Genomic DNA, 144179 nt, shown 5'->3' on the forward strand with positions numbered 1-144179 from the left:
CAAATCAGAAAGGTCACCAAGCAAGCCCTCGGCATTCCAACTAGCACCAGCAACGAGAAGCTGGGGCACCTGGGCATGCACAACACCCTGGAAGAAATTGCCGAAGCCCAGCAGCGCGCCCAGCTTGCTAGGCTTTCGACGACGCCTCCGGGGCGCACGATCCTAGAGAAGCTAGGCTTTGCTCAAGGAGACATAGAAAAAGACTTTGCGGACCTCCCCCGGGACATCCGTGCCAAGATCACGGTCCGCCCTATGCCCAGAAACGTACACCCCGAAAACAACAGGGGCAGACGACACGCGAGAGGACAATTCCTTCTTAACCAAGCCTTGGCGAACCGTGAACGCTCAGCTTTTGTGGACGCGGCGGCATACACGGGAAACAAAGCTTTCGCAGTGGCGGTTGTGGACGGCCGCGGATCCACAAGATATGCAGCCACGGCAATTGCAAGAAAGCCTGAACAGGCCGAACAGGTTGCGATCGCTGTTGCGCTCACTGACGACAATCTTTCCCATATCTACAGCGACTCCATAGCAGCTATCAGAGCTTTCCAAAAGGGCACGGTCTGCGCACAGGCTCTCAGAATTGTTCCAAAGAAAGAGATTAAGAACCACTTCATATACTGGTTCCCGGCACACTTAGGACCAAAGATCGGCGACGTCCCCAACCTTAACGAGGCGGCACACGAGGCTGCGCGCGCGCTTACAGACCGCGCGGCTTCACCCAAACACTCGGAGAATAAGGACGCGCCCACTACATACAATGAAATCACTAAACACTACTACCTACAACGCAGACAGTATAGCACGCCACACCGCACGCTCACTCGAGCTCAAGCGGTTACACTCAGAATGCTACAAACAGACACATACCCCACGCAAAACAGATTACACCATTACATGCCTGAGCTCTACGACAAGTCTTATTGCACCAATTGCAATACATCCCTTAACGTATATCATTTACTCTGGCCGTGCTCGCAAGCTCACATAAACTCCGAACCGGACAAGCGCAAGTTTGAAAAAGCAATCCGGAGCGAAGAACTCGCTCCCCAACTCTGGGCTGTCCAGCAGGTCCACGACGCCGCCAGGAAACTCAACCTCCCGGTTCCGTCGTGGGAGACGCCCGCTCCATGAGAGCCCAAATCTGTCGTGGCCTGCAGGACCTGAATAAAGTTGATTTCCTTCCTTCCTTCCGGTCGGCGCCGACGCATGTCGCCGTTTGAGAGCGTAGCACGCTGTTCTGTTCTGGTTTCACAGCTGAGTTTTAAGCATTATGGAACGTTCTCGCTGTCTCGGAAAGCTTGTATTTTCGCCGTACATGTTCGAACCGACAGCCGATACGGAAAACGATGGCGGCAATGGCGGTAACGGCGGCAACGACGATGTCGAGTGTGCCAACAGCGAGAGCTATTTGTGAACCTTCTCGCGCGTTGGAAATCTTAGTTGGTACGTATGTTTTTTTCATGTAGCTGTACGTACGTTCCAATGACGGGAGAAAAAATGCGCTAGAGTGTCACTGGGAACTTGCTGCTGGAAGAATGCCGAAGCACTACTCATTAGATTGTAAACACGGGTGCAATTCCGCGATGTCAAGCACCTTGCCGCTGCTTGTCTAAAGTCCCGTGGTTTTTTGAGTGTTGATACACGATCGCGAACATAAGTGCCGCGTTTCAAACCGCGCACATGCAGTGCTGCGAGGTATAGTCACGGAAGTTGCTTATCATACACATCCAGAGATGGCCAGAGGTATTATATGTGCAATATTCATACTATGGTTCGACGACTTTGCGATTGTGGCTCGATCAAGAATCGGTATGCGTGCTCCATGCTAGTGTTGACATAAAGATATTAGGCTGTTTTAGCACCGCCGCGTGGTAAACACGATAACTGCAACCGTACGTCGAATGTCACTAGGCAAGCCTATACTCCATTTCATACCTCAGGTGCAACGCTGTGGAAGCTACGCACGAAGTCCGGTAACCAAAATTTATTACTGCGCGCGTTTCCGTCTACGCTTCGCAGCGTGCCAGCGGCGTTTGCTCGCGCGAGCATGCACGTGAACCTGCCGCGACGGGCAGCTTCACGAAAGAACATTTTACGAAAATCGCAAAAGAAACCAAACGTGAGCGGCGGCAGATCTCGTAGCGTCGTTCAGTAAAGCGCAGGACGGAAAGAGGCATGCCAGTACACGCCAGTACGCCGGCCCGGCAGCTCGGTCGCCGCGAATGACGTCACTCTCGCCGGTTCTCTCCTCTGGCAACCACCTCACCCGGCGCTCCGGGAAGCGATGGGCGTGTCCGCGGGGGTGATTTAGAAAGCGATTTCCGCCCCTTATATTAAGAAAACGAAGAAAAAAGAATTCGGAACCGTAAATTATTAGGTCTGTTCTTCCAAATCCCTGCAATTCATGGAAATTGAAAACCGTTTCAGCTTCCCTTTAACCTAGGCCATGCTCAGCTCTCAGTTGAAAGGAACAGGTAAACAGGAGGACTTGCCACATAAGCAGGAGGCAGCACTCCACACAGACTTAAGCTTAATATACTGCGTGCTTCCATAGCCCTAGGGGGCTAGTCTGCAAGTGTTGACTAAGTGGACTGTCCATTCCAGTACGCGCTGAATAAATAGAGCATGAGAGCCCACGGTGACGATTGCCGCTTGCTCTACCAGCTTAGAGCTCTACCTAATCAGTGTGTGCTGAAATAGACAGTCCTCTTAGTGGACCCTTACAGAATCCTTTCCTTGAGCGATCTTTGTGTTGGTAGGTTGCAAGAATTGCACTTTCCTTTCATGTGGGCAGTTCCCACACATGGATGTCATTTAACAAATTGTATCCATATTGCATTTGGTCTATAAATTTCCAATTCATGCTTATAACCAGGCCTACCAGCTCTTGTCCTGCATATTTATATAGCGTTCTCATTTCTGCATCAACACTGCACATATTCATAGCAAATTGGAGTCATTCTCCATTATACCCTCAAGCAATTGAAGTAGACACTGCAATAAGCCCAAGGGAGGGGGGGGGACAGTAACGCGAAAACCTTATTGGACTTGCAGTGCTGCTGAAGGATGCACACATACCATTTATGCTAAAATTCTCAGCAGACATTACAAAGTTCGTACGAGTTCAACTTTAGCTGGCTAAACTTAATGATGCATTTTGAAGGCAATTCTTGCAACACTTGGTCAAACTGAATGAAACTGGACAGCACAATTAGTTGCATTCATCTACCATTTATACGAGTGCTGCCCTGAGCATTGTGCCTGTTATTTTGCCTTTCGTTTCTGTACTATCAAGTTCAAATACACACATACTTTACCACTGCACAAGTAGAAAGGCTTCAAGGCTTTTCCTGGGCATTCAACAGTCACTATTTATTCCTATATACCTTCCTGCATGTGAAGGCAAAAGAAACAGTAATTCATGCTGGAAGTATAAAAAGACAGTTATTTGGACAGAAAATGTTTATTTTGAGCACCGATGTTCTTGTTGACGTAGATATGGTGCTGGCTCCCTCCCTCCTTGCCCGAAGCCTGTGCTTGCTGTACACAGCACCAGATGATGGCTTCTAGGTCAAAAGATCAAATTGAAATAAGGTGCATTTTGCTTTAGCTCTGGAAAGAGAAAGCAGGATTGAGACATTAATATGTAAAAAAATACTTGCCTAAAGAAAAATTAATACACAAGCAAATTCACTAAAGAGGTTCGCTTTCAAGAGCAAAAGTATGGTTACGATGAAAATTACAAGGAAGCTTCACTGCTCATTGAGGTTTTGGTTCAGTAGTTGTTGAGCCACGAGGGTTAGCATGCTACATCTTGCATATTATGTTTTGTAGAACAATACTGCACTTTGAACAATGTAGTGCCTATTGAAATGAACTGACAAGGAACGCTGAAGCTCCAGGCTAGTTTGGTCTGCGTAAGATCTGATACAGACACTGTACTGCATTCATTTAGTGTTCTTGTAACTGATCTCATGCACAAAGGTAATTCAATCCTATCTTACATGAAACGCAGTTACTTCTTTGAAGCTTCATCTAGTCCTTGAATTTGCTGTATGCTTATGTCTAAGGGAGTTTGTTTGGTTCCTGTTAATGTGGTACATCTAAGCAACTGCTATCAAATGCCTATAGTGTTCCCTTACATGTACAAAACATCCTTGGCCCTTTCAATGTACAATACTCATTACATTTGACCACATGACCACATGCGAGACCACATGCGTTGCCAGTAGTCTCGCAATCTCTTTTGCAAGAAAGGTCTCAGATTTGTGACAGGCACCGCAGCGGTAGGGTTAACAGCTTGCGATGCGATTGACGTGGCCATCTCGTCCGCCAGAATGTTACCCTCGATGCTCCTATGGCCTGGCACCCAGCATATAATGATATGCTGGTTAGATCTGTGCGCTTTACACAAGATGGAATATAGTTCATTAAGTACTGGATTTTTGTGTGTATAGAGTGACATCAGGGCCTTCACGACACTTAGGGAGTCTGTATATATGGCTGACTTTTGAAGTTTTGATTTTCTTATATGCTTCATAGCAGACAGTAATGCGTAGGTCTCGGCCGTAAATATACTTGTTTCCGGATGTAGTACATCGGATTCTGAGAAGGATGGGCCGACGGCAGCATACGACACCCCGGCATTAGACTTCGAAGCGTCTGTGCAGAACTCTGCGCAGGAGTGCTTGTGCTGGAGTTCTAGGAAATGAGTTCGTATTTCGATCTTTGGTGCGCGTTTTGTTACTTCCAAAAAGGATATGTCACATTCTATGACCTGCCACTCCCAAGGCGGTAACAACTTGGTTGGATGCGTTAGGCGAAGCTCGAGGAGTGGGACATGTATCTCATCACTAAACTCCCTCACTCGAAGCGAGAAAGGCTTTCTTACAGAGGGACGATTATGGAAAAGTGTAGTGCAGGTCATATCGATAACAGTGTTAAAACATGGATGTTGATGACTGGAGTGTATCTTTAGCAAATATGTAAGGCTGATGCAAGTTCTCTGTAGATGGAGGGACCATTCATTTCATTCCGCGTATAAGCTTTCAATCGGGCTTGTTCTGAAAGCGCCAGTGGCTAAACGGATACCTAGATGGCACACAGGATCTAGGATCTTTAGTGCGCTCGGAGCGGCAGAGTTATATACGACCGCACCATAGTCCAATCTTGATCGAATTAGGCTCTTATAAACATTCATCAGAAACTTTCTGTCGCTACCCCGTGTTGAGTGGGGTAGAATTTTCAGCAAGTTCATTGTCCTTAGACATTTTTCTTTAAGATATTTAATGTGCTGTATAAGAGTAAGCTTGGAGTCCAGTATAATACCTAAAAATTTGCGTTCTTTGTCGATAGGCATTTGATGTCCACACAGTTGAACACAAGGATCTGGAACCAGGCCTCTCTTTCTTGTAAAAAGAACACAAGAACTTTTGTGGGGGTTAATTTTAAACCCGTTTTCGTCTGCTCACTTAGATATCTTGTTCAATCCCTGCTGTATTGTCTTTCGCACACTGCAAGGTTACAGGATTTAAAACCTATTTGTATGTCATCTACGTAGACGGAATAAAAAATAGCTGGTGGTAATCAAGCGCGCAGTGTGTTCATCTTAACTATACAGAGGGTGCAGCTGAGCACACCTCCTTGGGGTACACCAGTTTCCTGTATAAATGGACGCGAAAGTACACTCCCGACTTTCACGCGGAATGTATGGTTGGACAAATAGCTTTCTATTAGGGCGAGCATATTGCCATGGATGCCCATTCCAGACAGGTCTCTCAAGATTCTGTAGCGCCACGTGTCATACGCCTTCTCCATATCGAGGAATACTGATAGGAAATATTGTTTATCTAGAAAGGCGTCGCGAATGTTTCCCTCAATGCGCACAAGGTGATCGATTGTGGACCGCCCTTCTCTGAAGCCACACTGAAAGGGATCAAGCATTTGGTTTAATTCCAGGAAATGTATGAGTCGCTGATTAATCATTTTCTCAAACAGCTTACAAATGCAACTTGTGAGGGCTGTTGGGCGGTAACTTGACGCCAACGAAGGATCTTTACTTTGCTTCAGAATGGGAATCACAATCGCTTCTCTCCATGCAAGTGGAAGATATCCAGCAGCCCAAATAGTGTTGAAAAGTGCAAGTCAGTTGTGTATCAGTGTGTACGTTCTTAATTATGTCGTACATAATTTTATCAGGTCCTGGTGCAGAGCTCTTGCATGTGATCAAGCCAGCTCTCAGCTCGGCAATACTAAAGGGACGGTTGTAAGGCTCATTCTCTCGACTTTTTCTTGTTAATGGCTTACGTTATTCTATTTTTTTGTATTTCAGAAAGGATTGTGAATAATTTGTTGGACTTGACACGCTCTCAAAATACTCCCCCAGTGAGTCTGCCTGGTCTAGCAGTGTATCGCCCTGTGTGTTTACCAGAGGGAGTGAATATGTTTGCCGCCCTCTTATCCTATTAACCCTGTTCCAGGCTTTGGCCTCATCTCTAAACGAGTTAATGCTCGATAAAAACTTGTGCCAACTTTCTTTTCTGGCCTGTCGGCAGGTTCGCCTGCCTTGGGACTTTATTTTTTTTAAATTGACAAGACTCTCCGCAGTAAGAGAAGCGTGTAGCAACCCCCACGCCCTGTTCTGTTTTTTACGAGTGATCCTACAATCGTCGTTCCACCACGGGACACGCCGTTTGCACGCCAAGCCATTTACTTCTGATATGCATTTAGATGCGACATCTATTATGAAGGCTGTAAAGAACTTCACTGCAGCATCAATTCCTAACGAAGACATGTCAGCCCATGAGATACTAGTAAGAGATCAAAATTTCTCCCAATCAGCTCTCTCAATCTTCCACCTAGGAGCGTTTGGTGGATATTCGTTTTCTTTAGGTGATCTTAGCAGTATAGGGAAGTGGTCATTGCCGTAAGGGTTGTCGGTAACTTCCCATTCAAGTTCAGGCAGTACAGACGGGGAGACTATGCTAAGATCTATTGAAGAGTAGGTTCTGTTTGCAAGAGAGTAATATGTGTGTTCCTTCTTATTCAACAGGCAAGCACCAGAGGAAAAAAGGAACTGTTCAAGACGTCCTCGCGCATCTATACGAGGGTCGCCCCACAGGTAGTTATGTGCATTGCAATCGCCAAGAACAACATAGGGTTCTGGCAATTCATCTATAAAGGACTGCAATTCATGTTTGCTTAGTTTGTAATGTTGGGGTAAATAAAGCGAGCAAATAGTGATAAGTTTGTTTAGCAGAACAACTCGAACCGCCACTGCCTCAAGGGCCGTTCGTAGCTGTAAACGTTGACAGGCTATGCTTTTTTGAATTACAATTGCAACACCGCCTGATGATGCGACAGCATCATCGCGATCTTTGCGAAAAATAACATACTGTCAAAGAAAGCTTGTGTATTTTGATTTTAAGTGTGTTTCCTGTAAACACCGCACTTTTGGATTGTGTTTATGGGTGAGTTCTTGCACATCATCAAGATTCCTAAGAAGACCTCTGACATTCCATTGAATGATTTGTGTATCCGTATTTAAAGAAAATTGGTGCTGTGTTTACAGAAACGGAAGGGATGCCTTAGATTACAGAGCCCTTTCGAGGCCCTGTAATAGGGTCTTTGCCCTTTCTGAAGCGTTCGAGCGAATATCGGGGCTCCTTAGGCGTTTGGTGCGCCTTGAGGACAGGTGCAGTGTCCATTGCCTCCTGTGAGACGCCAGACAAGCGCTCTTGCGAGCGAGAGGTTTTCCGAGAGAGTCCCGCCCCGGAAGGCAAGAACCCTGCGCCCACCAGCCCGGAGGTCGATGGGGCTCCCTGAGAGATTTAGCTGCGCTGGCCGTTGCCAGCGCTGGAAGGGGCCTCGGTGGTTGGGGCAGCCTCGGCTGCGCCCACGTTCGGGGTTGATGGCCCCGTCTGCTGGGTTGGCGGAGCAGCGCTAGCTGCAACCGCCGCGGGGGCAGATGGCGTAGCAGCCGACTCACTGCTTGTGGGTCGGACAGCCACCGGAGGCCGTTCTGACGCTGCCCCCTGATGCCCCACATCGGCAAAGGTTTTCTTGGGCAGGTACGATACCCGCCTGCGTGCCTCCTTGAAACTTATATTTTCCTTTACTTTAACTGTTACAATTTCCTTTTCTTTTTTCCAGGATGGGCACGACCGCGAGTACGCGGCGTGCTCCCCATCACATTTTACACAGTGGAGAGAATTCTCACAAGCTTCTAAAGTGTGTTCATCCACGCTGCATTTCGCACAAGTTTGGTGGCCTCGGCAGCTCTGGGAACTGTGGCCAAAACGCTGACGCTTAAAACATCGGAGGGGATTTGGCACGTACGGCCTAACACGGAGCTTGATGTACCCGGCCTCAATTGACTCGGGCAGGACACTCGAACCGAAGGTGATTATCAAGTGTTTTATTTGGATTTCTTTTCCATCTCGCCTCATCCTAATTCTTTTGACATTTATAACATTCTGTTCACTGAAGCCCTCCAAGAGCTCAGCTTCAGTGAGCTCCAGCAAATCATCGTCCGAGACAACGCCGCGGGAGGTATTCATCGTGCGGTGCGGGGTTACTACTACTTGGGTCTCCCCAAATGATACTAGCTGAGGCAGTTTCTCAAATTGCTTCTGATCGCGGAGGTCACCGCTAGCCATCCTCGACACCTTATATCCTGGACCCAAAACTTCGGTAAGAGACTTCGATACAATGAACGGTGAGATGTTCGCACTTGTTTAGCTGGTTTTTCTGCTAGATCACGTGAGAACGAGGAAAATTGTGTACTTGGCGTCCGAAAAACTGAAAGACCTCTTCGGTGCGCCCTCGTTTCTGAGAGCGATCAGGGAGTTTAGGAAAAGCGTTTTCCATAAGTACAGTTTGGTCTTCGGCCGCGATGCCGACCACCCACCGTGGAGCCCAACAGGGGAATGTGACAGAAATTCCTGCTAGAGAAACCCTGCCAATGCCAGCCGTACATCGCTGCTATAACCAAGGCTGGCTAGCTACACAAGGTTAACCCTTGCCACCGGGAAACTAGGAAGTGAGAAGTGATGAGAAGACAGGAAAGATGAAAAAGGCGAGAGAGAAAGACGAAGATTGGAGAGGAGGGCAGGAAAAGGCGACTGCCGATTTCCTCCGGGTGGGTCAGTCCGGGGGTGCCGTCTACGTGAAGCAGAGGCCAAAGAGGAGTGTTGCCTCCGCCAGGGGGCCTTAAAGGTCTGAACACCTGGCATCGGCTCAACCCCCAGGATCCCCCTTTCCCCGGACACGGCTAAGCCGCGCACGGCTACACGCGGGAGGGTCCAACCCTCGTGTGCTTGGGTACGTGGTGTCGCAACACACCAAACGCCTGCTGACGCAGACGCCCCTGCGGGACACAGCGAGAGAGAATTACTGTGGGCGCAACACATGCCTGACTTTCAACTTCATCATTTGCACATCTTTTCCATCTGCATATATCATCACCAGCAGCACAGTTTAATCCTCGAGGTAGTAGCCCGAGCTTGGCTGGAACAAAGCGGTTCCTTACGATATATATATATATATATATATTTCTTGCACTTCAAGAAACTTCACGTGACCTTGAAGACTTGAGCACTGAAGCGACGGTGCTAAGTATATAGTACAAGACCTCATAGTAGGAGACAGTCAAATTTCACAGCCTGAGTCCCCTTGGTGGTGTAATCTTCCTTCGTGTAATTGTCGCATACTTGGCTATCACTAATACTGCTTCGCCTTTCTGCAAAACTGCAGCCTCTTTCTTTTTTTCTGCTAGTCCGAGCATATGCGCTACCACACGACTGCTGTTGATTCTGATTTCGAGTGAATCCGGCTTGGCCTCATTTCGGTTACTGAGTGAATTATACAGAGAGAGAGAGGAAAGGCAGAGAGGTTGCCCAGACGCATGTCCGATTTGCTACCCTGCACTGGGGAAAGGGGTATGGAGATGAAGAGAGAGAGTGTTCCACAGCTCTCATGCACTAAGATTTAAAGAAAGAACAGTTTCGTTAATCGAAGAAAACCTAGTGCATATTGTTCCCAGTAAAGTGGAGTTGCCGCCAGAAATTCTTTCGTTACTGAGATTTAATTTGGTAACTGCGATTATCTAACTCAAGAAGTACTGTCCTAATTTTCAAAATGTCAATGATGCATTTGTTGGCATCCCAAAATGACATCTAACTGCAGTGTTTTCAGCGACATACTAATTGCGTACAATTTTTTTTGCTGGCAAAAAAACCTCACGAACTATGAAAAATACCATGTGAGTGAACTCTCACCCGCATCATAAAGCAGTGCCCTCAAATAAGCTGATTGAAAGCAACTGCATTGCCTATCGCAAACCCGAAGAGACAGCACACCACCTTGATAATGGTACGAAAGGAGCCCCAACAGCAGGTTTCGCTGCTTTGCAGCTACTCCTTTCTCTCTACGTCACCCTTATTATTCCTCTCTCAAGGCCGACTGATCAATGATAACAAAAGTCCCTTGATAACGCAGCCAATGTGCAGCTCCGACCACACACGAAAAGTGAAGAGAAATGTAATAGGCACAGAATGTTTCAAAATTCAGCCTTTGTTCGCACAGCAGCGAAAGAGTGCGGGCGAAGTTATATTTCTCAACAGAAACTTGCTTTGGACCAAAGCCATTATAAAGTGAGCGTTTTATTTTTCATGAAAGTGTATATGTGCTGCAAAAACAGGTTTGTGTCAACAAATAAAAGCGAAATAAACACACTGGAAAGCGACCAACTTGTACAGAAAAGACAAAACGAAAGCGTTCATGAAATTAAATATACCACTTCTATGAGCCGAACTGGCAATCAGTATGTCGGCACACACACAGACAAAAAAAAACTGTGTGCTCTTATTATTTATGAATTCGTAAGCTCCGTTGAACATCAGCCTAAAGGACGTGTTCAAATAGGTCTCCTTTTGCAGCTAGGCAGTACTGTCTATTTTATCACACCTTTAGTGGCTTTCTTGATGACCGATGCCGGAATTCTACGGCAGACATCCGTTATCCTTACCTTGAACCAATCTGATGTCCGTCTCGATCATGTAAGCACAATCTTTCACATAACCCCAAAGAAAGAATTTGAACAGAGAGAGGTCAGGTGACCTAGCCGGCCAATTTACAGGCTCGTGCCTTCCAATCTATTGCGCGTGAAAAGTAGCACCCAACCAGTTTCGTGCTCGGCTGCTGCTGCATGCAGGTGGCCCGTCTTGCTGATAACGCAGAAGTGGAAGACGTGACAGCGGAACTTTGCTGAGAAACTCATCCACCACTCCTTCAAGGATTTCGTTCATGTAACGCTGTCCAGTCAGTGCGTGATCAAAGAAAATGGTACTGATTATTGCACTGGTGTAAATTCCAAACCACACATTGAGCGACCACTGGTACTGGCGCTGATTGCGCTTTACTTAATGTAGATTGGAGTCCCTCCAATAGTGTGCATTATCCAAATTTACCTAGGTGCTTCTGTGAAAACTGGCTTCATCTGTGCACATGATCTTGCTCCAAAAGTCCGGAGACTCATAGGCTTTTGTGAGGACCCAATTCGAGAAATCTAGACGATTCTACAGGTCCCTATCTTCTAAGCATTGGTGCTGGTTCAGGTGGTACGGGCGAAAGGCCGTCATTTACAATCTTCCAAACTGATGACTTGGAAATTGGTACCTCGGTGGGCGTCTTGCACGCTAGCACGAGGGTTTGAGGCCATAAATGCTAGAACACCCGTGCGTAGGTTAGGACTCAAAGATGGAGTCCTCCGCTGCTGTTTCTTGAAGCTGCCAGTTTGGCTCAGGTATTCATAATTTCTGATGATAATCGATGCATTTGGTCTACCACCACCCTTCCATGACTGATATATATATTTGCGGCCTTCCTCTTTTTGTCACTTGCAGATCTTAAGGCAAGAATCATGTTTACTTTCTGCTCAATAGAGAAAGGCATGGAAACAAAACACACAGTTAAACCTTTGGACCGACGTTGCCAATTCATTTTTGTAGGAAAATAAAAACGAAAAATGAGACACCCGTGCACTTTATTGATGCCAAGACAACAGCTATCACAACTGTTTTCCAACTAACATCAAACACGACGTGTTACTTCAGCCGGGACATGGCAGATAAGAAACTTGCTCGATCACAATGTTTTTCTTTATTTCGTTCTGGCTAACTCGGAAGGAGCCTGTCCGAGGGCACTGCTTTATGATCTGGGTGGGAGCGCAGTTACTTGGTATTCTCCATATCTTGCGGGGTTTATTTATCAGTCAGGAAAAAATTAGTATGCAATTAGTTTGTTGCTGAAAATACCGTAGTTAGATGCCCCTTGGCTGTGCCTTCAAATGCCTCACTGACACTTTGATAATTAGGATAGTATGTCTCAAGTTAGATAATTATTTAGAATTAAAAACAAAAAAATTACTGGCAGCTACTCCACTGTACTGTAAACACTAGGTTTCTTTTAGTAACGCATTGCCCTTTTTTAAAATATTGGTGCATGATAGTTAATAGGGACACCGTGCATATATTTATGACGTCTGCGTGCAACTGATGATGTTTCCTTCCCTAATATATGTTGTAAATTATTAGAAATGTTTTTTTCATGAGTCGTTAGCATTGCTTAGTGGAAAGAGAAGGAATACTGAGACACACAACATTCACGTGCATTTCACACGCCACTGATTAAAGACTCTGCTGAAGGGGTCATTGAAGTCTATAGGTTACTTCATGGTCAAAAAAGCATGCAAAGCAATTTGAAGCGTGGTGAACATACAGCAACATATTGCCGCCAGGTGTCACGAGCCAGCGCTAAAAAAAAAAGAAGTTGGGACTGGAACACGCGCTCAGCAAGAGACGGGCGCTGAAGTAGAAGAGGTAGAAGCTGAGGTCGCCGGCTTAAATTATTGCACGCCATCTTGTTCAACCGCCTCCCTCGCCGACGCCGGGTACATCGTCTATTGTCTTTTCGTGACAAAACTGGTGGAGGTGCTGGGTACGGTTTATCCGATGCCACAAACCCCTCCTGGTAGCAGGAGTACCAGCCCTATCCTAGTGGACACCCCTGTTCACCGGGCAAGCAGGAGAATCCGAGGATTGCCTCCGGAGCTGGATCATCTCTCCGCAGCAACATCGACGCCACCACACACCGGTATGGAAGGAACGTCGACGTCCCTACCGACCATTAGGCAAGGTACGGCCACAACGGCAACGCAGTATCTGCTGCAGAATCTTCGAGTGCCGAATGTGTTCCACGGAGATATCTTCGAGGATGTAGAAGAATGGTTGGTCCAGTTTGAGCGCGTTGCCGAGATAAATGAATGGAGCGACGTGGCGAAGTTAAGGAACGTCTACTTCAGCTTGGAGGACGGTGCCCGCACTTGGTACGAGAACCGAGAAGGGCTCATCAAATCGTGGCTTGATTTCCGTCGTGCCTTGCTGGATACCTACACCAATGCTGATCGCCGCGAACGAGCCGAACGGGCGCTCCAATCCCGCATTCATCTGCCGAACGAGAGCGTGACGTCGTACGTCGAGGATATGACGCGCCTCTTCCGTCGGGTGGACCCAACAATGTCCGAGGAAAAGAAGCTGCGCCATCTAATGCGGGGAGTTAAGGAACCGCTATTTGCTGGCCTTGTTCGAAGCCCGCCAAAGACCGTGGCTGAATTCTTAACTGAAGCCACCACGATGGAAAAGATGTTACACCAGCGCTCAACTTTCTATGACAGGCAATTGAACCCAACTTCACCTTCGGACCAGCGCTCAGCTCCGTATGACAGGCACGCGAACGCTGCTTCACTGACGGACGCGATTGCCTTTGGAAACGTGGACGTTCTCCGAGATCTTATCCGCTCTGTGGTGCATGATGAGCTTCAACGGCTCACCTGCCCGCCTCAGCCCACGCTAGGTTCCATTGCTGCCCTTGTGAGGAACGAAGTGCAGCAAGCGATCCAGTGTCCCGTTCCTAACAACAATGCGCCGCCTGTGACAGCACAGTTGCAGCGGCCGTCGTATGCGGAAGTTTTGAGGCGAGTCCCTGTCCAAGCTCCGACCCATTTCGACCCCTCCTCGTCTTACGCCGCGTCATACGTCCCGCCGCTCCCATCTGTGCAACCAATCCAACGTATGGAGGATCGTCGCCCACCCGAAAGGAAATCTGACGTCTGGCGTACCCCGGACAGAAGGCCTCTGTGCTATCATTGTGGAGAAGCCGGTCACATATACCGCGAGTGCCCATACCGCCGTCTCGGACTGCAAGGTTTTGCCGCGGATTCACCAAGGCCCAGATATGGTGAAAGGCCTAGGGCGATTGAAGAATACTTGACCCAGCAGAGTATGCCACTGTTCCCGCGGCGGCAGTCGCGCTCGCCGTCCCCCAGGCGTTCTTCCCCCGCTCCTAGAAGCCCTCCAATGGCAGCGCAGGGACGATCGCCAAGCCCTCGCCGGGGAAACTAAGAACAGCGACCTTCGGGGGCGAGGCCGCTGATAATCGCCCTTCCGAAGACCTCCCATCGACGCCAGCACGGTCTATTCAGCACGATTCAACGACGACAGCAGCCGAACTCAGCGACAGACTCTCGCTCGACATACCTGTTGTGCTCGACGGCCGCCACGTTAGTGCGTTATTGGACACGGGGGCTGACTACTCAATCTTGTGCGGAAAACTAGCGACGGAACTTAGAAAAGTTATCACGCCTTGGTCTGGAGCGCAAATTCGTACTGCTGGCGGGCATGTCGTCACACCGTTGGGCATGTGCACGGTCAGAGTTCAAATTCGTGGGTCCACGTTTCCTGCCAGCTGCCTGATACTCCGCGATTGTTCTCGGGACCTTATCTTGGGCGTCGACTTTCTGCGAGAGTATGGTGCCATTATAGACCTCCGGGAGCGCACAGTGACTTTTTCGACAGAAAGAGCAGCGAACAACCGCGATAATTGCCGACGTAACGCGCTTCGAGTTTACGCCGACAGTGTAACTGTACCACCACGCGCAAGTGTCATGGTAATGGTCGTATGCGACGATCTGCGTGACGGCGAAGCTGTTGCAGAGGGCAATTCCTCCCTTATGCTGACACACGGTGTATGTGCAGCCCGCAGTCTGATTATGCTTCGAGGTGGACTTTCGGCGCTCCTCGTGACGAATTTCAGCCAGGAACATCGGCACCTATTTCGTCGTACTACTATTGCTTTCGCTGAGCCCATAGCAGACGTTGCTGAATGCTGTGCGTCTGTGACGAAGGAGAACCCAGCTCAGACACTCAGCAATATCGACATCAATTCAGACCTTTCGGAGGAAAAGCAGAAAGCGCTGCGTGAGTTGCTCCTTCGGTTCAAGGAGTGCTTCGCATCTTCTTTTAAGGTACGCCAGACGTCCATCACGAGACACCGAATAATCACGTATGACGATGCTCGTCCCATACGACAACTGCCTTATCGCGTATCGGCGAAAGAGCGCAACGTGATTAATGCACAAGTGAAAGAAATGCTTGACGATGACGTCATACAACCATCCCAAAGCCCTTGGTCATCGCCGGTGGTCCTCGTCAAAAAGAAAGACGGAACGCTTAGGTTCTGCGTTGACTATAGAAAGTTGAACGTCACAAAAAAAGACGTTTATCCGCTTCCGCGGATCGACGATTCGTTAGATCGACTCCGGCGAACCAGGTATTTTTCATCCATAGATCTGAAGAGCGGATATTGGCAAATCGAAGTTGACGAACGAGATCGCGAAAAAACTGCCTTTGTTACCCCAGATGGACTGTACGAATTTAAAGTACTTCCATTTGGCCTGTGTTCTGCACCGGCCACATTCCAGCGAATGATGGACACTGTTCTGACGGGTCTGAAGTGGCACTGATGTTTAGTATACTTAGATGACGTCGTCGTGTTTGCGGCGACCTTCGAAGAACATCTGAAGCGTTTAGAGGCGGTACTTGAGGCGCTCCGCTCCGCTAATCTCACACTAAAGCCAAAAAAGTGTCACTTCGGTTACGAAGAGCTGAAGTTCCTCGGGCATGTCGTGAACGCCGACGGCGTCCAGCCTGACCCAGACAAAACATCTGCTGTTGCTGCTTTTCCGACTCCTCGTGACAAGAAAGCAGTACGCCGCTTTCTCGGTCTGTGTGCGTACTATCGTCGCTTCATCGCCAATTTCTCGCGCATCGCTGAACCACTCATACGCCTAACGCGAGAAGACACACCCTTTGTTTGGGCGGATGAGCAGGACGCAGCTTTCACCGAGTTACGGCAACGCCTGCAGGAATCACCTGTCCTCGCTCACTTTGACGAGGACGCTGACGCCGAGGTGCATACCGATGCCAGCAACATCGGTCTAGGCGCTGTACTCGTTCAACACCAGGAAGGCGTCGAGCGAGTCATCGCTTACGCCAGTCGCACGCTTTCACGCGCCGAGACCAACTACTCCACCTCCGAGAAAGAGTGTCTAGCGGTTGTGTGGGCCATCTGCAGGAGTTCGACGTTACCATCGTCTACAAATCGGGCCGAAAACACGAAGATGCCGACACGTTGTCGCGCGCTCCCGTCAAAACTTGCGATAAGGACATGGACGAAGACGGCGCATTCCTTGGGGCCCTCACCGCATCAGACTTGATCATACGGCAGCGCGAGGACGCCGAAATACGCCCTCTCATCGATCACCTAGAAGGCAAGAATGCTACAATCCCACGACATATTTCTCGCAGTCTCTCGACCTTCTGCCTCCGACAGGGCGTCCTCTACAAGAAAAACTCGAGTGCCACTGACAAAGAGTATCTATTGGTAATACCTGCCGCCCTTCGTGATGACATTCTCCTAGCCTGCCATGATGAGCCCACGTCTGGACACTTGGGATTTTCACGCACTCTTGCACGAGTACGCCAGACGTACTACTGGCCCAGGCTTTCTACCACGGTGAAGCGTTACGTGCAAAGCTGCCGGGAGTGTCAACGCAGGAAGTCGCCGTCTTTGAAGCCCGGGGGGTTACTCCAACCCATCGCACCACCTCGCGCGCCGTTTGATCAAATCGGCATGGATCTTCTGGGACCCTTTCCCTTGTCAGCCAGCGGAAACAAGTGGATTATAGTCGCCACGGACTATCTAACACGCTACGCCGAGACGAAAGCTGTACAACGTGCCACGGCCTACGAAGTTGCCCAGTTCTTTATCGAGCACATAGTCCTCAGACATGGTGCCCCCTCACATGTCATCACCGACAGAGGCACTGCCTTTACAGCCCAACTTATAGAGGACATATTCGAGCTGAGCTGCACGCAGCATCGCAAGGCGACTGCCTATCATCCGCAGACCAACGGACTGACGGAACGGCTAAACAAAACCATAGCTGACATGCTGTCTATGTATGTGGACGTCCAGCATAAAACATGGGATCAAGTCCTGCCGTACGTTACATTCGCGTACAACACCGCCATTCAGGAAACCACACGCTTCACACCGTTCCGACTTGTCTACGGGCGCGAGGTCCAGACCACGCTAGACGCTATGCTCCCGCACGACACCGACGCATCCCTTACTGCCGACGCCGAGCAACTTACTCAACACGCAGAGGAAGCTCGCCAACTCGCGCGCATACACATCGCGAAGCAACAGAGTACAGACGCACGACGCTACAACCTTCGACATCGGCACGTCGAGTACCAGCCAGGTGACCAAGTCTGGGTGTGGACTCCAGTCCGTCGCCAGGGGTTGTCTGAGAAGCTCCTTAGTAGATACTTTGGGCCCTACAAAGTGATACGCCGCGTTAGTGAAGTGAACTATGAAGTCATTCCCGACGGTGCCGCGTCGCCTCGGCGTCGACAGCACCGCTCAGAGATAGTGCATGTTCTTCGCCTCAAGCCGTATTTCGCGCGTTAAGGCGACGCTAATCCGATATCATACGAATTCCACACTTCCTCCTTCTAGTTAAGTAAGCATCGGGTCGATGCCTTTCATTTGGCGGGGGAGTAATGCCGCCAGGTGTCACGAGCCAGCGCTAAAAAAAAAAGAAGTTGGGACTGGAACACGCGCTCAGCAAGAGACGGGCGCTGAAGTAGAAGAGGTAGAAGCTGAGGACGCCGGCTTAAATTATTGCACGCCATCTTGTTCAACCGCCTCCCTCGCCGACGCCGGGTACATCGTCTATTGTCTTTTCGTGACAATATTCATTCTCTAGGCATAGGCTATCTATACCGTTAAAAGTAATGTTTAATTGGCTACCTCCTTTTCTTTTAAAAATATAATAAACACTGTCCTGTGTGTATATTTAAATATATGGTGTATATGCATGGTGTTTAACGTGGAAATTTAAAACAAGGTTGAAGTGAGAAAATATGTATGAGGCAGCCGCCGCTAGTGCTTCTAATATGCGTGTCCTCCTATTGTCAGGACTTGCAGAAATAAAGCGAAAGTATGAATTAAAAGCCGTGCATGTCCACACAACAATGATGCAGTAAGCTCTATAAAATTTCAAGTGAAAAGGTCGAGGAAAGTCAAAAGAAACCTCAAACGATGCGGGTTACAAAGCTCTGGTAATGGCACTTTAGGGGTGTGTGTGTGTGTGTTTGGGGTGGTATTTGGCATCACCCGGGGCTGAGCACCCCCCGAAAACTCCGGAAGGAGCTCGGGCCCCAGAGCTTCCCCGTAATCGGCACCTATGCCTGCTCGTTTTGAAACGAATGATGGGGTTGCTGCACCACTAAAATTAATGGAAGAGTGAAGCACCTCATAAACTGTTTCAGATGGTGCAGGTGAGACAAACCTTTAGCTCGAGTTCGTCTGCATAAGCTTAAGAGGCAGAGTACAGTGCAATGACTGGTCCTGAACTCCAGATACAAGCCAATGTCTTGAGCTTATTGGTCATAAAAATAGCGGAAAGCAATGTACCATTTGTACTGGAAGCAAAAAATAATGTAGAGAAATGAGTAAATGTTTGGAACGGTACGGTTAGTTCTGCCGATGAGGGAAGTAGTTTAAATGCATCCTATATGTTAATAAATATCAATTTTTTTTCGCTACAGATGATCAGACAGCATTTTCTAAAAGCAAAGTGCACCGTGGAAGTGAACGTCAGTATCTTGGAATGAACTGGTCATGCCTTTGTTAACAAGGATGCAGACAATTGTTTTTCTGTATTAAATTTTACAAGGCAATAAGAGCACAAGAAAACTACCAATGCAGATGTATTGACAGAGGCATATTTAATCTGAAGTAGCATTGAGTTGATCAATACAGACAGTTGATTCGCAGCCTAACGGCAAATACAGAACATGCGAGTGTACATGCATGCAAAGCGTGTACACTAGCATGCTGTAGATGCAGAAGATGTAAGTGGGGTTTCGATGGTGTCTTGTCTGCTGCATCGCTGATTAGCACCTGTACTTCTGTGCCAAGGTAGCAATGCATGGAGCATGCTGCACCGAGGGATGGTGCTGAAAAATTGTTAACCTACCAAGCCCCTTTTGAAATGAATAGCAAGGGTTAGAAGGCACTATCAATGAGGCACTGAAATGAATGGTAGGGTTCAGCACCATGTGAACTGTTTGAAATGGTGCTGGTGAATCAAACAGCCATAAAATGACACACACACAAAAACAGACAGGGCAAATATGGTCAATGAAGAACAACCAAACTCCAAGTGGAATAGTGTTTCGAATCACTTTTGACAACATAGAAAGATTCAACAAAGCACTCTTAGAAACAATGGCACCCTGTGCTGATGCTGAGGGGTGATTGAGAAAGCTGTCAATGCAGACATCGCTATTGATGCAACAGATACTCATGTGGTACACAGAACAGGTGCTTAAAAGGGGCAGCGGTGCCAGTGCAGCAGATAAACAGTGCCATGGGTGCTGATGCAGCACACTACTCACACTTTTCTATCAAGCGATGAGGTGTAGGCCGTGTTATTTGCTTGATTGGATCACTTCATGGTCTCGTGCTTATGGCTGCTTTTTTGAATCAGTGCGAGCTTTTTATGCTTCCACAAAGTTGTGCCATAAACAACATTGCCTGCTCGTCCTGGAGCATAGTCAAGCAAATCTGCCAGGAGCTTTAAAAATAAATAAATAATAATAATAGATACTACCATTGTACAATAAAACCTTGTTATAGAATTGATATAGACCATCGGGGGTGACGAATGCGGTCTTCACTTGGTCCTTTTCATCCACAGATATTTGCCAATAACCAAGACCGAAGGTCTATTGATGAAAAGTATTTGGCACCGTGGAGACAATTGAGGGCATCATCAATGCGAGGCAAGGGGTAGACATCTTTCTTGGTAATGCGGTTTAGACGACGATAATCTACGCAGAAACACCATGTTCCATCTTTCCTTTTAACAAGTACCATGGGCAACGCCCAAAGGCTCGACAAAGGTTCAACAATACCTTTTGCAAGCATCTTGTTCACTTCATCTTGAATAATCTTATGCTCTAAAGCAGAAACTCGATATGGTCGGCGAAGAATAGGACTGGCATCACCAGTATTTATGTGATGCTTAACAATTGAAGTCGGGCCCAATTGGAGGTTGTTGAGGTCGCAGATGTCGTGGTAGGAAACCAAAAGGCGACACAGACTTGCTGCTTGTTCAGGCAATAGGTCCGCAGCAATCATGGGACAAAATGTTGCATCAGGGCAAATAGCATCCTGCAGACATGGTGAAGAATCTGAGCAGACGTCTACTGAAAACGTTGTGACATGGTCATCTCCTATAGCATGCAGTGTTGCAGCCGATATGCCTTGGGGTAGAACTTGCTTTGTCAGGCCAAAATTGACAACGGGGAGGCATGTCCGGTTATCGGCGAGGGTTATGACGGAGTGGGGCACAGCGATATTGCGCATCAAAAGGACATCAGGAGCAGGTGTAGCGACATAATAACCATCTGGCACAGGAAAAGATGATAGCAAATCGACAAAAGTCAAGGCTTTAGGCGACAGGCGGACAAAGGTGGTTGTACTAAAATTGTTCGGCAGTTTGACACGAATATGCACGAGTAGAGGAAGTTCGAGGCATAGGGTACCGGCAGAACAGTCGATCAAAGCTGAATGCGCCGTAAGAAAGTCGAGTCCAAGGATTAGGTCATGAGGACAATTGATCTGCACTGTAAAAAGAACAGGAACGTGGTGGTCGGCGATACTGATAGGGGCAGTACACATTCCTGCAACGTCAACAGTGCTACCATCGGCCACGCGTACGGCTTGAGTAGTAGGAGGCATGAGAACCTTCCTCAGTCAACTATGGAGCTTAAACTCATTTGGACACCTGGGCGCCAGTATTTATTAATGCCGTCAAAGGGACACACGTGAACATCAAGTAAGTTCTGGTTCGCTGGGAGCGTCAATGGAGGATTTTGACACAACGAAGATAATGCAGCACTACCCCCAGGAGCTGCATGGTCTAGTTTTCTGTCCGGAAATGGGTCCATAATTGGTTGGCAATGAATAGCAGTGTGGCTGGTTCGACGGGGACCGACGGCGCCGAGGTGATGCCTGAGGTAATAATATTTGGGGTTTTACGTGCCAAAACCACTTTCTGATTATGAGGCACGCCGTAATGGAGGACTCCGGAAATTTCGACCACCTGGGGTTCTTTAACGTGCACCTAAATCTAAGCACACGGGTGTTTTCGCATTTCGCCCCCATCGAAATGCGGCCGCCGTGGCCGGGATTCGATCCCGCGACCTCGTGCTCAGCAGCCCAACACCATAGCCACTGAGCAACCACGGCGGGTTGCCTGAGGTAGGAGGCATACGGTGAGGCGAGTAACGGCATGGGTCGGCATATGGGCAAGGAGACCGGGAAAAGGAGCTCGAATATGGCGACGTCCAGGAGGTGCAGTAGTGGAAGCGACGTGGTCAATGCGGAGGCAATGGAAGCGAAAGGGCTTGTCTGGAGTTCTCCACCGGGTAGGGTTGCGGTACCTGGGAGGGGAATACAGATAGCTGTGACGCATAGCTGTCGGCACCAGTCGGGCGTCAGGTTAGGAGACGATGCAGGCAGCAGGAAAACTGAGGTTGGCAAATTCGTGCCGCACAACTGCCTTAATGAGAGATCGCTAGGGCTGGTTGGTCAATGGTGGGGTCAAGTGGGTGCGGATGGAATGGCACAGGACTTGTAGCCTCGATTTCACGGCGAACAATAGTGTGACGTGCTCACTTAAGGGTGGTGAAGTGGTAAGGTCGATGCAAGACGACGTCGCAGCCGTGTTAGGGAGCTGGGAGAACTGTGGAAAGACGCGGCGGCATACCTTGACAATGACGTCGATGGTGGACACATTGTTGAAGACCAACAAGCTGAACGCATCATCCGCGATCCCTTTGAGTATGTGGCCTACTTTCTCAACCTGAAACATTTTGCCATTGACTTTCCGGCAAAGAGCGAGCACTTCTTGTATGTATGAGACATACGATTCAGTAGAAGACTGAACTCGGGTAGCAAGCTCATTTCTAGCAGCCAGCTGCCGAACGGTGGGATTTGCAAAGAGGTCGCTGAGCTTCTCCTTGAAGCATCCCAGCTAGAGATCTTGCCCTCGTGTGTCTGGAACCAGACACGAGGAGTTCCACCCAAGTAGAATAGGACATTTGCTAGCATAATGGAAGGGTCCCAGCGGTTGTTTTGGCTAACACACTCATACAGGTTGAGCCAGACCTCAATGTCGACATTATCTTGGCCAGAGAATATGCCAGGATGGCAGGGTTTAGTAACCGTAATGCAAGTTTTAGGCGGGGTCGCAGCAGAAGAAGCAGATGAGGTGTCGTCACCGGGAGCCATGGCGGAAAGCAGGATGGTGTGGCCGCTGTGGAGCTCCGTGGCGAGGACGGGGAACGGCACCCTCCACCAAAATATTGCGCAAACGAAGGATTAAGAATTGGAGATTATTTACAAAGGATAATGCGGTGCTGGCTAGTTCAGCCGACAGCTCGAGAGCGTTCGTCGTCTTCGTCGGGGCGCCTGCGTGCATCGTCTACAAGAAACACGCAATATGCATGTACCTACTTAATAAACAATTCCAATTTAAATGTAGCCATAATTTCCTGCCCCTGTCGCCACCCAACCTGATGCATTGGCTGAGCACTTAGCCATAGTTGCTTAATGCATGCCAAACGGTTAATGTGTAGTATTTACTTCATTTTTCAGAGGGTACAAACATGACTGACGAATGACTGCTTAAACCAAATTAAAGTGGATGAAAAAACAACTTGACGCAGGTGGGAACCGAACCCACAACAAGGTTGTGGGTTCGGTTCCCACCTGCGGCAAGTTGTTTCATCCACTTTAATTTCCATTAATTTACCGTTTCTTCATTCTATTTATTAAGCACAACTAATTTCCCTTATGTTGTCCTTGGTGTCAGTGTTTGTTGGCTTCTCATGATGTGACTAATAAAAATCGGGCCCCTCGATTAACCCCCTTTTTTCTCGTTACTTAAACCATAGTCATTTGATGCATGCCAAGTGGTTAATGCGTAGCATTTACTTCATTATTCGGCGTGTACAAGTGTGACATTGGCAAAATGTTGTGCTTGCAGATCATAGATAGCAAAATTGTGGGACACGGACCTTTCCCGTACTGCATTGGCACCAATAGTGAAGTCAAAACACGGTAGCCATGACGTGTTTCCTGCTCCTATATCTTCTTGCACTTCCACGTCATCGTCACAGATGACGACATGGATGATGGCACTTCCGTATCTGACATGGCTAGTGTGTTGACTATCATCAGGGCATTTGCAGAGAAGTGGGGACTGATGGAGAAACTGGCTGGTGGACTTGCCGTGTTTTAGGATGCCGTCACCACTGCAAGGTCGCTACGGCAGCAAGTGAAAGTAAAACGTTTTTTGCTGCCTGCCCGCAAATAAAGCTTGTCTGCGTGTGTTTGAGTGAGAATTAACGTTTTTTTTTAGTCGGTAAGTCTATAGCCGCTCATCTGTGATTGTCGGCTAATTAGTACATCGATTAGTGCATACTTGATCCACGTTACCCGCCAACTACATATTAACGAGGTTTTAAAGTAACAGTGCCCCCAACAAATATCAATGTGCTGGACACTTTTCTGGCTGCATGTTGAAACTTTGTCAAACAAGTTACGGAGTGTATGCACACCCACTGGGTCTGCAAACATCACCCCTGTGAGCATCGTTTGCGTGGTGCTGCGAACCTCAGCAGCACCAGCTAACGAGCAGGTGCAGTGGTTCCCTGCAACGCAGTGGCACATTGCCTACACCATGCCACAAATGAGAACTGTTGTGCAGCGGCATGCTTTTGCACCAAAGAATTGAGGGCTACGGGACAGCACACCATGACTGGTGCACATGGTGCAGTAAACTGTGCATAAATCAGACACACCTTATTTAGAACATCTACAACTATGTCTGCAGCATGCCAAAGTGCCACAGTCATTTTAGCCAAAGCTGTGCGCATCACTGAGTGACACTCCACGATAAGGCTATCAAAGCAGTCTGCGCAGTGGGCTTCAGGGAAGATTCTTCAGCAGATATTGAGTGTGCATCCAATGGCAAACAAGCCAAATTAAAGTTTGTTCTTGTCCAGGAACCTTGACCCCTGTTTCTCACTGATGGTAGCACAAAGGCATATGTACTACAATGTTTAGACATCAATTACCATAGACGTTTAACGTTTTGACGAGATGGAAAAGATCCAACAGTGATGTTCAGGACTCAAAACACAAGGCAAGGACAATGAACGTATATATGATGGCATGTGCACTAGTTCTTTTGGGTAAACTCATCATGCCACAGGTTCTTAGTGTCAAGATGTAAAACTTACCAGATCAAGCTTCTCTTGTCAGTCAACAACATACACCATAGAATTAATGTCTAAAGTTATCACTAAAATGAGTGCTAAAACCCCTTAATGCTTACATTAGGACCAGAATTCACAAGTGGCTGTAATATCAACGTGTAAGCGCTCAGAGGGTTTTGCACATGAACATAACTTCCAGCCGGCATAATACACGTGCGATGGGAGACAATGCTGCACTCTTAAAGTCGCTCGTTACAAAGCAATACACAACACCCTTTCTCACAAAACCTTACAACACTAGCAAAATTGGTTGGCCAAGTTTCGATTTATCCTACTCTGAAGCAAGCACATAAAGAGAACATCCCAGTCTTTCATCCATGATTAAACCACCAGTATTAAATGCACCCACCTTAAGGCTTATTTGGAAACAGCATGTGTATGTCCATGCTTGTATCGTTTATTGATTGTCCCGCTTTAGTAGAACGGACGACCACGCAGCCTGATTATGCACTTTGTAATTAAGTTTCTTTCTAGAAAATCACAAATACCGACCGCACACACAACCTCCGTCACATCTGCACAGAGCACTCGAGCGTTACGCTGCGGAGAAAGGTTACCAGAGAATGGCTGTTGACAGCGCAGCGATATTACTATGGCTATAAAACGAACGCTGTTTCTCGCGCGTGCAATGACGCTGCAAAGCACTCATTTAGCGACTTCATTCACTACCGCTCTTAGTCGGCGGACGGCAGACCTGAACCATGCGTCAGGAATGTTCGTTTACAATGCGAAATAAATTATGAATACTGATGATAATGATGAATACTGATGATAATTTTCTCTAAACAAGTCCGCGCACATGCCGCGCTTGGGTCATCTGCCATTTACACATTCTGCCGTGTAGCAGCACCGTAACCAGGTAATGCTTCAGAAGAACTTCACTTTGGCCTAGTTGGTATTTACTGCATATCATATTGACCGCAAATAAGACGGGGACAGAGGGAGAGAACACATAAACCGCCCGTGCTGTTTATGTGTTCTCTCCCTCTATCCCCGTCTTATTTTATATGATATGCAATAACCAGGTAATGTTACATTTAGGTGATTGTGAAAAAGGCTCTTACGAAGTCTGAAGGTATCTAAGATAAACAGTGTCGTCTAATATGCATTCTCGGCGCTAGTACACTGTAGCACTCGCTGATCGGCGCGGCGGTCCGTGGGATGCGTCACAAGGAAAATAAGCTGGTAAGGAACCTGGAAATGAAGTATCAGGCAGCCGAAAGCGCAGGTTTGCATAGTAGATGCACATCGAATGGCAAAGTTAAGTACTTACGATAGCTTACGCTAGCACAAGCCCCCAAAAAATAAACGATCCACATCTTTGCGCAGTTGTTGGAGCGAAGCTCCTCTTTGAGCTTGCCATTCTGCCAATTCTGCCGCCAAAACCAAAGGCGGATGTGACATCACGGACGCGAAAAACAGAGTTTCTCACTATAACACCTAGAGGGTAATCTGGCGCCACCGTCTATGGGAGTTTCTTAAGGGGGCACCGTGCCGTCATGGGAATGACGGTATATGTGTCTGCGAGGCTCGTGTTGGCTGGTGTTGTAAGAGGCTTCGTCTAAAACGTGGATATGGCTACGCAAATAACGCGTTCTCAAAGTAAAATCTTCATAAAATGTTTCCATTCACGCATAGTACATCTTTACTCACCCACGATGCATGACCGAGCGAAGAAAAGCAAGTACAGACGACCAACTGTTTCAAAGCGAGCGCGAACCTTGTCGTCTGTCCTCCAACTTTAGCGGCCCGCTGATACTTTTTACGTAACATGTAGTCGTACACACAATAACAAGTTCTCATAGTTAAACAAAACATGTTTTCGCGTAATAATAAAGCTAAAACAGCTTTTCACGTGCTGTTCTAGTAGAAAACGAATCATTGTGACAGACGGAACGGTATTTGCCAAGCGCGTCTTCAAGGTGTCCTGTCTCTACGAGAACGATGCCAATCCGAATCCACAATATACCGGCATTCCCATGCATACCACAGCGCAGCAGCGCCAGATTTCCCTCTAGGTAATGTAGTGAGAAACTCTAAGGCGAAAAAGAACGAATGTCACACATCCCGGACGTGACGTTTGGGTGAACCTAACGCCTGCGTTCCGTCGACCGGGTGAACGCAGACACTTTCCTTCAAGGTGTCCTGTCTCTACGAGAACGACGCCAATCCGAAGACACAACATACCGGCATTCCCATGCATACCACAGCGCAGCAGCGCCAGATTTTCCTCTAGGTAATGTAGTGAGAAACTCTATGGTTTATTGCAGAGTTTTCTTCAAAAATTATGATTCATTGATGATTTATTGCGTGCGGTGCGCCAATGTTACCTACCGAGCATGGCAGGCCGCCAAGTCTGGCGTGCCAACGATTTACGCCTAAGGGGGCGTCACATGCTTGTTACAATTTGTACTAGTAAAAATACTCCCACCCCCCTCCTCATCTGCATAGAAAAGTAAACATAAGTTGCCCCTCCCACCCCCCCCCCCAAAAAAAAAATGTCTGGGTACGTGCTTGTCGCCCGCATTCTCTTTAACGCTGCGAGACCGGTTCTTCCAATCACGAACGGTATGCGCGTTATCAGCATGAAAGATCATTCTCGACAGCATAGAGTTTTTCACTACATTACCTAGAGAGAAATCTGGCGCTGCTGTGCTGTGGTATGTAGAATTACTGTATATGCTACCGTAGGTAGCAGAGTTGCGCGTAGGTCCGCCATCTTGCCTGAGAAGCAACCAAGTCTATGCGGCGAAGCCGCACTCCGTTTTTGCAGGCGACATGCCTCGCGTATCGTGGATCGACCGTGGGCGCTTTTGCATCGCTTGTGCACCGCTTTTCGCCTAATCGCAAACAAAGCGCATCGGAACAGCTGACTGGATTAGATTGTGAAGAAACAAGCGCTGCCCTTTTTTAGCGCGCGGCGTAAGATGCAGCGCGTACATTAGTTTTTTTTTTTTGGACTTGCATTCATCTGTGCACTTTTTCCGCCCTAATAACGTTGGGCACTCGCGTATCTAGGATTGATTGTGTATTCTATATACGCCGATCAGATGCAGCATTCGTGAAACGCGACGGTAACGATTAGATCGCACCGAATAAACTTAGGGAATATGGTGATGTTATAGATTACCAGAAACTCAAGTTAAAGTGGTAGAGCAATGTTCTAGAACGTCTAAGGCGTCAATATAATTGCGAACAGAGCTTTAGTAACCGAGAAATTGAGGTAAATGCATGACACGATTTGAGACCCCCCAGCGACATTCCAGTACTAGCCCGATGACGAAAGGACTCCTCATAATTTGTGTTACTAATACTCAACTACTCGTATTAAAAATATCATTTCATTCGATTATAAGACGGAAAAAAATGCTACTTGTCTACGTCTATTCGATTCTAAGAAAAAATAACATTTTGACGTTACCCTTCAGTAATATGGGTGTTCGAAAGGTTTCGTTTTCGCTCGACTCTGCGCGCTCGACTCTACGCCGCGCACGCTTTGGAGTTTCAGTAGTTTCGTTATCGCGTCGTGCTGTGCGGGTTCTGCTGGCTCGCGAAACTTTCATTTGGAACAAGCAATGAGAATGCCACGTCCATGTGATGTCGTGGGAAGCCCTCGTTGCTTTCCCGCTCCGGAGAGCCGGTGTCGAGGCCGCCGTCGTAGTACGCAACGACGCCGGCAGTGCGAGCCCTCAGCAGCAGGTCGCGCTCGTCGGTGCTCAAATCGCTGAAGTTGAGCCCACCATCGCGAGCCAATCTGTCGGTGTCAGGGTCCATTGCGACGAGCGTCGAAGTTAGCGTCATAGAATGAAGTACCAGCTTATGGGCGTCTTGCGCTGGAGTTTGAGGTATAGTAGCGGCGCCTGGTGGCGGTGCGGGAAACGACATCTGGGTCGTGCCAGCTTGGGTCGTATAGACCTCAGACTCTGCCCAGGCGGCGCTGCGGAAAAACCCGTCACCAGCGCCCCCATCGGAGCCTTGGCGCGAACTGAGTAGTGCAAGGAGAGCTGTCCGCAAGCGAAGGTGCATAGGCCCCAATGGATCCTTCTCTTTAGTTTGTGTTGAGGCACGGTTTCCTAAAAATCAAGGACGTGGAAAGCTTCTTCCGCCCATCCACGCTTCGGAAAGGAAGCTTAGCAGGGCGAAGTACGTGTACAATATAAAATAAAGTCTCAAGTGTTATTTCGGCGTGCTGCAACTCGCAAGTACAGAGAGCATCAGGTTTGTCTATAGGCATATCAGCATAAAAATCTAAGCATTTCAAGTTGTTTCATATTGAATATGTCCTGAACACAAGACTTATTAAGTATCTCCTATGTTTTCATGTATTTTATCGTAATGTTTTGTCCCGTAATTATTTACAGAGAGTAAATTCTTTCATAGCCTTTTCCAAGGCAGCAAACAGAAAACGTTTTCCAAGGCAGCAAATAGCGTGCGATTATAACGAAAGTAAGCTTCCTACAGTGCCTACGCGCTGCATCTTTCTTTCTCGCAGGAGCTACAGCATCGCTAAGTACCTTAATTTGAACTTTTTGCAGCCGCTTCGAGCAACAAGCGCGCACAAATAAATGTAAATAAATGCGACATTTTTTTCTTTACACATGTGCGTTATTTCGCAATTACTCATCCAGTGCTCCCACAGCAACATTATTGCTCACATTTGAAAAACGCAGTAGAGCAGGCTCAGCACATTGCGAAGCGTGCTTGTTGTATCGGCGCAGGACATACAAAATACCGAAAGTAGAAATGAGCTCGCGATGCAACGATGCTCTACAACAGGATTTTGAATTCATAAACGAACCAAAATGTTTGGTAAAGCTGACCTGCCAGATCTCTCTGTTCCACTTGTTGAGTCAGGCGGAGACGGATGTCTGTTAAAAGGCGGAGATATCGATGGCACATAAGCAGGGTGGTTCGCAAGGTTGTTTTTTCTGTTACCAACGAAGTGGCGGCTGCAGATTCTTGAGTTTTCGCTTAGTTACCACGGTCCTCCGTCAGGGCTACGCAACACAATTACAGAAGAACAAAATTGTCGCACTTTCTCATGCGAGCCGCTGTGTTGTGGGGAATACAAGCAATCCGATTATCCAACAGGTTGAACGGCGCGTATCCAGCGCTCTCACCTTTCCCCTTCATACGATCGCGATGGAAATCGGTAAAACTGAACGTTGTTATTCCGTCCTTCACGTTCATGGCAATTTACAACACAACAGTAGCGTGGACTGCGGTGTTTCTTTGTAGCGAGCGGAGCTATCGCGGTTGCCCTTGTTTCCGCCATCAGTCTGACGAATTAGCCAGCAAGCGCTTTATGGCAGCTCGGAGGCGTGTCCGACTAGCGTAGAAATTCATAGGTTTCTGTCTGGGTGTTAAATGCGCAAAACGCTCGCCATATGGACCAAAATCTAGTTAAATCGTTGTTTCGCAGTCGCTAGCTGCATAGGCAACTTAGCAAGGGAGTCGGACTTCGCACTACTCAATTACTGCCTCTTCGCACCGGCAGGTGGCGCTACGCGTCTTGCAAAACTCCAGAGTCTGATGTCCATTGAGCCCTGGCTTTGGCGAAGCACGTTTCTAGGCCGAGTTTTGCGTCGATTCGCACATTTTTATGCCCTGTTGCGAGTGCGAAAAGGCTCGTCGCTTCTCATAGACCACGCCGACCACGCTGCGAGCTCGCCGCAGCCTATAGTTTAACGAAAACGGACTCTCCGTGTGCCGTGGGACGTAATGTGGGACGTAATTCGTTTCTCCTTCCGCTAGCCACCATACTCCCGCTTTCGCTCTGCTATCGGCTCTGTCTTGGCTCTGTTTCTGGCCGCGCGTTCGCGTTTTGCGCAGAAAAGCCGTAGCGCCGTCTGCGGACGCCGTTCTACTCACCGATGGCGCAACGTCACTATGAGACCATGATGTCAGTACTCCTCGATCGGAGGGCGGGCGATTTGAACTGCACTAGAGGTACGCGGACGCTTCAGAACGCATTTTCTCTTAAAATATGTCTCTCCTTGGCACGAAACAAGCGTTTCGAGGTTTCTGTGATGGTATTTCAACAGTCCACGTTGACTTAATAGTAACCTTTAGTGTCCCTTTCACAAGGTAGTATAAGGTTCGAAAATAACATAGCGTATTAAAAACTGGACAAACTTTAGTAATTGAGGTAAACAATCAGATACTTTAATAACTTTCCTTCGCTTGAATACTGCTTGGCACTCAGGTTTTGTTTCAACAGAGATAAATACGCTACTAATAGCAGTGCAGTGCTCTTTTAGCATGTAAACAGTAACAAAAAGCACCGAGCCGCAACTACCTCTTTTTTGGCAATAAAATCACAATGCGAATTTCAGAGAAAAAAACAAAAACACTAGGGTATGCGCGTGCAAATATTTTGATATAGTGAGCTTTATCAAGTGGTGCTCTTTTAAAAAGGGAACTGTACTAAATATAATGAGGCCCATATATGTATACTTGCTTATGTGCCATAGCTCTCATCATGTAGCCAGTCTAAAATATTACTGGTGAATCAATGACCAACCATTGATATTTCGACTCTGGTACCCCATTAGATCTTGTGTAGGAACATATCAATCTACCAGCAAGCAATGGATATCAGCTACACCTGCAAGTGTGATTTCATTATGTGCCTTTTCACTGCAGGGATTCCAAAAGTAGCCTTCTGTGGGAGTCTAGCGAAAGTTTTTCTCACAGGATTGACATAGCTACATTATAGGGAATAATTCAAAACACAGTTAGGCCCTTACCGTATGCTAAATGACGACATTCATTCCTCTTGCATCCTGCTTCACATAAGCTGTAGTAGATTAAATATCTTTACTAAGTAGTAACCTCTTTCATATTCAGAAACAACCCAAGCAGTGCATAATCATGAAAATGTGAGCTGGCTTTTTTACGACACTTCTGTGAAAGCAGTGTGGTGCATCACATGCAGAAAACTGGTAATTCCAGCTGAATCTTCTGTATAATTCTACGTGCTTCCATTATTAAAAAAAATCCAGACTTGCAGTAGCTTTTAATATTCCAGCTGCGAATATTCCAGCTGCACAGCCCAAAGAGCACGTAGCTGTTAGTCAAGCAATTCCATCTCATACACACTTGACGCAATAGGCAGTTGACTGAAAATTTGTTTGTTCAGGTATCTTTACCTGAACATCCTTCACTAGTTTTACAAAGGAAGAAAAACAATTACTGCAGTAAGGTGTCACGAGGCAGGCCGACGGAAACAAACGTGAGATGCGCTGCGCACGTTGCGTTGTTGCTACGCAGCTAGCACGCACGTGGACAGCGAACGTCAAGATCGGCCGGATTGGATTTGAATTTGACTGGCGATAACTTGTGTCAATCCAGTTCGCTGCAGCGGCGGCGTCGGGAAATACAAAAATTGGCCCGAACATCTGCTTCTCCGCAATGCACGGTTGCTTGGCTACAACGTGATGACGTTCTGCCAATAGAGGTGCTAGCGGCGTGATAAAACAGACGCGCAACTCTGCTACCTGCGGTAGCACATCATAGAGTTTCCTACAAGTAATTTTGTAGGAAACTCTATGTAGCACATACAGTAACTCTAGTGGTATGCATGGGAATGCCCATTTTGTAGGAAACTCTATGGGAATGCCGGTATGTTGTGTCTTCGGATTGGCATCGTTCTCGGATAGACAGGACACCTTGAAGACGCGCTTGGCAAGTACCGTTCCGTCTGTTACAATGATTCATTTTCTACTAAAACAGCACGTGAAAAGCTGTTTTAGCTTTATTATTACGCGAAAACATGTTTTGTTTAACTATGAGAACTTGTTATTGCGTGTACGCTTGTATGTTACGTAAGAAGTATCAGCGGGCCGCTAAAGTTGGAGGACAGACGACAAGGTTCCCGATCGCTTTGAAACAGTTTGTCGTCTGTTCTTGCTTTTCTTCGCTTGGTCATGCATTGTGGGTGAGTAAGGATGTAATATGCGTGAATGGAAACATTTTATGAAGATTTTACTTTGAGAACGCGTTATTTGCACAGCCATATCCACGTTTTAGACGAAGCCTCTTACAACACCAGCCAACACGAGCCTCGCAGACACGTATACCGTCATTCCCATGGCGGCACGGTGCCCCCTTAAGAAACTCCCATAGACGGTGGCGCCAGATTACCCTCTTGGTGTTATAGTGAGAAACTCTATGCTCGACAGGAAAGTAACGAGCGCAGCATTTGAGGAAAGGAAACTGAGGCAAAACAGATGAGGATTATCGGTACGGGGCAGATATACACCCCAAAGGGTGCAGCCGTTTTTAGCATTTTGTTGGAAACTCTATGGTTTTTAGAGTGTGGATGAGCATTCCGGCTCCTCTTCCCTTTTTTTTTTCCGACTGTTAGTTCTGTTGCACCTATCTGGGGAGGGGGGAGGGCCTGTCTACCTAAAATGCAGGTCTTTAAGGCTATTTTTGTGCTGTTTGAAAATGCCGGATGCCATTGCGGAAGCGAGAAGCACGTCAGTTGGTTCGTTGTTCGCTCATTCCAATCCAATCCAATCGCTTCAAAGATGGCGGCATGGTTTCCGTTGTTACGGGGCTTGCGTGCTTCTTGCAGGCTCGACTCCCGCACCGCAGCCCTTTACAGCAGGAGTGTACCTGGCGAACCGCTCAGTGAGAATGACGTAGTGTCAAGCAGCTTTGTGAACCGCAACCCACGCAACCTGGAGCAGATGTTGCTGGCACACAAACACGGTGGCTTCGAGCTCGACAAACCCAGTTGCAGCTACTGGCACAAGTGCGTTGATCAGTGCACTGCTATATTCACTGTTGTAATAACCATACGTTGGGAAGGATGTGCTTGTTGGTAGACTATAGGTACAGCGTGAGGAAGACAAGGTGGGAAGGAGTGGACAGCAGTGTGGGCTCCTGTCCGTCTTGTCTGCTTCACATTGTGCCTATCGCACACCAACAAGCGCAACTTTCGTCCGCATCTGCCAGCTTCTTTCTGCTGAGTGCAGCATTCATTCTGCCGGGACCTCTCTGAAGTATGGCAGCGAAATTCGCTTGAAAACCAAAGTGTTTGCCCCTTGTGTTTTTGCTCAAATTGATGCTAGTCTTGTCTGGTGCGGAATTCTGTGGAAAGTTCGTTGCGTTTTGGTCCGAGCACAAAGTTTTTGCAAATTTGCATGTTTTCCCGCGCATTAGAGAGAGGCTTACCCTCCCCGGGAGACCTGTGCAGCAGTTCTTTCTCAAGATGAGATCAGGAGAGTTAATTTTTTGGGTATAATCACTTTCATGTGTATCGATGAAACTGCCACGAAATAGCAAAACACGGGATTTTAAACTACTATTACCGACGGCGCATTCTAGTATTCTGCTGTATACATCGCACACCGTGTAGGCAGTGCCATCACGAACGACGTTCAGCGATTTAAACTCGGAGCGCGTAGCTGCCGGCGCCGCCGCCCGGAGCCAATGCGTTGTGGCACGCGATGAAAGCGAAAGGTCGTTTGACGCATTGGGACGGAATTGTGACCTCTTGCAATCGTCGGTGCCGCAAAGAGAGAGCCGGCCGCCATGCAAGCCCGTTGTCACGTTTGAATCGCTCTACAACGGCGTTGGAGATACGAACTGAAGTCCTCGAATGTGAAATGCTGGTTTGCTTGAGCATGAATTCATTGTAGGCCATCCAGCTGCGCCAGTTACCATGTTGAAGTGTGTAATCAGAACACATTATACACAAGGCAGTTCAATGGGAAGTAGCTTAGCACCTAGATTCTTAGCATGTATGTTATGGAGCCTTAGTCAAGTCACAGTTACGAACACAAGGAAACACCATAATGTGTGCTACTTGCTTTTTCAACTTTTAACATTTGAAGTTTGTTCGTAGTATAGTTACCTGTATTATTGTTCTAACAACTTCATAAGATTCCGGGCTGAAAGCAACAAGTTTGAATGTTCAGTCTGCATCATTTGATCGAGCACTTGGCATTTTTGCTTTTCCTGCCTCATTGTCTGTGACATTCTACTGCTAAATGTGAGGTCAAGGACTTCATTCCTTGCCAAGTTCTAATGGATTTGGTGCAAAAACGCTTTTGTGTCGACCTCCATGTGCGCACTTTATGTGCAGTTCTTTCATGTGCAACCCCTGCTACAGCATCTGTCATGGCACCTGATTTCTTTTTCCTTTTTTTCTTTTCTTTTTGGCACAAGACACCGATGAGGAATATTGAGCCTGCACAGTTTTACCATGAGTGGCCAGGAAATGTGGCTGCCTGTTTCTCTCTAATCACCATGCCCAAACTGTATTACTCTCAAGGTGTGCATACAATGTTACTGAAATTTTTTCCGAGACAAACAGTGCAAGTTCGAGAGCCAGATGTTTTACTGAGCAGGGCAGGCCCAAAAAATGTATTCATACTGCTAAATTATACTCTAAAACCTGTAGAAAGCACAAAAACATATCTTGGATTAGGAATGCGCATCATTGTAGCACTAAATGATTAAGGAAAAGTGAGACATCCGCCCAATCGTAGCAGTTGCTACAAAGGAAGCCCATACGGGTTCTTCGAAAGAAAAGCGTCGCAGTTGAAAAAAAATTCGTCCTGGTGCGGGACTCGAACCCGGGAGCACCGCCTTTCCGGGGCAGCCGCTCTACCATCTGAGCTAATTAGGCGGCTAGCAGATGGCAGGGCGAAGTCGAATTTGGGAACAACTCGAAGCAAAGGCAAGAGTTTGACGTTGAAAGGTGGTGGTCCTGGGTTCGAGTCCCGGACTAGGACGAATTTTTCTTCAACAGCGAGGCTTTTCTTTTGAGGGAGCCGTATGGGTTTCCTTTGTAGCAATTGCTACGATTGGGTGGATGTCTCATTTTCCCTTAATTCTTTCCACCTAGCAGGTTTCCACAGAACTATTTCGCCAGCACTAAATGATGTTGCCATCTGTGTTCTCATAGTCTGTACTGAGTGCTGCCTAAGTAAGAGTGCATGATTTTCCCCACTTGAGCCACTGGCTTGTCTGAACTGAAATTTCGCAAGGATGTTTCATATTGTGGTGGGATTTCATAGTGCATTCAGTTTAATACCACTTCTGCGAGCAATGATTACCTGTTTCACCTACAATAAATCCGAAATATGCAGTCTCTGCAGCAATACTATTCAAAACATGTTTCATATTGCTGCAACAAAATGGCGACACAATCTGTTGCTGCTAGTAAAAGGGGCCTATGGCAATGATGGAAGCCACCACTGCAGTTTTCGTTGCAGCAAAACATGCTTTCAGAGTGGCATTGCTGCAGACAATGAACACTTCGGTTTATTGTGGATGAAACACACTAGTAATGCACACAAATTGATATTAAACTGAATGCACCATGAAATGCCACCTCTGCAAAATTTTAATGCAAATGAGCCCCTAATAGCTGTGGGCTCATTCTTTAAGTTTCCCCATGTGGTACTGGTAAATCACTCCAAAGGTGGGCATACAATGCAATATCATGGCGTGAAGGGAAAGACCCACCCTAGGTTTGAGTACCGAGTGAAAAGGGCAGGCCTGCTGTTGCCACACATATGGAGCTCCTCCAGAGGGAAAGCGAGACATCTCGGACAGTAAATGCATCGTTGAGCAGAACGCTATGCATGAAAATACACTTCTGCACTTGAACGAAGATTGGGCACTCAGCATCCCCTGCACCTGATGAAAGGCAGCCGGCACACCTTGTCAAACAATGGTTCATTGCGTGGGCTGAGAAGCTTTCAAGAACCCTAGCCATAGCACTTCCCACCATTGACTCTGGTCAGCAATGATTCAGATACAAGGAAAGTGACGCGCACGCGAACGCTGTAGGTGCATCACCCAGGCTGGATTCCCAGGTCAGACTGATGGCAAGGTGCATGAGTTTACAGGCGCAGCCACTGCTAGCGGCAACGTGGGGGTCCGTGGCAGCACTCTGCGGAGCGTCACTGCCTTGTGAAATCTTGCAGCCCAGGCGCAAGCAAAGAGATAGGCGGAGCACCCGGCACGTCTGCTACGGTTCCTCCCCTTCGCTACCTCCGCCACGCACACGTTGGTATCATAGGTCGTGTGCACCAGCGGCTCTGAGTATTCATGCAAGTGCTGCGAAAGCCAAATGTGTGCAGGCTGATTTATCATGCAGGCGCACAGAATTTGGAATGTGAATAATACTTCCACAGAGTTTTTGTTTGCTAAGGATCATTTTTAACTTTATTGCTTTGTAAAAAGTAATGCTGATTTCGAACGTCCGTGTTTCGAATTTATTAGAAAATAAATGGGAATTATTAATTTCTGGGGATCATGGATGGCACCATGATAAATCCACTAGGGCCACAATCGGAGGAGCCATCCGGCTATGCGGGCAACTGGGGGGGTGACAGCTGGGTCGGTATTCTTGTGTGGTCACCTTCATGGATATTTTCACTTTAGCACAATTTTGCGTGACTCGGCACCAGACGCGTTCGCGTTTAGGCCGACATTGTTTCAGGCACTGTGCCAAGTTCGCTATCTTCACACAAGTGCGCTGTCAGCCGTATGTACTTCGAGTCCAGTGCCGAGTCTCAAGGAACTTCCAACGTTCCAGAGAGTGAACACTGAAGAATACCGCGTCTGTAGTACGGCGCATCCTGCTTATGTCGTTCGAGCCCACGTTGAGATTAGCGCTGGTTTGTGTTGCTGTCGACGACAATCGTGCCATAATCCAGCGTATTAAGGAACAGTGAGCCATTGCAGAAGCGACAAACAAGGCTTGTGTGTGCCAGGTGAATGACAGCAACTAGTGTCTAATACTTGGTAATGCTTGTTCGCATCATTATCGGGAACAGTCACCCAGCATTCATCCTCTGACACTCTAGCCATTGCAGAGTGGCTTGCTACAATGAAATGAAATGGCATAAAAACGCGCCAGTGTTTCATACAAGGTCACAGAAAATAAGGTCATATGAAAACTTGGGATCATTATAATTGCGCCAGCATGTCTTTCAGTATTTGCCACAAACCCACTGATGTTGAGAATTGCTGGTGTGCTTTAGCTGTTCTTTATTCTCAGCAATACAGATGTATGTAGCTGCTTGTTTCATTGCCTTTGCATCAAGAAGAATGCAGCCATATACATGACCTAGCTTTTAGGCTTGAGAGACATGACGGGGTGGAGTGCCGATTTAGTCTGAGGATGACTGTGAAGCAGTTGCGCTGCAACTGACACCAGTAGCATCTTGTATCTGGTGTTTTTGAGTGTAGCGTGATTCGGTGGGGCTAAGCTACGTCATGCTCATCTGTTGGCTGTATGGGCAATGCGTCCTGTCGTGTGAAACCCGCTTCAGTCGCAAAACTGCACTGCTGTTCACAACATGGCAGTGCAAACATCGAAGCAGTGTGAGCGGCGGAGGGATGAACTGTAGCAGGCGACATGCCAGGCCTATCTCTTTGACTGCGCAGCAACACTACACGAGGCGTCAGTGGTGGCGCTCTGTAGGGCACTGCCACGGGCTCCCTCTAGCTGTGGCCGTGCCTGTACCTTGCCATTTCTCCATCCCTGGCTCTCATCCTTGCAGCCACTCAATGCCCTCTGTACACCACGACCATGCTTCTTCCCTATGTGACGACCAGACCGGAGGGCTGCGTTACCTTATGCCTCAGGATGTGGCCTTAATGCTCTAAGAAGCAGCGTTTGGCCAAGGGACAGGTCGTTCAGGAGTTGCTTTGAGCTGCAAAAGTTATTTCTGTTGCTCCTATTTAGGTAGCAACACTCTGTACTGGTGCTCGCATGCACAGCTCTTACCACGGTCACGGCTGCATTTTGATTGACTGGTCAGACATGATGATGGCATCTCTTTTGCTTTTCTGAAATGTCTGCTCCCATTTATCATGATTTTGCAACATACCAACTCTCATCTCCTAAGCCACTGCAGGAAAATTGAAGGATGTATGACCAGAATGTATCATCACAATCTGCCATTTGGAAAGCAAAACTTGACACACAAGAAACTCGTGCAACATGCACCTGTCCAGGTGCCAAAATTGTGAAGTTCACCTTGGCAACGCTGTTTTTCTATTAGAAGCATAGGGAACTGAGCTTGTTGGTACGCAGTAATTATGTCTGTGCTTTTGAATTGGATAAAAAAGTACTATTGCACAACATGACATGTTGTTTTACAAGCTGCCTCAAGCAAAAAGATGCACTTTCCAATGTCAAAACACATGCTGTGAGAGACGATAACAGTTTGATATAAGTGATTCAGAGTGATACCAGTTTCTCTCTCTCTATATATATATATATATATATATATATATATTCATATGTGGCCTATTCTTGAAACTAACTCTTCATTGGGCTAACCTGTGCATGGTAAACAGATTACACTCAGAGTGCAACAATAGTGCCGAGCACAGTTGGTGATCATTGAAAATCTGATCAATGGGTCAAGGGCGTCAACTTTTATACATGATTCGTCGAAGTTCCAGCATAATTGTTGGTGCCCGCAGGTCTTCCAGAAAGTAGTAGACAATTTGTGCCACACATACGATCACATTACACAAGGTTCTGTGACGACAGACCATAGATAGAACCATCGATAACATTCGACAAACTTCTGGAATGTACATGCACGCGCTGCACTGAGCAATAATGTTTAACATTTGTTAGCTGGTGAAAAGCAGTCACCTGAGAAAGATAAACAAGTATGCGAGTCAATATTTTTGTAAATCTAAAAAGATAATAAATGTCACTATGTGCTAGCAAGTAATATATTTCTTAAACGTATGCAAACAAGTGTAAATTAATGTTTCTTCGGATGAAAAATCAGGTGTTCAAGCAGTTGAAGCAGTGTTCATAGCCCACTTAAAGCTGCAATCAGGATTTATGTTAGGCACCACAGTGGGGTGGCACACAAGTAAACACATAGGATAACTAGTGCTTGCTGAAGAAAAGGCCAGAACACAGGGGAAATAAGCTTAGATTGCGGCACAAGCTGTAGTGACCGGACTCGCAGCCATAGCGCACAGCAATGAAGACACAGTAGCCGCTGTGAGGGCCGTAGGCACACTGACCTCACAGGTCATGCGTTCTGCTTTTTATTGTACATTGTGCGCCCCCTGGTGGTGTCAGTTACCACACTTCCTCCCCCCTTAACACAACAGATTAACAGCATATAAGCAGTTACAGTTCAAGTAGAAAACTGAAGCACCGGACGGCGTTCCCTAGTGCTCTGACGAAGCTGAAATGTGGAAGGAGGTGGGGAGTAATCGGTGCATGTTGGTGTTATGGTGTTGCTGGTCTCCACTTGATGGAGCTCGCCGGATAGTAGTAGTTGATCCTCCAAGCTTGTCACCATCAGTTGTACCTCCGGTCCCTGAGGATAAACGTGGTTCCGAGCGTGCAGTAGAAGGGCTGGAGCACCGACTGTTGTGCTGGTCGGGCATCGACGGTGGCCTTGCATGGTCGAGATGCTGGGTCCATTGCCGCCCATCATCCAATTGTAGCTCCACCTGTGAATTGTATTGCCTGGTGACTACAGCGGGAATCCAGCTCGGTCCTGGCCGAAAATTCCTGGTGAATACTCTGTCTCCTCTGGCAAACTCAGTTTCATTCTTTGGTCGCACTCCATCTTCTGAGCAAGTTGTTTCTGGAGGACTGTTTTCCTTGGGTCTGGCCACAGCGGATCCAATGCAGTCCTGAGCCTCCGTCCCATCAACAGCTCGGATGGGCAACACCCGATGACCTGGTGGGGTGTCGACCTATATGATAACAGTAACGCAATTTGTGCACGTAGGTCCCCTGGGCTAACTTTCTGTAATTTTACTTTCATAGTTTGATCGGCTCTCTCCGCCACACCATTAGAAGCAGAGTGATAGGACGGCACTAGCATCCTCTTCCCGCCGTTTTTCTTCAAGAATATCTCGTACGCTTCACTCGCGAACGCGGGTTCATTGTCCGATACCACTATGTCTGGGAGGCCCTGATTCGCAAACATGACTTGCATGCGTGCAATGTACATTCCGCTGAGGGTGATGAAACGGGAAAAACTTGAATCCATTTGGAGAATGCATCAATTGCAATAAAGAAATTAGAATTCCGGTAAGGTCCCGCACAGTCCATGTGGATCCTTGACCAGGCCCTGTCTGGGAACGGCCACGGCATCATAGGCACAGGTCTAAATGATCTCTGTTGTTGTTGGCAGGCAAAGCACTCTTGAACCATGGTTACAATGTCACTGTCTAACGACGGCCACCACACAGGACTTCGGGTGATGGCTTCATTTTAGTGACCCCAGGATGGCTCTCATGTAGTAACTTCAGGACTTCCCCTTGGAGGCTGGAGGGTACCACAACACGGTTCCCCCAGAACACACAGTTCTGATGCACACTCAACTCATTGAACCGGGACATGTATGGCCCCCCTCTGATGTCAATTCTTGAACATGACCAGACCATAAATTCTGTAGCACTCTTGACAACACGGGATCTCTTGCTGTGGCTTCGGCAACCACCTTTGATGAAAGGACGCTGGGATAGACACATTCAAGCATGAATACCTCTGCAGGCGTCCCTGGAGAGCAATCAGTTGTTGGCAAGGGGAGTCTACTCAACCCATCTGCATGGGCTTTCAGGCCTCCAGGCCTATAGCTTAAACTGTAGCTGTACCCTGCCAGCAGCAATGCCCAGCGAAAAAGCCTCAGCGAGCATGTTTCCGGGATAAGCCTTCCAGCACCTAATAGGCCCAACAAGGGTTTGTGGTCGGTAGCTGCTTCAAATTTCTGCCCCGAGAGATACTGTCTGAACTTTGTGACACCAAACATGAGACCAAGTGCCTTTTTATCCAGTTGACTGTAATTCTTCTCAGCGGCCGGGAGGCTTCTTGATGCAAAGGATATCGGTTGCTCTTCTCCAGTAGGCTCTCTCTGTGCCAGGACTGCCCCCAGGCTGAGGGGAAGCATCAGTGATCAACACATGGGTTTGGAGGGGTCATAATGGGCCAAGACATGGGTGGATGCGACCAGCTCCTTGCTTTTGATGAATGCACATTGCTCAACTGCCGTGCAGCCCATTTTGTTCCAGTGGTAAGCAAGCCGTTCAATGGCTGCAGTACATGTGACAGGTTGGGGAGAAACTTTCTATAGAAGTTCACCAAACCCAAATATGTTTGCAACTCTCACATCTCGAGGTTTGGGAGCATTCCCTACTGCTTTAGTCTTGGCGGGATCGGGATGTTGCCCGGCAGCACTTATTATGTGGCCCAAGTACTGGACCTCAGGTAATAAAAACTTGCGTTTTGCAAGTTTCAACTTCAAGCTTACCTCTTGCAAGGGCTCTAATACCTTGCAGACGTTTGCCCAATGTTTGTCGTCATTAGTGCCAGGTACCAAGATGTCATCGAAGTAAACTGCGACATCATCAAGACCTCACTGGAGGTTTTCCATTTCCCATTGAAATATGGCTGGGGCGGGTGCAACCCCGAGTGACCTCATGTATTGAAACGAGCCCTTTGAGTTATTGACAGTGACGAACTCCTGTGACTGTTCTTCCAGCTCGATCTGCTGGTAGGCGTCCTTTAAGTCTAGCTTTGTGAACCATACTCCTCCCTGGAGCTTTGTTAACATTTCCTCTATGCGTAGCAAGGAATACGTTTCCACAAGTGCTATGGGATTAAGTCAGCTTGAAATCGCCGCATATGCGCAACTGCCCATCTTGTTTTAGCACTGGAACGATAGGTGCTGCCCATCTGGCCGTCTTCACTGGTTGGACCATGCCTTGGTGGAGCAGTCTCTGCAATGATTCCTTAAACTTGTCTTTCAAAGCAAAAGGCATCTGCCGGGGCTTAAAGAACCTGGGTTTGACGTCTGGCAGCACCAAGATGCGAGCCTGAACCCCACGGAACGTGTCTAAAGCATCTGAAAACACCTCTTGAAAACGTCCACAGCTTCTTCTGCAGACGACACAGACAAAATAAATTCTGGCTTGCTGATTCCCAACTGGAATTCCTTAATCCAGCTTCTACCAAACGATGCTGGGCACTGCCGCTTTACCACAAACAGAGGTAGCCGTCTCTCCTCCTCCCGAAGCTTTACAGCGGCCGCAAACTTCCTGGCGACTGGTCATGTGTCTCCGCAAGAACTCCTCAGATGTACGTCGGATCGTTCCAAGGCAGCCGACGGACCAATTGCGTGAACTTTGTTTCACTTATGGTTGAGACACTGGCGCCCGTATAAAGTTCCATCTCTAGTGGAACGCCGTTAATGATAACTGCAATGCGCATAGGCGCCGGCCCAGCCGTCTGAAGTGCCCAAAGGTCGTACGCTCCCAGTGTTTCACCCGCTCCAGGTGCCCCAAGCACTTCATCCACGGCATAGAGTTTCTAAATAAATACTCTAGAGGGAAATGTGGCGCTAGTGTCTACGGGAGTTCTCATGAGCGTTGCCTCAACCTACATGGGAATGATGGGAAGTACAGGCTTCGGATTGACTTCGGTCTTTAAACTAGTGGCGTTTGCTTGTGGCGCAGTAAACAAAGCTATACTCAAATATTATCGCGTAAAATCTAATTCTATTTCTGCAGTATGGTATATAATGTACAACACGCTACATAAACTTTGTATGACTTTGAGATGGAAGCATGGTTTACTATGGTTTGTCACCAGGACACACCAGGGTATGCATGCTTGTGCGATTCTGTTGTCGATTTAACGCCAAATAATAATTATTTATTCATTTTTGCAACAGCAAAACAACCGTGCACGTACGTATATAAAAATTCTCATCAAGTATTTCTGGAAATAAAAATGTATTGTGACAAAGCGTTGCGCCCTTGAGCGGAATGCTACAAGTGTCGTCTGCTACGACGCCTGCTCACTGCAAACGCGAGACTTTTCTCGCAGACGACAGGCACTTGCGAACTCTCTCGCTCTTTCGAAAAGCTGCGTCGGCTGTCACGATTGCTGAACGTCTTCAAGTACTTTTAAGCACATCTGATGCAGTGCTAGCTAGGACGCTAGTGGCCTCCTACGAGTATTTCGTCATCATATTTTGCGTGCGTCCATCAAGCTTTTTCTTGGCGACCTCAGAGCGGACGTTGGGAGCGCCAGAAATCTGCCGAAGCTGGTGTTTGAATGCCGCCCAGTCAGGCAAGATGCTCTCGTGGTTGAGAAACCAAGTCCTGGCAACGCCAGTGAGGTAGAATGCGATTTTGCGAAGCTTGTGCATGTCATCCCACTGGTTAGACTCACTCACGCGGTCATAATTGTCCAGCCAGTCATCAACGTCGTCACTATGAAGGCCAGCGAACATGGTGGGATCGCGCTGCCGCGTGCTGACGGTCCATGAAGGAACGGCCGGTGGGGCAGAGACGGTGACGCCGGAGGCTCCTGGAGCAAGTGGCGGCCTGAACGAAGCTCCAGGGAAACTCGAAGGCGTAGAGGACCAAGGAATCGAAAGCAGCCTCCACCACTTGCGAGACAGCTGTTAAGCCTCAACGGTTTATTGCGCAGGTCACGCGCTGAAGACGATGACGCTGGCCATGATGATGAATATATACAGATAAAGAAGATGAAGGGGTAATATAATGCTCACAATATTGACGTACCGCTTCCGAAGCGTTATGGCGTGGCTTTGCACTTACCCATTTGGCGACACTAGACTACAGCCAGGAAGCAGCAACCTTTCCTACCACAAATTTGTGTTCTAAAAGTCCTAAAACATGCATTTCAATGAGCATATAAACAAGCAGTGCATAATGAAGCTCTCAATAAAATTTGATTGTCAAGCCACTAGAAGCTTGTATATGTCTTGTATCAGTAGTGCCTTCTTTGTCCTATTCTGAGGTTCCATAAAGCACATAACGCTACGTGCCAACCTAACACACTTAACAAACCAAGGTCCGAACGCCCAAAACATGTTCTTTCAACGTTTACGATGCCGCCGCTTTCTCGTCAGGGCTTACAAGCATCGTCCCATCGTCACTCCGAGCAACATAACAAAGGCAGAGAGCTTTGCGTTGCACTCTCCCACTGCAGGTTATAGCAATTACGCTTGGAGCGAAACCAAAACTGCCAAAAAAATACTTGTAGACTAGTTCGCCAGTCAATAGAATGCCAATCCGAAACCTGTACTTCCCATCATTCCCATGATGGTTGAATGATCGCAGCGTCAGATTTGCCTCTAGGTATACTAATATGAAACTCTATGATCCACGGTGTTCACATGCTTTGAATCTGCGTCCCGCGCCTGTCTGTTTACTAACTCGCTATCACTTTTGCACACTCTTGCCAGATGCCCTTGTCGCCCGCATTTGTAGCAAACTGAGCTGACGTGTTGGCACTGGTGCGCTGATGGGTACCACTGCAGCGGAAACACCCGCATTCACGACGCCCAGGTTGCACTACGTTTGTTGCCACCATGGCAGTTTCGACTGTCAATTTGAGTGACTCCGACTGTGGCGTGGGGTGAGCGCTTAGCGTACGGGAATCCTTGTGAGCAGCCTCGATGGCCCATACCGTACTCATTGTGGCTTCCAGGTGTAAATTGGCTGTTTCCAGTAACCGCGTTTGCATTGGCATCTTGTCAATGCAACTGACGATTTGTTCTCGTAGCATGCGGTCTCGGAATAACCCAAGTTTGCAGTCGTTGACCAGTCGACCAGACCTGAAGTACTTGCTCGCTGCCTCTCCATCCTGCTTGTGTCGTCAGAAGAACTTGAACCTTGTTACCACTTCCGACATCTTTGGTGCGTAGTGGTTGTTGCCCACGTAGGTTCGAATCTCATCCTCGTCGCCAGTTGTAGTGACTGGACCCGCAGCCATAGCGCACGGCAATGAAGACACAGTAGCCACTGTGAGGGGCATAGGCACACTGGCCGCACAGGTCATGTGCTCTGCTTTTTATTGTACATCGCGCGTGCCCTGGTGGTGTCAGTTACCACACAAGCTTATCACTACTCATCTGGCTTGAGGTTAGGGAAGACGTGATCGTAATGCATTTTAAAATTTTTTTTATTTTACACCAATCTGCCTAGTTCCGGCTTAAAATGACTGAGAACTTATTAAACAAGGAGGAGAGAAACATGTTCTTGCTGTTTATGTCCTTGTCTCACTCTGAGCAGTTGATTGCTTTATTTGGGTGGTCAGGCATGAGCATGTGAAAGGAGCTTTGCTTGTCTCGAGTAAGTGTTAGCATCATTTCTCCTCTTCTGTAGTATCTTACGTTACTGGTTGACATGCATCTTAACCTTTATTGATTGCCTGCCTTTTGTGCCTTAAAGGATGTATTGACACACATATGTTTAAAGCTGTAGAAATTCTTCCACACTCATCTTGCACGTAAAAGCCGTAGCAAGTAGGAACGAGTGTGGAGAATTGGGGGATCCGAGAAGATTGATTTATTGTTAGTCACAACCACCCAAAGCCAACAGATAATGAAGCCAGAAGGGGGAAATTAACTGATTTGATTAAGTGAAATGGTGGAAGGTTAGGAAAATATTACGAAGTATTTTAATTTTATGCTAAAGGTTGTCTTGAAGTGCTGCCCTGGTGTCATCCATATTATCGTGACGTCAAGACACCGAGCCAAATTTCCTGATCTCGTGTAGCAACATGGCTAGGCATGGTGACATTAGCCGTTGGCAGGAATGCATGCATGTCGTCTAGCTGCGCTTGTGTGCATACTCCACACTGATTGCAGGGTATCAGGATTTTATGGAAATGATTGTAAAGTCTTCTTGAGGGCACTTACCAGTATCCTTTTTAGGATTTAGAGGGCCTTCAGTGAGGAAGTCTAGCAAACAAAGGAAGACCTGCTGCAGAAAACAAAGCTGTATTTTGTTTCACTTCTCTGTAAGCCTCAAATTTCATAATGGCATTTTCAAAGGCATTGAAAGCACCTGAATTCTACAAAGGGTAAGTGTATAAAATCTTTTATTTAACATCTGCAAGTTGAGCAAATTTACTCAGCTGCTCGTTAATGCTAGTTGGGGACTGTCAAGATGATTATTCGTAGTGGTCCACTCATCAGATCCTTTTCATGTAGCCTCTCTCTGTGTAAAACAACTGCAGATCCAATGCAGTGTTGGAATTAATATAGTTCCCATTTATAAAGACACTTTTCACATACTGTTCGTGTGCCTTTCCTTGACGACCTCTGGACTGTCTTTACAAGTGCTGTCTGAAAAACCTTTTACACACGTTGCACTCATTTTTTGCTCACATTATAAACACATGCTTGCGTATCGTTTCAATGCCATTGCAATGTTTTCCCAAGGTCACACTTGTTTTTCAATGTCAAAGTGTCTACGAAGTTGAAACTCGCACACTTTAAACATCCAAACATAAGTTTATTTGCACATCTTATGTATGTATACTTACCAACTACTATACTCCTCTGCTTCACGGCTTGAGATCACTGCTGCTTTGCTTCTCCTTGTGCCACTTCTGCAATGCTCGGCCTTTCTTTTCTTGCCTGAATCACCTTTCTGGAGTAATGCCTCAGTTTCAACTGGTGCAGCCCCTCTCACAGGGGGGCATGCTCTGATGCTTGGAAGTGGGTGCATGCCAATCTAGCAAACCACTAGCCACTTACCTTGACGCACTGTGTTTCTCCTTCTCCTCCCACTTGTGCCTCTTCTCTTGCCCATGCTCTACAAGTGTGACCACCACACCGCACCACTTAGGCAAGAAACCAAACAGCCAGCAAAGCTAGTCAAGGAAAGCTTTGCTTTAAAAAATACTGCTCTTTGATAACTACTGTGTTTTGTCTTTAACCTTTCAGATAGAATGTTGCTGTTGTCCTTGAAAATGTTTTGCCAAAGCCTTGAAAGTTAACAGCCCTTGAAATTTTTTCTATAGAACTGCTACAAACCCTGGCAACACAGTGGAGGGTCCGAGCGACTTCTTGAATAATCTGAAGCTTGTGAAGGAGGGAACTGCTATACATTGATATTGTGGCTTGGTCGTGGCAGGCAGATGGGTCAGGAAGTGATCTGTAAGCATTGGGTTTTTATATTTGACACTACGCACCCAAACACTGCGGCAATGTTCTCCACCAGTTTTCATGGCCTCAAAGATTGCACCGTTCTGCTATTGAAACAATGCCATGCTTGGGTTTTATTCATTTCTGTAATAGTTTGAGCCAAAGGCATTATGGAGGGAAGCAGCTACATTTGATTTAATATTTTAGTGTGCAATATTAGCTAGCACAATACTGTAGCATTGCTATATATAAAATATCATTCCCTTAGTCTACAATGTTAGCTAAAGCAGAATGAAATGAACTGCGACACAGGGAAGATTGTTCCAGTTGAAGAATTTTCTAGGGATTCACTGCATGATTCTTTGTTGATATTTCGCAATGTTTTCTGTATGACTAATGGTTGTCTTGACCATCAAAAGGTGGCTGGCATAGAGAGAAGGAATGTGGTAAGGAATTTTGTAGAAATATCTTTAATGTGGAGCAAGAGATGGAAGCTGCAGCAAGGTTTTCATGGTGGTTGTACTTGTGTGACAGCCTGGAATCTTGAAAGTTCTTGAAGGTCTGGCTTTTGGTGTCCTGCAATGCTTCCTTGGACAAGTTTAATGCTGCAGTTGAGCCTGTATGCACTAGAAAAGGACTGAACAACTGAATTTAGATTGCCAAGGTGTGCATAATTACTTCAAGGCATCTGTTAAAGTTACTTTGTGAGGACATTACTTGGGACCCTTCTGTTCACTTGCTGCAGGCTGGTGTTTGAGAGCAGTGGGCAGAGTTTGAGCGGCTCTGTGGTGCACATTGACGGCCGTGTGGTGCTGCGGGTGTCAAGCTCCGAGTGGGGCATTCGGCGGCAACTAGTCAGTGCTACGGATCGCAGTGCAGCTGCAGCCGTGGCATGTGTGCTGGCCAGGCGCTGCCTCGAGGCTGGCCTCCTCTGCGTGCAAGTGCCCTCTGCTGACGAGCAAGGTTCCTCTTCCCTGCGGGTGAGTGCTCTCTACCACATTGAACTTTATACTTCTCGTAAACCCTCATTTTTGTTCACTTTGAGGTACAGTAAAAGCTTGTTCATTCGAATTCTGCAGAGCTGCTACAAAAATTTGAATTATAAAAAATTCGAACTAATGCAAGTCACAGAAAAAAATAGCTTGGTTAACGGACTTATATAGTCCGACGTGGCGTGAGCATGTGTGCACACACGTTACATCACGTTAGCGTGTACAACCGCGTCTATCCTTCGAATCATTGGTGCAGCGAACGTTACCGGACGTGACCAACGCAGTCCAACGTGCCCGACGTCGAGATGGCCCTTGCTCCACCTGTGCGTTCGTGGTGCCGACTGGCGTGGAGAAAAAAAGAAAGTCGCGGTTTCGCCCAAAAAGCAAAAATTCAATTGTGATAGCAAATTAGTAGGTAGCTATACGAAGTAAGGATAGTAACTTTATCGGCTGTATAAACTTGTAAACATTCACTTACTAAATAAATTAACAAGTATGGTGTCACGTGCACACAGGTAAACATGAACACATCTCGCTCGATCACCGCATAAACTCGCAGGAAAATGCTTGAGTGAGGAATCGCGGCAGCAGCAGCAAGCCAACTGACCTTCGTACAGCTTTCGCTTCAACGCGAATGAAACGTAGAAAGCGCATTGCATACGAAGCTACCGGCACTACGCGCACTCTGCAGACATAGCAGATCACTTTGAAGATGAGGCCCACGCGGGCGCGCACTTTGGCCACGTCGCCGATCCCTTTCAAGATACGGTGCCCGCATGGCCACGCCGTAAGCAGCAGCCACCTGGAACGTCCCCTTCTCCCTCTCTCCCTCCGCCTCAACCCCGTGCCTCTCGCGCAACAGGAGAGGGCGCGCATCTGCCCCGCCTTCCTTGCTCGCACACATGAGATTGAGCCATGTGCACTGGCTCAGCCTCGCACGCTTTCGCTCCCATGTACAGCATACGGCACACGGCGACGGCACCCTTGAGCTTTGTATGGAACCTCACGGGAGAGAAGCAACCTGCAACAGAGGCGTTGGCCATGCCTGGCCAGGCACAAACGCGTGCCTCTGCAGTCAGGCCTGAACAAAGGGCCACAGATGGAAAAAGCAAAGCCGCACAGTCCGCATGGCGACGCCAGCATGCTCCCGCACAAAGCACTCTCCCCATCCATGATGGCGCCGAGTTCGAATTATTGGTGGCAGTACAGATTTCAGTGGGAATTAGCGGGATGTGTTACATATTGCTTTCAATACATTGCTGAATGGACCGCGGAGGCTACTTCGATTTATCCGAAATTTCGTATTAACAAGTTGTGATTTAACGAGATTTTACTGTGCGAGGTTGAAAGCGAGATTAAGACCGAACCTTCATGCTTTTTTTTTATTGTTCTTGTATTGCACTGGGCTCAAGCATATGCCACTAAAATCCTTGACGTCATGGCTAAATGACGTGGGCGAAGTGAAGTGGCCTTGCCACCCTTCTTTTGCGTCTTTCCTGGCTTTACTTTGAGGTAAGGCTACTTTCTTGGTATTGTAGAAGTTTATTGATACAGCTCAACATATTTCTTGTTTTAGGGTCCCTTTGTGTTGCTGCATGCATCTTAATCTGCATTTTCAGCGGGAAGCGACTGCAGTAGTGCAGCTTAAAGGATTTCAAAGCACAGTCGTTGAAGCAGGAAACACTGAGAAGCAACAAGGGGCAGCACTTCAATCACAAATAAAGCACCACAGCCTCAGTTATGTATAGGAACAAGTGCAAATTAGCTGAAGGCCCCAAATAATCGTCAGCACGTACTCGAGCACACGGGGGTTGGATCCTCCCGTGTGTAGCTGTGCGCGGCTTAGCCGTGTCTGGGGAAAGGGGGATCCTGGGGTTTGAGACGATGCTGGGTGTTTGGACCATTAAAGGCCCCCCGGCGGAGGCAACACACCTCTTCAGCCTTGGCTTCACATAGACGGCACCTCCAGACTGACCCACCTGGAGGAAATCGGCAGTCGCCTTTTCCTGTCCTCCTCTCCAATCTGCGTCTTTCTCCCACTTTTCCATCTTTTCTGTCTCCTTTTCACTTCTTCATAATTTTGAATTTCCTGGCTGCAAGGGTTAACCGTGTGTAATGTATCCAGCCTTGGGTATATTCATTAGGTTATAGTGGTGGTGTAAAGCTGGCGCCTGCAGATTTTTCGGAACCTGCAGCGTCCCCTTGTTGGGCTCGGTGGTGGGTGGCTACCACCGCCGCCGAAATTTGAAACCATGTTATGGCAGAACCTTTCCCCCGCCTTCCATATCGGCCTTCGAAACGAGGTCGCACCGAAGTACCTTTCGATTTCACATTCAAAGTAAATCCATACACATTTCTGCGTTATCATGTCATGCACAGCGAAGGAACCACCCCAATGCGACAACTCTCCCCTTTCTTAGTGGCAAAATGCCTCAAAGAAAAAATTGGAGAAGACTACAAAGCCTCTAAAATGACAAGTGAAAACGTTCTCCTTGAACTTAAAAAGAAAAAACAATTGGAAAAGATGTCCGATCTCACCAGCATTGGTGACATCAAAGTAACGATCTCGCCACATCGATCACTAAATACATGCAGGGCGTGATCTCTGAAGAAGATTTCCTTAACTTAAGCGACGAAGAACTGTTCGAGGGTTTCCAAGAGCAAAACGTAATCAAAGTGCAGAGAATAGCAATCAGGAGAAACGACGAACAAATCCCAACCAAACATGTGATACTTACTCTTGACACAAGCATTCTTCCCAGTTCACTCGAAGCAGGGTATGTAAAAATCAACGTCAGGCCATACATGCCGAACCCAAGATGGTGCTTCAAGTGCCAAAAGTTCAGGCATGCATCACAATCATGTAGAGAAAAGGCAACATGTGCAAAATGTAGTGCCAATGATCACTCTTCGGACAACTGCAATGCTCCTCCACGTTGCCCAAGCTGCAGAGGAGATCATGCTGCTTATTCGCGATCATGTCCCCTTTGGTGGAAAGAGAAAGAAATAATTGCACTCACAGTGAAAGAGAAAATCTCCTTCTATGAAGCAAGGAAGAAACTATCTCACCTACCTCAAATGACCTATGCCAGTGTGGCGCGACAGGGGTCAGCACCACATCGGTTTCAGGGGTCTACAGGGGTCACAGCTAGTGGACCCGTAGTACCTCCTTCTGCCCCCTTGGGGGCAGCGGTCAGTGCTGCGCCATCGTCAGCTAAGGCGGGCCCCCAGTCTGCTGTGTCGCAGGGCCCAAGACTTAATCAAACTCCGTGGCCCAAGACAAGCGTCTCACGGTCTCAGAGCCTCGTTCGATCCTCCAGCGCCTCGGAGAAAGCTATGGAGGTCGACCCAAAAACCACGGCGTCGTCGATGCCAAAGGACCAGCGCTCCCTAGAGCGCACTAAAAAAGACAAACATCTCGTAACTGCACCATCAAAGGGTCAGGTAACCTGAACAGTTACCGCCCTTGTCTAGGCTAGCTGTCTTATCATTACCATGTTACCTATAAACTTCTAAAACACACACATATAAGTGAACCGTTCTAAATGTTTGACAATGGCTTTCATTATCCATTGGAACTGTAGAGGTCTGCTACATAATTTAGGTGACATAAAAGACATATTAAATAAGTTCTCATTAGTGGCATTCTGCCTTCAAGAAACAAACCTAGGCCCCAAGAACATTCAAATCCTTAAAGGTTTTACCGTTGTCCGAAAGGACCGCGAACACTCTAGCCGTCTGTCAGGAGGAGTCGCCATAGTCGTCCAGGGCGGCACCCCTACATGAAATGTTCAGCTGAATACTTCTTTCGAGGCTGTTGCCGTCACCGTTCTATCGCATAAAACCATCACCATCTGTTCACTTTACATACCACCCCATAGACATTTTACTACTAGACAATTGGAAAATCTAATACACCAGTTACCGGAGCCTTTTGTTTTAGTAGGAGATTTTAATGCCCATTGTACCCTCTGGGGCAGCAATAGAACAGACCAAAGAGGGCAAGTAATCGAAGATTTTATTTTGTCTAATAGCATATGTCTTTTCAACTCGGGTTCACCAACATATTTTTCACCAAGCTCACGCAAATTTAGTTGTCTCGATTTAGGCTTCTCCTCACCGTCTGTCTTTAGTTATTTTAAGTGGGAAGTCCTCGACACTTCATATGGAAGTGATCATTTGCCGGCATTTATCAAGCTATCATCCACATTACTTACCATAAACTCTAAGCCACGTCGCTGGAAAATACATCTTGCAGACTGGCCGCTTTTTGTCAAACACGCAAAACTCGAAGAAGGCTTTTCAAACGAACTCAGTGTAAATGAAATGAATGAAAAGTTCACTGCAGTTTTAATTCCAGCGGAAGAAAAGACAATACCACAAACATCCAGCCTTCTGTGCAATAAAATTACCCCTGGTGGACTCCTGAGTGCACAGAAGCAAAAAAGCTTCAGAATAGGGCCTGGGGCATGTTACGAAGACACCCCACCTATACCAACCTCTTACGCTTTAAGCAGGCCAAAGCCAAAGCACGATTTATCGGAAGGCAGGCAGAAAAATCATTGTGGAAAAAATACATATCGTCCATAAGCTGTTCAGTCATGTCTAAACGCATGTGGGAACAGGTTGGAAAGCTTTGGGGAGATTACTCATCCTACACAATACCGTTACTTACAAGCCCAGGCACACAAACAACAATACAAGAACAGGCAGATATACTTGGCGAACATTTCCTTGATGTATCCAGTTCATTTCATTATACAAAGGAATTTCTAAAGTACAAACAGTCTGCTGAAAAACAGAGGCTGCCCACTACTGGGGCATCAAATGAACCGTACAATTCCCCCCTCTCACAACAGGAAATAAACAGAGTTCTTTCTGCGGGGAAAAACACAGCGCCAGGTCACGACCGTATTCACTACGCCATGCTGGCTCATCTATCTCAAGCATCTGTAGAAGCTCTCCTTAAATTTTTTAACTTAATCTGGGAATCTGGTTTAATGCCAGAAGAGTGGAAAAAGGCAATGGTCATTCCATTTCTAAAAGCCGGTAAATCCCCAACATCCGCAAGCAGCTACAGACCTATTGCCCTCACAAGCTGTTTTGAAAAATAATATGAAAGCATTATCAATACTGTATAAGGCTCTCATTTGTTTTAGAATCAAGAAACCTTATTGACCCCCACCAGTGTTGATATAGAAAGGGTTGTTCAACTACTGACCATCTTGTCTGTCTAGAACATGAAATTCGATATGCATTTTCACACAAACACTGTCTTGCAGTGTTCTTCGATTTAGAAAAAGCCTATGATACCACATGGAGATATGGAATTTTAAGAGACTTGGCTGACCTCAGCATCCGGGGTAAAATGCTTAACTGCCTAGCTGATTTTATGTATCATAGAACATTTCAGGTACGTCTGGGCTCAATACAATCTCGTACATTTAAACAGGAAAATGGTGTTCCACAAGGCTGTGTTCTCAGCACGACACTGTTTGTAGTAAAAATGAACTCAGTCAATAAGATGATACCGTCGTCCCTTTTGCACTCTTTATACGTAGACGATCTCCAAGTGGCTTGTCACGCCTCAAATTTGCGAACCTGTGAAAGGCAGCTTCAACTCACAATAAATAAACTTACACAATGGGCTAACAAAAATGGTTTCCGTTTCTCCACAGAGAAAACAGTCACTGTCTTGTTCTCTCAAAAACGAGGACTACACAGCGATCCAGCGCTAAAATTGAATGACATCATACTGCCTGTGAAACAAGACCATAAGTTTTTAGGAGTAACCTTTGACACCAAACTAAACTTCCTAGCCCACATTAAAACACTAAAAATTAAAGCAAATAAAGCTCTAAATATCCTTAAAGTTTTATCTCATAAGCACTGGGGTTCCGACCGAACCTGTCTTTTACATATTTACCGGTCTCTTGCGCGTAGCCTTTTAGACTACGGCTCCGTGGTTTACGGCTCAGCCAGACAGTCCTACATCCAACGACTTGATCCTGTACATAACCTTGAACTGCGACTGGCAAGTGGTGCCTACAGAACTTCACCTATTCAAAGTTTATATGTCGCGTGTAATGAACCCTCCTTACAGCAGCGTAGAGCATTACTCACCTTTTCCTACGCACTCAGAATTCAGTCATCACCGCAGCACATATGCTACAACATCCTCACACAATGCAACTCACGCTTACACTATACAAATAAACCGAACATGATTAGGCCACTTGTCCTGCGGTATGAACAATACTGTCGGGATTATGACATTCTCCACGAAGTCCTCCAGGTTGCCAAGAAACTGCAACGCTTGGCCCCATGGTACGATTTCACACAGTTGTGCAACTGGACATTAACACATTCAAAGAAAAGAGACACTCCACACGAACACATCATACAAGAATTCCGTGCTCTTCAGGACAAATATCAAAATCACATGGAATTCTACACTGATGGCTCCAAAACAAAAAAACACGTGGGTGTGGGGGCTGTAACGGAAAATTGGGAAAGAAGTATTCGTCTACCAAAACATGCCTCTGTTTTCACTGCTGAAGTTTATGCGGTATGGGTTGTAGTTAAAAAGATTATTACTGGCAAGTACAAAAACACAGTCATATACACTGATTCATTAAGTACACTGAGGGCTCTAAATCTGAAATCTGAGTATGAACCCCTGTTAGGAGATATACTAAACATGGTTGCGCTTAACAAATACGGAAGATCAATCCACTTCTGCTAGTTACCAAGTCATGTTGGGATACTGGGTAACGAAGCAGAAGATAGATGTGCATCGATGGCAGCGCACAAAGACGTAATAAACACAACACTTCCATATAAAGATAGTATCCGTGCCATTAAGACGGCCTTGACGTCAAAGTGGCAACATGAATGGGACCATTGTACCGAAAACAAGTTACATCTCACTAAACCCGTACTTGGTGAGTGTAAGTCGTGCAACCATCAGGAGCGCTTCTTTGAAGTAGTTCTATGCCGACTACGCATTGGGCACACACACCTCACACACAATTATCTACTTACAAAAGAAGATGTGCTGACATGTGAAAAATGCCAAGAACAACTAACAATTATGCATATATTACTCCCATGCCCACTGTTGTGTCGGCAGCGGCAGGCAAGCGGGGGGCCCCGACCGGGCGAACGCGCGGCTAGCGCCGGCGCAGGAAGGAGACACGGAGCAAACGGCTCCCGATGAAAACCGGAACGAAGACTCGCCGTTTATTGCTAATAAAGGCTTCACACGCCAGATGACACCTCCAGATTGGCCCAAGCTCGTCACATGACAGAAGGGGGGTGCGCCATCTAGCTAAACAACTACAAAACATACATGTACGATGACACCGAAATCTGACAGGGGGCGGCACTATACTACACCCACACATTGAAGTACAAAGACGAAACCTTTTGCACAACCTATATGAAATACACATACCTTTACATCCTGCTTTAATTTTAGGAGATGATTCGATAGTCCCATTACCTGACCTGCGTAAATTCCTAGACGACACTGGCTTTTTACACAAAATATAGATTAACACAGCCTTTCTCCTCTTAAATAGCATTATAAAACACCTCGTGTTTGGCGCAGCATAGCCTTAGCCGCTTTTGCGCCACTAAACCACATTTAGTTAACTAACTAACCAAATAATCGTAGGGAGCAAGCCATAAGAAAGCAATCTTTAGCAGTTGCATTAACAGGAATAGCAAGCGTGATATTACGTACAAAACAAGATGGAAACTAAGAAAACAAATGTACAGGAAAAATTTGCTATTGCAAAAACCCTAATCCTTGTGATGCACTGTGACTGGCAGGATGCATGCCTTCTTCATTCTTCAAGCTTGGTAGCCACTTGCAACATACGGTAAGTTTTTTTTTAACATGAGGTAACAACAGGAAAATCTGCCCTTTGTTGCAAGATTTCAAATTATAAATCAAATCAGTTTATTCAAACATTTTGAGATGCTTTCATCCTTCAAGGCCATAAAGCTTTGTAGGTACTTGATGTTCGCTAAGGAAAATGTTGTCACGCCTTCCTGAGTGCTTTGCTGCAAAAGAGTGGGACCACAAACACAGTGTCCAAGACACGTTTATCCCTAATGGTACAACTTGGTGCATGCTTCAATGTGTGAGCAATTCTGAGCACTTGCTCAGCACTCAGCTCACACTTGCTCAGCACAGTGTTGTATGACTGAGTCACCTGATCATTTTCCTGCCTGTGAAGGCTGTTTATGAAATTTCTTTATTAAAAAGGTAAATTCTGGAATTTTATGGGCCAAAATCAACTATAGTCAGATACAACTCAAGTCAGCAGTGAAGCCCCACCCACACTCTCATAACCGTTAGCCACTGTTCCTCCGCAAAGCTGAAAATAGTTTGTAGTTCAAACTTTCTTTGTAACCTAAATAAGGTGGTAACCACAAAAATAAAATTCTAAGCGAGCAATTTTATACATTTTAACTCGTCTATTATAGCGGAATGGTGAAAGCCTAAATGTTTATTGAACTCAAATAAAACGCTTGCTTCGCTGCAACTACTTACTGTCAAATTTCACTTCAGTTCCCATTGAAGTTTCATGAGTAAAACGGACTCGGCAGTGAAATGAACTGTATCGTGGACTTTTGAAGAGTGAAATGCTCAGACTTCATACACTTTGTCCATGTCTGTTGCACACCTTATCGCTTCCACTGATGAAAAGTCTCTTCAAGAACAGCAGACGATCCGGAGGCACTCCGGAGGTATCAATTACAATGCCATTTTGAAAAAGTCACATGATGACGACTTCGTTTGCTTCTGTGATTGGTTAGCGGAGTAACACAAACCTGCGCGGTCCGTGTGCCTTGGTTGCCAACTGCTGTTTTGTTTAGTTGTATCCTACTATGTGATTATGAGGCAGGCCGTATTGGGAGGGCTTCGTAATAATTTTGGCCACCTGATATTCTTTAGTGTGTCCTTAAATTTAAGTACAGTAAAACCTCATTAAACTGTACCTGCTTAAACAGTAGTTTTGTTTTAAAAGTAGTGAAGTCAAATCCCCGACTCAGTGGCCATTGAACATAATGTGTTTTGTATCCGCATAAACCGTGCCAGCTTATTGCGTACGTATCGGTCAACACGTAGTGTTTCCACTTTTTGTCGCTCAAACACGGCGGTAGATCATTTCCATTAAGCGGCCCGGTAGAACAACAAGGCTCAGAGATCGGAACAACGGCCTCCAAGCGCCCTGTGAATTTGTGCGTGAAGCCACATCAACATCATTTCAGCGCCGTGCCGGAGAGCGTTGTGGCGTTGTGCAAGCAAGGACTCGCGTTATTGCCAATTCTCGGATAAAAAAAAAAGACACAGGGTGCTCAGCATAGAAGAAAAATTAGACATTGTTCATGGTGTTGAAAGTGACACGAAGAAGTTGGCGCTGGCATGCGACATGGGTCTATTGTTGACTACCGTGTGTGGCATGTGGAATGCGAAGAAGTTGCCCAGCAGCGCTGCTGCGACCACTAAGAGATGCCAACTATGAGGTTTGACTTTTCGCCATCATTGCCTCTGTTGTTCCCGAAGTGTCAACTAGCGACAGTGATGAGGACGACATGAAAAGTGACAGCACGGGTGATTCAGGCCCGACAGCGGCAGAGGCTGTGCGTTGCGCCAGCCTCATTAATGCAGTCACAGCGACGAGAAGAGCACCCCGCAACGAAAAGGTGCCCCGCGACTTCTGCAGTGCTACTGCGGGCGTGCATGGAGAATACGTAATGCCAATGAGGAATCTGCCATGCGAGTGCTTGCCAAGAAGAGGGGGCAGGCTAAAAAGCTGGCTTGTAGCTTCAGTACGTTTGAGGCCGCTGTCATCACTGCTGCGCTGCCGTGGCATCAAATGAAAATAACACTTTTGTCGCGTGAAGGGAATAAATACTGCATGTTTTTTTCCCCTTTCATCGCACTCTCTCTGAGTTCCCTATTTCACAGGTAAATGGACAATATCATGCTATTTAGGTTAAGCAGTACTACCGTTTAGTACATACTTTTTCCGAGCTCTAGCCAACTACGGTTCACTGTACATGCAAGCGTTTTCACATTTTGCCCCCATTGAAATGCGGTTGCCACTGCCGATGTCTAATCAGCGACCTCGAGCCTAGCAGCGCAATGCCATAGCCACAGAGCTGCCACATTGCATGGTGATATGGAAGAAATCACTGCCCAGAAGAAGAAGAAGAAGAAACTTTAGTAAAGAATAGTCCGGCAGTTCTTGATGTGGTGGCCTCAGGTGACGGCTCGAAGTTCTTGGACTCGAGCAGCATCTTTGGCTTGCCGGACGGCCCAGAGCTGGTCTGCCAGCTCTGAACTTCTGATAGCCGCCTCCCAGCGGCGGCGACGCCTACGGAGAAGGTCCAGACACTCCGTACAGATAGTTAAAAAATGTGCGGCCCCAGTGTTTGTCACCGTTGTAATCCTGGCGGTTCATTAAGGTAGGCTGCAGGATCCTCGGTACGCAGTTGCTGCTTGCGCTCAGCTGCACAGGACTGTTCTTGTGCCCAGGCTGCAGTATCGAGCTCATTCCAGCATCGAGCTCGTCTGCAACGAGCTCATTCCGGGTTCTGCTCACGGCATTGATTGAAAGCTGCCTGCTCCTAGGGAGTATGTACTATGCATGGCCTACCCATTTCGGAGCCGGTGAGAAACTGCCGCGGGCGCTAGGCTGTGATGGAGAACGACTTCTCTACCATAGCCGATCGATTTTCCGGACCTGGAGGGGACCGAAAAATATTCCGAATAAAAGAACAGTTTAAAAAATCCGTGAGTCACAAAACCAAGCTTTATTCCAGCTAAACTGGACTGAAAAAGTTGCGGATAGTCCCTTCTTTTAAATTTCTGCTTTTTGTAACAATGTCTTCTTCCATCTGTGCAAGCGTCATATTCTCATTATACACACGAGACCACAATATTAGAGTGTTGGCAATGTCTTGCATTGATGGTTGCGGGTGGCCAGAGTGTCGTCGTCAGAGTTCGAGCTGCTTTGCGGTGGTGTGGTCACCTGGCACATAATCTCGTCATCTGTAAGCTCCGCGCACAGCTCTATGTTCTTGTCGATCGTGGCAAACTCGTGAAAAGTAGCAGCAGCGGGAAGGTTCATCCCAGATGCCAGTGCTGCACCAGTCGGCAATCAGCTGCTCACCGGTGTCTATGTCTTCAGCGGTGCCGTTTGCCTCTTTGGTCACAGGCTCTTCAGAGTTGCAAAATCCAGCATGCCTAAAAGAATTTGCAGTAGTCAAAGGCTGAACAGCCTTCCAGGCATCCGCTAGCATGCTGAGTGCCGAGAACAGGTTAACGGAGTATGTCTTCCAGTTGTCAAAGCACATGAGTGTGCGGCCAAGTAAATGGTTAATGACCATTTGGGCCATCGGCTGGAGCACACTCGTATTCGGTGGCAAGAATTCAAGACAAATAGCTTGCAGGTTGTTTACGGCGCTGTGCGCTCTGCAATTGTCTCCGAATATTACCGCTTGCCTCTTCTGGCGCTCTAACATTCACTCCAGACAGCGCACATAATCTTCGAACGAGCTTTATGTAATCCAGGCCTTTGTGTTGCTGCTGTACCACACGGGCAGGTTCTTCGCACCCTTAAAGCAACACGGGTTTTTTGCCTTCCCTATCACTAGTAGGGGCAGCTTCTCAGTGCCAACCGCATTTGCCCGACCATTACAGTTACCCTCTCCTTACTATGCTTCCTACCAGCGCAGGCCTCATGAGTAATGGAAAGTGAAAGGTTTGGCAGCATTTTGAAGGATAGGCCTGTTTTGTCACAATTAAAAATGTCTGCAGGAGCATACTCTTATAGCAGAGCCTTCAACTTACTGATCCGGTAATCCATGACAGTAGATTGATCCATGGCACCGCTCTCCCCACAAACTTTCTTGAAAGAGGCTCTGTGCCTTTTCTTAAACTCCCGGATTCACCCATCGGTGAACTTGAAGTCCTGGATGCCCATTTTTAAAGTGAGCATCTCGGCTTTCTGCTTGAGCATATTGCCCAAAACTGGGAGGTTCTTTGCTAGGACTCCTTTCAACCACAGCTGCAGGGCTTCTTCAAGCTTCGTATGTTGTCCTTTCCAGTCATTTTTTGTAGTTTTGTAGTACGACTGGTTGACTGCAGACAAGATCTTTTATTTGTTTTTCTTGTGATCGAGCAAGGTCTGTTTGGAGATATTAAACTCCTTCGTGATGTCGACTTGGGTCCGTCCTTGCTCGTTAAGCCTGATGATGGTGTCCTTCTTGTCTAGCATCATGGTTGAGTATTTTCCATGCTTCTTCGACACATTCGGTGGAGGCGGGTGAAGACTAGGGGGCATGGCATCAAAAACACGTCGGCGTTGCACTGACTCAACAGCCGCAACACATTGAAATAGCGATGATATGTTGTACAGCAGCTAGTGATGGCAGGTAATGATTTCAATTGCACTGTACTAAATAAAAGCTGGCGGATCACTGCTGGACGAAAACGTGTGCGACACCACCTATGACACTGAGAAAAGACTGATGATGATGGTGGTTACCGTGAGCATCACCTAGCGTTCATAGCTGGTGGTCAAAACTCGCCGTGCATGACCAGTTTCCGGCTCTCAATATCGCTTCCGCAGCAGGCTACAGGCAAAAGCATGGCCTTTAAGATTGGTGTTTCTTACAATAGGCGCCACAGTTGCTGCATGGATTTGGACACCTCCTGTATTTCCTAATCAAATTACTATATCGATCCAAGCCACTTCATGCTCAATTAGAATCTAGTCATGCGGCTCAAAATTCAAAATGGCATCCTCCCTGACGCATAGCGCTGGTCCGTTGCGGCAAATTTTGTCCTGAAAATCGAACTTCTGGCTTTATGTTGTCTGAAAAATTGGTCGCGAAAATGCATTAGCTCCATGGGAACCCTGATGGTGCATTTATGAAGTCCAGAATATCCATAAAGTCCTAATTTTAGGAGTCAGAAAAATCTGTAGGCTACTGTACTGGCACAGCTAATCCTACACCACCGAGATAGCACAAGGCCTTTTCACTCAGATCCATGACGTCATGTTACCTGGGCCAACTGCCATAAAATCTTAAAGGGGATGCTCTTAAATAGACAACATTGATATTTACATCGGCAATTTCATCACGCCAGCCTTATCAATGGAACTTTTGGGCCAAGTTGCATGTTGTTGTGGATTGGAATAAACAGGCTTTGAGCTATCTAGCTGGTGTTGGCTAATCGTGTGCCTCTCTTTCTCTCTCTCTTTTTTTTTTTTTTTTTTTTCGTGCATGTGCATGGGGTTGCACCAGAAGAGTTTTCAGCATACAAGTAACCGACAGACATGGACGGACGAATTGGCTAGCAATGTACAGCTTCGCTGTAAAAATTACGCGTCATGCGATGGTGCGATTGAACTTGAGTTTCCCAGCACCAAAGCTCAGTGCCCAATAGGCCACAGATACATGCTCTGGCAACGTTACTAAATTAGCTTCAGTTATCAAACTTCTGTGACTGCAAAGACTCGCCACCTATTCTCGCATCACGTGGTACTGCTGTTGCTCTTTGCTCGGTCAGCACGGCGTGGTGAAGCACTGTCCATCGCTGTTGACATGTTTTGGCGGTGTGTATACATGCGTGTTTTGCTGCAGTCTCAGTGCTTTTTGCGACACTCTTGTGCGTGTTGGATGCCAAGTGCATTTTGAGGAGTTTACTGCCCGTATCATGAAATTTTATTTGGTGATGCGAATGCGTTTATATGCGGGGTTCTTGCAGCTAGAGCGTGCCTTGATTATGCAAGTCTGCTCGCAAGCAAGCAGAGCTCATGTATGTTTGAACTTTGCCCTTGTGAATGCGATGCTCTGATGAATGAAAATAGTGCTAGTTTTATTCTTTTCATCCTGAAATGAAGTGCGCACAGTGAAGGTGCCTTGGATTTATTCCTATTATTTTTAAAGAAGTGCACCGATCGGCCTGCTGAGTGTTACCACTGCTGATTATTTAGAACTATTATTGCTAATTAATTAAGTATTAATTACTTAAATTTATCTGATTGGCCTACTGACCATTCAATGGCTTATTAGTAGTAACTTATTTCTAATAGTTTAATTAGTGAGCTGGCAGGTCTACTGATCGCTACAGCTGCTTCTTAGTAGCAACTGTTAGTACACGTTCGTTATTTAGTTAATTAATTAATTAATCAATAAATTACAATTACAAAATATTAGTGGCACAAAGTAAGTGACAGGAAGCACAAGTAGGACAGGACACTGTCCCTGTTGTGTTTCTTGTCACTTACTTTGCGCCACAAATCTTTTGTTAAACCTGTGCACCATATTGCCCAACAGTATACTCTAATTAGTACTAATCAGCAACAGTTGATTAGTAGAGTGCAGCAGACAGCCAGGGCTGCTGGGGCTTTGGACTGAGGACTCCAACATTGCACTCTGGGGGAATGCAGCAGCTTTTTCACAGCTCAGTGAAGTTTTTCAATCAATGTTCTAAATGTGAGACTGTACAAACATTAAAAAATGCATTGGTGAAAACACTTGTTGCGTTCGTTAGTTGTGAAGTTGGAGGGTCCGAGCACAAAATCACAGGGTTTAACATCCTGTAACTGCAATGTAGACTAATAATGAGCGGCGCTATAGTAGGCTGCTCCGGGTTAATTTTGATCGCCTTTAACATGCAGCTCAACGTATGCTGCATTTTCCAGTGCATAAGCTCGCTGTGTAGGTAGCGCAACGACAGCAGTAAAGTGGCAGCAGTGAAGGCTGCCAGCGTGGCCTCTGTGATATAAGTATGTCATGTGTGATTGGATGTCATGCTATAGTTCGCTGTTATAGTTTAGTTTTTCCTTTAAATATAGTTAAAATAAAGAACTGATCCAATAAATAGCTAAAGGGCACCACAAGTTGTTACTGTTAAGTTGTGGTGCCTGAGATATACCTCTTACAAAAATTGTGCAGGTCTCATGCACTGTGGGAATCGATGTAAGCGAAGCTTTCTGTGCTGGATGCTTTGATTGACGATAATTAGTGATATTGACGGCTAAAGCTTAATTTCTTCAATGTGTAGGCTAACATGAGAGTGGTCGGTTGATGTTAAACGTAACCTTGCGTGCACCACTGCTGTTTGTTTGCATAGTATACAGAACACACAGGGAGTGGTGTTTGCTTGAGGTGTTGTACGCCATATTTTATAACCTTTGAGACGGTCGCACATTGTCATTTCCTGACATGGCACATCGCATTGTGGCAGAAGTATTCAACTTGAATTGGATTATGGGGCTGTATGTTGCCAAAACCAAACTCGAATTATGAGGTAAGCCGTAGTGGCGGACTCCAGATTAATTTTGACACTGTGACATTCTTTAATGCGCCCCAAAAATCTAAGTGCATGTGCATTTTCTATTTCGCCGCCATTAAATGCAGCTGCCACGATTGGGATCAAATCCACGACCTCTAGCAGTGCCATAGCCGCAAAGCTAAAGTGGTGGGCACAGAAGTGTTTGACGGTCGATCGCTTCTGTAGTGTCTCCTGGACCCTGCAGTGCACTTTAATTAATGCGGCTCTGCTTCTGCATGCCCTGCTTAAGTTGCCTGCTTGACATATTTGCATGGCATTTATTTTTCAGAAATATCAGCAACGTACTGTATTGTGCGTTGAACTTCAGCTTATCCTGTTTCTCCACAACCACTGTTGTATAGTAGTGGGGTTTCCTTGCCTTCTCACGTCACCTCCCCCTTCTTGTATATGAACTGCCTCTTCTCCTCCCTCTCCTTCTCCTCTCTACAGTTCTATCTGTGCCCCTTCTGGCCTCACACGTTAGTAAAAAGGGAAGCACTGCAGTTTCTGCAATGCTTCTGAACGGAGTCACAGATAACTACAGCTGTTAAGTGGCTAATGTGGTGACAGCCAGGGAGCTCCATAGGGCATTGTGCACATTCAACGCGGTGAGGTGAAAAAAAGTTTCTCCCGTCGCCTTTCCTCTCTTACTCGTGCCTGTCATATATATGCATGCTCTGAACCACCCCCAATGCAGTGTGCGCCAAAACAGCAGCCCACAGCAGCAGCAGCAGTAGTGGGAAGTCGAAGGAAGAGGCAAAAAAAGTTTCGTTTTGAAAGTGGCACTTTGCTATCATCATAACAACCACTTGTTTGAGTGAGAACTCGCAGTGCTTCTGGCTTTTGGTCACCATTTTGCCTTTTGTTAGAGCTTGTCCAGGCTATTTCGGGCGTATTCGGATTGTTCGCTTGTTTGTCCAGAGCACGTCGTGCCACAGAGGCAGTGCCAGTAAAGTGCCTATAACTTCACGTAGCAGTTATTCATAAGCCGCCAATAGTTGCTGGAAATGCTGCCGGCCGAAATGGCTCAAGTAATGGATACTACACTGAAGAATGAGACCTTAGATCGCTTCGAGGAAAGTGCAGTAAATATTGGTTCACTGAGCATAAGAGAAATTGTTGCTTGATTCTTTTCTCATAGAATTTGCGGCTCATAAAAATTTTGTTTGCAAAAATTTAGTGCACTAAAATGGGTAAGTTTGGCATTTCATGATAAATTTGCATGGGTGCATCGTTTTATTATATCGGTGGAACTTATATGCTACTTTTTCTTCTAAACTCGTGAAAAGTAGAGGTGTGACTTATAATCTGAAAAATACAATCAGTACATCTTTACCAACCTTACCACTGTCCTTTGCATGTGTCACGTCGCACATCATTATAGTTGCTCATAAAAAGGGGGACACTCCAGCTTGCCCTGTATAACCTTCGTTATTGCCCCAGGTGACAATAGAAGAACACGTCACAGTTCTTTGCCAGAGTGGTCCTGCCATTGCCATTGTCAACACACACACTTGCTCACGTCACATGCACAATCGCTTACTTTACACAAACATGTAGGTCCATCTCTTAACACTGCAGAACCACCCACAACGATACAGTAAAAACTCGTTAATTCGAATTCCACAGGGTTGCTACAAAAACTCAGAACTATGCGAAATTCGAACTAATGAAAGTCGGAGAAAAAAAATCGCTTGGTTAAGGTGCATATATATAGTCCGCCGTGGCGTGAGCGTGTGCGCACACACCCTAGGTCATGTTGGAGTGAACAACAACGTCTACATTTCAAAGCACTGGTGCAGCCAATGTAACCGGACACGGCCAATGCGGTCGACGTCGACGACGCAAAGATGGCTTTTGCTTCATCTGAGCGTTCATCGTGCTGACTGGCGCGGAGAAAAAAAAAATGTCGCAGTTCCGCCCCAAACGTGAACCATTCATTGCGATAGCAAATTAGTAGACAGCTATACGAAGTAAGGGTAGTAGTTCTATCAGCCATATAAGCTTGTAAACATTCGCTTACTGACTAAATTAACAAGTACAGTGTCACGTGCTCACTGGTAAACATGAACACATCTCGCTCGACGACCGCGGAAGCTCGCTGAAAAATGCTGGAGGGAGGAATAGGGGCAGTAGCAGCAAGAGAACTGATCTTCGTATAGCTCTCGCTTCAACACAAACGAAACGTAGAAAGCACATCGCATACGAAGCTACAGCCACTACGTGCACTCTTTGAAGATGAGGCCCACATGGGCATGCACTTTGGCCACGTCGCAGGTCGCTTTAAAAATACGGCACCCACATAGCTGCGCCGTAAGCTGCAGCCACCGGAGAAGAACGTCCCCTCCTCCCTCCATCCCTCCACCTCACCCCTGTGCCTCGCACGCGACAGGAGAGGGTGCACATTCACCCCACCTTCCTTGGCTGCGCAACCCACCGCCCCATTCCAAAGGAGATGCTCATAACATCCATCCATCCGTTCCCCGCTTACGCATGCAAGATTGAGCCGCGTACGCTGGTTCACCCTCGCATGCTATTGCTTGCACATACAGCGTATCGCACATGGCGTCAATTTTATTGCCCTTGAATGTTGTACGGAACCTCATGGGGGAGAAGCGACCTGCAACAGAGGCGTTGGCCATGCCTGGCCAGGTGCAAACGTGTCTCTCTCCAGTCAGGCCTAAACAGAGGGCCGCAGATGGAAAGAGCAAAGCCGCACGGCAATGCCAGCATGCTCCCGCGCACTAGCACTCTCCCCATCCATGATAGTGCGGAGTTAGAATTATTGGTGGCAGTGCAGATTTCAATTTGAATTAGCGGGATGTGTTACATATTGCTTTCAATACATTGCTGAATGGACCAGGGCGGATACTTCGAATTATCTGAAATTTCAAATTAAAGAGTTGTGAATTAATGGGCTTTTGCTGTAGATAGCTAGCTACCTGCAAAATTTTGCTGTTCTCGCTTTATTTCAATAGACTAACCTACGGCTATAGCAAAACACAAAGTACAAGGTCAAACACAATATCTCTTTGTTCTTGTGCCAGAAAAAAATACAAATCATCATCACCAACACCATATCGAATATAGCAAAACAAATGCTTGCTCACTTACAATTCAGAATGCATTTCACAGGAGGCAGGCACTCTGGAGGAATATTGTTGGTCAATCACTTTTGCAGATGCGATCGTGTTCGCATGAGTCAAACCAAATACATCGGCAGGTCTACTAGCAACTGCTTTTTTGGCACAGTGCTAAGAAAACTTGCTTGGCACTGCCCATGTTGCACTATCACCCTTAGACGTCGATGCTTCCAGTGCCAAGCCACGCAAAATCTTGTGAAATTCATTCTTTAAGCATATAGTAATGAAGTACCTCAACAACTTTCTAGAGCAAGAAGATGTATTAGCTAGTGTGCTAACGTGGAAACTGGCGTAGATACTCGACTACAATATAACAACAGTTCATGAATTTGCCAAGGCACTTGATAAATGCAGCCGAATTGATGTAATTCTACTAGACTTCTGTAAAGCATTTGACAGGTTGGTACACTCGTAAGTTAATATCTGATAAGTTTAATCTCTGAAATTGTAAGCAGGGTCATTATGTATCTTCCTTTCCCATATACAATGAAAAGGTGTAGGAGGGAGATGGGAATTCTAGATGATGAGTAAAATGAGAAGGTGAAAGCAAGATCCAACGTTCTGACAAGTGTACTTGCTTTCTTCAAGGCGACATACCGTATTTACACGATTGTAAGTCGACCCCTTTTTTTAAAATTTGAAAGCCTGAAGTTGGGGGGGTCGACTTACAATCGAAACCAAAACATGGCCCCGCCAAAAAAAGCCATACCAACGAGAGCTACAACGTAGTTACAATTTTATGTTTGCTCTATGGCCCTACCCGTATCTTTTCGCTATCCCGTGTGTTTGTTCGCTTTTCGGAAGGGTTTTTCAACATTTTTGAGAGTCTTACAGTGCATGCAACACTCATGGGGGGTGTCGATAGTTGATAAAAGCGCCGCTGTTCCCATTTGCGGTGGCACCCTCAGCACGACCTACTGGAACTCCAGACCTGCACAGATATCCGGCTTCTATGGGAGCAGCTTGCGCCCACTTTCGTTCGACCGACGGCCGTAGGTGGCGCTTTTATAACCTGTTCGGTATTTGGATTTTGTGGCGGATGGATGTGCTTTTCGGGGCTCCGTGGCGACGACGAAATCATAAGTTTTTGTGCATGCTTTGAGCTTGCTTCTGTTTTTATTTGCTGGTTTTTTTGCATTTAAATAGTAATTGGGCGTGCGGACGCTCCTGTGTCGAGGCTTCAGCGACTTCGTTCGTAGCTAAGTACTCTTTTTTATTCTTATTAGCTGATGTTTTTTGAAGTGTTTTATTTTGCATGGAGCAGGAGCACAAATTTTGAATTCGTGGTAAGCGTGGTAAACGTACCGGCTTTGTCTAGGTCTGGCGGTTTCCCTCGTTGGACCTAGGTGCTAGGTGGGACCTATTTGATAGGCCTATTTAACTATCTCAGCTAGCTCTTCGAAGTGATTTGGCGGACGTGCTCGGTGAGCCTAAGGACGTAGGCCTAGCAATGAAACCAAAGAAAGGGAAGGCCGCGGGGGACGCGGAGCAAGTGCAGTGCGACGAGTGCCTGCGCTTGTGCTCCCTTGACGAGACCAGTTTCCAGAGCTTAGCAGACGCGGAGAAGTCTAGCTTTACGTGCAGGCTGTGCGAAGGAGTCAGGGAAGCAGTCCAAAAACTGGAAGGAAATTGGACAGCCAAGTTCGAGGAGCTGAAAGCAGACCTGAGGGAGGAGCGGGAGAGGCCGTTAGCTTTGCAGGCGAAAGTCGCCGAGTTGGTCAAGGTGGAAGCGGTGCTGGCCGTGCAATTAGTAAGAACCGTGGCCGAGCTTGCAGAAGAGAGGGAAAGGAGAGCAGAACTGCATAGGCGTCTCGATGCGCTTGAGACGAGCGCAGCGGAGAAGGATGGATCGGGACACCAAGCCGGTGGCAAAAGCACAGAAAGTAGGATAGACCCTACATGCGAAGTCGGGGGCAGGGTGGCAGGGGAAGCGGTAGTCAGCTCGCCGCCGGTGAATCGGCGTAGTTATAGCGAAGCAGCGCAACACGCCCCGCGGGAGGCGCAGCTGCAGCCACAGGGGCGCCAGCGAGCGCGAGGAGAGGAGGGGAACAAGCTAACCCCAAGGAATGAGCTCATAGTCAATGATAAGCACAACCTGGAAGTTAGGAGGGAGGGAAAGAATGCCCTAGTACTTATCAGTGGTGATTCAAATATGAGGAGGTGCAAAAGAGCTATAATGGAGCGTGCAAAGGGTGATAAGCGGGTAGCAGTCGGGACGTTCCCAGGCAGGACAATGGACGCAGTACTGAGAGAAACAGAAAGCAAGCTTTCTGAGAATGTTTCAGAGCGCAATTTGGTAGTGGTAGCGGCGGGGCTAAATGATGTCCTGAATGGTGAAGCCGCAAAAATAGTGGAAAGATTAGCGGAGGGAGTTGACAATTTAAGGGCGATAGCACAGCAAGTCCAGATCGTGGTATGCACAGTGCCGGAGGTGCAAGGAAGGAACGGAGCAATTGCCAAGGACGCGCTGGCTGTAAATTGTGAAATAAGAAAGCTAAGCCAGGAGAAAGGATTTGAAGTGGCAGACATAAACAGAGAAGTGCATAGAGCAGGCTTTGGTGGAGGCTTTACACGAGATGGCATCCACTTTAATGGAAGGCTAGGAGCCGAGATCGGCTGGCGCCTGGCAGGTCGGGCAGTAGCTTTTTTAGGGGGTCCACTGCGCCTCACGGCGTAGGGGTAGGTAGAAACAGTGTAGAAAGTGCAACAATAGAGGCTGACGCCAATAAAATGGCCACTAGGAGGTCCAGGAAGAAAACTATTAATAAATTTAACACCAGGATCAGGTACATAAACATGCAAGGCGGTAGAAAGAGAGCGAGGTGGTTAGAAATAGAACAGCAGTTAAAGGACGAAGAAGTAGGTGTATACGCGCTATGCGAAACACACCTCAGGGATCTAGAAGACCCACCGCTTATTGAGGGCTACGTCTGGGAAGGGAGCAATAGAACAACAACGGAGAGGAAGGGTGGAGGAGTAGGTATGCTCATACACCAAGGAACAAATTGGCAAAGAATAAAGTTAACTTGCAAAGAACATGTCTGGGTATCAGGTACAATTGCCGGTGAAAAGGCATGGCTAGGAGTAGTTTATTTAGGGACAGGGGACAAATACAGGCAAGAGAACAAAGATCTAGTGAAGTGTCTCGATGACGATATAAAGCAGTTTGGAGAAGGTGCCGATATTTGTCTGCTGGGTGACATGAATGGCCACATCGAGGATCGGGATGGATACACAGATTGTAATGGGAAGTTGATGCTAGACTTCTGTGAACGACACAACCTAGTTATAGTAAATAGAGAAACTAAGTGTGAGGGACAAATCACGTGGGAGTCCCGTAACACACAAACGACCATTGACTACTGCTTAATGTCGCAGGGATTGTATAGCAAGCTAGCAATAATGGAAATAGACGAAGAGGGGAAGTACAGCCTCGGAAGTGATTATAAGCGTATTAGTCTACAGTTGGGAGCCCTACTCAAAAGAGAAATGCAGGGAAGCCAAAAAGAGCACGCAAGATTAAATGACGCGCAAATAGCGGCTGGCATAGAGGAAGCACTAAAGAAACATCCCATGGAAAGGTGGGATTATAATCAGTTAGAACTACTCATTAGTACAAAAATAAAAGAGGTAAAAGGAGTAAACTGCTGGAGAGGAAAGGGGAAGCCACGAAGTTGGTGGAATAAGGAAATTAGAGAGGCCATCGAGCAACGACGGTGGGAATCTCGGGAACACAGAGAAGCAAAGAGGGCGCAGTTATCTGAAGAGGAAATAGGCCAAAAATGGGCATATTATCGACAAAAGAAACAACAAGTGAAGGTCCTCGTCCAGGCTAAAATAAAGCAGTCCTCTGATCGCTGGCTGACTGAAGTTCGCGATGCAACTAAAGGGGGGTCAAAAAAATTCTGGAACCATATAAGCTGGCTGGGTAAAGCTAATCACAGAAAAGAGGAACAGATTTATGATGCTGAAGGAAATTGTTTAGAGGGAGATGACGCTGTGAACTAAATTGGTTCAGTTATAGCAGAGTCATTTAGGAAAGACGATAGGGTAATCGCCCCAAGTGAGGGAGCAACACAGAATAGCAATAGAAAACAGCTTAGAATTGACCAATCTTAACTGGAAAAAGGCGGAAGCAAATGTTCCAAAATGCACGTCCGCGAGGATAGACGAAATTCCAATCAAGTTAATTAATGAACTTGGCCCAAGAAGCAAGGAAACGCTGATAAAAGCATTGGAGGCAGTCATAACAAATAAGCAAATTCAGCACAGCTGGAAACAGAGTAAAATGAATTTGATTTATAAAGGGAAAGGTGATAAGAAGAACATAAAATCTTTCCGACCAATTACGATAACATCAGTTATATATAGGCTGGCGATGCAGGCGGTGAAATTAAAAATGCAGTCATGGGTAGAAAGTAATAGAATACTTGGAGAACTTCAGAACGGGTTCAGAAGTGGTAGGCGCTTAGATGATAGCCTGTTCGTGCTTACCCAGTGCATAGAAATAGCTAAGGCGGAAAATAGACCTCTGTATTTAGCCTTCCTGGACATAAGTGGTGCATACGACAATGTGAACAGGGAACTCCTGTGGAACATATTAAAAGCTGAAGGTATCGGTAATGAGGTAATTGATTTTCTACAGGAACTATATCGAGAAAATAATGTTGAAATAACATGGGAAGGAAACAAGAGTACGACAACTGTCGAGGTTCACAAAGGATTAAGGCAAGGTTGTCCTCTATCACCGCTGCTGTTCATGCTTTATATGATAAGCATGGAAAGAAGGTTACAACGAAGCAATCTAGGGTATAATCTGTCGTACAGATTAGGCGAAAAGGTTGTTGAGCAACGACTACCGGGTTTAATGTATGCGGACGATATTGTACTGCTAGCAGATAGCCAGGAAGATTTGCAAACTCTGGTTAATTACTGTGGGGACGAAGGAGACAGTTTAGGTTTCAGTTTTAGTGCGGCTAAGTCCGGTGGGATGTTTTTCAACGATACAACTGATCAGGAGCTTACAATACAAGGCCACGAAATACCCCGAGTGGCCGAATACAAGTATCTCGGGGTATGGATAAACGAAGGGCAGATGTACATGGAAAAGCACGAACAGTCTCTAATAGCAAAAGGGCGAAGAGATGCCGGGATAATGAAACATAAGGCATTGTGGGGTTACAACAGGTATGAGGTACTGAGAGGCATTTGGAAGGGAGTAATGGTGCCGGGGCTTACTTTCGGGAATGCCGTCCTGTGTTTAAGGGCAGAGGTTCAGTCGAGACTAGAAGTAAATCAGAGAGCTGTGGGAAGGTTAGCACTAGGTTCCCACGGGAAAACCACAAACGAAGCAGTACAGGGAGATATGGGCTGGGCATCATTCGAAGCACGGGAAGCTCAGAGTAAAATCCTATACGAAAAACGTCTGAGGAAATTGGATGATAACAGGTGGGCAGCTAAGGTGTTTAAATACCTATACAGAAAGAGCGTTGACTCACAATGGCGGAAAAGAACTAGGAAGCTAACCAGTAAGTATGCCAGACACGAGTACGAAAAAGGACACAGCATTAAACGACAGGTTAAAAATGCGGAAGGTAAAAATTGGATAAATTCAATGGAAAAGAAGCATAGTGTAGAACTATATCGATACTGGAAACAGCAGATCAGGAAGGAAGCGTTTTATGATAACTCAAGAGGCAGTGCCCTACTCTTTGAAGCTAGATCAGGATGTCTTAGAACGCGGAGCTATAAAAAGAAATTTAACGAAGAAGAAGACACATGTACTGTGTGTGGTAAATATGTAGAAACGATGGAACACCTCATACTAGAATGTGATGGTATCAATCCCGAGGTTGATGCGGCCACAGTCACACCCTTCCTGAGGCCCTAGGGTTCAGAGATGATAGTCATGTAAATAAATATGCGGTGGAAATTAGCAAAAGGCGATTGGAGGATTGGTGGCTCAAAAGCAGAGAGGTGACATAAGGTTAAAAGGGTAGGAAGACGTATTTAAAGAAAATCGAGAAATTTAATAACACACAACACAGATAAAAATAAAAGGCAAAATAAAAATCTGAGCATGGTGGCAACTGCCATCGCCCCGTTTCAAAGGGGACGCTCCTACCTTCCATCCATCCATCCATCCATCCATCTGCTACGCGGTGGGCAGCTGTGCGGCGTTGTAATTAGTATGGCAGCTGTTTTGTTGTGACGACCTGCTTCTCTAGTTGATGATTTTTGCTAACACAGTGACAGTGATGTCACAAGCCTTTGATCGGTTACTTGGTTCCAAAAGTTGACTGCCGGAACCTAAAAAATGTCGGAGCGTGTAGTCCGCTGCTCTCTAAAATAGCGTTAAATAGCCTCTCCTATTGCCTTTTTCAAGCGGATTATTATAAATCACGTTGTGTATAGAGTTCGCAACGTACACAACAGTTTCATTGTACACGTTGTAAAATTCGCTTCTGCGCTCTTTAGAAACTTGAAGCCACCGTAATGTTCGACGACAGAATGATTACCACTCATTACCAGAGTGTTTTAGTTGAGCGTCTTTACGGTACGCTCCGCTCCGAGCTGCCCCGCTAAGCCACAGCGGAGCGGCGGGTGATTTTCACGTTTTAGTTACACGTTTAGCGTAGCGGAGCGTACCTTTCGTAGTTGCAGTGCCCCCTGGCCAAATTCAGGGTAATGAAGGAAAATAAAAACACCTTATGATCACTCTTATACAGTAAAACGTATATATGTATATATAGTATAACTATTCATCCATGAAGTGTCTAGACGTGCGCTTGTAATGCGTTACCGGTCCGTTTTATCCAATGCAAAATAAAGCGCCGTCTTGGGGAACGCCACGTGTTAGCCAGCGCGCTTGCTTTTTGCATCCAATCCAATCCGTTCTGACGCCAACGCTAGCTAAAGCGCTGCGAGGCACGCTCCGCTCAGGCAGCTTCTAAGCGGACTGTGTTCCTCGCTCCGCTAGCCCGCTTACGGCTAAGCGGACGGCGCATGCGCATTCGCGCTTCCGCTCCACTTAACTGCTTAGCGGAGCGTAAACGCGCTCAACTAAAACTCTCTAACTGTTAAAAGTTGTCCGTGAATGCGTCGCGAGTTCAAAATGTGAATTATGCACACAGCTTCACTGCGTACGTATCTTAAGCACCACCGTTATGCTGCCGCCGTACCACGCAGAAAAGCTAGCTTTACATTTTGAAAAGAGTTCTGTGACACGATTTTTAAGGCCTGCAGTGCAGCACGTTTTAAAGCACTGGGATCGCTTAATTTTTTGCAAGCTTTCTACTGAGCTAGACATCCAACGACATTAAAAACAAGATGTGCTCACCTTCCCTTGAAACAGAATTGATCAGCCTATTGCACATATCGGGCGGAGGACTTACTCGTGAATACTTTTACTATACTTTTACCAGATCATCTGCCTTTCACTACGGCACACAGCAGCAAATCCTAATGTCATCTACGACATTAGGCTATCTGTAATCAACTAAAAAAGGCTAGATTATCCTATGAATTTTTTAAACAATTTTTCCAGTCTCTTAAGGAGGCTAGGAAAGGGAAATTTATGCTGTCGATCTGGTATTGCAGCGGCCACCTATGCTCGTTGTTTACATTTCTTGCACCGCTCCTCCTCTTCTAGTTTCACTATTAAAACGCAAAGCATTCGTAAATATGTCTTCTTTTGTATATTTGTGAATTTATTCATTTACCGCCAATAGAAGCGCTTTGTGCCTGCCGAAATGGCAAGACAAGCGCTGAACAGAACGCAGAAGCAGACGACAGCGAACAGGTTATAACTAGCGCCACTTTGCTCGTACGTTCTTTCCCTAGCGGCAAAAGGGGCGAACAAGACCAGGCGTGCTGGAGGAGGGAGATCTGTGCAGGTCTGGAGTTCAGTAGGTCGTGACCCTCAGAACGGCGGCGCTTGCGGGGAGTATCGGTAGTTCATGGAAGAGCAGACACCGCTCGCGGGTTTCTCTTTCTCTGTTTAAAGGCATTGGTATTGGTTTGCCTGACTTCTTGATGCGCTCCACTTCGGCTACGTGCTACTTCTACGCTTCCCCAGCCGTCATGAGTGCTGCAGGCCCACTAATCTTTTGGCATTCGTTCACAGCAGCGTTCAAGAGGGCTGCCATCCTTTACGCCGAAGAAACAAATCACTGCGCAGCGGGCCGCAATTTCGATGTTTCTAAACGGATGGTACGAGAGTGGCGACTGCAGCGAAGCGAAACTTTCACCTGTGTGATGGCAAGTGAGAAATTTCCAACGTGCCGAAGTATGGACGCTTTCCGGAGCTGTAGGCTAAGCTTGCGGCGTACGTCGCTGAAATGCATGATCAGTGCCTGCCAGTGAAGTGCGACGTGGTCATGAAATAAGCCCGGACCTCCACCTTAATTTTAAGGCTCTGCTCCGCCGTGAGTACAACGAGTGGCTGGCGGCAGAAGACTGCGAAATTACGCCATCCGGACCTGTCAAAAGAGCCTCCCTGACGGCTGCGTGTGGTTGGGTGCATTTGGCGTGGGCTGCTGTTGTGCAAGATGTCCTGGTGCGGTCGTTTGCCAAATTTGAAATTTCGCTGGACCACGACGCGCTGTGGGACCGCAGCAATGATGACGATGGCAGCACTAGTGAAGACGAGTAGTCCAATGACCATGTCAGCTACTAATAAATTTTCGTTATCGAATGCGCGCTCGGGTTTTTTTTTTTTTTCGGTCAAGCGATATGGAGGGGTCGACTTACAATCGTGTAAATATGGTATGCTTTCCTTGCCACAGTATATATAGGTGAGGTCAGCGCTCGTTTCTCCCCTGGCGGAACTATTTCACCTCCAACAGGTGTAGGTTTCCACCGCTTCCCTTCACGGTCGCACCCGCGTTTGGTTCACGCTGTATGCGAAACGTTTCTTGTTGGTGACGGCGCCTGTTCGGATCACTGAAAATTATTATTGTGTTGTTAACTGTCGTGACAGCAATGTAAACATGAAAGGCTTGATGCCACCAGTGAAATTATGCCGATTCACAAAAAAATGGTACAAGAGAAGCACACGACAGGCATGGATCACTGTGGTGCGCCGAATGAAGTACACAACTTGCAAATGAAGCGAGCTCGTTCATTGATCACTCGTGAGTGTATGACGGTTTTTATATGTAACCCACATGAATTTCATGATTACTCGGTATATAATCTTTTTATTCATATAAAGACTTTCAGTTGTTCAACCAGCGCTTGTTCTGTCATCTTTCGCGTCTTTCGTTTGTATGTGTGCAACCCAAGAATGGAAACCACTTCTGTTGCATGCGCTAGCAGTGGCCGAAGTTCACGCTTGAATATGTGCACAATGCATTGAACATGACCGGAGTTCATTCCTGCATCACCACTGCACCGATCGGCCGAGTTACAGGATGATACGCGCCCGCGTCTTGGTCGCACCAGCATTACTGAAGCAGAAATGGTTACTACTAATACTTTCAACTTCTGTCTCTTGAGCACTGTTAAAAAATGGCCAAGCTATTTACATTGCTGCCCCTATTCTATATTGTAGGGGACGTACTAGTTAAAAGTTGTGTGTGCATGTCGTACTTGTGTTGTGCGGCGATATATTTTGTTTATTTCCGCACAGTGTTGATGGAAGTCCGTTGTTGCCATTGGAGACAACACAGATTTGTAGCAAACATTTTGTGACAAACTTCAAAAATGAATTTAGCCGACACACATTGTATATGCGAACGATTATTCCAGCAGCACATACGATGTTGTTTCCAATTACCCGCTCAATGTCACTTACATGGCTAAGCAGACGCTGCCCTTTTGCCGTATTGCAGCCACAAAAATAATCGACAAGCGTACTGATCTTCTTAAAGGCAAATAGAAGCTTGTACATCATCCTTCAAATAAAACGTCCACGTACACACACGTAGGCACACACCGCACAGTATGAAACATGCCCATACACGCGCAGTGCAAGAGGCAATCAAGGCGGTGCGAACGAGAGATGGGAGAGGTGAACTACCAGCTAGTTAAATTTTTCCCCGCACGCGGCGCTCTCTCGCCGGTGCAGCAACGCTGCTCGCGGTGCTGTTCTTGTCTCAGCTGTGACCGCTCAAACGGTGCCGTAAGCATCGCCAGAGCTTCCGAGATTTCTCACAGATGCGTAGAAATGTGCTACGCACAAATGAAGATATGACATGCCGGTGACAATGAGCAACCGAGCAGGCCAGTATATGTTACCAACAATGTGAAACGACAAGCAATGACAAGTTGCTCCCAAGATCGTGTGTCATGCAACATTAGCGGTTGCACGGATCCTTTGCATCCACCGTGACGAACGGAAGTGGTGCTGGCTAACACAGTGCTTGGTTAAACACGGGGAAGGCGGAAGATGGAAATTCAAGACGATGAGCAAAACGAGAACAGGGTGAAAGCAGGAGCCAACGTTTCGACAAGTGGACTTGTCTTCTTCAAGGTGACATATGCTCTCCTAGCCACAGTATATATAGGTGGGGTTCTTCTATAGGAGAGATAAGGTGGGTGGGTGCGGCAACAAGCGAAGGTGTGCTAGCGACGAGGGCGTCGAATTGAGAATAAAGGAGTGCTGTGCATATCGTAATCTGGGCTATAAAAAAGTACAAGAATGAGGCCTCCAAACAGCTGAGCAACCACACCCATTACAGAAAACTCGACTCTAACCCAACTTCAGATTACAGCAATACTGTGAAAAACACAATACCGGAGCTCCTAACCAGGGAACTAATCACACACTCTGAATATCGCTTCATGATGCCCAAGAACAAAAAAGCAGGCGATTTTTATCTTCTTCCTAAAATACACAAAGTTTCGGTTGAAGAAATATTTACAGCAGAAATCCCAAATCGGCCTATTGTGTCTAATAACAACGCACCTACTGAGTCACTGTCTAAATTCTTAAATCACCACCTGTCAAACCTCCCCACCACCCTCCCATCTTTTGTTCAAGACACGCCATACTTCCTTCCATTTATCGACAGCACCAACGCCAACCAAATCTTTTCCGACTGCGCTATTGTGGTCATTTTGGATGTATCTGCCCTTTACAATAACATACCCATGAGTGAAGAAATTGAAGCAGTTTCGAAATCCCTTGCAGTCAATCCTGAAGCGCACGCTCCTGAAGTTTACCTGTCCCACCTTAGGTTAGTTTTCATACTCAACTATTTCGAATTAGATTCTATTCACTAGCTGCAAACTTTCGACACTAGCATGGGAACACCATTCGCTCCCAGGTACGCAAATATTTTTCATGGGTCAGCTTGAAGCAGACCTGTTGAAATCCTACCCTTTAAAACCCACACCTATCTTCGTTACATTGACGACATATCTATAATACGGGGACACGGCACAAGGGCATTAACCGACTTAATTACCCATTTCAATCGCTTTCACCCGAGTATTAAATTTACAGCTCACCACACTCCTAGTCAGACCAACTTCCTTGAGACGACGGTCTACATAGAAAACTGAAAATTGAGAGTGACACTTTACCGGGAGCCTACAGATAGCCAGCAATATTTAGACTACAACAGTCATCACCTACGACACTACAAGCAAGCAATTTTTATCAGAGAAATGAAACAAATAAGAAGAATCTGTAGCAAAGACCACAATTGTATCCACCACCTAAATGATCTTAAAACAACGCTAGCAGAAAGAAACTATCCAGAAGTTGCTCTCACTAGAGCTGATGATGTCTTGTCAAGATTGGAGAGACGAAAGGGGATATGCTTTGTATCATGCTGGTCAGGTTTGGTCTCCAGCAGAGCGCTGTCTTTATGGGACAAACTGACGGGTCTCTTAACAATGGTTTACAACTTGAAGTGCACTCAATGGCTGAAGGCCATCCGTCAGATTGGATACATTGAAAGTCATGTGATGCATAGCGCACATGGTCAGAATGTGTGCCAAGGGAAAGGACATGCAGTTGAGAACAGCAGGCGGTGGTCAGGTAGGTGAGGTAGTAATGTGATAAGAGTAATGCTCCTGTCTTACCGGTCGTTCTCATGTCATTCGAATCGGATGGCATTAGCATCGAATGATATTATTTGGCTGCAACGCAGCGATATTTAATGCCATTAGAATTGAATGACTTCCGCGATCAAATGAGTTGGAGAAACTCATTCGGCTTCACACTCGAAGCAAATGTATACTTTCTCCAGACAGAAGGCAAAATATGACATTGAGCTTACCTAATTTCAGAAGTATTCTTGTAAAAAGGTAATTAATTTTCCATGATTTAAGCCATCTGTCACTTAACTCACGAAAAGCTGTACAGCCAGAGGCCACAAAATCTTTTTACTCCCTACTTCAGTCGTATCTGGCTGCCGTAGGTTTGCTGGTCGGCCATACTGTAAACAATCAGGCACCCGTGTGCACATGTATTTTCGATGTCTCGAGTGGCACCTGCGTCTATTTGATAATCGAGACTCTTCCGCTGATTAGTATGCTTCGCTCGCAATGCAAAGCACAAATCAACTAACCGCTTCACCTGCAACAACTGAGCCTTGTCATCCAGCACTGCTATGTCAGTCATATTGTTTATCTTCAGTTTATCAGCTATGGCTACTAAGCTGGCTGAGCCTTGTTTTGGCTTATGGTCGCCACATATTCTAGAAATAGTTTTATATTCGTGTTATTTGGGTGAAGCGTTGCCCCATGTTTATATTGCAATAAATAGATTGGCTTTCCAGACTCTCTGCACACACTGCCATTGATATCATGACCGAATGATATTAGCTTTTCCTGTGTACCGCCACCACAGGTCAAATGGCATTCATTGCACTGAATGTCATTCATTAATATGTCCAGTGTGACGGGATTATAAAAGACTTGCAGGCATAAAATAGAGCCAGCTGATGTGAGACAGGGGAAGTGCTGTAGTGGACATAAAACAGACCTGTGTGCTCCAGCCTTCAGTGTTAAGTGTGTACTATGTGAGCAGAAAGACCGAGCTGTCAGAACAATGCTTTGGGAAAAGACGGGGAATGCGGGAGATCGAAATTCAAGACGATGAGCAAAACGTGAACAAGGTGAATGCAGGAGCCAACGTTTCGACAAATGGACTTGTCTTCTTCAAGGCCTTGAAAAAGACAAGTCCACTTGTCGAAATGTTGGCTCTTGCATTCACCTTGTTCTTGAAGAAGACAAGTCCACTTGTCGAAATGTTGGCTCCTGCATTCACCTTGTTCACGTTTTGCTCAGAACAATGCTTTGTGTCGTAAGTGTTACATTTTCTAAATGACAGCTGTGTGTTTGTGCCGAGTGGGTATTGTGGCAATTTTTGTTCATTTTTTTTCTCATTATATCTTTTTACAGCAGAACCTTTTGACCCAGACAGCCAAAAAAACGGAGAATGTGTGTTGTGCTTTGCTTTTTAGCCTGTCCGTGTCAAACACTTATGCTCTTAAAGATGGATTGGTACCAGCATGCCCAATTTCCAATCTTAATATGTTTTTTTTTCATTGTCAGGTGCTTGTTATGACCACAATGGTATAATGTTATTGTTTCTTTTTTTTTCTATGACCAAGTTGCTTCGCACATGTACCGAGTGCAGCTTAGCTAGCTTGTGCACTGACATGTTCCCATAACAGCTTATTCACTCTCTATTGTAGTGCTGCTCATATATCAAACACATGCCAGCAACTAACCTTGTTGATGGTAGCCAAGGTTCATGGCGTGACACCTCATTGCATACAGCAGTGCTTAAAGGTTGGGTTTGCACCCTCCCCTTCTCCGCCCCCTGGCAGGTCAACTGTAGCACTGTGGCATCCATTCGACAAGCGCTGGAAGTGATTTTGTTACCATAGCGCCTTGCGCGGGGTAATTCTAATTCTAAAATTTTTCGATTAATGATTTAATCATGATAAATCAGTTGATGTAGCATGAGAAAAAGCAGGAAAGTAGGTATTGTTGTTCTGCTGCATGCATTTCCCAGAGGCACTGCATGTGACGGTAACTACCCTCGCTCGACTAAGATCCTTGGCACAGCGTGCTGTTTCATGAGCTCGAGTAATGCGGAGGCTGTAGGCTTGGATCTCACCAATGGCGCGTAATCGTTTCGTCCACATTCATTTCCCTTTGTTCCTTTCTAGATTTTAATTTCAAACACAGCAGCTGATTTCATCTATGCTTTCCTTGTCTTGATCGTCCTGTTGGCTTTTTATGGTCGTGGTTGACAAGATTCGAGCTCGTCAGTTTCGCTTCTTCTTGTACATATATGTACATATACATAAGGCAAATGTACAAAAGTTAACCTTAGTAATGTTTTGACAGGTGCTCCTGCTTTAAACAGAGTAATCAGTCTTATGACAGCAGAGCCATTACATGTGTGTGCGTGCGTGCATGTGTGTGTGTGTGTGTGTGTGTGTGTGTGTGTGTGTGTGTGTGTGTGTTGTGTGTGTGTGTGTATAAGTGGATCTTTCAGTGGGCCAAGTGTATTTAGCAAGATGAGAAGCGCAGCTTCACGCTTATCTTTGGTTTATTTACCCAGCAGTTTTGGTCGGTAGACTGACCTTTTTCAAAGGAATATGTATATGTAAACATAGGTCAAAGAATAGGAGCTCGTAGGCGGTGATGATGAAAACCTCTTTTTCAATATCATATACTGGCCTCCAGATCCAGGTTGGTCTCACACATCCTATATCATGGAGTTCAGGCCAGAATTCAAGATATAGGAAAGGAGTGAATTGTAATAGCGGCCACGAAACCACACCGAAACACCATGTAGATTAGGAGGGGATAGCATTCAAGGAAGGTGTCTTCTTCGAATGTCTTATGTGGCTGTGTACTTCCAAATTAGACCGTTTCTTCTTTGTTGTTGCATTTTGAACAGAGTAGCCTTTCCTCTTGCTCCTCAGAGTCCTCAGGATCCTGTCACCAACATTCCACAATGTGCTGTGTCAATGCCAAGGTGACGTAAGGTCACTTCCTGCTTTCTTGTCAAGCAGTGTGGGATGGTGATGGAACACGGTGGAATTAGGGTTGTGATTCTCGTTTTCGCTTCCACACTATTTGAATTGACATTGAGTGATCAATTTAATTGTCGCTTTGATCTTGGTGCAGTATTGTTTCCTTCCATTACTGCGTCGTAGTGAGCTCATGAGCGCATTTATTTCCAGGTATGCCCATGTGGAAGGGTAAACATTCTAGGTTAACATAACGTTTGCCTTTTGCAAGTTCTTCAGCGAAGGTGTGTGTGCATCCGGTGAGGGATACTGTGTTATGTACCTTCTTCAATTCACCAGGTGCCCTTGAGGAATCCGTGCAGATGCATACATTTAGATTATCGTCAGGCTGGATTTCTTTTAGTGTCTGAAATGCATCCAGGGTTGCATAAAATTCTGGTGTGGTCTGATTGCCATCTGGTCGCGAATGTGTTGCGTTTACATTTATTTTTCTGTTCGCTCTACTGGCACCAAGTGGTGACGATTGTTGCCACTGTGCACATTGTGTCTGTGAAAATGGTGCCGTAAGCACTCTGGATCCTCTTGTAGTCTTCGAATGGTAGATATTTCGTGCGATTCAGCTTGCAGCATTGTGTAGATTTGTTGCTCATTATGTTGCTACATGTCCGCGGCAGGTGCTGCCAACATGAGGCAGTTTCCTCTGGTGTTGCGTGTATTCTGTGCATGTAATGGATGAATCGACTGCTTTGTTTGGTGTCTTGCCATCTGTGATGTCTGTTGCAGCTTTGCTGATCAACGAGCTCCTGAAGAGTGTTCATCTGGGCCTGTGTCTGAAAAAGCAATATCGCTGTTATTTTTGGGAGCCCTGTCACTGCTCTCATCGCTTCTCAGTATTTTCCAGTAATCGGTGTTGCACTTGTGCTAAGCTTAGTTGTTCTATTGTATAGGTTAAATGTGGCTGCATTACGGCTTTGGTAAGCCGAGTTGCTACTTCTTTTCGTATACAGCCAGCTTGAGCAAAAGTCCTTCTTATAAGACGCATGGTCTTTAGAGCTGATGTTCTGGCTTGCTACACTCACACGTTGGCACCTCCATCTTGTGCCAGCTTGTGCAGAAGTCCTTCTCGTAAGACGCATGGTATTTAGAATGGATGTTCTGGTTCGCTACACCCACACGTCGGCACCCCCATCTTGTACCAGCTTGAGCAGAAGTCCTTCTCGTAAGACGCATGGTCTTTAGAGCTGATGTCCTGGCTTGCTGGACCCACATGTCGGCACCCTCATCTTGTGAGAGCCTAACGCCTAACACTTTCCGTTCACTGCATTCATTAAGAAGCTCACCTCTTAGTGTTAGCTGCATGTTCACAAAATATGCGCAATTGCGAACCTTGCAGATGATTCCCATGTACGTCCTTATCATGCTGCACAGCTCCAAACAGATCTTTCTAACGTAGACGTCGGTTATGGGGATAGCTTCTTGAAGGTGTATATTATGGTCTGTCACGCTGAGGAGGTTGCTTCAGAGAGTCACATCATCTGCATATATTGTGAATGCCATCTACCTTATCCATCTACTGAATCCCATTTACCTTATTTACTTCCCATGGGAGTCAAAGGAGGGAGGTATTAAAAATTGTTGGCTATATCACGAACCCTTGAGGGACACCTCTACTGTTAAGGAATTCATTGCTCACACTGTATTCTGTCTTCACTGTTACGGTACAGCCAGTAAAGAAGGGTCGGACAAGAGCAGTCATTTTTTTCTGGGATACCCAAATTAACCACTGTATCCAAGATCACCTTGTGCAAGCATATAGGAAAAATACCAGGACATTACCGACGTTTCAGCCATTGACAGGCTTTCGTCAGAGTGAAGGCCTGTATTTTTCCTCGTACCCTGGTATTTTTCCATACAGGTTTCTGTTCTCGGACCTGTTTCACTGCAGGATCTTGTGATTCAATGCTGTGTGGATATATATATAAATCATATCATAAGCCAACAATGACACCAAGGAAAACATAGGCGAGTTTACTTGTACTTCCTAATTAAAGAAATTGTAAATTAATTGAAATTGAAGTGGATGAAGAAACAACTGGCCTTAGGTGGGATACGAACCTATATCTTCACATTACACGTGCGATACTCTTACCAATTGAGCTACTGCGCCGCCTTTTTCCCGTCGACTTTCTGGGGTATTTATCTTTTTACTACACTAGAAGTAAAGCTGGGAGTGTAAGCCAGCGCCACCACTCACAAACCTTGGCGGCAGATGTGGAACAATCTTCCTGCTGCGGGCGTCACGAGTACGTGATCTATTTGTATTACAGCAACTGGTCAGTAAACCCACACATGCTATCACAAGGCAACAATGTTGCCTGATTTGGGACCCTTATAATGTACAGATCACATGCTTGTGGTGCCTGCGGCAGAAAGGATGTTCCACATCTGCCTCCTAGGTTTGTGAGTGGTGGCGCTGGCTAACATTCCCAGTGTTACTTCTAGTTGTAAAAACATATATACCCAAGAAAGTGGATGGGAAAACGATGCTGCGGTAGCTTAATTGGTAAGAGAGGGCATCGCACACATAATGCGAAGACGAGGGTTGGTATCCTACCTGCGGCCAGTTATTTCTACGGCGAAGCTGTATATGGCTAGGGCATTTCCATCGTCCACGAACAACCTGTGAACTAGCTCGTTGGCACCCCTCAGCGCAACTACGCTCATGCCACTGTCGTGCTCGTGCCACATCATTGTCTCTTTCCAAAGCTGGATCCGTTGCTGCTCCTTGTTTAAAGGGACATGAGCCATTCATTGGCAAGAGAAAACTATCATCATCATCATTAACTATTGTCATCAGCAATGGCTTGAGTATCGTCATCTTCTTCCACAGCTGCCTTCATTGCCACTCATCATTCCAGCTTAGATTTTCATTTCTCTTTTGTCCTCATAATGGGGAGCCTACCATAAATTTTAACAGCAAAGCTGTCTATGGCTAGGGCGAATCCATTGTCCGTGAACGACCCACGAACTGGCTAATTGACGTGGTCGAATGATGAGTGCCTGCACCTGCACGCCAAGGTGGTACGCATGACGCACGCAGAAATGGGCAATCTTCCGCAAGCGATCGTTCTCGCCCGCGGCAACCCCTACGCACTCACATCAAAAAGGGACTTGTTAACGATGCAGTCAACGTGTTGCCTGAGATCAAGTACCGGGAGGATAATGCGTGCGTGCCGTTCGCCTATAGATTCAGTTTGACGTCCCTCACACCGGTTCAATGGCGTGCATCAAGGCAAAACCGCTCATGCAATTGGCTTGCAGGCACGGCATCAAACTCAAGAACTACTGGAGTTGCGTACCATCACCGTCACTCTGGACAGAAAGACGGGGCTTGCTTGTCGGCACAAGTAATTTCCTGTTGTTCAGGCCAGTGCCATTGTCATTCACAAGTGGCAGGGGCCCACCTACTCAGACATGGCATATGAGTATGACTGTAAGCACCCCCAGAAGCTGGTACACGTTGCCCTCAGTAGGTGCATGGACATCAGTAGGCTGTACTTCACCAACACCAAGGGAGATCACATCTTCTACCACACCTGAGAGAACCTGGGCCATGACCTACTGGACGAGTTTCGCCAACTAGATAACCACCACCTTCCCACTGTCACCAAAGCGTGCGTGCCTACACTTGCCGACCCACTATATACCTTCTCACTGGTGGCTCTCAGCGTCAGGTTGCTCTGTCTGTGTGCAGAAGGCATGGTTCACGATGCCCTACTCTGACATGTATCCCTCTTCTGTCTCTCTGGGATGTGGTCTGATTTCTTCGTTCAAGTCGACAGCTACACCGCTGTCGTATGTGCCCAACGAGTCGACTTGCGAGCTCGTGGAGTTGCAATATACTTCAGGAATGACATAGCTGCCACCGTCTGGCCATACGATGTTTCATCCACCACCCAAGAACTAGAAAGCATGGCATTTTATGCTGCCCTGTGTGCCGTGAAGACCGCCAATGGGACGATCGTTGCCACCACGTACGTTTGACCTCCCTTTTCTAAGCGTGACGTAGAGGACTTTATGAATGACCACTTTGGATGGCTGCTCAATCCGGCTGACGGTTATCAAACTCTAGTCCACATCGTTCGCGACTTCAGTGTGCACATGTTGTGGCCAGATGGCAATTGGCTTCCATCGTTGAGGCTCATACGGTTCGGGCTACAGTGCTACACCAATCCCAAGGTGCCAGTGACCACGAGGTGTTCGCGTTTGAACTTAGCCTATGCCAAGAACCTGTCCATCGTCATCACCAAACCCTTGGCCGTCTACCATAGCGGTCACAAAGCTATAGTAACTTGCGTGAAATAATAAACAGTCTCAAAATATTTATGTATCTCTGTGTTGTACATTATATTGCCACATCCAGTACGCGGCACGTAGAGGAAGACGAAGACCTCGCGCATTGCAGAAGAGAAGAGGTCCCTGCGCGATAGTTTTTTCAGTTGGCCTGCAATTAAAGTGTCCTGCCGTTCCTTTATCAGTTCCTGCTGCTTGGGAATCGTGACACTGGTGGAGGCACCGGGTAAATGTTTCGGATGCCTGTCAGCAGCCCCACATCAAGCCCAGAACGTTTTCGGCATGTCGAAATATCCGTTCATCGCGCCAGCCGTCGTCTACTAGGCCTAAGCCCAGAATTTGGTCCCCTACCAGGAAGTCTGCCTTTTACCACGAGTGCCCAAGCCATGGCAAACCCCTGCCCTGCACAGGTGACTCTTTTGACTTCTCGATCTCCCGTGAGCTTCTACGGCAATACCTACGAGGATGCAAAAGACTTGCTCGAGGAATTCGAGCGCGTAGCCAAGTATAATGAGTGGCATGCTGGACAGAAGCTATCCCATGTGTATTTCTCTCTTGAAGACAGACCCCGCACGTGGTTCGCAAATCTCGAGGGAATCTGGCCATGCTGGGATGAGTTCCGCCGCCAGTTCCTCCATACGTTCGGGAGCACCGAAAGGTGAGACCACGCACAGCGTCTTCTCGAATCATGGATTCAAAAGTCGAATGAAACTGTTGCCATGTTCGCTGAGGACATGGCTCGTCTCTGTCATCATGCAGACCTCGATATGTCTGAGGCAAAAAAACTCAGCCACCTCACGCACCGCTACATCACATATCAGCCAGGTGACAAAGTGTGGGTTTGGAGTCCCATCCGTCAGCGAGGGCTTTCAGAAAAGCTACTGATGTGGGACTTTGGTCTGTACAAGGTTTTATGGCACCTTAGCAACTGGAACTATGAGGTTATCCCTGACACTCCTGCTCCTCCAGGGCGAGGCAACGTCCACCAGAAGTTGTGCACATTGTGCACATGAAGCCCTATTGTTCGGAATGAAGTTCCCACACCTGGCACATCTTCCTGCTGCTAGGTGAGCATTGGGACGATGCCCTTTCTGGAGGGAGGCAAATGCCACATCCAGTATGAGGCACGTAGAGGAAGACGAAGTTCTCGCACATTGGAGAAGAGATGAAGAGGTCCCTGCGTGATCGTTTTTTTGGTTGGCCTGCAAATAAGGTGTCCTGCCCTGTTTTATCATTTCCTGCTGCTTGTGAATCATGACAATATCATCTGTACAGTTTCACTGGTCATCCACCTTTGGAGAGTGATATGACTGCCAAATTTTTTCATCCACTTAAATTTGCATTTATCATTTCTTTAATTAGTAAATAAAAGTAATCTGTCCTACGTTGTCCTTAGTGTCTTTATTTGTTGACTTATGATATGATTAATAGAGAATCGGGCCCCTCAGTTCTCTTTTATCTCCTTTATATATATATATATATATATATATATATAAAGTCTGTGGATATAAAGAGAAATGGGACAAAGATTGCTAGGCATAATGTTGAGACAGAAAGAGAGCAGTTTGGATCACAGAGCAAACAGGTATAGGAGATATTCTAATTGACATCTAGAGGAAAAAATGGAGCTGGGCAGGTCATGTAATGCGCCGGTTAGATAACCGTTGGACCATTAGGGTTACAGAATAGGTACCACGAGAAGGAAAATGCAATCGAGGACGACAGAAGACTAGGAGCGAAGAAATTAGGAAATTCGCGGGCGCCAGTTGGAATCAGTTGGCGCAGGACAGGGATAATTGGAGATCGCAAGGAGAGGCCTTCGTCCTGCAGTGGACATAAAACAGACATATATATATATTGTCACAGCACTGCGCGACTGAGGCAGAGAAAGAAGAAGTAGAGTGGGCGCGCGTGATCTCGGGGGTACTCTGCGCCGGCTGGGCCTGGCCTGTAGCTTCCATCTCAGACCTCGTTTCACCCTGTAAATACACATCACTCGTAACATCTTTCGTGGAGGTGCGGGGTAAATCTTGGACGATCCTGGACGACCCAGCTCTACCAACTGTCCGACGGAGTAGGCGCTTGGCCGGTTTATGACCACAAGCAGCGGACATGGCCGATTCCAGAGAAGGCAGTGACGACTCCACCTGTGGCGGACCAGACAGCAATCACGCAGGTCAGCCTGGCTACTGGACACCACTGCGAGAGCCACCCACCTTTTCGGGGAAGGCGAACGAAGACGTCGACGACTGGCTTAAACACTACAACAGAGTGAGTCGCCACAACCACTGGAGCACTGCGAAGCAGCTCGATAACGTGTTTTTTTTTCTCGCTGGAATCGTGCTCCTCTGGTTTGAAAACCACGAGAGCGTTCTGACCAGCTGGGACAATTTTGTAGAAGAATTCACCAAGTGCTTCGGGGACCCGATCTCTAAGAAAAAGAAGGCTGAGCAGACGCTTTCCCGACGAGCTCAGTTACCTGGCGAAACGTGTACAACGTACATAGAGGCTATTCTGAAATTATGCGGAATCGTCAGCACTACCACGAGAGACGAAGACAAAGTAGGACATCTGCTTAAAGGAATCGTTGAAGATGTTTATAATTTTCTTATAACGAAGGAAGATCTTAGTACTCCGTCTGATCTGAGGAAACACTGCCGGGCGTTTGAAGCGCTGAAAATGAGAAGGATTGGGCCAAAGTTTGGATGCTTGGACAACGTTACTACTATTGCAAGTGTGTCCGTCCCAACCCACGACGACATCTCCTCGGTGATTCGGCAAGTGGTTAAAGAAGAGCTTGAACGCCTTAATGTTGTTGACGACGCTCATGTGTGCCATCAGTGTGCGTTTGATCATCGCTCTCGTGTGCCACCGGCCATCTGGCACCTCAGAGTTACCGAGAACCTCTCAGGACCTATGCTGATTGTACGGAGAGCAGCAACTTGCCACCGCAACCGACAAGTCTGGGACGCCGACAAGATGCACCGCAACGATTTGTTCCGCGGGCTCTTCCCTCCTACAACCAGGCTGAGAGTACGTTTCCACCCATAACACCCATGTCACCGGTGTCACCCGCGACAAGCCGCAACTCCCGCATTTGCTACAGCTGCGGTGTGCCTGGACACATTGCTAGGTATTGCCACCGCCGCCAGCAGCGTGCTCCACGGTTTAATTCCTACACACCCTGTGTGCCCGCTGACGAGCCCTGGCCGTATCCCAGTTCCTTCCAGCGGATGCAGCAGGGACGCACGCACCGCAGTGACTCCCCCGTTTCCGATCGCAGCCTGACACCACCACCGACACGACAACGACGCTCTCCATCACCTCGTCGTCGCTCGTTATCACCGCCGCCGCTGGGAAACTAGCTGGTGCGACCGACGGGGGTGAGGCCGCAATATGTTCATCTTCATCAAGACCCCCTTGTGTAAAATTGTTTAAAAACAAAGTGTGCGTTTTAGTTAACAATGTGAGTGCTTTTGCTTTAGTTGACACTGGGGCGGCAGTTTCTGTTATGAGCCTGTCCTTCAAAAATCGTCTTGGACAAAAAGTTGTTTTCTTGGGATCGGAACGTTGGCTGGAACCTTTCGTGGAGTTGGTGGTGAAATGTTATGCCCACTTGGGGTCTGTTCTGTTTCAGTTACGATAGGGGCCAGACATTTCGAAGTGAATTTACTGTGCTTGAACGTACAACGCATGACATTATTTTAGGAATTGATTTCTTGCGTGAGTGGGGGGCAACTTTGGATTGTGGAAGTGACGCAATTTCTCTTCGCCGCGACAGACGAACTTCAATGACAGATAGCACCAGTGATACCGCAATCGTTCTCTCCGTGTCACAAGATGTGACTTTGCCCCCTCAGACTGCAATGTTTGTACCTGTGAATACTTCTCGCCCTCGTACAGGTTCTTGTGGTTTAGCCGAGCCCGATTATAACAATGCGCTCAAGCAAAATGCGATAGTCCCTCGCTCCCTCGTTGTCACCACTGATGGTTGTACTCGTTTATGGACAGTGAACGTTTCAACCCAATCCATAACATTGCCGCTAGGACTTAAACTGGCAAGTTTTGATGAACAAGCCATTGTCAGCGTCGGAACGGTCGAAATGTCAACTGCCGAAAAGAAATTCAACCCCAATTCCAACCATGATAATTCTGCTGACTTTAAGCACATGATTAACAAGTCGCTGTCTTCTAATGAGCAGTGTCAGCTGGAAGCTGTCCTCACTCGCTACGCCACAGTGTTTGATTTTGCTCAAGGCCAACGACCGTCCCATACACCACCGGCGTCTCGTATGCAACACCGCATCCATACAGGGCAAGCAATGCCAATTCGTCAGAAGCCCTACCGCGTTTCACCTTCAGAGAGAAAAGTCATCGCCGAGCAGGTCGAAGAAATGTTACAGAAAGGAGTGATTCAGGAATCATGTAGCCCTTGGGCTGCTCCTGTGATCCTAGTGAAGAAAAAAGACAACTCATGGAGATTCTGTGTAGACTATCGCCGCCTAAACACCGTCACAAAGAAAGACGTGTACCCCCTACCACGAATAGATGATGCCGTCGACAGCCTCGGCTCCGCGTCGTATTTCTCTTCTGTTGATTTACGGTCAGGATATTGGCAAATCCCCATGCACCCCTCAGACAAGGAGAAGACAGCCTTCGTGACACCTGACGGTCTCTTTGAGTTCAACGTTATGCCCTTTGGCTTATGCAACGCTCCAGCGACATATGAGCGATTTATGGATACCGTGCTCCGCGGACTCAAATGGGAAATTTGCATGTGCTATTTAGACGACGTCATTATCTACGGCCGGACATTTCACAAGCACAATCAGCGCCTGTCGATCGTTCTTGACTGTATCCAGCAAGCTGGCCTTATTTTAAACTCGAAGAAATGTCATTTCGGTGAGCATCAAGCCCTCGTACTAGGCTTTCTGGTCGACAAAGACGGCATACGACCAGACCCTGAAAAGATAGCAGCGGTTCGCGACTTCCAACAGCCACAAACGATGAAAGATCTGCGAAGCTTTTTGGGCCTTTGCTCATATTTCCGGCGCTTTATCAAGAATTTCGCACAGCTTGCCTCTCCCCTCACGTCTCTCCTTCACAAAGGCACCCCATAATTGTGGACTGCTGACTGCGAGTCAGCGTTTCAACAGCTGAAATTTTTGTTGACTTCTGGACCGGTACTGTGGTATTTTGATCCGGAGGCATCAACTGAGCTGCACACTGACGCCAGCGGTGTGGGTGTTGGCGCTGTGCTTGTTCAACTCTGCAGTGGCCGTGAGCATGTAATTGCCTACGCTAGTCGGACACTTACAAAAGTGGAGACGAACTACACCGTTACTGAACTCGAGTGCCTAGCAGTCGTATTCGCCATTCAGAAGTTCCGTCCGTATCTACATGGCCGCGCATTCACGATAGTGACTGACCATCATTCACTCTGTTCACTGGTTGGGCTGCGTGACCTGTCTGGTCGGTTGGCCCGCTGGGCTTTGCGCCTTCAAGAGTACAGCTTTTCCATTAACTACAAGAGCGGGCGCTGTCACACGAATGCTGATTGCCTATCCCATCTCTCTTCGCCTCACACTAAAGCTGAGGATGATGACTTCGATGACTACCTAGTTTCCATCTCTTCCGGCTTTCCAGACCTGCATACCGTCGAGAGTGAGCAACGTTGCGACCCTACCTTGAAATCCCTACGGACAGCTGCACGTCAGCCAGCACGAACAACACCGTTTACTTTTCGTAATGGTTTGCTGTACAAAAAAAATTACTCGGCGGATAGTCGTGCCCGAAAATCTGTGCCCTGCTGTACTTCGTTCCATGCACGACGATATCACGTCCGGGCACCTTGGCTTTGCACGCACACTACACTGACTTAGAGATTCTTCTGGCCCAAGCTCTGGAAAACAACGAAACAGGATGTCGCCAGCTGTACTGTTTGCCAGCGCTACAAGCAAACGACGACGGCCCCAGCAGGCTATTTACAACCAGTTAGGCCACCGACGCAACCCTTTGGAAAAGTCGGCATCGATTTGCTTGGCCTGCTCCCAAAGACGTCAGCTGGCTACCGCTGGATTATAGTATGCGTAGATTATCTTACTCGCTACACGGAAACGGCGACACTTCCATCCGCCACTGCAGCCGATGTCTCTTCATTTTTGTTGCATCACGTCATACTTCGTCACGGCACTCCCCGGGTTGTCATCAGTGACCGTGGACGGCAATTCACCGCCGACGTCGTTGAAGAACTTTTACGGCTTTGTGGTTCTGAATATCTGCATTCCACTCCTTACCACCCGCAAACCAATGGCCTCACGGAGCGGACGAATCGAACCCTTACCAACATGTTATCAATGTATGTCGCCGCTGACCACAAGAATTGGGACGCCGTCTTACCTTTTGTAGCGTACGCGTACAATAGTGCCAAGCATGAAGTTACAGGATATGCGCCATTCTTTTTGCTGTACGCACGTGCTCCCCAGAGCTTTCTGGACACTATTCTACCTTTATAGTGTCAAGAAGATCCTTCCATCGCCCAAACTGTGTGTTGTGCCGAGGAAGCACATCGACTGGCGCATCTTAGGACGTTGTCCTCACAAGGCAACAGCAAGATTCGCTATGATGCGCGGCATATCCCCGTCAGCTTTACTCCCGGTGATTATGTGTGATTATGTTTGGTTGTGGTCACCTGTTTGCAAAAAGGGATTGTACCGCAAGTTTCTCGCCACTTAGACCGGACCATTCGTTATACTCAGCCGCTTGAGTGATGTAAACTATGTCGTCGCCAAAGTGACGGCAAGTAATCGGCGTTCACGTGTGACGCAAGTTGTTCACGTGGCCAGACTAAAGCAGTACAATCACAGGTCCCTTTATCTCGCTCAGCGAGCTTCGTCTGCCCCCGGGGATAATGTCGCAGCACTACGCGACTGAGGCAGAGAAAGAAGAAGTAGAGTGGGCGCGCGTGATCTCGGGGTACTCTGCGCCGGCTGGGCCTGGCCTGTAGCTTCCATGTCGGACCTCGTTTCACTCTGTAAATAAACATCATTCGTAACAATATATATATATATATATATATATATATATATAATAGCATGTGTGAGTGTGCGCATGCTATGCTGGTCGCTGCTCTATGAGGGCGTCCCTCCAGTGAAGCCAGACTTTACGCCTTGGCATACAGCCCTGCCACGTTGTAACGGAGTTGCATCTCATACACATACCTTTATTATATTTGTTTAGACCGTGGTAAAAAAAAAGGTGTGGTTAGGTCTGTACAAAAGAAATGCAAGCAGGTTGCTTCTGATGGCAAGCAAAGTTTCTGCCAATTGTGCCATTGCTAATATGTGACATAATAATTATGCCTAATTACAAACTTTGCACTGTTGTTGCTATTCAAAGGTGAAGTTGGTGTGAGTATAACCATTTTGCTTTCTTTCTTTTTTGCGGTGCAGCTGCAAGCTTTCTTGGATGGCATGAAGGAGGGTGGCATCCTACTCACAGAATCATGGAGTCCTCACTGACTGCATCACGAAATTGTCGTTGTTTAGAAAGTTGCACACTCTAGATGTTTTGCAATGAACATGCAGTGAGTTTTATGATGGTACAGTGGCGAAAATCCTGTGCTTACTAGTGCTTGCAGTTTGCAAGCTTTGTCCATATACTTCAAAATACTTGTCATGGGAAAATGCTGTTCTGTATGCAAATAAAAAATGGCATTTCTTTAAAAGTTGTTGAGCAAAATTTTTTGAAACTTTGCAGTCTTCGCCAATGAACAATGTGTAAAAAAACTAGAAGTGGAAATCTACAAAAATATCTGATGCTACCAATGAACGTTTCTGTTCAAGAACTGGTATTTATCTAAAGTGCTCTACTAATGTGTACACAACACATTTTCTATAAATCTGATCCCATGCTGCAAGAGCAGCAGAGTGTTACACATGCAAGACCTACGGGTATTTACTTGGACAGCACAATAAGGGGGACAGGAAAGGAACAAAAGATTGCCAGTGCTAACTTCCAGCTTCTGTAGCACTATTCCAAAAGAACTCGAGTAGTATGTGTGAAGAACAACCACCTTCCCACCTCCATCATCGTTATTAGTATTTCTGCATTTCAAGCTGCCATTGAAGAATATTATGCACTTTTAACTGCTTCATGTTGTCACTATTCTTTTTTTCCTTTCAACAACAGTCCCTTCCGCAACAACTTCGGGCATTGCAGGCATTGTAATAAACATACTGGGTGTTACTGCGAAGACAGGAAAAAAGTTTGAATGTCACCTCTGCAGATAGCACAGATTTAGTCCTTCAGATGGATTACTCGATGAGGTAGACATTATTTGCATGAAAAACCAAAAGGCGTAATTGAATTACTAAACTCACTAATTGGGTATTTAACTGCACATTAAACTTATGGCTCATATTGCAATTTCACGTTGCAGCTCGTGAGACTGGAAGGCATATCTGTGGTTTCGTCAGTTTTGCCTATTGCTGTGCTTCAATGTACACTGTTTCGTCTTGCCAGATGGTGTGGAGTTGCTGCATATGCCCTGATCACAGCAGTCCGAGTTGGGAGTGGCTCCAGCTCGAGTCTCCCTGTACATACTCCTGTACCTCGAATAAAACCAGTTAACTAGCGCTGATTCATATCGCTCTCACACATGGTGTCAGAAGCTTGAGGAACGTCGCCAAATGAATACTCTTTATAACAGCAACTATGTATAACCGAGCCGGGAACTCAGTCGTCAGATCAGCACATCTAACTCCAGCCCTCTCATGTCTTCAACTTTATCGCCGAGCAATAGAATGCCTGGAAGGGAAGATGGGAGCATTGTCGAACAGCCTTCATCAGCAACCAGAGGTGATGGAACAGCTGCGCTGATTGCACCAAACTATGTCGAAAGTGGCCCTGTGCGCCAAAATGGCATTTTAGCGAAAAATTGCGCCGAGCCTGCGTCATAGCATGCATAAGCGTGAGTGAATGAGTAATGAAACCACGTTTATTCCAAATTAGAATGTGCCAAGTGTGCTGTGGTAGAAAGGGAGGGGTATTTTGCAAAAGGGGAAGGGTGAGGCTGCCTCCGTTTTATTAACAAATGTCCTGGGGGCAGCTAAGTGGGGGCTGCAATGACTCTTGTGGCTGTCGCGGAGCCAATCACCAACCGGTGGTGCCGCCGGTTCCTGGAGGAACAACAGCAGTGCTCGCCAGAATGGTCCGGAGGTGGTATCCGGGTAGGCCCAAGTCCGGAGAGAAGAAGGCCAGGGTCCTCGCTTTATGGCGGCCAGGGCACGAAGCCTAGGTGGGATGTAGAGCGGCCACTCCCAACACAGGCGGTTAAGACCCTCCATCTGTCACCACTTCACAGCTAGCAAAACTTAAATCAAAACCAACAGCACGCTATCATCAGTATTATAGAAGGAAGCAGAGACTCATCCATAGTTTCTCACTATAGTCAGGAACTCTATGGGCCCGTCGGAGCCGTCCGGTTTGTCATTTGCACGTTTTGCAGTGAAGTTGTATATGGCGATAGTTCCGTGCATTTTTGTTCTCCGTAAACAAAAACTATCATTATCAGTGGCTCATGCCCCTGTAAGCATTCATGCTCCCGTAAGCAAGCAAACGGTGCAATGGCACATAGCCCCGTAAGGCAGAGGCTAGAAGCACTCAGTAAAGTTAAGCGAACAGTGCTTAAATTCTTTCTGATCATGCATGCAACATGCAGAACAGCATGTCGAAAACTCACCGCCAATGGCTCATACCATAGGCGCCGACTACAAGGGGGCTCCGGAGCTCGAGCCCCCTCGCCCCCCCCTCCCCTTGGCAATCACTGGAGGCCCGGGGCTTGAGCCCCCCCTCACCCTGCGATTCCAAATCCTGCCCCTCTCCCCCTTAACGTGGCATTACCAAAGTGTACTGTTACCCGCATCATTTGAGGTTCCTTTTGAGTTGCCTCTACCTTTTCACTTAAAATTTTATTGCGCTAAAAGCTTACTGCATGGCAGCATCATTGAATTGCATGGCTGTTAATTCATGTTTTCGCTTTATTTCTGCACATCCTAGCAATAGCAGGACAAGCGCACCAAAGCACTTTGCGGCGCTACCTCATCCTTATTTTTTCACTTCAATATTTTTTAAAAATTTTCGCTTAAATATTGCGCTTAGCGTTACACTCACGAACCTAAGGGACAAGACGTGGACGTATGTAGTGCAAACTACCAACTGTTTAATACTGTTAAAGAACACGCTTATGTGCAAGATGTGGCGCGGGGGGGATATAAAAAGACATGACAAGGCGACGACAATAAGTTATGATACTTTGGGCCGGAAATACATCATTCACTTGCACCCGTTCGCCCTGGCAAACTCGACCTCAGCTTCGATAAGCACGATGGATAGAATGCTTATGCACATCTCTTTTTCTTTTGCTATCGCAAGTGCCTCCCATCTTTCTCGCTCCATTTTTGTTTTTGATGCACCAATCACTAGGGTGCTTTTTAGTAATGGAGAGCATTTGCACTGTTTGCAGTGCGCAGCCAAGTTGCTAGGTGCTGTCAGAAGCGGGCACGTGTATTTGTGCTCCCATAACCTGTCGTTTAGACGGCGTCCAGTTTGCCCAATGTACAATTTCCCGCAATTTAGTTGGATTTGGTAAACCACTACTGACAGAATGTAGCACTTGGATTGCCTTCTTTGCACTTTGAATTACCTTCTTCTGACCGCCGTGGAGAGCCCACTAATTGATGAAAGGGACCAGCATCCAGGACTTCCGTGGGAACTGCGTCGACTTGAGGTTCCCAAATTGCCACGTGGTTGCCTCGTATGTGGGGGCGATTGCGCAGTGTTGAAGGCGGAGTCTGGCAGAATGGTGCAAAATCATGGGCAGGATTTTGCAAACGGTTCAAGGATTGTGATTGGCCGAGAAGAACAGTGAATACCCTTGACGAGTGAAAGGGGGAAATGAACTGGATAAAAAGCGGAGCTGGAGTATTGTAGAAGAGGCTCGGACATGAAAAGATTTTCACACATGTAGTGGGCCATGGAGCCGTTCTTGTGATTCATGTAAATTTGTATATACAGTCGAAACCCGCAATAACGTAATCGCCGGGGAAAGCAAAACATTTCGCTTTTGCGGGAATTTCGTTAGCGCGAGAATGAGGCAGAAAAGACAAGGAAGGAAACTGGCTTGCAAAAAAAAAAAATTTATTGCCAAAAGTCAGTCAGCTTACTTTGCCGAGCCTTGCCTTGCAGCAATTTTACTGCTCTCGACTCGCACTGCAAGAAGTGGTCCATTGCCACGTCGTCATCATGCTCACCGAAAAATGATCCAATTACATCGAAGGCATTCAACACATCCCGCGGGTTCGCAGTCCTCTCTTGATTTGGTGTCTGGTGGTCGTCGGCGTCGTCGGCACCTTGGCAAACGCTACTTATGATGACTTCATCAGTGACCTCTTCATGGACGACAACACCTTCATCCACACAAAGGAAGTCATCGATGCTGAGGCCATCCGGAACACCATCTGTCACGGCAGAAAGTTCATCCCATGCGTGTGCCAGCGATGGCGGCACTGCGCCGTCAGCACTGTCAACTAGTGCACCTTCAGGCGAATCTTCTTGCGATGCCACTGGATCAGCGCATGATGCTTGCCGAGTGGCAATGAAGCCGGCATGATTAAAACAATTAGCTATCACGCCTGGCGACGTCGCAACCCATGCGGCTGGATGGATGGATGGATGGATGATTGTGGCTGAACCCTTTGAATCGGGCGGCGGCGGCGCGCGCCACCTAGCCTTTAATGGTTCTATATGCATGCATACCTATGTATTTACTCCTTTACTTTTGCGTTGATATTGTCCACCAATCAGATAGCCTCCGTTTAGTTATTTCTACCTGTTCAAAGTCTATTCTACTTTCACTGTCTTTAAAACTCGAGGCTTTGAATAGTTCCCCGTTAGATTCAACTGCAGGGTGAAGTTGTTTACAAGCAAGTATAAGGTGTTCCGCCGTTTCCTCCTCCTCTCTACACGCCTCGCACACCAAATCTGTCTCCTGGTATCTGGCTCGGTACGTTTTAGTCCTCAGTACACCTGTCCTGGCTTCGAACAACAATGAGCTTCCCTTAGAGTTATCGTAAATACTTTCTTTGGCTATTTCTTGCTTAAACGTCCTGTATGTCTCCAATGCCGATTTGGTTTGCATTTCTGTACTCCACATACCCCTCTCTGCCTCCTTAACCTTTTTCTTGACAGATGATTCCTTACTTGTTCCCCCGCTACTGCCCAAGTATTTGCTTGTCAATTTTCTAGTTCGCTTCCTCCACCTCGTGTCAACATTCCTCGTGTATAAGTAACTGAAAACCTTCCTAGCCCACCGAATTTCCCCCATTTTTCTCAATCGCTCCTCAAATGCTATCTTGCTACTAGCCTCTCTGCCCTCGAAAGAAGACCATCCCAGATCCCCCTGCACTCCAAGATTTGGTGTCTTGCCATGTGCTCCCAGAGCGAGCCTACCCACACCACGTTGCCTAATTTCCAACTGTTGCCGGGTCTCTGTTCTAATACATAGAACTGCATTGGCAAAAGTCAGGCCTGGTACCATTACCCCCTTCCATATCCCTCGTACTACCTCGTACCTATTGTAGTTCCACAGTGCCCTACTCTTCATAATCGCTGCACTTCTGTTACCTTTAGTCGTTAGATATTTTTCGTACTCTGTCAGATACTCAATGCCATTATTTATCCACACCCCAAGGTACTTGTATTTATCGACTACCTCCAGCGTGGCCTCCTGTATCTTATGCTCGCCGCAACTGTTATCATTAAAAATCATGACTGCTGATTTTTCTTTGCTAAACTTCAAGCCTAACCTGTCTCCTTCTGTACCACATATGTCCATTAATTCCTGCAGATCTTCTGCATTGTCAGCCATTAATACAATATCCGCGTACATCAGTCCTGGTAATGACTGTTCAATCAATTTTCCTTGCTTGAGAAATGATAGGTTGAAGCCGAGTCCGCTTTGATGTATTTTGGCCTCTAGACCTTGTAGGTACAGCATAAACATCAGAGGAGACAATGGGCACCCCTGCCTAAGCCCCCGCCGAATCATCACAGGCTCTGAAACCTGCTTTTCCCATTGTATAATCACCCGGTTACCTTTATAGATATCTTTTAAGAAATTGGTTACTCCATCTTGCACTCCTAAAGTTTCCAGAATGCCCCACAAGCCCTCTTGAAGTACACTGTCATAGGCTCCCTTGATGTCCAAAAAAGCCAGCCATAGGGGTCTGTGTTCCTTTTCAGCTATTTCAATGCACTGTGTTAGCGAGAACAGATTGTCTTCTAGCCTCCTATGCTTCCGGAACCCATTTTGTAGCTCTCCAAGTACCCCCTCGTTCTCTACCCATGCCTGCAGTCTGTCCTTTATAATCTGCATAACCACCCTGTAAACCACTGACGTCACCGTTATAGGCCGGTAGTTATTTATGTCAGCTTTGTCCCCCTTTCCCTTATATATCATTCTCATCCTACTTAGCCTCCATTCGTCAGGTACTTTACCATCCACTAGCATTTTGCTCACCACCTCCCTCAATGCTTCCTTAGATTTCGGGCCCAATTTCTTTATTAACATAATTGGAATACCATCGGGGCCTGCCGATGTGCTACTTGGTACCCTCTTCTCCGCCCTTTCCCACTCTTTTTGTCCAAGCGGAAGCAGTGGGTTGACCGGGCTATCCCTCTCCGACGTACTGCATGTACCATTTGTCTGTTTTGTAAATTTTTCCCTCATCATGGTTCCTATATGCTCCATTGCCGCCTCTCCTTCTAACCGAGTACCTTGAGCTGTTACTATATACCTCTGCTCTAGGCTTGTCCTATTACCCAAGGAGTTCAGATGTTGCCAGAATTTTCTAGCTGCCTGTTTATCTTTTTTATTGCTTATTTTTGACAGCCATTGGGACCCTTTTGTCTTGATTTTCTCGTTGATCAAATAAGATGCTTCCCTTTTGCATTTTATGTAGTTTACCCATTTCCTCTCTACTTCTGCTTCAGGTTCTCCCTTACTTTTGGAATACCTGTGTTCCCTGGAGGCTTCCTGACGTTTCTTTATGGCCTTCTTAACCTCTTCATCCCACCAGCTCTTGCGTTTTCGTATCCCTTGCCTTGTTTTCCTGACTCGCGCCTTACCTAGCTCACGCTCAAATAGTCTCATTAACTTTGGGTAAGTCCAATCAGTTTCAGTACTCTCTGATATTTTCTCTTCAATTTGTTTGGCCGCTATTTCCACTTCGTCTTCTGAGTAAAAAATCACATCTGGCGTTTCCTCGCGCGTCATTCGTGCTTTAGTTTCCCTCTTAAAACTCAACTTGATACGTTTGTGGTCGCTACCTATACTTCTGGAGCCCTGTTCATCTATAATCATGGCTCCTAATCTATCGTACATCCTATGTGACATCAACGCATAATCTATTGTCGAGTGTCGACCCCCTACCTCCCATGTTATGATCCCGTCACACTTTTCAGTAGAGTTACAGACAACTAAGTTAAGCCTCTCACACATATCCAGCAGCATGTTACCTGTGGAGTCTGTGTACCCATCCATATCTTCAACATGCGCATTCATGTCTCCTAATACAATTACTTCACATCCTTTTCCTAGCTCATTGATGTCCGCTGCTATACAGTCCAACCTTTTTTTTGTTTTCCTCTTTAGCATTTGATCCTGTCCAAAGGTATACAAAGCCCAGAAGTGTTTTCGCCCCTGCTACTTTTCCTTCTAGCCATAAATGCTCCTTGCATTCTTGTTTGACCCTTTGCCAATTTGTATTTTTATGAATGAATGCTCCAATTCCCCCACCCTTTCTGCTACCCTGCACTCTGTTGCAATATTCCCATGCATAATCAGGGTTACAGGGCGGTTGTTCCATGTCCCTAAGATGTGTCTCTACAAACCCATAAACCATTAAGTTCTCCTGCCTTAGTTGTTCTTCGATTTCCTCCCATTTTAGCCTATTTCTGCCACCTTGCATGTTAATGAACCCTATGTCTGACTTAATTTGGCTCTTGCGCTTATTCTTGTCACCTCTCCTACAGTACCGATGTTCGCGTGTTTGTGGCTCCTGCCTCGAATCGTCCACGCCTACACTGCTTCTTTCAGGGCTCTGGGTCCCCCTAAAAAAGCTGTTGCCTGGCGACCCATCCTGCCCCCTATCCTTTTGCCAGTGGCACCACTGTAGTGAATACCATCCTGCACAAAAGGTCGGAAGCCGGTTCCGTACACTTCCCTGTTGACCTCCATCACGCTGTACCCGAGTCGTCCGCTCAGACTCCTAATGACCCGATTGGCCTCAACCACCCTCCTTTCTACCTGGTAAGCCTGGCCCTGGACCTCTGGGATAGTGCATATGGTCACATGCACCCTCCCGGAGGCCTCTCTAAGCTTACTCAGCCCAGTCTCAATGTACCTCTCAAGGTCCTGGCTTCTCCCCTTAAGCACGTCATTGAGCCCAGAATGCATAATGACCAAGCTGTCGCTCTCCGTGCTGACCCCAATTACTTCCCGCGCCTTGGTCATTGCTTCCGCCATACCCTTGCCCGCTTGCACCTCCACCTGTACTCGCCCGTCCGCCTTCACTCTCGCCATCACGCCCTGTTCGGCCCTCCCCACATTGGAGTCCCCTATCACCAGGACCTTTCTACGTGCAAACCGTTCGACTGCAGCCTGTGCCTGCTGCCCCTCCCTTTGCGCCCGCTGGCGCCCCTGTGGCTGCAGCGTCGCCTCACTCGGGGCGCGTTGTGCAGCTTCACTATAACTACGCCGTTTCACCGGCGGCGAGCTGACGACGGCTTGCTTTGGCTCCCTGCCTCCCACTTCGCCTGTAGGGTCTACCCTACTTTCCGAGTTTTTGCCAACACTTTGTTGTCCTGACCCGACCTTCTGCGCTGCCCGCGTCTCCAGCGCGTCGAGCCGCCTTTCCAGTTCGGCGCTCCTTTCTTTTTCTGCCTCAAGCTCGGCCACGGTCCTTACTAACTGCGCGGCCTGGGCCGCCTCCACCTTGACAAAGTTGTCAACTTTCGCCTGCAGTGCTACCCGCTTCTCCTGTTCCTCCCTCAGTTCTGCCTTAAGCTCGTCGAACTTAGCCGCCCAATTCCCTTCCAGTTTTTGGACGGCTTCCCTGACGCCCTCGCACGACCTGCACGTGAAGCTAGACCCCTCCGCGTCTGCTAAATTCTGGAACTTAGTTTCGTCGAGGAAGCACTATCGCAGGCACTCGTCGCACTGCACTTGCTCCCCGTCCCCCGCGGCCTTCGCGTTCTTCGATTTCATCGCTAGGCCTACGTCCCGAGGCCCAACGAGGAACTTCGCCAAATCACTCAAGCAAAGCCGACCTCGGCCGCTATCCCAAACTAAAATAAAGAATTGTCACTCCCTACCCCATGCAAGAATCTGAGGAGCTAGCTGAAATAATTAACGAAGCCTATCAATAGGTCCCTCCTACCAACTAGGCCTAACGGGGGAGCCGCCAGACCTAGACAAAGCCGGTGCGTTTGCTACTCTTACCAAGAATTCAAAATTTGCGCCCCTACTCCATGCAACAGAAAATACTTCAAAACACTAGCTAATAAAGATATAAAGGTACTTAGCTACGAACGAAGTCGCTGAAGCCTCGACCACAGGAGCGTCCGTACCGCCGTCCGCACCGTCCGCCGTCCACCGTCCACCGCCATCATCTCAAGCGCCATGAACATGTCCACTACGGTGGGACGCTTCAACTGGAGGTTCAGCAGCAGACGCTGAATCAGCCTCTCCTTGTAGGCGCACTTCACGCTACGAATGACGCCTTGATCAAGCGGCTGCAGCACGGAAGTGCAGTTCGGTGGAAAAAAAACCAAGCGCACGTTTCCCAGTTCCACGTCATCGACATGATGGCCACTGCAATTGTCCACAAAAAGGCAGACCGATCTGCCTGCCTTCCGCATGTCCGTATCGAAGGCCTCGAGCCAACTGCCAAATATGGCCCGGGTCATCCATGCCTTCAGGTTCGCGGTGTACTGTACGGGCAGCCGACGATTTCCCTTGAAGCAGCGGGGCTTCTTACTTCTGCCGATCACAAGTAGTGGCCGTTTATCTGTGCCGTCCATGTTGGTGCACAACAAAATTGTTACACGCCGCTTGCTGTGTTTCCCCCCGCGGCATTTTTGGCCTTTTAAGTCCAGGGTCTTCGATGGCAGCATCTCGTAGAATAAGGCCGTCTCATCTGCGTTGTAAATGTCCGAGGCTTGTACTGGTCCAATACTTCTTTGTTGGTCAGCAGCCACGACGACGTTGTCAAAGGGTCGACGGCTGCTGCCTCCCCGGAAATGACTTTGGCCACTATGTCGTGGCGGGCTTTGAAACGGCTCAACCAGCCAGGGCTAGCCTTAAAATCAGCGTGCCCGAGAATGCATGCGAAGTCCAGCGCTTTCTGCTGAAGAACTCTGCCAGACAGCGGCACTTTGTTGGCACGCTGTTCACAAAACCATGCAAACACCGCCTTGTCAACGTCTGGAAAAGCCGCAGCGCTCACAGTTTTGTTTTTCGCACTCACACCATTTCCGAGCGCGCCGAGAATGGAGGCCTTGTTTTTCAGAATTGTCGATATCGAACTGCACGCAATTCCAAATTCTTCGGCGATATCCATTTTCTTCCTGCCCTTTCCAGCTTGGGCAATAATTTCAGCCTTATCCTGCAGTGTGATAAATTTCCTCTTTTTGGCTGGAGGCGGCATCTTAGCAGGCTGTCAAAGCAAATGGTCCGATCGGCACAGAGACACACAATTGACGCACTCTAGCACCAACGACACTGAGCAAACGACCATGTGCGGCGGTACACAAAGCCCACTGATACTAAAGCGTCATCCGGGTTATGGTGTCTAGAGGGGGAGGTGTCAGCATCGGCTGGGCTGCGCCGCGTATGGCGGTGCGGCATTTTTTCATGACAGCGACAGGTGGCGCGCTCGTCGTCTCCGAGATGCCTAGCGTCATAGAGTTTCTCACTATTACCTAGAGGGAAATCTGGCGCTGCTGCGCTGTGGTATGCATGGGAATGCCGGTATATTGTGACTTCGGATTGACATCGTTCTCGGAGAGACAGGACACCTTGAAGACGCGCCTGGCAAGTACCGTTCCGTCTGTCACAATGATTCATTTTCTACTAAAACAGCGCGTAAAAAGCTATTTTAGCTTTATTATTACGCGAAAACATGTTTTTTTTTTTAACTATGAAAACTTGCTATTGCGTGTACGACTATATGTTACGTAAAAAATATCAGCGGGCCGCTAAAGTTGGAGGACAGACGACAAGGTTCGCGCTCGCTCTGAAATAGTTGGTCGTCTGTTCTTGCTTTTCTTCGCTTGGTCATGCATCGTGGGTGAGTAAAGATGTAATATGCGTGAATGGAAACATTTCATTAGGATTTTACTTTGAGAGCGCGTTATTTATGTAGCCATATCCACGTTTTAGACGAAGCCTCTTACAACACCAGCCAACACGAGCCTCGCAGACACATATACCGTCATTCCCATGACGGCACGGTGCCCCCTTAAGAAACTCCCATAGACGGTGGCGCCAGATTTCCCTCTAGGTATTATAGTGAGAAACTCTATGCCTAGCGTGATGTGTTTGAGCAAACTCTCCGGCTCCAAGCGCGCGTCGTGAAGTCTGTGGTAAAGTTAGCTTCGCCCTTCCCGCTTTTGTTTGCTTGTCATAAGAAGTTCTGAGCAACCCTTCTTGACCCATGCCACTGGAAACATTTGGTCGGTATGCAGAGTAAGCTGGATGATCTCCTGGATGTGGGCCACCTAAATGAAGTTCACGAGATGGTAAAGCATTGTGATGCGATGCCAGATCATCGTGAAATGGTGGGATCAAATAGCGACTCTCGCATACCCTACTACGTTAGCGGGTATGTTACCAGGAAAATGCTAATGAGAACAAAGTGCGAATAGTGTTCTCTAGCTGTTGCTTCAAGCAAAAGACTCGCGCTTGCTTCCGGAAGAGTCGTGCCTTACCAACCACATGGATAGAGGCGGCCTACTTTACCCATCTCAGGCACTAAAGGACTTGGTTGCTGCGATGGAAGATGCCTTCACGCATTGTTTCAGCTATAACAAGTTGAAGGCTGACAGCATCATGGGCCTTATTTCCTGCCTGTCAATAAATAAGCTGGATATGGTTGGCTGTGCGCAGCATAGCGTAGAAATCACCAACCAAGTGATACGGCTTTTTGTCATCACGAGGTTGCACGTCCTTGTCGCAGGAGAGAACGCATCGAAGCAAGGGAAGCGAGAAAAAATTAAGTACCTAAGTTGAGGCGCACAACATAACTGCATAACTGCAAAGTTTATATTAGCAAGACCAACATAAGGCGTTTGTATATGTAAAACAGGAATTGTTCACATCACATTGTATGCCCAGAAATATCTGCATATCTGAACAGAACCCGACAAATTATTGTTTGCACTGCACCTTGTTCACCGTTTCTGGGTATATACCTCCATTATATATTGGATTTGCGCTCCATTTCGTGTCATATTGTTTGTTTGAGAGCTAACAACCATGTATCTAGAGTCGTGTGCATTATTTTATTAACAATAAATATTCTTTTTAGGGCATTTTTGGCATTATTTGAGCGGTACTAAATACGCGAACATAGTTCTTTGCAGGTTTCTAATATTGGAAACCAAATTTCCCTTAACGCTCTCATATTATGCTGAGTTTTGACCATTGGTGCCTACAGTTCTACCTTTCATTGCAAAATTAAATCAACTTGAAATAATCATGGTTCACTCGAGCGGCCCGTTTCAACTGAGGCGCGCACTTCAATGAGGCGCGCACCAACCAGTAGACGATTAGGCGAAGCGCCTGTAGCTCAAGGCACTAATAAAGTCACGCCAGACATAACTGCATACGGCACCCCATAATAGTCCCTTAAAATGTTAAAGCGGCATTGGCAAACTGCAAACAACCGCCTACTGCGGAAGCTTTCTGTTTGGTGCAAATATGAGTTTCACAAGTGTTGCACTGAGCGCGAAGCTAAAGCGCGGCGATAAAATGACCAAAATTTATTACATAGTACGTTAGGCCAGCTGCAGTGATAAAGTCGCCTAGCCTTTAAAATGATTTTCCGATGCGCGTATTGCGCCCCAAGAAGCCGCGGAGCGAGAAAGCACTTCACAGCGGAACCAAATAACCGCAGCGGACCTTAGCCAACGTACGGGAGGCATCTCGGAGCCGACAGCAGCGCCACCGCATCGTCCTGAAAAAATGCTGCCTCTCCGGCGCTCCGATGCCGACACCTCCCCCTCAAGCCACCATATCCGGGTTATCGGAGCCTTCACGTGCAGTAGATGTCGATTTGGCTGCCACGCACGCAGGCGTTTCGCTCCGCATTTAGCACAAACTGTAACGGCACACAGGATTAAATAAAATGCGCTCACTGCGAGATCACCTACGGTTCTTGTCTTCTTTTTTTTTATTTGTATCATTTAAATGCTAATTGCATTTTTGGCCCGGACACTGCGCAGTCACCCGTTGCGATCGTCCCGTTGCGACGGGCGAACGACCACCATTATCATCATTGCTGTCGTCTGTCACGAGAGGCGGTGCGAGGCTTTTTTTATTGTAAACAATGATGGCGGCGGCCACGCAAGTGTGCTGTGGCGGTAGTTAATGCAATTTAAGCGCACAACGAATGCATTTGAGCAGTTTCCGGACACTACTAGTGTTACATGAGTAGATTATTTGCGGACTGTCGTTTCAGAAAATTTCGTTGATGAGGGATTGCTATAGAAAAAAGTTTCGTTGTCGCGAGATAGGAAATGCATTGACTGCTATGGCTGTTCGCCGGGGATCCGAAAATATTTCGTTGCGGCGAGAATTTCGTTCCCTCGGGATTTCGTTACCGCGGGTTTCGACACCCTTTCTTCTCATCTCTTGGGCACCGCTCTGCACCTCACTTTCTCCTGGCACCTGGCACGGCACCAACCAAGGCATCTTTGTGCCGCTCGGACATCTCGATGCCTCAAAATCAGACTTACTCCCACTTAAGATCTATGCATTTTGTAGAGTTTCTCATGTACTAAAAACGACATTCTTTTTTTGGAGGCTCATGCATTGAAAGGCTAGCTCTCTATATGACCGTGCTTGTAACAGCTGAGCAGGCCCTGCATATCCCTATACAAAGAGACAAAGCTTGCCAAACTTAAAGGGTCCCTGAAAAGGTTATTGTTCTACCTAAGAGTGTTGCCTATACATAGAGAGTATATCGCTTAGAGTGCTTTCACACAAACATTATGTGGCAGTGCAATATAAGAAAACGGCTACAAAATGATTTGCTCTCCTCTCAAGTCATAGCATTTCCCCACCAGTTTTGTGCCTTGAGACCATGGCCATGTCCTGCCTCCTTAGGCATGTCATGTGGTTGATTTGAACTTTTTGCCCCCGCATCTCTCACACATTTCATCTTGTTACTGTGGTGATGGCGACCTCAACAAGTGTACATGGATGCAATCACGTTTCCCCATAGCGTGCAGTCGCTGCAGCTTACTTCCTGCACGCGTCTGTAATACATGAAGATGAGCACAGCACAGTGCTGGTGCCATTCATGGTTCTGCTAACAACAACAACAACAAAAAAAAAACGATATTACATGTATTTCACATGTGAGGACCCCTTTACAACCCATAAGCTGCTATCACCACTGTACTATGATTAACCTTGTGGCATATTCTTTGTCCTCCTCACCTGCTGCTTCACACTTCAATAACAGAGACAACCTTTTTAAAGAAACTTATTTTCCTCCTTCCCTCGCATGCAGGTGCGCATGCGAGGGAAGCAGGAAAATAAATCTGCTAAAGCTACAGACAGCTGCAGCTTTAGCAGATGATTTGCATTCCCAGGCGGAAATGTGCCATTGGTCTCAAGAAACATCTACATGTCTAAATTATTTATTTTTATTTATTTTTACTATATTTATTCTTTTATTTCTTTTTACAAGTGAGAAAATTAGCATGTGCAAGTGCGCTATTAAATATAAACTTAATGGGGCTCCTTGTTTAAAGCATTCCTGATGATGTCGTGTGGGGAGCCAATCTGATTACTCACTTGAGGGACATCCCTCACCCATTCTATTTAAAATGAGCAAAGGCAGCTGAAAACACAGGAAGTGGCGATGCTGTGATCTTTAACAATGCAGATGTTCAGAACCCAATGAACAATTATTCACTTTACACAGAGAACTTAAATTTGTCTCTTGATGATGAGAAGGACCTACCCTACCAATTCGGTGCATTTGTACACAACCTTCAAAATCGTTTCAGCATCCCTCTAATCGTGTGGGTATGACGCACACAAACAAGTGTGGATGCATAGAACGGAATGAATCACAAAAGGACATAATACTTTATCAATGTGCCCTTCTTGCAATAAAATTATTTGGTGATAACGGCCAAGAATCCAGGACATGCTCCTTCCTCAAAGCTCACCTTTATCCCTCTCTGCTTAAGAAGAAGGGGGGAGGGGGACTATGTGCGAGTAGGCACCATCACGCCTGCAATGCAGACAGCTCAAAAAACTGTTGTGAGGGTTACTGTAGTCTGTGACATAAGGCACGCCTAAATGTGCTGTTGGGAGGATAAGAGATCTTGGCGTTGAGCAAGCTAACATACATGCCTAAATAAATTGAAAGTACACAATGGACAGCTCCATACTTTAAGGTTTCACAACCCTTGCGCAAAAAAGAAAGAAAGAATTGCAGATGTATGCTAATTTGAGTAACTTGTACATCAAGGACATCTAAGCTTATAAAACAGTTCTAACACCCTCTGGAAGTCCTAGGGATCTTCTCTTGTGAGTGTTTGAAGTCTATCTGCCTGCTTATGCTTTGCTTTATCTAGTGCAATTCCTTCGCTGTACCTGATCCGTTTCATGTGCTTCAGCATATTCTAGCTTTGTACAGATACCTGTGTTTTGCCTTTAAGATCACAGAAACCTGCGCTTTTTCCTTACCAATACTTTCTTCAATGCTATCTATGATTTCATGAATAGTCGTGGTGCCTTCTGACAAATTGAATGTAAAGAGGTGCTTCTTACGGAGCAACAGTAGCAGAGGTCTGAACACCATTCCCGCAGGACCCTGGGAGCGCTGGCAATGACGGGCTGAGGCCCCCTACATCAAGACCAAGAGAGTTTGCCTGCAGGCTCATGAAGCCATCGCTGATGAGACTATAGTTGTGCATGGACGCTAGTAGTGTAATTTCAGCCAAAACTAAAATTGATTTCAGCCAAAAGGCCTTCATGCTATATGTGCTATACGTTTGTCGATTTGGGCCCCTCCTAGCTGAGCGCCAAACCAGACAGACAGACAGACAGACAGACAGACAGACAGACAGACAGACAGACAGACAGACAGACAGACAGACAGACGGACGGACGGACGGGCAGACGGACGGACAAACGGACAGACAGACAGACAGACAGACAGACAGACAGACAGACAGACAGACAGACAGACAGCGAACTTTATTTAATACTGAGGAGCTACTGTCAGGACCTCCTAACGGGAGGCCTTTGTAGCCGCTAGCCACGGCTACAAACCGCTAACCACCGCTAACCCACGTAGAGGACAGAACGCCGTGACGCCCCGCCCTTTCCTGGGCCCTCTGGATAGCCTGGGTTGATTTTGGAGTACCGTGCTTCTGATGGCCTCCCCCTATTCGGCTTCGCTGGAGAGGAAGTCGTTAGGCAACACGGGACATCGCCAGAGCATGTGAGCCAGAGAGCAAAACGTTTCACTGCAGTCGAGACAACTAGGGTCCACATCTGGGTACATCCTGCTGAGAGCGATGGGAAAGACCCCGTCTGCAACATTCTAAGAGTAGCTGACTGACCTCTACTGAGCTTCGGGTGAGGCAGAGGATAAATTCTCCGACCAAGTTGGTAATGTTTAGTAATTTCATTAAATGTAAGGAGTGGATCGTTCAGCTGAGTCCCTTCCTGCCCCTCCGGAGCCTCCAGACCGTCGCGGCGCGTGAGTTCTCGCGCACGGTCGTGGGCTAGCTCGCTGAGGTTTGGGAAGCCCTCGTTTGTCCCCATGTGTGCGGGGAATCACGTGATAAAATGAGAACCGGAGCAAGCCCTTTTCTCTAGAATAGAGGTCGCTTCTCGTGCGAGGTTACCCGATTCGAAAGCTCTGACTGCGTCTCTCGAGTCGGTGTGAATGTAGGAATGCTCTAGGTCACACAAGGCCAGCGCAACCGCAATTTGCTCTGCTATACTCGCGGTGGCCGCTCTGACCGAGGCCGAGGAGCGAAGCACCCCCTGTCCGTCTACAACCGACAACGCGAACACTCTCCTGTTCCCGTACTGCGCCGCATCGACAAAGACCGCGGAGTCTGTCGTCTCTTTCTTCAAGATTGCTCGTGCACGGGCTTTACGTCTGCCCTCGTTGTGCTATGGATGCACGTTTCATGGGAAGGGCCTCACCAGGTAGGTCGACCTCGTTTCTCGTGTCAATGTTATGCGCCGGACCTCCATTATCCTAGGAGCCATGCCAACCTCGTCGAGAATTCGCCTGCCAGCTTTGGTCGACGATAGCCAAACCACCTGGGCAGTGACTTGTGCCTCTATGATCTCGTCTATGCTATTGTGCATCCCGAGTTGGTCTAGCCTGTCGGAGCTCGTGGCAATAGGCAAGCCTAGCACTTTCTTGATGCTCTTGAGTATGAGGGTACTTAATTTGGTCTTTTCCGTTTTTGTGCATACTAGAGCTGACGCCACATAGTTAATATGACTCAGGAGAAACGCGTTGTACATCCGAAGGAGGTTGTCTTCACCTAACGCTTTCTTTCGGTTGGACACCCTAGCAATTAACCGCAACATATTGTTACGGTGAAGTGAAGGAAGAAGTTTAATTGGACTAGAGGAAGACGAAGTCCGGCAGTTACCTGAACGCCATATACACCATTTGTACATATACATTAATTATTTTACACTCGTGGGCCTGCTTTCTTCCCGCAACATTTTGGTGGAAGGTGCGGGGTACAACCACGGAACTTCGCATCGGACGTAATCTACCTGCCGATACAATGGCAAATCAACCGACACAAGCGACAACGCCTCGGCAGCCCGTGCCAACGGTCATCCTCACTCATCCGCGGGACCCGGGGACATTTTCTGGCACGGACACGGTCGAGGACTGGTGTACGATGTACGAGCGAGTGTGCGACAACAACAGGTGGGATCCAACAATGATGCTAGCAAACGTGATATTTTATCTGAGGGGAACTGCGAAGCGATGGTACGACACAGATGAAGCTGACCTAACGAGCTGGAATGTCTGCAAAGAAAAAAATTCGAGACCTGTTTGGCAGACCTGTCGGTCGTCAGCTGGCAGCAATAAAGGAACTTGCGTGCCGTGCTCGGACGTCCACAGAATCCTATGTCGTGTACATACAGGATGTGCTAGCCCTCTGTCGCAAGGCTGATGACAGCATGACCGAGGCAGACAAGATTGGTCATATATTGAAAGGTATTGCAGACGATGCCTTCAATCTCCTGATGTGTAAGGATTGTGCCACTGTGGATGCAATTATAAAGGAGTGCCGGCGCTTCGAACAAGCGAAGGGCTGCCGCGTCGCTCAAAGTTTAGACCGATTGCCCAATACCGCCGCGACATCTTCATGCGAAGACCCGCCGCGGTTCGTTCAGCCCACAGGAATGGAAGAAATAACGCGCATCGTTCGCCGTGAGCTTGAGGCCATGGCCCCGACTCCAGTCCGTTCTGACTGTCGGGAAAGCGCACCCGCTATCTCCCTTATACAAGCGCTCGTTCGGGAGGAAATAGCAAGTTTGGGCATTTCATCTCTCTGCTCAGTCCGCCATACAAACACCTACCAAATTTCTCCGACCGCTCGCTCCCAGACGCAAATCTTTCCACCACTCCGTCGCAACCCAGCTGACTGGCGCAGAGCGGATGATAAACGCATCTGTTTTAATTGTTCCGGTATTTGACACATCGCCCGTTTTTGCCGCAACCACTGGTCGTCGCTTCCTCGGTGGTCATCTCCGAGTTACCACCGCCAAGTATCAGACAATCGTTCTTTCTCGCCCTATACGCCGACTAGGAACATCAACGCCGACAGTGCTCCACCAAAATCTAGCCGCGCCCCGTCTCCGCAAGCTCGTAGGTCCTGTTTGCCTCTCGTTCACCGCTCTTCGTCCCCTTCTGCAACCGGTCGCTTCGCTCCGGGAAACTAGGCGGTGCAGCTCCCGGAGGTGAAGCTGCAACTCCAACCCGGCCAACAAATCCTCTGTTGACCCTGCCTACATGTGGAAACCTACTGGACATTGGCGTTGATGGCGTTCCTGTTAGATCTCTCGTTGATACAGGAGCGCAGCTTTCAGTTATGAGCGCTGCTCTTCGCCGAAGGCTCAAAAAGGTTCTGACACACGCCGTACCGTGCACTGTGCGAGTCGCCGATGGGAGTACCGGTATTTGGAATGTGACCATTGGGGGTCGTTATACCGTTGTTCGATTTATCGTCCTTGAACACTGTCCACACGACCTAGTTCTCGGCTTCGACTTCCTTTCGAAACACTCTGCCCAAATTGACTGCTCCGCAGGTGTTGTACAGTTGGATCTGCCGCTTCCTGCCGACGCAACCACTTGTGCTTCACACCGCTTATGTTCTGCTGAATTTGCAAGGCTGTCTCCACATGCGGCTACAAATGTCCTTCTGACGCCCTGTCCTCCCGTACCTGATGGCGAGTATGTCGTGTTGCCGCTTACTGTCGTGGTTTTGCCGCGTAATATTGCCCTACCGAGCACCCCATTGGACCACACATATTCAGTGAATGTCCCAAGGACGTCCTACAAAGGATATATTGATGTCCGTCGGACATCCCTAGAAATACCGATGATGTACTACGACTGTCCATAGGATCGTCCGACGCAAGAGAATTGCACATCCAACGAACGTCCATCGTACGTCAAAATCAAATATTCGGACGTCCGCGGGACCTTTGAAGATAGCCCATTAGAGCACCAGCGTCCTACCGATGCCCAGCAGAGATGGAAAACGGGACATTCGGACGTCCCTGCGATTGACGTTCATAGAAAGGTCCCCCGAACCTCACATTGGGATATTTGGACGTCCAAGAGATTTTTAAATACGGGTTATTCTTATTGCATAACCCAGAGTACATCCTAAGGACATTTTTATCAGGATGTAGGATGCTTCTGGGACATTTTACCAATCGTCCAAAGGACGTTTGTGGGACATTTGCTTGGGGATTTAGGATATCCACAGGGCGTCCATATTGATTATAAATTACCATAATTGAGACGTTCCTCAGAATGGGCCCTACAGTGCAGCAAGCCTGCTGCAATTTACATACCATTAACAAAGTAAGCTAGGCCTGGTTTTGTGATGACTTGTTGGCAATGATGAAAAGGAACTACATGGCTCTTGAAAATCCATCCCAGCGGTCCAATAAGGCGACCAAATATTTTTGTCATGCAAAAGCTGAAGAAGCAGGAGACAAGCCAGGAATGCAGCCCACCGCATCTCAAAGCACGTTAAATGAAGGCTGTAGTGCAACTAAGCATTGGGCGCATGGTTCCCTGCTACGCTAAGCAAATACGTTACATACAACTTGATAAAAATGCATTAATTAAAAACATATAGACATGCAACCTATACTTTTTGGTGCTAACAGGGACCAAGCTACAGAACTAAGTTCTGCAGGCTGCGGAATCATTTGACAATCTCATTAAAATACAGCATTTATTTCAATAAAACAGTTGCTGCAAGATCACTGGAACTCTAAAATGCACTCAGCAGTTTTCAGTAAAACTCATCAATGCAAACAAATAAAACTCAATAATTTCATCATACAAGCTCAGCTATTAGGAGTTATTTATACCGCACTATGGTTAGTAAAAGTGCACATTAATCAAACTCTTTACAAATGCACTTTGGGTAGCACGAAAATTTAAGAATTCGCAGTGGGGCCACTATGGAACTTACCAGGAGGCTCGCTGTGGGCTCACTTCCGTGGTCGCAGGCACATCAATTCAAAATTCGGTGAAAAGTTTAGATATGTTTTACCGTAATTCCCTTCGCACGGGCGCGGTATGCTGCAAAAGCCGCTTTCATGATCTATCGTCGCAACGATAGATCGTTTTTGTAAATTATTATTATAAGTAATGATAAAGTAATGATATAAGTAATGATTCTTGCACTCTTCTTGCCTAAAAGTTTTCAAACATAGTGTCCAGAACACACCAGCACTTTGACTGCTTCTGCTTTTTACCTGCAGGTGTTGTTGCAAGATCCTTAGTATGGCTGCGTGCAGCGTTGTAACACTTGGTAGAGGCATTTGAAGTGGTAGCCGAAAGTATGAAGAATCATCCCTGCCTGCATCAATGCTTTCAATTTCTAAATGCAGTGGTAACTATCACTATTAGTGCAAGGCCCCCCACATCTATGCGGCAAGTGTCATAGCTCGAAACTGAGTTTTTCCTTTAGTGTTTCACAAGGCGTCTGATATGTCCACATTAGGTGTGATGTGCTTCTATTTATTTATCCCAGTGTGGAGAGAGCATCACTAAATTTTTATTTTTGCGTGTCTTGTTTTTTGGTTTATTTCTGAATTTATCAAGGAGCAGTCTCATGATGCTAAAGTGACTTATGTAATGACAATCATCAGCTTTTGTTTTGCAGAAAAACAACGCATTTCCTGACCCATCGTTTGAAATCCCCTCACTCGCATAATTTTGCAGAGTATTCTACCTATAGTGACTTGCTTGATCTCCACTAAAGAGTCTTGCATTTTGAAATATCATTCTTTCCTTAAAATCATTCGACACTTCTCATAATTTCTGTACCTTGGGCTTCTGATACTCTGCATTCACCATTTTTGCTTGTTTCTGATTAGAAATGCCTTCTTTATTTTAGAGCTTAAATTTTACCTTTGGAACACACGGAAGGGCTTGCCATTGCATATCTGCATAACAGGGAAACATGTTTCATTAAACATTTGCGAAATCCAATTGAAGATTGATGAATGCAGCTTGCAGTGGGATTTGACTGAATGAGCCATAAAGTAACTCATCTCACTTGGTAAATTAAAGCACATATTAGTGTGATGCACAAGACACTTTACACTAACGTGGTGGGTTCTCTAGCTTATAGAGCAAAATAATCGGTGCGCGAGAAAAAAAATATTTTTGCATACCCCTTGTACACACTGATTTAAGGAAAATGAGTTGGAGTGGTCCACATGATCTACTTATTTTACCTGCGAGTATGGTCAACAAAAATGTGTCCCAGCTGCTTAGTGGTACTGTGTCAGTATTGCATATGTCCCTGTTGTCTAAAATAATTGAATTTTGAAAACGCTCGTAGGGATCTGATGTGCATATCTGCAGTTTATGGATGCATGTAAAAGCCTCAGCATCATGTGCAAGTGAACGTTCCCACAGGCCCGGAGTCGATCATGCAAATAGATTCGCTGCAAAAATTTGTGACCAGAACAGCTATGCCACATGAAATGGCATGCAAGGAAGTGTTGAAAATATTATACAGTTAATAAAACGCCTACGCTATTAATATGGGGGTTCATGCACTCGATTTCCTCTTGATAGCTTCGTGGAACAGAAATACTCGGCATCGGGCTGTTTTTATACTGTGGCGCATTTGTAGAAGCATGATTGTTCAAAGTGTAACAATTACACAGATTCTATGACTAGCTTGTAAATTCGCGAGTACAATTCCGGTGCGCTGGTCCGCCTGTCCAGCAATTTCCTACTGAAGGGAAACCTGCAAATAAAAACACCGCTCCGCGTGTGGAAAAATGCTCTACTGTGACGCTTCTCAAACGATTGTGATGCATCACAAGAGCTGTCTGCTCGCGTGATGTTCTGAACAAGAAGATGCATTCGTTTACTTACATGTGAAGGTATATATGCCAGAGCACTTCGGGGCTTCGGTGGCACATAAGGCACGAATGTGCCATAGCGCCCGATGTCGACGCGCGATCGCATGTCAAACCTAAACTGTACGAAACGACGACGCACCCAAAAAACAGATTCGAAACCGAAATTCGCGTCATCCTTTATTGCATGAATGCGTACATCGTGATTTAAATAAGTCACGGACTTAGCGATCGCTTTCTGTAAACTTAATGTTAACGCACCACCTTCATAACGCCATCAGGTATGCGTGCTTAAATGACAAAGCATAAGGTGACCTGTACTTCTTTTCAGCTCTTTCAGTAATAGCTGCGCTGGCCACATTGACCAGTAGCAACAGGGCGGCGCCCTAGAGATTCCCACTATTCAGGCCCAGCTTTTCCTCTAGAGTTGTTCTACTAACTCTATGGTTCGGAGAGCGTAGGAGCATAGGACACGATTGATTCGGTTACGCCTTGCGGTAGGTGGTAATGCGCAGCTGTTCCGGCGTTCTGCCTGTGTCTTTGTGACGTTTCCTGCCAATATGCTTGGGCAGTTTCGGTCGTTCATTTCAACTTCTCCATTTATCGTCTGCATTGGAAGTTTGATTATGAGTGCAGCAACTTCACATTGCTGGCTGACATGTCTTTTCGGAAGAGCGTGCGCTGAAGGCAGCCGTGGTAGAAATTTAATATTCCGCAATATGATCACGCAGTACGTGTTGGACTGTGTGTGTTGGTCCTACATATGGGCGGTATGGGACATTCCGTTGAAAACATCCTTCGGACATCCATAGGATTAAAGTTTTCGGATTTTGTTTAGATCCCAGAAGTTCAATCGTGTGGATGTCTGAATGATGTCTTAAATAGGACATCCCGAAATTAATGTCCACATGTTATCCACTGGACGTCCTGACCGGGACTTGGACGTTCGGATCTAATCGGGACGTCCACCGGATATTCGTGGTCCAATGGGACCTTAATCCGGATCCGCGAAAACTACGCTCGCGTGCCCATCCTCAATTTTGGATTTTCGTCACATGTGCTGCCACACGGTATGGCCATAGCGCGTATCAGTCCTTCGGAAGAATTTCAGATTTCTTTTTTGACCTCTGAATCCTTCCTCAGTACGAACGGACCTTTGTCACCCACTCCTTCGTACTCGACGCCTGCGGACGATGTTTCTAAGATGATCGCCCCCTGACCTTCCTTCCGAGCAAACAACAGCTCTTCGTCACCACCTGTCATCTTATCGGGACATCTTTGATTTGGACGACCGTCCACTTGGCCGCACATCTGTTGTCACGCATCGCATCAACACCGGTGACGCCAGCCCCATTCATACGCGGCCATATCGTGTCTCCGCAACATAAAGGGCCATCATACAGAAAGAGGTAGACAGGATGATGTACAAGGACATCATTGAACCTTCCAGTAGCCCGTGGGCATCACCGGTTGTCTTAGTAAAGAAAAAAGACAATTCGTGGCGCTTCAGCATTGACTACCGTCACCTCAACCGGATAACAAAGAAGGATGTTTATCCCCTGCCTCGCATTGATGACGCTCTTGACTGCCTTCACGGATCCCAATACTTTTCATCAATTGACCTCCGCTCCAGCTATTGGCAGATTAGCGTCGATGAGATGGACCGCGAGCTAACCGCCTTCGTCACACCGGACGGTCTGTACCAATTTAAAGTCATGCCCTTTGAATTATGCAATGCGCCAGCTACACTCGAGCGCATAATGACTTTCTCTTGCGCGGCATGAAGTGGTCTACATGCCTGTGTTACCTCGACGATGTGATTGTGTTTTCGCCGAACTTTGAGAGCCACCTGCGGCGCCTCACAACCATACTCTCCGTGTTTCGCAGGGCTGGCCTTCAGCTAAACTCCTCCAAGTGCCATTTCGGTCGCCGTGAAATTAAATTAACATGCTTGGCCATCTCGTAAACGCCGCCGGAATCCAACCTGATCCACAAAAAGTTCACGCCGTGCGAAATTTTCCTGTACCTTGTTCAACAAACGATGTCCGTAGTTTTCTGGGCTTATGCTCTTATTTCCGGCGATTTGTGAAACATTTTGCCGACATCGCTCACCGTCTCACTAACCTTCTTAAGACGCCTCTTTCTCTTGGGGACCGCTACAGGAGAAAGCCTTCTCTACACTGAGCGGCTTACAACTTCCCCGATTCTCTCACACTTTGACCCTTCTGCGCCCACTGAAGTACGAACTGACGCGTGTGGTCATGGCATCGGCACTGTCCTCGCTTAGCGTCAACAGGGCCAAGACCATGTCATCGCTTACGCTAGCCGCCTTCTTTCCACGCCCGAGCGAAATTACTCCATTACTGAGAGACAATGTCTCGCGCTGGTATGGGCGGTCGCGCAATTTCGACCGCACCTTTTCCGTCGGAGCATCTGCGTCGTAACCGATCATCACGCCCTCTGCTGGCTCTCCTCTTTGAAGGACCCAACTGGACGATTTGCACGTTGGGCATTGCGTCTACAAGAATATAAACTTTCTATTACGTATAAGACAGGGCGCTTGCATAAAGACGCTGACTGCCTGTCCCGCAATGCCGTGGATCAACCGGACGATACCCAGGTAGCACAAAAGAGATACGTAACGTTTTCGTAGCGTTTATCCAAGACGATAAAAACGGGTTAAAGAAGACACGAATGAGAGAACTTCGGCGGGAAAACGTCGGATATCTCTGCTAATGTCCGGCTTAATTACTTTCTTGAGACGATCTAGAACAGGTCTGCAAGACGTATTCGAAAAGCTGGTCTAGAAATACGATTGGGAAAGACACAAGTAATCCTTTTGCCAAAACTATTCGTAACCAATTTCTAAACGTTTTTAGGACGTTATCAAAAAGCTGGTCTAGAAGCGGTCTTGAAAGGTTTACGATCATCTGAAGCTAATTTTCGCGGGTGACGGGCGCGATCAGACATCGTTGTTCAAAACAGGCGTTTAGTTTCGCCTCACGCGACTGGCCTATGCCGCGCAGACGTCGTCAGCCGCACCCGTTGGCACGGCCTAGGCCAATCGCGTGAGGTGAAACTGATCGGGAGTTTCGAACAACGATCTCCAATCGCGCCCCAGATGAGTAGAAGCGTCGGTGTTGACTGTAAGAACCATGGCGCAGTGCCAAGCACTGTTCCCCGCACGGCCGGCGCATCGTCTACCAAGTCGCACGAAAATGAGCCTGTTAGGAATAATAAATCCTTAATACCGCCTTTAGTAAGCTACGATGCTTACAACCACAATGGGAACGACCTCCTGCAAAGAACAAATGGCCACGTCTTGGCAGGTGGCCAGACCAAGCCCTTCATGCCAAGAGTGCATGAAATGAGAACATTGTGACAAAGCAAGAACACTTTATTAAAATGTAATGCTTATACAAGGTTCGAACAAACTGTGTGAGAAATGCAAATAGAAATAAAAGTACATCAACAATGACAAAAGTCGCAGAAAGGATTCGTAATGAACTCGAAAGTGAACATTCACTAGCACATAAACAAAATTCCAAGTACACATACAAAAATGAACAGAAAAACCTGGAGTGTACTAAAGTGTCTAATTTATCATAGTAAAGTGCGCGTGCTATTAGATGGACTAGAGTTACGCAGAAGTGACATCGGAGCGAATGGAAGAAGTAGACTGAAAAATGCAAGAGTATGAATTGGATGGTAACTGCCTCCAAGCAATGTTACCAGTCATCTAGAAGCTTGAAAAGAGCACAAAAAGAAATACCACCGCATACCATCATAAAACAATCCTGTGACAGAAATAAAAAAAATGGGAACAATGCAAAATTGGAAATATTGCCTTTAGGATATATCAAAGAAGGTAATGGCGAGAAAAATAACCATACAACAAAAAAGCAATAAAGTGAAATTAGTACAGAATACTTAAACGGGGGATTCAGTGTAACAAGTGAACACTACTGTAGTACAGCGAACGATGAGACAGTAATGCTGCATCTTGCCACTCCAGAACGTGAGAAATGAATATGCAAGCCTCATATTAGAAACTTACATAAACATGGAAATAAAATGGAATGCACTGGAAGCTGCATTTGTGTAACAAAGGAAGCAATGGTCATAATAAATAGTAAGTGTTTTATCTAAAAAGCCCTTTACAAGAGGCAAAGTTGTACCTCTCTGGCAAAAATAAAGTTGCAACGAATAATTTGCAAACCAGCAAATACATTAATTAGCACACTGACATGTCACACTTTGCGCACATCTCCAGTCTCCTAAAGTAAAAAAAAAGCCCTCTGAATGAGAAAAACATTTAACACATGTAGCCCAGAGCAAATTCTTTGCCAGTTCACTCACACTTTCACATCCAAAAACATTTGCCACAAAGTCCAGGCACAGTTCCACTGATGTTTACCAATTCACCCCCACTTTCACGTCCAAAGATATTTGGCACACAGTCCAGGCAGAGTTTCATAGATAAACAGCTTGAGAGCACCCTACTGATTATTGTGCAGTCCCGCTGCTGGAAATAGAACTGCCGCACATGCTGGTAGTGGTTTCAATCTAGACACAATTGCTGCCCTGGACAGGTATGTTCAGATATCTGCACTGGTGCTCCATTTTGTCGAAGTAGACACACTGATGCACTACGCTGGTAATTGAAATGTTTTGAATGCACAAGTATTGGCTTCACCAGAGAGACTTGCCCACATACCACCACTGGCATATATATGCACTTGCTCTTCACTCAGTAGCATTGAACTTAAAGTGTTCCCTATGTGGGAGCCATGTGTAAAACCGGTGTCACACGACCACTCTCGATCGCGATCAAGCCCGATCCGGATCGAAATTATCGATGCGACTGGCTCACTCTCGTAGCTTGCGCACAGGAGCCATCACGACCGAGAAATTCGATTTGTAACGGACTGGATAGCGGCTAAAAGAGCCCCGTGTGAAACCGGTATCAAATAATGCAAAGACGTACGCTAGGAAAATATGTTGCACAAGGACAAAGAACTGCGACATGCCCTGTTGTGCGAAGCGCGCGAACAGAACACATGTATATATATATATATATATATATATATATATATATATATATATATATATATATATATATATATATATATATATATATATATATATATATATATATAGATATATAGATATATATAAAAACTGCGAGAGCGCTTCGCGAACTCCATGCGCACACATGGCACCCGCACGAACTCGGCAGGCCGCCGTAAAGCGCGAAGGGCGCACAGCGTACATTCCGACACATGTCCCAAACTGCAAACAATCGTACTACCTAAAGCATACAAGTTATTTTATACCAAGGGCATACTCGACTCACGTATGCAGTATGCACAAGCGAGTTATGCAGCGTACATGCTGTATCCATTCGCCAAATAGTAAAATTGATAACAAGCACCAAGCTACAAGGGACTCAATACATTACTACCATTTGAGGCGTCAAATAAAATCGAATTTGGCCGTTTCATATATTGGACAGAATATATGGACACATGTGGTACCCGGTAATACCATGAAATACCCATCACGTGGGTAAAGGGGGCGAAAACACAATCGAGAACCTGAAGCGCAAACGATAAAAGCACGGTATGGTGCACGCAAAATTCTGTCAGTGCGCTGTAGCGCGAGGGAAGAAAATAGGGCGAGCACTTGACCTCACCTTTTGGGATACCGCAATAGTAGTGAATCATTAAAAAAAAGCCTGTTTGAACCAGTTCCCTTGTCTGCAACACTCTTGCTAAACGGGAGACTAAAATACCACGATGATGGCTCTATTGCGGAGATCGGCAAGGTGCGCACAGACAGAAATTTTGCCGCCTTTCTTCGCATTCTTCAAAATGCTTTCTTGTTAGGATCACGCATAGCGGCCGACCCCGACGCTAGGGACACACAGGCACGATTTCGTCCCTCTAACTTTCGTCCTTATACTGCCCTTAACGCCTTAATTACAGCGTCAGTGAAAAGGCGCCTCACATAACATGACAATGAACTTGAAGAGCTGATTAGTGCCCTCCACTCCGCGCCCTCCAATTGAAAACACTACTGATTTCCAAATTAAACTACACAAACAGATCGCACAACCCAAACTAATCACAGAACGTCGTTTTCTTGACGGCAAAACCCTGCAACACTTACATGACAAAGGGCAGCGGCAGCACATTCAGAACAGCCGCTATCATACCACAGCGCAATGCAAGTGCGATAACGTTATTATGCCCGGCTCAAACAGATCGCACAACCCAAACTAATCACAGAATGTCGTTTTCTTGACAGCAAAGCACTGCAACACTTACATGACAAAGGGCAGCGGCAGCACATTCAGAACAGTCGCAAACAGACCATAGTGCCATGCGAGTGCGATAACGTAACTATGCCCGGCTTCACGAATAACGTGGCCGCCTTGATCACATAACAATTGAAAACACTACTGATTTCCAAATTAAAACCACACAAACATATCGCACAACCCAAACTGATCACAGAATATCGTTTTCTTGACAGCAAAACACTGCAACACTTACATAGCAAAGGGCAGCGGCAGCACGTTCAGAACAGCCGCAAACACACCACAGCGCAATGCGAGTGCGGTGACGCGACGACGCCATGACGACGCGACTATGCCCCGGCTCGCCCGGCTGCTCGGCATCACGAATCACGTGGCCACCTTGGTCACATGATTTGACGACGGTATCGCCACCTTGCGCAAGGTTGGATCGCGTTGATGGGTTGTTGAATATTGTAGAAGCCGCTAAAGAGGCTGACGCGCCGTGGCGTGGCGGTGGCGTTTTGAGTCGTTTGCAAAACGTATTCACCCCTCGTTTTTAAGCTGTCTGGCTTCCAACGTTATCAAAACGTATTCACCCCTCGTTTTTAAGCTATCTTGTTTGGAACGTCTTTGATGCGTCGATTTTGGTCAAAAATCCGTTTCAGACGTTGAATCCCTTAATACGACGTTTTCAAGACTGTGTGCTACCTGGGTACCGATGCAGACTCGGACATCAGTGCCCTATCCCTCTCCGGCTTCCTCCATATTGGCGACGAGCAGCGCAAGGATCCTGTTCTTCGAACACTTATGGAACGCCTAAGCTCCTCGCCCAATGACCCGTCCCTTCGGATGTTCACCTTGCGCGATGGAACTTTATACCGTCGCAGCGTTCGTCCTGACGGCTCGGAGCTCCTCCTAGTCGTCCCCAAGCACCTTCGAGTCGCCGTGCTCCAGCAACTTCACGACGCTCCTACTGCTGGACATCGGGGCATAACTCGTACTTAAGGCCAAGTTATACTCCGACGTTCTCGGCGCGCGGGCTAGCGGCGGTTGCGGTCGGTTACGTCACGTCGGCGACGCCGCGCCAAGCGCAAGTCCGACGCTCTACACTCCAACCGGCGGCCGCTGCACCGAGCGCCCCGAGATCGCGCGTTGCCACAGCAACCGTCCCAACGCATGCGCAGAGAATCAACACCGCGGACGCGCGCCGCCCGCCGTTTTGTTTCTCTTTTTTTTTTCTCGAGATCGCGCGCGTTTTGCTTCTGCGTGCGGAACGCCGGGAACGCTTCGCCGACGCGGCCCGGCGCGGCCGGCGAAAAATAGGAGCGGAGCTATTCATGCGCTGGAGACGTTGGAACGCGCCCGACGGCGCCGGTCACGCCGGTTACGTCGTGTCGCCGGATTATAGATGCCAGTTTTTCTCCAGCGTGGCGTCGCGGAGTTCGACGCGCGCGCGCGCACGCTACGTCGGAGTATATTTACGGCCACCTGCGGTGCCGCTTCTTCTGGCCCGGCATTTATCGCTCTGTGCGCCGTTATGTCGCTTCTTGCGACCTGTGTCAGCGCCATAAGACGCCTGCTATGCCTCCCGCTGGTTTGCTTCAACCAATTGATATACCTACAGAGCCCTTCTTCCGTGTGGGCCTCGACCTCCTTGGCCCCTTTCCAATCTCCATCAAAGGAAGAAAATGGATTGCTGTAGCAACCGATTATGCCACGAGATATGCCATCGCACGAGCGCTGCCAACCAGCTGCGCTACAGATGTCGCCGACTTCTTACTAAAAGACGTCATCCTGCACCACGGCGCCCCTCGCCACTTGCTGATGGATCGCGATCGCTACTTTCTATCGAAGGTCGTCGATGATCTGCTCCGCTCCTGTTCTACAGAACACCAGATTGCTACCGCGTACCACCCTCAAACGAACGGCCTCAGCGAGCGACTCAACCGCACACTCACTGAAATGCTCGCCGTGTACGTTTCCAACGATCACCGCGACTGGGACGTCGCTTTACCATACACCACTTTCGCATGCAAGTCGTCCTGTCACGACACTGCCGGATTTTCACCATTTTTCCTTTTGTATGGCCGCGACCCCACCTTGCCCTTTGACACGTTGCTACCTTCCGCAGTACAATCACCCAGCACTTGTTACGCTCGCGATGCTATTGACTTAGCCGCCAAGGCCCGAGATGTCGCCCGTCATCGCCTCAAAGTCTCGCAAGCTTCTCAAAAGCGACGCTACGACCTTCGGCACCGAGACCACCATTTTTCACCTGGTTCCCTTGTCCTTCTCTGGACGCCTTCACGTCGCGTCGGCTTGTCGGAAAAAACTACTTTCCAGTTATTCTGGTCCGTACCAGATCTTACGTCAACTGTCCGACGTGACATACGAGATCGCCCCAGTCGTTCAGCCTTCAGTGCCTCCCAACGTAACTGGCGATGTTGCTCACGTGACCAGGCTCAAAGCCCTATGACCCCCCATTAAGTGAGGCTGTATAACTTTCACCGAGACGGAGCTACCCCGCCGGAAGGGTGATGTTACGGTGAAGTGAAGGAAGAAGTTTAATTGGACTAGAGGAAGACGAAGTCTGGCAGTTGCCTGAACGCCATATTCACCACTTGTAAATGGCTCGGTTGCTGGTTTTCTTCTGGTGCTGCAGTTTTTCTCTATTTACCTTATTTTCGAGCATCAGTAACAGGCAACGACGTTTGTGCTGAACCCTGAAGTCTTCTACTCTGCTGGGAGATCCTCCCCGCGGAGGTTGCCATGGAAGATATGGTCTTGGACACGTCCGGCGGTCAGCATAGACCGCCCGTGGCTTGGAAGTGGCTCAGTTCGGCAGTAGGATCCGACGCTACTGATTCCGAGCTTTCTGACTAAAGATCTGAAGACTCGGATACTTTCATACCTGTCAAGCACCGCCGCCCACGACGGAAGTCACCGGCATCGTCCTCAAGTGTAAGGGACTGTCATATACAACACCATCAAGACTACGACAGTAGCTTTCATTCCCGTCGACGCGGTGGTAAGCTTGAATGCTATCTCTCGACAGAAACTTAATGATTTGTTCTTCAAACTTGTCCCTGGACTAATCCAAGAGGTTTGCGTGAACCCCTGGAAAAATGTCATTGCGGTTGACACAACTGATGACAAGATGGTGCAAACTCTACTTGGTTTGTCTGAAATCTGTGGGGTCCACACGCGTCCCTACATACCACAGGGTACAAATATAGCAGCTGGTGTCGTATCTGATGTGGACTTGGATCTCAAAGACGACGTTTTTAAGAACATGATCCTTTGCACGCCACCATGCAAAATAATTAGCGTTCGAAGGCTAGGCTCGTCAAAGTGTATGAATATACTTTTCGCCTCTGGAAAGCTGCCTAGTCATATAAAGGCTGGACTTGTGCGCTATCCTGTTCGACCTTTCGTACCACGGCCTTTGCAATGCCATAAATGTTTTAAGATTGGTCATGTTCAGGGCTTTTGCACCAGAGATCTGGTCTGTGCCAAATGCGGTGGGAATCACCATATAGATTCCTGTGAAAGTCAGGCATATCGGTGCCCTAACTGTAATGGTGAACATTTGACAACAGATAAAGGATGTCCCTCATTGAAGAATGAACTAAAAGCACTAAAAGAGATAGCCAAAAAGAAGGCAGCAGGAAATGAAAGCTCCCGTCGCCGTAGTGCTGCCCCAGCGACTGGAAAGGCAGCGGGTTCAAAGAGTGACAAAGACACAACGCATCGGAAAGTAGGGGGGCGGAACTTCTGCCTCTCAGACACATCGTGGCCAGCGCTTCCATCGAAACCGTCGGAACAAGTATCTACAAAGACTTCGACCACAGTGGAAAGCACTGCAAACACAGTACCTAAACCGGTATCAGCCAACGACGATGTGCAACTTGTCAATCTTCTAAAGGTGCTTGTCAACGTCATCAGATCTCTAATCGCCGGTCGCCAGACACCAGCAGCGTCAGCAGCAGAGCAACTTTTGGAGGCACTCGTTCCTGTCCTCGACGGCCTTCGCTAGACGTTTTACCGGAAGCAATTCTAACAGTGGTCAGCAGCCTCGCCCCTTTGTGCTGCAATGGAATGTCAGGTCGATATGCGACCGCGGCACGCTGATTTAGTCCTTCGACTCATCGCTATGAAGACTCCACCAGACGTTATAGCGCTTCAGGAAACTAACGTAAGGAAAGACGAATATCGATTGCCAGGCTTCGTGGGTTTCCACAGTAACACTCGATGCGCGGAACCAGCTTGTGGCTCTTTCCAGTGTGTGGAGGAGGCGCATACACGCAATGCTTCAAAAGCATCAGTGTACGTTCGTGCTGACTTGGACTTCGCGGTTATTGACACAGACGGCATCTGTGACGATGAGTTTGAGTGTGTAGCTGTTACTGTGAGCCTCAGAGGTGTGTGTACGAGGGTGGCAAGCATATACAACAGGCCTACACGTTCTTCCGATACCTCGCTACTTGAGAGCTTAGTGTCTCGGTGTGGGGCGTCGTTTGTGTTATGCGGAGATTTTAATGCCCACCATCCACGATGGTGTAGCCGTCCCCAAGGCAATCGTGGGACAGAGATTAACGAGATCATTATCAAGAACGATCTCCAAATACTGAATGACGGTTCACCTACATTTATAGGTAGAGGAAAGGAGCATTCCACAATAGACCTTGCGATATCAACGAGAGATGTGTGCTTAGCCTGGTCATGTGAACCCGACCCGCAGTATGTGTTGGTGTTAAAGGGACACTAAAGGTTACCAGAAACTCAAGTTAAAGTGGTAGAGCAATGTTGTAGAACGTCTAAGGCGTCAATCGCGAACAGAGCTTTAGTAACCGAGAAATTGAGGTAAATGCATGACACGATTTGAGACCCCCCAGCGACATTCCGGTACTAGCCCGATGACGAAAGGACTCCTCATAATTTGTGTAACTAATACTCAACTACTCGTATTAAAATATCATTTCATTCGATTATAAGACGGAAAAAAATGCTACTTGTCTACGTCTATTCGATTCTAAGAAAAAACATTTTGACGTTACCCTTCAGTAATATGGGTGTTCGAAAGGTTTCGTTTTCGCTCGACTCTGCGCGCTCGACTCTACGCCGCGCACGCTTTGGAGTTTCAATAGTTTCGTTATCGCGTCGTGCTGTGCGGGTTCTGCTGGCTCGCGAAACTTTCATTTGGAACAAGCAATGAGAATGCCACGTCCATGTGATGTCGTGGGAAGCCCTCGTTGCTTTCCCGCTCCGGAGAGCCGGTGTCGAGGCCGCCGTCGTAGTACGCAACGACGCCGGCAGTGCGAGCCCTCAGCAGCAGGTCGCGCTCGTCGGTGCTCAAATCGCTGAAGTTGAGCCCACCATCGCGAGCCAATCTGTCGGTGTCAGGGTCCATTGCGACGAGCGTCGAAGTTAGCGTCATAGAATGAAGTACCAGCTTATGGGCGTCTTGCGCTGGAGTTTGAGGTATAGTAGCGGCGCCTGGTGGCGGTGCGGGAAACGACATCTGGGTCGTGCCAGCTTGGGTCGTATTGAGCCCTGGCTGTGGCGAAGCACGTTTCTAGGCCGAGTTTTGCGTCGATTCGCACATTTTTATGCCCTGTTGCGAGTGCGAAAAGGCTCGTCGCTTCTCATAGACCACGCCGACCACGCTGCGAGCTCGCCGCAGCCTATAGTTTAACGAAAACAGACTCTCCGTGTGCCGTGGGACGTAATGTGGGACGTAATTCGTTTCTCCTTCTGCTAGCCACCATACTCCCGCTTTCGCTCTGCTGTCGGCTCTGTCTTGGCTCTATTTCTGGCCGCGCGTTTGCGTTTTGCGCAGAAAAGCCGTAGCGCCGTCTGCGGACGCTGTTCTACTCACCGATGGCGCAACGTCACTATGAGACCATGATGTCAGTACTCCTCGATCGGAGGGCGGGCGATTTGAACTGCGCTGGAGGTACGCGGACGCTTCAGAACGCATTTTCTCTTAAAATATGTCTCTCCTTGGCACGAAACAAGCGTTTCGAGGTTTCTGGGATGGTATTTCAACAGTCCACGTTGACTTAATAGTAACCTTTAGTGTCCCTTTAACCCATTTGGTTAACACCAACACATACTGCGGGTCGCCAGGATGTCGTTTATACAGTGACTAACTGGGACAAGTTCCGACAGCTGATCTCATAGGCACCATCTCAAGACAGCCTATTTAAACTTGAGTGAGTGCTTACGAAAAGCTGCAGTACAACGACGACGGAGTATCGGCAAACCAAATCCCGATCTAAAGCTTTTGCGGCTCCGCGCATGTCGACGGCGCGCTTATAGACGGGCACAGCGCTCTAAACGACGCACCGACTGGACTATATACAATCGCATTGATGCAGCCATACGGCGGCATACAAAACAGCTTCGTCGAAAGAGCTGGGAAGCTTTGTGTAGTTCGTTGCATACTGGAAGTGGTTTTGTAAATGTATGGCGCATACTGAAGGCTCTCCGCACTCCTCATATCTGCAAGAATCCTACGGCTGCATTGAGCATAGCGACTGGCCAGTCACCAAAAGTAATAGCGGAGGCATTCGCAGACATTTTCGTCTCTTCTGCATCCAGTGACACCACAATTAGCGACCTTCGTTCTTTGACAAGTCACAGCACCATGACCGCTTCCTACGGTCCAGCCTGCCAGATGGATGAGGCAGATTTCACTCTTGAGGAGCTGCGACACGCGCTGAGCCTCTCCAAACGCCGCACTGCTCCAGGCGAAGATGGTGTGACGTACCAAGCATTGCGCAACGTTGATAAGAGTTTCCATGACCGTATATTGGACGAGTATACTGAAGTATGGAGAACCGGTGTAATCCCTGCTGAATAAAAAATCGTCCGTGGTAATACCAATTTTAAAACCCGGGCGTCCTGCAAGGCACCTAAAGTCCTACCGACCAATATCCCTAACTTCAAATGTCATCACGTTAATGGAGCGAATGGTCTTATTTCGTTTAGATGTCAGGCTAGAGGAGCTGAATTTTTTTCCCTGATGTCATGAGTGGCTTTCGGCGCCGCCGTTCGGCTCTGGACAGCATATCAGACCTTGTCTCAGCGCTCGGATTTGCTAAATAAAACAAGCACTCTGCCTACATGCTCTTCCTAGACATACAGCAAGCTTTCGATTCAGTTCCGCATAAGGCGATTATTTTCGCTCTTGCAACCGCGGGAATTTCGGGTCGTCGGCTCCAATTTGTGCATAATTTTCTATCGGAGCGCCGTATGAAAGTGCGTGTCGGAGGAGTAACTAGCGAATACCGAAATGTGAAGTGCAGTGTGCCACAGGGCAGCGTATTATCGCCACTTTTGTTTAACACCGTACTCGCCGCACTTCCAAGTCGTTTGCCTCGGGTCACTGACTTCCCTGTGAGCATAGCTGTCTACGCAGATGACATTGCTCTGTGGATAAGCGGCCCTTCGCACCTTGGTCCGCGGCTTCGTGCAAGCTTGCAAAGAGCTCTCAACGCTACTTCGGAGCACTTGGGTGAAGTTGGCCTGCTCATATCACCTGCTAAGTCGGCTGCAATAGCATATCACCCTAAACAACGCGCTCGTCGAACAATGAGCCGACTGTATCTTGACGAAACGCCTATAAACTGGGTGCGACAACACCGTTATTTGGGGTTAATTGTGGATGATCGCATCTCTTGGCGTCCTGCCGTTAAATCTGTACGACGCAAATCGCACTCCCTCCTTAAGTATGTGGCCGCCTTGACTGCTCGAGGTGCTGGCTGCGACCAAACAACTGCTCTTCAGGTGTACCAGTCATCTGTACTCTCAGGCATGCTGTACGCATTACCAATTTTGAACATACCACATAGTTTGATGGCCCAACTGGAGCGAGATCATCGCGTTGCCCTTCGACTAATGCTTCGATTACCTCGTGAGGCGCAATCTATTGCATTACTCACTGAAGCGCATCAGTTAACCCTGAGGCTGCAAGCAGATCAGAGAGCTCTGTATCATATTGAGCGTCTGCACCGCGGATCGAATGGTCAATCGCTCCCTGATCGTCTCATTCACCGCCCGTTATCTCGAATGGGAAAAATGGCGGCTTTATTTATGAATATCACTACCATTTCTGAACATGCTGCTTCAGATACGCCTCCGCCTTCGCGAAATGCGAAGGTTGTGGGTTCGGTTCCCACTTACGGCAAGTTGTTTTTTCATCCACTTTAATTTCCATTAATTTATCGTTGCTTCACTCCATTTATTAAGCACAACTAATTTCCCCTATGTTGTACTTGGTGTCAGTGTTTGTTGGCTTCTCGTGATATGACTAATAAAAATCGAGCCCCTCGGTTAACCCCCTTTCTTCTCGTTTATTACATAACGAGGGTCTCGAATCCGGCAACATTGATGCCTTCAGGTAGCATATGTGGGTTTATTGACCAGTTGCCTGCACCCAAAAAGATCACGTTCTCGTGACGCCTGCGGCAACAAGGACGTTCCACGTCCGCCGCCAAGGTCTGTGAGTGGTGGCGCTGGCTAACACTCCCAGGGTTCACTAGTACACATAAATACCCAAGAAAGTGGATGGGGAAACAACGCCGCGGTAGCTCAATTGGTAGAGCATCGCACGCGAAATGCGAAGGTTGTGGGTTCGGTTCCCACCTGCGGCAAGTTGTTTTTTCATCCACTTTAATTTCCATTAATTTATCGTTGCTTCATTCCATTTATTAAGCACAACTAATTTCCCCTATGTTGTACGCGTGCGTCTAATTGTCTTACAAAAATCCCTCACGTGACCTGATCCTAGGTGCCTAGGGACAGCATTGTTTAGGGATTTTTGAGAAGGCGCGATGCTGGCGCTATAGTGAACTATCCATACTGGCGCCGAGCGACGCCGTGGCGTGTTCGTCCTCGGCCTGATCGTTCCCTGGACCGCGCGTTATTCAACATTGCTCATGTGATTGTACAGTACGTGCGTTGCTTGTGTGTTGATTGTAGGTTCTGTGTTACTTGGCGGAAAGACGTGAGTAGTGGTGGTGCGGCAGTGCAGCTTTGGCCTCGGTGAACTCTGGCAGTACAGAATATGCGTTGTGTGACCCGTGCTTTCTAGAGAACCCGGCGGTGGTGACGATTGAAATATCGAAGTGGCCTAGCGCCTCGGCAGCGAAGTTCAGCGAACCACGATGTGGCGTCGCCGTCTCCGACTTTGCTTAACGGACATCGAGGGATGTGCTGCTCGCTGCAAGTCATGTAAATGCAACTGCGTCGACCGCCCACTGTTTGGTACGCTGTGCTTGAAACGAGTGGTGCAGCCGTGCAGCTGGGGTGGCGGAGGAGCAGAGTGGCTTAGAGGCTCCGTTTGCGCGTTCACAGACATGTGCTTCCGTCTTGGTCTCATTAGCGGCTGTCGCGGGACTGTGGTGTGCTAGCTCCTTGCCTAGTATAAAGCTTACGACGCTAACACACAGCATGTTCACGTTTTTCCGCGCTATATGTCATTTGCATGACGGCCGAGTTGAAAACGAGACATATGTCTGTGTTCTTTGCATTTGTCTGTTGTAAATTACTTTCTGTTGTGGAAGTTCTGGGAGTCTTATTACGCAAGGAGTGCGAACGTAAACATAAACACATATGTGTCTCTGAAATTTTGAATTACCCATAATACCCTTTACGACTGATAAGTGGGCTACACGGCCTGTGTGAATCAGCTACCGTATGTTGCGACGCTCTTCCGTGTGGTAGACTGATGCATGGTGCGCGTTTATTTCTGTACTGTTGTAAAAACCATTTGTTTATTCACTCAATACAAATGTACGGCTTCTTCGCCGCAGTACATTTTACGTACGCGGTGAAGCATACTAAGAAGTGGGAGGGGGCCGCTATGAGCCAGCATAGTATGTCCACTTAGGCGACCTGAGAGGCGGAGGGTTCGCGAGTGTATGATTAAAGAACTCTTGCCCCTTTTCACTTTTAGTATGCTTCACCGCAGTACATTGCTTAGGCTTCACCGCGAAATATTAGTGTATTGCGAGAAAGATGATCCTAAAAAGCCTAATTATGCAAAATTTCTTTTGTAGCTTGCTACACCGCAATACAGGGGTGTAAATAAGCATTGTGCAGTAAAGCATACTAAGAGTGGAAAGGGCACACATAGGTTTGCTCATTATCTTCAATTGTGGTATAATTTGCAAGTGCATCTGTGCTCGTGGTAAGCTTCATTGACAATTCTTTGTACATTACAAATTCATATTGCAGGGAAGCTTACTAAAGCACATTCGCCATTATGGTATGTGTTATTCACCTTCAATGCAGGAGCGCAATGCGGATTCTTGCCCCTGCTTTTGTCTGGACTGCACATGCTCTTTGAGAATTGATTCATTATTCATAAGTGCACTGGTTCTTTACTCTAAACTGGAGGGCTCAAGTTAATATGGAAGCACAATTTTTATTAAAGGGACAAGATGTTGCCGAGATGGTTGCAGCACAGCTTTTTTTTTTCTTCCGGGCACCTTTTATACTTGAAGCTTCCATAGCAGTCTTTCGAACCTCTTTGAACCAGCACATGCATATAAAAATTGGACACTGATTGGCAACATCGCCTAAGTTCATGCCTATCTATAGTAAAAAGATGTAGCACGACCAGGCAAAATAAAAGAAGGGGGTGGGCTGGAGCAATACTAAGTGTTAAATGGTGCTTTATCCTTTTCCTTGAGTTTTCTGTTTTTGTGCTTTTTATGGATCCTCCACAGTAACCATGCGAGTGCCGAACTTGAGCTTGTTGGTTTCAAGTCTCGTGGTTGTTACTAACAGAACAGTGCGATAAATGAACAAAGGGCTTGGAGGCATCCGTTCACCTTGCTTGCCTCATGGTGCTGCTTCATAAGCACCATGAGCATCCAGGCCAACTAGGAAGGGAGGTTTGTTGCAATTGCTTCTGAACTTTATTGCCACCAAACCAACAGTGCTCTCAATGACAGCTTTTGGACAGTAGAATGCTTGCACCCAGCAAAGTCTTAAGAAGGAAGCATTCAGGATGTGCAAAATGGGCGTTTGAAGCTGGTAGCATTACTGAAGGGGCTTTGCCCATCTGCCCTCTTTATGGATACACAAAGATGATTTCCTCTGTAAGAGGGATTGTTTCAGAGGTCGTTACATGGCAACAGTGTTGGGTGTTTAGTAGCTTGTCTTTGTCCACTGTTAATAACCTGTTCCTTCTCCAGTGCCCCGGTGAAGTGCCTACTTTTTGGACAAAATGTGCTCTCCATGCATGCATGCATTTTTAGCTTGTAAAGACGTCCATTACCCCTTGCCTCAAGCTAGTCCTTGCTGATGTCACCCAAGAAGGCATTGGGGAGTATGGCAATGTACACTTACAAAACACTGTTGATACCAGTGAAACCAAATTAATGGAGCTGTTTTTCTTTTTTTGTCCACTCCATCTTTGTTAGTTACAATGAGCAATGTCCGAACAGAAGGCATATGTAGTTGGTTGTGCATAGCCTGCGCACTAAGACTTGTTGGCATGTTATGACCTTAGCACAGTGTTTATATGTAAAAACCTTCTGATGTGTTGATGACTTCCTTTTCTTTATCATACTTTGCCTGATGGAGCCAGCAAGTGGGTCAACCAGATGTTCAACAGGCTTCCCACTAGTTTTCTCAGAGTCTCCTTTACCAGGGTGCAGCTCATAGATATGTTTTCTTGACCTTGCACTGCACTTCAACCATGGCCACACCTGCTAAACCTATAGCATGCAATCAAAAAAGTGCTATACATCATGTTGCTCCAAACTCGTGACATGTGCTACAAGGCCTTGAGGAACACCCTCATTTATTTACACCCTCATAATACCGTACGAAGCTTCGCATGATAAGTGCGAGAATTAACATCTGCTGGTTTTTCAGTGTTATTCCTATCCAGCTTGCTGAAAGCTATCCTGAGTGTTTCAAAAGCAAATGACCGCTGCTGGACAAGTGCTTAAAACAAGGGTCGCTATAAATAACCACATATGTCACACGAAATGAAAAAGGCCACTGAGAATACAGGCGGTTTACTTCCTATCCAATAAGCTTGGTTCTCCCTTTGCTAGTGAGTGAACTCAACTTGCCCAGAATACATGGCCTGTGACAAACTATGTGCCCGATGCTGTGTCCCCTGCAAAGCTGAAGATGTGTACGAGATCCTGACACCCTGCAGCGGCTTCTACACTGGGCAAACAGGCTACTATAAAAACGACTGCCTTTACTAATATGCTAATAACATGAAAACGGGCAGAAATTTGGCTATTCATTGGGCCCAACTGCAGGTGCAAGGCACTCTTCCACCAGATGTGTGTTGTTCATTGAAACTGGAGCCATACAAATGCAGATAAAAACAATGATGTTTGAAAGTAGTAGAGTTGAACTATATTCTGCACAAGCAGTGCTATCTGCAGCGCTGGTACCTTATAGCCACAATTCATGGCTGCACCACCATGCAAAGGCACTATTCTTGAATTATTAACTTCTATTATATTTATGGTGGCCATATATTGCAATAACATATCATCCACATTGTGTGCAGTATGGTTAAATGTCAATTATGATAGCCATTCCTAATCTGAAATGCAACAAAAGAGCAAATATAGGCAACACATTGCAATTCAAAGATACAAAAGACAACCAGTGCACAGGATAAGTGACAGACTTCCTTTTATTGAAAAAGAAATGTCACATGTGTCATGCCACCAGCAGTGGGTAGCAATCTTTCAGGCTTGGGTGACAGAGGCAAAACTTAGCAAAATGCTACAATCGCACTGTAAAACGGCCTTGGACACAAAAAACCGACATCAAATTGTACAGAATGAAAGGGCAAGACTCCGTCTAAGAACAGTCTATGGCACCACATACTTGAAATGGTGTAAAAAGTGTTGACATGCCCTACCCATAAAGAAAAAGCAACAAACACAGAAAACACGCCTTAAAATGCAATGTGCAGAGTCTGAAACCAAGAAAAAACAACCCGAAAAAGGTTTCGCTAAGTCTTTCAACGATTAAAATTGTCAAACTGTATCATCACTTCTTAACGAACCTGCACAGCTGAAAAGGAAGGAAGGAAAGCCTAATAGCAGGGCTGCAGAAAATGTCACCGAACAAGTATACTTTGCTTACCAACGATACCTGTGGTTTAGTTGTGGCCTGTGTATAAACTTTTCTTGTTTAGAATGGTTTAGCGGATAGCGAAAAAATGACCATAAGAGCACCAGGTGTATGCATAGTCTACGCACAAAAAGCCGCTGCTTTCTTACTTTTTTTTCTCTCTACTACAATTCATGAGTTTTAAGTGCCTTAATAGCACTGCTAACATCCTTCTGCAAAACACAAAATTGGGCAACTTGTAGCATAAAGAAAATTGCAGTTTCACTCATAATGGGAAACAATGATGCAGTAGCTGGTGAAATATGCGCAGGAGGCTTACTTCATGCAGTGTTTGTTGAAGTGAACACTTGCCAATGCAAGTCGGTAATCTCCTTTAAAAAGTAAAATAAGTAAGAGTCGTATTTATTTGTGGGAGTTGTGCCTCACAGTGTTAACGTGGAAAGACTCGGCTTTTCTTCCTCCTCTTTCATATCCGGACTTAGCCACTGATCTACACCAAAACAACCCTTTAGCTTCTTACAGCCGAATTCGTTTTGGTTTTCTCAAATCTATATTTGGGCTAGCCATTGCTAGGTCTTGCGCTTTGCTTGAGGAAAACAAGACACCAACAGCTCCATCCAGTAAATCTGAGAAGCCAAGCACTAGAAGAAGATTAATGAAGCAGGTGCACCCAATCATTGTCATCACATGTAAGAAGAAAATTTAACATAAGACTGCCTTCACAAGTGGGAAGGTGATGTGTAAGAACTTGAAGGTGTGGATGCCAGCTCTATATACAGTACGCAGACATTGAGCAGGTGTTAGCCAATCATGGCACCTGTTGGCTAGATCACGCTCTCCGGGTTCAGTATTCACCGCGACTGAACCTTCAGCAGAGTGGCTAAAATGTAGAATTGTGGACTGCTACTCTTTTGATCATATGTTTGAATCCTCGCAGCACAATGAGAACATTATTTGCAATATTCCAGCAAGAAATTCAGCAAGAAATTCGGGAATTCCAGTGACAACACCAGTAACATCAGAACAACCAGGGGAGTTCGCCCATAGCAGCTATTGCTGTGAAAAAGAAGACTGGCATAAGCACAAGAATTGAGATGGGCATACTACATGCCTTTGTTCTGGTAGTGGTTCACTACTTTGGTGCTACAGTTAATGATCTCCACTGTCACTGGACATAAGAGTTCTTTAATTATACACTCGCGCACCCGCAGCCTCTCAGATCAACTAAGTTGACATACTATGCTGGCTGATAGCGGCCCCGTCCCACATTTTGTATGCTTCACCGCGTAACTAAAATGTACTGCGGCGAATAAGCCGTACATTTGTATTGAGTGAATAAACAAATGGTTTTTACAACAGTACAGAAATAAACGCGCACCATGCATCATTCTACCACACGAAAGAGCGTCGCAACATACGGTAGCTGATTCACACAGGCCGTGTAGGCCACTTATCAGTCGTAAAAGGTATTATGGGTAATTCAAAATTTCAGAGACACATATGTGTTTATGTTTACGTTCGCACTCCTTGCGTAATAAGACTCCCAGAACTTCCACAATAGAAAGTAATTTACAACACACAAACGCAAAGAACACTATATCGTTTTAAACTCGGCCGTCATGTTAGCGTCGTAAACTTTATACTAGGCAAGGAGCTAGCACACCGCAGTCCCGCGACAGCTGCTAATGAGACCAAGACGGGAGCACATGTCTGTGAACGCGCAAACCCTAAGCCACTCTGCTCCTCCGCTACCCCCGCTGCCAGGCTGCACCACTCGTTTCAAGCACAGCGCACCAAACACACATTCAGCGCTGAACAGTGGGCGGTCGACGCAGTTGCATTTACATGACTTGCAACGAGCAGCACATCCCTCGATGTCCGTTAAGCAAAGTCGGACACGGCGACGCCACATCGCGGTTCGCAGAACTTTTTGCCGAGGCGCTAGGCCACTTCGATTTTTCAATTGTCACCACCGCCGGGTTCTCAAGAAAGCACGGGTCACACAACGCAGATTCTGTAGTTCCAGTGCTCACCGAGGCCAAAGCCGCACTGCCGCACCGCCACTACTCATGGCTTTCCGCCAAGTAACACAGAACCTAGAACCACCACGCAAGCAAGCACGCACGATCACATGAGCAATGTTGAACAATGCGTGGTCCAGAGAAAGATCACGCCGAGGACGAACACGACACGGCGTCGGTCGGCGTCAGCATCGCGCCTTCTCAAAAATCCCTAAACGATCCTGTCCCTATGCACCTAGGATCAGGTCACGTGAGGGATTTTTGTACGACAAATAGACGCACGCATGTTGTACTTGGTGTCAGTGTTTGTTGGCTTCTCATGACATGACTAATAAAAATCGAGCCCCTCGGTTAACCCCCTTTCTTTCCGCCTCCAAAAGGTATCACGAAACACGTACTCCCCATTTACCTCACAATCCCTGACATGCACAAAAAGTCTGATATGGCTGTTTCGGTAATATTCCAATTGGCTCAGTCTCACATGTTCGAAAAGTTTCCAGATTATCTTCAAGTTTTCACAGATGCATCTGTACACAACGACGGTCAAGGCGCCTCTGCAGCTTTTTTGTGCCCTTCAACTAAAGTACGACGTATCTTTCAAATACCTCATCCAACTTCGTCAACAACTGCAGAACTAGCAGTGATTAATGTTGCATTGAAGTACGTGCAAGAGGAGTTAACTACATCGAAAGTTGTCATCTTTACGGACTCACGTGCTGCCCTTGGCAGGTTACAACGCAGTGAGCTTGATTGTACACTTGTGCGCAGCATTACTGACTCTGCGAGCAAAATTACATCACGTGAGGTATCTGTCGTCGCTCAATGGATACCTTCACACGTAGAAATCGCCGGAAATGAAGAGGCTGATCGGCTCGCTTCAAGTTGCGCTCATAACAACTGTGACTGCCCAGAAATTCTGTGCAAGCTTGATGACGCTCGTCTCCTGATACGTCGCCACCTACTTAAGCAGCATCCAGATCAGCGTGTCGCAAATGGAACGTTCCCGCCCCGTGTTCGTGGTCGAGGCTTGCCTCGTCGCGCTAGAGCACAACTGCTCAAGCTGAGGGTTGGTTGCGTGAACGAGCACGAACGTTTATACAGACAAGGGCGTGTGGCAAGTCCGTTCTGTGCGTCTTGTGGCTGCTAAGAGACACTTCAGCACCTTATATTTGAGTGTCCCGCTTTCAGTGCGCAGCGCATGTTGCTAGTGAGAAACTATCACCTCCTTGGCCTGCGGTGTGCGACACTCGAGGAATGCTTATACCCCAGTGGTTGTGCATCTAAACGTGATCAGGCCCATCGCGCCCTACTAACCTTTCTAGAGCTAACTAACTTAGGTTCACGTTTGTAGCGTGAACATTCAACATTCTGTAGTAGCGTGACCTTCAGTGACCGGCCCTACTGTGTGTGATCTGTACTGTGTCCTAGCGCTTCTTCCTTCGAAGATGGGAGGTGGCGGGTTCAAACACGTTGTTGTGTAAATTGTGAACCGACTACCAGTGAAACGGTGATTGCGTGCAGCTATACTTGGCGTCTCATCGTGGAGCGCACAATTAGCCGCATAGCAAACTAGCCATGGATGTGATTGATAATTGTGGAGGCTGTTCGACGCGGCGTCACTTTAATTCCGGCTGCAGAGTCGGAACTCGGCAGAACAACGTGCGTAGTGTACTGCGTTCTACTTTAGTCTTTAGATTTGTGCTGTTGCTCTTCTTTTCCTCTTTCCTCCCTTCCTTCCTATCTTCCATTTCTGTGTTGCTGTCACCTCCCTTCAGAAGAGTAGGCAGGCGTTGTGCCCCTTCCGGTGGCAGTTGCCAGCCTGCTCCTCGCTTTCCCTTTCCTGTTAACTGTATATATGTGTATATGTGTTCAAAACAAATAATAATAATAATTGTAAATATACGTTATTTTACACTCGTGTGCCTGCTTTCTTCCCGCAACAATATTCTCCGTCTTGGCTGTAACGTGGGTAATTGTTCTGGCATTACAGCCCCTCGCGTCTTTGAGCAGGCCAAGGATCTTAACTGAGTCGACTCTAGGAATTTTCTGCCCATTATTCGCGTACAATACCACGGGTAGCTGGTTGGAGGGTGTCATACCCCTAACCCCTTGCTTTGCGGGTCTGTAAAGTAACAGCTCCGATTAACTCGTAGGCAGCTTGAGACCCGTGTCCGCGAGGTAAGCCTTTGTCTCGTCCAAGGCCGCTTGTAGAGCATGCTCCATTTCAGCTAGGGAAACCCTGGGCACCAGATCGTGATGTCATCTGCGTAAAGTGCGTGACCTATGCCCTGGATGCCGCCCAGATTGTCGGATAGACCCTTCATGACTATATTAAAGAGCAGTGGCGATATGACTGATCCCTGAGGGGTACCCCGAGCCCCCAATCTGTACACGCTCCACCGAATCTGCCCCACCTGAATAGTAGCAGTTCTATTCATGAGAAAGTATCTGACAAAGGCTTGGAATTTGACTCCCAGACCTATCCCGGCCGTGGCCTGCAGTATGTATCTATGTAACACTGTGTTGAACGCCTTAGTGAGATCCAGGGCGCGAATCCCTCTGACGTCCCGGGTGCCGCTATCAAAGATTTGCTTCCTTAGCATTAGCATAACCTCCTGCGTCGATAGGCCGGGTCGAAAACCAACCATATTATGTGGGAAGAGGTCTCTGCGCTCTATGTACCCGGAGACCCTGTTCAAGATCGCGTGCTGAGCTACCTTGCCTATGCACGAGGTCAGTGATATTGGTCGCATGTTGTCCAAATAAAGGGGTTTTGCTGGTTTAGGGATGAGTGTCGCTATAGCCGATCTACATCCGTCAGGCACCTGTCCTGTCTCCCATATCCTGTTGACCTCCTTAGTTAGTAGTTCTACTGCCTTATCGTACAGGTTTCGTAATAGCCTGTTAGAAACTTTATCCGAACCCGGTGCCAATCTGCTGTTTAAATTGTAGAACACCGCCCTGATCTCCGATTCTGTGAAGGGAGCGTCCAGTTCCTCTACCGTCGCACACTCGATTTGCGGATAATCCTCTTCCTGCGTCGGCCCTATAGGAAGGTATCTATTCGCGATCGCATTCAAAAGTGACTCTTCAGTACCTCCCTCCTGTTTGTGCCGGTGTATGGCTTTACTAAAATTGTTTGCCTTTGATTATGCTTTGTCTGTGCGTCACCCAAGAGGTGCTTGAGGAGGTTCCACTTCCCTTCTAAGCCCATGGACCCATCTACTGCCGCGCAGACCTCGTCCGAGTGTAGCCTATTGAGCTCCGCGCAATATCTCTCGATCTCTCTGTTAAGCTTCGCAACATTCTTTCTCAGCCTGCGACTTAGCCTTTGTGTTTTCCACCTCATCAGAATTGACGATTTCGCCTCCAACAGGTGCGCTAGGTGCGGATCCATTCTTAGGACCTCCGCTTCCGTTTGTACTACCTTAGTAGCCCTCTTGACGTCCTCCGTTAGCGATTCGATGGCCTCACCAAACGAAGAAAATGTGCTCGCTCGCTCCTTCCTACGTTTCCTCAACTCCTCCCAGTCCGTGACTCGAAATACCCTGCCCGGTCGGGCGTCCACCCTTAAAGTTGCCGCTACTATGAAGTGGTCACTGCCCAGGTTCTCCTGCTTATTGGCCCAAGTTACGTTACCTACGTTCCTTACACATGCCAAATCAGTTGTTGTGTCTCGCGCAACTGACGTGCCCAGCCTAGTGGGGAACCCTGGGTCCGTGATTACCGAAAACGCGAGATCATCCAGGATCCTCGCCAGGTTCTCTCCTTTTGCAGTCCGTCTGACGTAGCCCCATGCATTATGAGGGGCGTTAAAGTCCCCGGCAATTATCAGAGAAGAGTGCTTGGCTGTCGACGTCGCCTTCCTAAGCAGGGAGTTAAACGTCTGTCACTGGTCCGACGGCGGGCTATAGACATTAAGCACAAAGACGCTCTGCTTAAGACGTCCGTGCGGTATAACCTCCACGGAAAGGGCCTCCATCATCTTACCCCGTCCAGATTGGATTGGATGTTCCATAAAGGCTAGATTTCTTTTATCATCGTAGCTAGTCCTCTGCCTCCCTCGTTCCTGACCGACACAGTGTTGAAACCAGAGAGGGTAGGGTCGTCACATAGTGTCTCCTGTAATAACAAAATGTGCGGTTTTTCCACCTCATTCGCCAAAAATTGCCGTAGCGGAGCCTTGCGCCTTTGAAAACTAGCGCAGTTCCACTGCCATATTACCAGCTCTTTGTGATCGCCCGCCATGATGCTACATTAACATGCCTTGCTCCACAGCCGGAGCAACCTCGGAGTGATTCACTACCTTGCTTTGCGCTCGGACCTTGGCTTTGGCCTTAATCGCCGCCTTTTCTTCCAGTACCGTCACTCTTCGGACCAAAAGCTTTGCGCTTTCCTGATTTTCTCTGCTTACCGTAAGTAGTTATTTCAACATCTTTCTTTGCTTGACCTCTCCCTCAGACGTTTCCGAGTCGCTCTCGTCGTTAGGAAGGGGGGCCTTATGTATACGCTTTGCTTTAGTGAGTCCTACGCGATGTATGTGTTCGACTACCTGTGGCGTCTGGCCGCTCGCCTATATCAATGGACTTTGGATTTGCTTGGCGGCTTTGAGTCGGCGTACCTCCTCTCTAAGCTCCTTAACTTCCTTTAGTAATGCGTCCACGTGTGATCTACTACCATGCTCTGGCGAAGCCGACCGCGCTACCTCCGTGGGTCTCTAGCTCCTTCTTTGTCTTCCCTTTGACATGATCCGCCCAGGTAAGCTCCTCATGGATCCTCACGCTGGACACCGAGCGCCCTCTTGATCTGGAGCGCTGCCTGATTGCACCGCGCTTCCGCGCAGCTGGCGTACGAGAGCGGCTTCTTTCGGTGCTGCGCTCTTGCACAGCTGGCGTGCGCGAGCGGTTCCTGCCGCCCGCCGTGATGACGTCGGTTCCCCGGTTCAGCTGCTCGGCGCGTCGACGCCGCTGCCGCCGTCTTCTTCTGACGATATATGGAACTTGAAATTTGTCCCTACACTCTTTGGCCGCTGTGGGGTGCGGGCCACCGCACAACGTGCATTTAGGATCGCACTGGTGATCTTCCGCCGACGATCGTTTGCCGCAGGTGCGACACCACTTGCTTCCCGGGTTGGGACGCACGTCAGCCCGGTGTCCCAGTCCTCCGCAACCGTAGCAGACTTCCGTGTGGCGTCGGTAGAGCGTGCAGCGAAATATACTCGCGCCGCATGCCACGTAGTTGGGCACCCTCATTCCCTCGAAAAGTACCACCACCGCTGTAGTGTTCTTGATCCGCCTGACCTCCAAAGCACCCGAATTCCGATGTTTAACAATGCTCGCTCTGAGTTGAGCCTCGCTGACTTCCACGTCGACTGCTCTTATGACACCTCTACACGTATTCTCGGGTGAGGCCGGGTACGCCGCCACCCCAAACGTGCCTTCACCGAGCCTGATTTGCTGCACTCGGGCGTACGCGTCCGCGTTTTTCTCGTGAGGAGTACACACCACAAAAATGTTCTGAACTCCATTGGGACACATTGTGTCCTCTTCGATTGCGGCCGGAGCCAAGGATGCCGCCATGGCCAAGGCTTTCTCAAAGCGTATTTTACTGTCCTTGTTTACATTCAGGCCGTTGCCTGGTCTGACAATTATGCGAAACGTGTCCCTCGGCAGTCGAGGCAGCCTCGAAGCAGCGGTGACGCGTCGTATCGCGTCGCGTGGTGCGGCCGCCGTCCCTCCGTCTGCCACTTGTATTTCCACCGTCTTGAGCGGAAGAATATTCTTCCCTGCGCCTACTGGGCCGGCGGCCGTACGCCACCTTCCATCCCGAGTAATCTCTTCTCCTTCCACAACGTCCATCCTGGATTCCCACATGCGCGGGAATAGGTCTAAGCCTACCCTCGCCGTGTTTAAAACACTCGCATAACGGCGAAAAGTCCTCCCACCGACGAACATCCGGTATCGGCAGATTCCTCTAGACGTGCACGTCGATTAAGGCGTCACTCGCCCGGTTTCGCAAGGAGAACCAACATTGGTGAAAGCTGGAGCCGAAGGCAAAGCGTCCGCACTATTCGACTTCTTCAAACTAGAGCTGTTTAAATAAGACTTGAGAAACGAGCCAAGATTAATGCTCACATAAGTCTGTTTGAGGGAGGCATATGCAAGGTAACCTTTATTCTATAACTCTTTAGAATTGAGTTTCAA

General features: G+C 47.2%; 1 protein-coding gene and 1 non-coding gene across 2 annotated transcripts; both read left to right on the plus strand.

Annotated features, from left to right (window-relative positions):
* The first annotated feature begins 33332 nt into the window (after nt 1-33332).
* On the plus strand, nt 33333-94281 carry mRpL18 (mitochondrial ribosomal protein L18). The gene is made up of 3 exons (XM_075686897.1): nt 33333-33582; nt 48498-48732; nt 94004-94281. The coding sequence occupies exons 1-3, from the start codon at nt 33356-33358 to the stop codon at nt 94070-94072; spliced, it is 531 nt and encodes a 176-aa protein (XP_075543012.1). The 5' UTR covers nt 33333-33355; the 3' UTR covers nt 94073-94281.
* Nucleotides 94282-131414: 37133 nt separating this feature from the next.
* Nucleotides 131415-131487, plus strand: TRNAS-CGA (transfer RNA serine (anticodon CGA)). Its single transcript has one exon. It is a non-coding gene; the product is annotated as a tRNA-Ser (tRNA).
* The last annotated feature ends 12692 nt before the right edge of the window (nt 131488-144179 follow it).

Source organism: Dermacentor variabilis, chromosome 3, assembly GCF_050947875.1.
Source record: "Dermacentor variabilis isolate Ectoservices chromosome 3, ASM5094787v1, whole genome shotgun sequence".
NCBI lineage: Eukaryota > Metazoa > Arthropoda > Arachnida > Ixodida > Ixodidae > Dermacentor > Dermacentor variabilis.

Bases quoted from the DNA above. Each gene is read 5' to 3' on its own strand.
- mRpL18 (XM_075686897.1), top strand. From the start codon at position 33,356: ATGGCGGCATGGTTTCCGTTGTTACGGGGCTTGCGTGCTTCTTGCAGG. The intron at 33,583-48,497 runs GTGCGTTGATCA...CACTTGCTGCAG, and splicing joins AGTTGCAGCTACTGGCACAA to GCTGGTGTTTGAGAGCAGTG. The intron at 48,733-94,003 runs GTGAGTGCTCTC...TTTGCGGTGCAG, and splicing joins AAGGTTCCTCTTCCCTGCGG to CTGCAAGCTTTCTTGGATGG.